General features: G+C 23.8%; 47 protein-coding genes across 47 annotated transcripts in view, besides 246 other annotated features; 24 read left to right on the top strand and 23 right to left on the bottom strand.

The window, feature by feature from the left end:
- EDI_238250 (uncharacterized protein) overlaps positions 1-1,166 on the bottom strand; it is a gene marked incomplete at both ends in the record, with an annotated part of 1,274 nt that extends 108 nt beyond the window's left edge. Inside the window, 3 exons of the mRNA XM_001734571.1 lie at positions 1-851; positions 905-986; positions 1,035-1,166. The exon at positions 1-851 is cut by the window's left edge and continues 108 nt beyond it. Coding sequence (XP_001734623.1) covers positions 1-851; positions 905-986; positions 1,035-1,166 — 1,065 coding nt within the window. The remainder of the gene's footprint in view (positions 852-904; positions 987-1,034) is intronic.
- Positions 301-408: a microsatellite.
- Positions 1,167-1,194: 28 nt separating the features above from the next.
- Positions 1,195-1,217: a microsatellite.
- A 28-nt stretch (positions 1,218-1,245) lies between these two features.
- Positions 1,246-1,282: a sequence feature (AT_rich).
- Positions 1,283-1,348: 66 nt separating this feature from the next.
- Positions 1,349-1,426: a microsatellite.
- A 16-nt stretch (positions 1,427-1,442) lies between these two features.
- Positions 1,443-1,616: a repeat region.
- Positions 1,617-1,625: 9 nt separating this feature from the next.
- Positions 1,626-1,666: a microsatellite.
- A 283-nt stretch (positions 1,667-1,949) lies between these two features.
- Positions 1,950-1,983: a sequence feature (AT_rich).
- Positions 1,984-2,118: 135 nt separating this feature from the next.
- Positions 2,119-2,151: a sequence feature (AT_rich).
- A 45-nt stretch (positions 2,152-2,196) lies between these two features.
- Positions 2,197-2,222: a sequence feature (AT_rich).
- Positions 2,223-2,318: 96 nt separating this feature from the next.
- Positions 2,319-2,363: a sequence feature (AT_rich).
- Positions 2,364-2,482: 119 nt separating this feature from the next.
- Positions 2,483-2,727: a sequence feature (AT_rich).
- A 1,059-nt stretch (positions 2,728-3,786) lies between these two features.
- Positions 3,787-3,861: a microsatellite.
- A 70-nt stretch (positions 3,862-3,931) lies between these two features.
- Positions 3,932-3,975: a microsatellite.
- A 33-nt stretch (positions 3,976-4,008) lies between these two features.
- EDI_238240 (uncharacterized protein) lies at positions 4,009-6,735 on the top strand (the record flags this gene model as incomplete). Its single annotated transcript, XM_001734570.1, has 1 exon — positions 4,009-6,735. The coding sequence occupies one exon, from the start codon at positions 4,009-4,011 to the stop codon at positions 6,733-6,735; it is 2,727 nt and encodes a 908-aa protein (XP_001734622.1).
- Positions 4,800-4,967: a microsatellite.
- Positions 5,911-5,937: a microsatellite.
- A 110-nt stretch (positions 6,736-6,845) lies between the features above and the next one.
- Positions 6,846-6,883: a sequence feature (AT_rich).
- Positions 6,884-7,024: 141 nt separating this feature from the next.
- On the top strand, positions 7,025-9,076 carry EDI_238230 (long-chain-fatty-acid--CoA ligase, putative; the record flags this gene model as incomplete). Its single annotated transcript, XM_001734569.1, has 1 exon — positions 7,025-9,076. One exon carries the CDS (start codon positions 7,025-7,027, stop codon positions 9,074-9,076), a length of 2,052 nt encoding a protein of 683 aa, XP_001734621.1.
- Positions 7,639-7,673: a sequence feature (AT_rich).
- Positions 9,077-9,468: 392 nt separating the features above from the next.
- EDI_238220 (ribonuclease 2 precursor, putative) lies at positions 9,469-10,224 on the top strand (the record flags this gene model as incomplete). The annotated part of the gene is made up of 1 exon (XM_001734568.1): positions 9,469-10,224. The coding sequence occupies one exon, from the start codon at positions 9,469-9,471 to the stop codon at positions 10,222-10,224; it is 756 nt and encodes a 251-aa protein (XP_001734620.1).
- Positions 10,219-10,451: a sequence feature (AT_rich).
- Positions 10,452-10,529: 78 nt separating this feature from the next.
- Positions 10,530-10,617: a sequence feature (AT_rich).
- A 62-nt stretch (positions 10,618-10,679) lies between these two features.
- Positions 10,680-10,705: a sequence feature (AT_rich).
- Positions 10,706-11,338: 633 nt separating this feature from the next.
- Positions 11,339-11,495: a sequence feature (AT_rich).
- A 197-nt stretch (positions 11,496-11,692) lies between these two features.
- Positions 11,693-12,703: a repeat region.
- Positions 12,704-12,768: 65 nt separating this feature from the next.
- Positions 12,769-12,856: a microsatellite.
- Positions 12,857-13,125: 269 nt separating this feature from the next.
- Positions 13,126-13,162: a microsatellite.
- Positions 13,163-13,200: 38 nt separating this feature from the next.
- Positions 13,201-13,572, top strand: EDI_238190 (uncharacterized protein; the record flags this gene model as incomplete). Its single annotated transcript, XM_001734567.1, has 2 exons — positions 13,201-13,275; positions 13,339-13,572. 2 exons carry the CDS (start codon positions 13,201-13,203, stop codon positions 13,570-13,572), a joined length of 309 nt encoding a protein of 102 aa, XP_001734619.1.
- Positions 13,281-13,337: a sequence feature (AT_rich).
- A 68-nt stretch (positions 13,573-13,640) lies between the features above and the next one.
- Positions 13,641-13,708: a sequence feature (AT_rich).
- A 19-nt stretch (positions 13,709-13,727) lies between these two features.
- On the top strand, positions 13,728-14,039 carry EDI_238180 (uncharacterized protein; the record flags this gene model as incomplete). Its single annotated transcript, XM_001734566.1, has 1 exon — positions 13,728-14,039. The coding sequence occupies one exon, from the start codon at positions 13,728-13,730 to the stop codon at positions 14,037-14,039; it is 312 nt and encodes a 103-aa protein (XP_001734618.1).
- Positions 14,040-14,081: 42 nt separating this feature from the next.
- Positions 14,082-14,172: a sequence feature (AT_rich).
- Positions 14,171-14,725, top strand: EDI_238170 (nuclear cap-binding protein subunit, putative; the record flags this gene model as incomplete). Its single annotated transcript, XM_001734565.1, has 1 exon — positions 14,171-14,725. The coding sequence occupies one exon, from the start codon at positions 14,171-14,173 to the stop codon at positions 14,723-14,725; it is 555 nt and encodes a 184-aa protein (XP_001734617.1).
- A 26-nt stretch (positions 14,726-14,751) lies between these two features.
- Positions 14,752-14,807: a sequence feature (AT_rich).
- EDI_238160 (2-deoxyglucose-6-phosphate phosphatase, putative) lies at positions 14,801-15,484 on the bottom strand (the record flags this gene model as incomplete). The annotated part of the gene is made up of 1 exon (XM_001734564.1): positions 14,801-15,484. One exon carries the CDS (start codon positions 15,482-15,484, stop codon positions 14,801-14,803), a length of 684 nt encoding a protein of 227 aa, XP_001734616.1.
- Positions 15,107-15,127: a sequence feature (AT_rich).
- Positions 15,167-15,204: a sequence feature (AT_rich).
- Positions 15,472-15,552: a microsatellite.
- Positions 15,553-15,586: 34 nt separating this feature from the next.
- EDI_238150 (structure-specific endonuclease SLX1, putative) lies at positions 15,587-16,513 on the top strand (the record flags this gene model as incomplete). The annotated part of the gene is made up of 1 exon (XM_001734563.1): positions 15,587-16,513. One exon carries the CDS (start codon positions 15,587-15,589, stop codon positions 16,511-16,513), a length of 927 nt encoding a protein of 308 aa, XP_001734615.1.
- A 533-nt stretch (positions 16,514-17,046) lies between these two features.
- Positions 17,047-17,421, bottom strand: EDI_238140 (uncharacterized protein; the record flags this gene model as incomplete). Its single annotated transcript, XM_001734562.1, has 2 exons — positions 17,047-17,274; positions 17,308-17,421. 2 exons carry the CDS (start codon positions 17,419-17,421, stop codon positions 17,047-17,049), a joined length of 342 nt encoding a protein of 113 aa, XP_001734614.1.
- A 305-nt stretch (positions 17,422-17,726) lies between these two features.
- Positions 17,727-17,776: a sequence feature (AT_rich).
- A 159-nt stretch (positions 17,777-17,935) lies between these two features.
- Positions 17,936-18,101: a sequence feature (AT_rich).
- Positions 18,102-18,248: 147 nt separating this feature from the next.
- On the bottom strand, positions 18,249-19,772 carry EDI_238130 (uncharacterized protein; the record flags this gene model as incomplete). The annotated part of the gene is made up of 1 exon (XM_001734561.1): positions 18,249-19,772. The coding sequence occupies one exon, from the start codon at positions 19,770-19,772 to the stop codon at positions 18,249-18,251; it is 1,524 nt and encodes a 507-aa protein (XP_001734613.1).
- Positions 18,858-18,907: a sequence feature (AT_rich).
- A 73-nt stretch (positions 19,773-19,845) lies between the features above and the next one.
- Positions 19,846-19,901: a sequence feature (AT_rich).
- A 360-nt stretch (positions 19,902-20,261) lies between these two features.
- On the top strand, positions 20,262-20,993 carry EDI_238120 (uncharacterized protein; the record flags this gene model as incomplete). Its single annotated transcript, XM_001734560.1, has 1 exon — positions 20,262-20,993. The coding sequence occupies one exon, from the start codon at positions 20,262-20,264 to the stop codon at positions 20,991-20,993; it is 732 nt and encodes a 243-aa protein (XP_001734612.1).
- Positions 20,994-21,762: 769 nt separating this feature from the next.
- EDI_238110 (ras GTPase activating protein, putative) lies at positions 21,763-24,281 on the top strand (the record flags this gene model as incomplete). Its single annotated transcript, XM_001734559.1, has 4 exons — positions 21,763-21,935; positions 22,006-22,126; positions 22,218-22,390; positions 22,439-24,281. The coding sequence occupies 4 exons, from the start codon at positions 21,763-21,765 to the stop codon at positions 24,279-24,281; spliced, it is 2,310 nt and encodes a 769-aa protein (XP_001734611.1).
- Positions 24,276-24,316: a sequence feature (AT_rich).
- Positions 24,317-24,379: 63 nt separating this feature from the next.
- EDI_238100 (ABC transporter, putative) lies at positions 24,380-26,335 on the bottom strand (the record flags this gene model as incomplete). The annotated part of the gene is made up of 1 exon (XM_001734558.1): positions 24,380-26,335. One exon carries the CDS (start codon positions 26,333-26,335, stop codon positions 24,380-24,382), a length of 1,956 nt encoding a protein of 651 aa, XP_001734610.1.
- A 160-nt stretch (positions 26,336-26,495) lies between these two features.
- Positions 26,496-26,971: a repeat region.
- Positions 26,972-27,015: 44 nt separating this feature from the next.
- Positions 27,016-27,183: a repeat region.
- Positions 27,140-31,865: a repeat region.
- Positions 31,866-31,880: 15 nt separating this feature from the next.
- Positions 31,881-32,012: a microsatellite.
- A 2-nt stretch (positions 32,013-32,014) lies between these two features.
- Positions 32,015-32,095: a microsatellite.
- Positions 32,096-32,151: a microsatellite.
- An 18-nt stretch (positions 32,152-32,169) lies between these two features.
- Positions 32,170-32,290: a microsatellite.
- Positions 32,291-32,298: 8 nt separating this feature from the next.
- Positions 32,299-32,466: a microsatellite.
- Positions 32,431-32,581: a microsatellite.
- A 27-nt stretch (positions 32,582-32,608) lies between these two features.
- Positions 32,609-32,675: a microsatellite.
- Positions 32,676-32,782: 107 nt separating this feature from the next.
- Positions 32,783-32,817: a sequence feature (AT_rich).
- Positions 32,818-33,017: 200 nt separating this feature from the next.
- Positions 33,018-33,049: a sequence feature (AT_rich).
- A 58-nt stretch (positions 33,050-33,107) lies between these two features.
- EDI_238080 (uncharacterized protein) lies at positions 33,108-36,455 on the top strand (the record flags this gene model as incomplete). The annotated part of the gene is made up of 1 exon (XM_001734557.1): positions 33,108-36,455. The coding sequence occupies one exon, from the start codon at positions 33,108-33,110 to the stop codon at positions 36,453-36,455; it is 3,348 nt and encodes a 1,115-aa protein (XP_001734609.1).
- Positions 33,586-33,762: a microsatellite.
- Positions 33,803-33,982: a microsatellite.
- A 48-nt stretch (positions 36,456-36,503) lies between the features above and the next one.
- Positions 36,504-36,536: a sequence feature (AT_rich).
- A 64-nt stretch (positions 36,537-36,600) lies between these two features.
- Positions 36,601-36,737: a microsatellite.
- A 199-nt stretch (positions 36,738-36,936) lies between these two features.
- Positions 36,937-37,055: a microsatellite.
- A 625-nt stretch (positions 37,056-37,680) lies between these two features.
- Positions 37,681-37,773: a microsatellite.
- Positions 37,774-37,869: a repeat region.
- A 68-nt stretch (positions 37,870-37,937) lies between these two features.
- Positions 37,938-38,012: a sequence feature (AT_rich).
- Positions 38,013-38,029: 17 nt separating this feature from the next.
- EDI_238070 (uncharacterized protein) lies at positions 38,030-38,929 on the bottom strand (the record flags this gene model as incomplete). The annotated part of the gene is made up of 1 exon (XM_001734556.1): positions 38,030-38,929. One exon carries the CDS (start codon positions 38,927-38,929, stop codon positions 38,030-38,032), a length of 900 nt encoding a protein of 299 aa, XP_001734608.1.
- A 94-nt stretch (positions 38,930-39,023) lies between these two features.
- Positions 39,024-39,055: a sequence feature (AT_rich).
- Positions 39,056-39,060: 5 nt separating this feature from the next.
- Positions 39,061-39,744, bottom strand: EDI_238060 (splicing factor U2AF 23 kDa subunit, putative; the record flags this gene model as incomplete). Its single annotated transcript, XM_001734555.1, has 1 exon — positions 39,061-39,744. One exon carries the CDS (start codon positions 39,742-39,744, stop codon positions 39,061-39,063), a length of 684 nt encoding a protein of 227 aa, XP_001734607.1.
- Positions 39,745-39,761: 17 nt separating this feature from the next.
- Positions 39,762-39,904: a microsatellite.
- Positions 39,905-40,278: 374 nt separating this feature from the next.
- Positions 40,279-40,307: a sequence feature (AT_rich).
- Positions 40,308-41,074: 767 nt separating this feature from the next.
- Positions 41,075-41,117: a sequence feature (AT_rich).
- A 191-nt stretch (positions 41,118-41,308) lies between these two features.
- Positions 41,309-41,366: a sequence feature (AT_rich).
- Positions 41,367-41,585: 219 nt separating this feature from the next.
- Positions 41,586-41,621: a sequence feature (AT_rich).
- Positions 41,622-41,810: 189 nt separating this feature from the next.
- Positions 41,811-41,847: a sequence feature (AT_rich).
- Positions 41,848-41,951: 104 nt separating this feature from the next.
- EDI_238050 (casein kinase, putative) lies at positions 41,952-42,878 on the top strand (the record flags this gene model as incomplete). Its single annotated transcript, XM_001734554.1, has 1 exon — positions 41,952-42,878. The coding sequence occupies one exon, from the start codon at positions 41,952-41,954 to the stop codon at positions 42,876-42,878; it is 927 nt and encodes a 308-aa protein (XP_001734606.1).
- Positions 42,644-42,668: a sequence feature (AT_rich).
- Positions 42,874-42,935: a sequence feature (AT_rich).
- A 34-nt stretch (positions 42,936-42,969) lies between these two features.
- EDI_238040 (uncharacterized protein) lies at positions 42,970-44,540 on the bottom strand (the record flags this gene model as incomplete). Its single annotated transcript, XM_001734553.1, has 3 exons — positions 42,970-43,959; positions 44,025-44,125; positions 44,195-44,540. The coding sequence occupies 3 exons, from the start codon at positions 44,538-44,540 to the stop codon at positions 42,970-42,972; spliced, it is 1,437 nt and encodes a 478-aa protein (XP_001734605.1).
- Positions 43,192-43,291: a sequence feature (AT_rich).
- Positions 43,975-44,019: a sequence feature (AT_rich).
- Positions 44,127-44,189: a sequence feature (AT_rich).
- Positions 44,271-44,293: a sequence feature (AT_rich).
- Positions 44,541-44,638: 98 nt separating the features above from the next.
- Positions 44,639-47,908, bottom strand: EDI_238030 (uncharacterized protein; the record flags this gene model as incomplete). The annotated part of the gene is made up of 1 exon (XM_001734552.1): positions 44,639-47,908. The coding sequence occupies one exon, from the start codon at positions 47,906-47,908 to the stop codon at positions 44,639-44,641; it is 3,270 nt and encodes a 1,089-aa protein (XP_001734604.1).
- Positions 45,512-45,549: a sequence feature (AT_rich).
- Positions 45,564-45,719: a microsatellite.
- Positions 45,754-45,833: a sequence feature (AT_rich).
- Positions 46,205-46,255: a sequence feature (AT_rich).
- Positions 47,720-47,744: a sequence feature (AT_rich).
- A 38-nt stretch (positions 47,909-47,946) lies between the features above and the next one.
- Positions 47,947-48,016: a sequence feature (AT_rich).
- A 50-nt stretch (positions 48,017-48,066) lies between these two features.
- Positions 48,067-49,346, top strand: EDI_238020 (uncharacterized protein; the record flags this gene model as incomplete). Its single annotated transcript, XM_001734551.1, has 2 exons — positions 48,067-48,935; positions 49,010-49,346. The coding sequence occupies 2 exons, from the start codon at positions 48,067-48,069 to the stop codon at positions 49,344-49,346; spliced, it is 1,206 nt and encodes a 401-aa protein (XP_001734603.1).
- An 871-nt stretch (positions 49,347-50,217) lies between these two features.
- Positions 50,218-50,254: a sequence feature (AT_rich).
- Positions 50,255-50,537: 283 nt separating this feature from the next.
- Positions 50,538-50,581: a sequence feature (AT_rich).
- A 44-nt stretch (positions 50,582-50,625) lies between these two features.
- Positions 50,626-50,955, top strand: EDI_238010 (vesicle transport V-snare protein vti1b, putative; the record flags this gene model as incomplete). The annotated part of the gene is made up of 1 exon (XM_001734550.1): positions 50,626-50,955. One exon carries the CDS (start codon positions 50,626-50,628, stop codon positions 50,953-50,955), a length of 330 nt encoding a protein of 109 aa, XP_001734602.1.
- A 157-nt stretch (positions 50,956-51,112) lies between these two features.
- Positions 51,113-51,137: a sequence feature (AT_rich).
- Positions 51,138-51,407: 270 nt separating this feature from the next.
- Positions 51,408-51,447: a sequence feature (AT_rich).
- A 127-nt stretch (positions 51,448-51,574) lies between these two features.
- Positions 51,575-51,751: a sequence feature (AT_rich).
- A 336-nt stretch (positions 51,752-52,087) lies between these two features.
- Positions 52,088-52,134: a sequence feature (AT_rich).
- An 835-nt stretch (positions 52,135-52,969) lies between these two features.
- On the top strand, positions 52,970-54,565 carry EDI_238000 (uncharacterized protein; the record flags this gene model as incomplete). The annotated part of the gene is made up of 1 exon (XM_001734549.1): positions 52,970-54,565. One exon carries the CDS (start codon positions 52,970-52,972, stop codon positions 54,563-54,565), a length of 1,596 nt encoding a protein of 531 aa, XP_001734601.1.
- Positions 53,626-53,660: a sequence feature (AT_rich).
- Positions 54,558-54,588: a sequence feature (AT_rich).
- Positions 54,589-54,623: 35 nt separating this feature from the next.
- Positions 54,624-54,694: a sequence feature (AT_rich).
- Positions 54,695-54,939: 245 nt separating this feature from the next.
- On the bottom strand, positions 54,940-56,601 carry EDI_237990 (fumarate hydratase class I, anaerobic, putative; the record flags this gene model as incomplete). The annotated part of the gene is made up of 1 exon (XM_001734548.1): positions 54,940-56,601. The coding sequence occupies one exon, from the start codon at positions 56,599-56,601 to the stop codon at positions 54,940-54,942; it is 1,662 nt and encodes a 553-aa protein (XP_001734600.1).
- A 108-nt stretch (positions 56,602-56,709) lies between these two features.
- Positions 56,710-56,841: a sequence feature (AT_rich).
- An 18-nt stretch (positions 56,842-56,859) lies between these two features.
- Positions 56,860-61,968, bottom strand: EDI_237980 (clathrin heavy chain, putative; the record flags this gene model as incomplete). Its single annotated transcript, XM_001734547.1, has 1 exon — positions 56,860-61,968. The coding sequence occupies one exon, from the start codon at positions 61,966-61,968 to the stop codon at positions 56,860-56,862; it is 5,109 nt and encodes a 1,702-aa protein (XP_001734599.1).
- Positions 58,294-58,315: a sequence feature (AT_rich).
- Positions 61,969-62,126: 158 nt separating the features above from the next.
- Positions 62,127-62,190: a sequence feature (AT_rich).
- Positions 62,191-62,194: 4 nt separating this feature from the next.
- Positions 62,195-62,360: a microsatellite.
- Positions 62,361-62,436: 76 nt separating this feature from the next.
- Positions 62,437-63,354, bottom strand: EDI_237970 (serine acetyltransferase, putative; the record flags this gene model as incomplete). Its single annotated transcript, XM_001734546.1, has 1 exon — positions 62,437-63,354. One exon carries the CDS (start codon positions 63,352-63,354, stop codon positions 62,437-62,439), a length of 918 nt encoding a protein of 305 aa, XP_001734598.1.
- Positions 63,355-63,547: 193 nt separating this feature from the next.
- Positions 63,548-63,606: a sequence feature (AT_rich).
- Positions 63,607-63,661: 55 nt separating this feature from the next.
- EDI_237960 (uncharacterized protein) lies at positions 63,662-67,648 on the top strand (the record flags this gene model as incomplete). Its single annotated transcript, XM_001734545.1, has 1 exon — positions 63,662-67,648. The coding sequence occupies one exon, from the start codon at positions 63,662-63,664 to the stop codon at positions 67,646-67,648; it is 3,987 nt and encodes a 1,328-aa protein (XP_001734597.1).
- Positions 67,649-67,697: 49 nt separating this feature from the next.
- Positions 67,698-67,720: a sequence feature (AT_rich).
- Positions 67,721-67,780: 60 nt separating this feature from the next.
- EDI_237950 (uncharacterized protein) lies at positions 67,781-70,591 on the top strand (the record flags this gene model as incomplete). The annotated part of the gene is made up of 1 exon (XM_001734544.1): positions 67,781-70,591. One exon carries the CDS (start codon positions 67,781-67,783, stop codon positions 70,589-70,591), a length of 2,811 nt encoding a protein of 936 aa, XP_001734596.1.
- Positions 67,837-67,894: a microsatellite.
- Positions 70,592-70,707: 116 nt separating the features above from the next.
- On the top strand, positions 70,708-76,567 carry EDI_237940 (protein serine/threonine kinase, putative; the record flags this gene model as incomplete). The annotated part of the gene is made up of 5 exons (XM_001734543.1): positions 70,708-70,712; positions 70,918-74,459; positions 74,510-75,296; positions 75,565-75,656; positions 75,786-76,567. 5 exons carry the CDS (start codon positions 70,708-70,710, stop codon positions 76,565-76,567), a joined length of 5,208 nt encoding a protein of 1,735 aa, XP_001734595.1.
- Position 76,568: 1 nt separating this feature from the next.
- Positions 76,569-76,607: a sequence feature (AT_rich).
- A 116-nt stretch (positions 76,608-76,723) lies between these two features.
- On the top strand, positions 76,724-77,920 carry EDI_237930 (uncharacterized protein; the record flags this gene model as incomplete). The annotated part of the gene is made up of 1 exon (XM_001734542.1): positions 76,724-77,920. The coding sequence occupies one exon, from the start codon at positions 76,724-76,726 to the stop codon at positions 77,918-77,920; it is 1,197 nt and encodes a 398-aa protein (XP_001734594.1).
- Positions 77,716-77,738: a sequence feature (AT_rich).
- A 13-nt stretch (positions 77,921-77,933) lies between the features above and the next one.
- Positions 77,934-77,968: a sequence feature (AT_rich).
- A 108-nt stretch (positions 77,969-78,076) lies between these two features.
- Positions 78,077-80,065, top strand: EDI_237920 (uncharacterized protein; the record flags this gene model as incomplete). Its single annotated transcript, XM_001734541.1, has 1 exon — positions 78,077-80,065. The coding sequence occupies one exon, from the start codon at positions 78,077-78,079 to the stop codon at positions 80,063-80,065; it is 1,989 nt and encodes a 662-aa protein (XP_001734593.1).
- Positions 78,477-78,498: a sequence feature (AT_rich).
- A 59-nt stretch (positions 80,066-80,124) lies between the features above and the next one.
- Positions 80,125-80,145: a sequence feature (AT_rich).
- A 345-nt stretch (positions 80,146-80,490) lies between these two features.
- Positions 80,491-80,595: a microsatellite.
- Positions 80,596-80,766: 171 nt separating this feature from the next.
- Positions 80,767-80,838: a sequence feature (AT_rich).
- Positions 80,839-80,997: 159 nt separating this feature from the next.
- Positions 80,998-81,028: a sequence feature (AT_rich).
- Positions 81,029-81,212: 184 nt separating this feature from the next.
- Positions 81,213-81,233: a sequence feature (AT_rich).
- A 55-nt stretch (positions 81,234-81,288) lies between these two features.
- Positions 81,289-81,359: a sequence feature (AT_rich).
- A 69-nt stretch (positions 81,360-81,428) lies between these two features.
- Positions 81,429-81,498: a sequence feature (AT_rich).
- Positions 81,499-81,843: 345 nt separating this feature from the next.
- Positions 81,844-81,923: a sequence feature (AT_rich).
- A 48-nt stretch (positions 81,924-81,971) lies between these two features.
- Positions 81,972-82,112: a microsatellite.
- A 17-nt stretch (positions 82,113-82,129) lies between these two features.
- Positions 82,130-82,231: a sequence feature (AT_rich).
- A 213-nt stretch (positions 82,232-82,444) lies between these two features.
- Positions 82,445-82,496: a sequence feature (AT_rich).
- A 26-nt stretch (positions 82,497-82,522) lies between these two features.
- Positions 82,523-82,672: a microsatellite.
- Positions 82,582-82,731: a microsatellite.
- A 69-nt stretch (positions 82,732-82,800) lies between these two features.
- Positions 82,801-82,851: a sequence feature (AT_rich).
- A 355-nt stretch (positions 82,852-83,206) lies between these two features.
- Positions 83,207-83,250: a sequence feature (AT_rich).
- Positions 83,251-83,355: 105 nt separating this feature from the next.
- On the top strand, positions 83,356-85,119 carry EDI_237900 (uncharacterized protein; the record flags this gene model as incomplete). The annotated part of the gene is made up of 1 exon (XM_001734540.1): positions 83,356-85,119. One exon carries the CDS (start codon positions 83,356-83,358, stop codon positions 85,117-85,119), a length of 1,764 nt encoding a protein of 587 aa, XP_001734592.1.
- Positions 85,120-86,352: 1,233 nt separating this feature from the next.
- Positions 86,353-86,447: a microsatellite.
- A 313-nt stretch (positions 86,448-86,760) lies between these two features.
- Positions 86,761-86,823: a sequence feature (AT_rich).
- A 21-nt stretch (positions 86,824-86,844) lies between these two features.
- On the bottom strand, positions 86,845-88,716 carry EDI_237880 (uncharacterized protein; the record flags this gene model as incomplete). The annotated part of the gene is made up of 1 exon (XM_001734539.1): positions 86,845-88,716. One exon carries the CDS (start codon positions 88,714-88,716, stop codon positions 86,845-86,847), a length of 1,872 nt encoding a protein of 623 aa, XP_001734591.1.
- A 598-nt stretch (positions 88,717-89,314) lies between these two features.
- EDI_237870 (uncharacterized protein) lies at positions 89,315-90,739 on the bottom strand (the record flags this gene model as incomplete). Its single annotated transcript, XM_001734538.1, has 1 exon — positions 89,315-90,739. One exon carries the CDS (start codon positions 90,737-90,739, stop codon positions 89,315-89,317), a length of 1,425 nt encoding a protein of 474 aa, XP_001734590.1.
- Positions 90,740-90,741: 2 nt separating this feature from the next.
- Positions 90,742-90,835: a sequence feature (AT_rich).
- EDI_237860 (alpha-actinin, putative) lies at positions 90,833-92,341 on the bottom strand (the record flags this gene model as incomplete). Its single annotated transcript, XM_001734537.1, has 1 exon — positions 90,833-92,341. One exon carries the CDS (start codon positions 92,339-92,341, stop codon positions 90,833-90,835), a length of 1,509 nt encoding a protein of 502 aa, XP_001734589.1.
- Positions 91,190-91,358: a microsatellite.
- Positions 91,276-91,467: a microsatellite.
- Positions 91,529-91,594: a microsatellite.
- Positions 92,081-92,147: a sequence feature (AT_rich).
- Positions 92,342-92,484: 143 nt separating the features above from the next.
- Positions 92,485-92,573: a sequence feature (AT_rich).
- Positions 92,572-93,857, top strand: EDI_237850 (serine/threonine protein kinase Chk2, putative; the record flags this gene model as incomplete). The annotated part of the gene is made up of 2 exons (XM_001734536.1): positions 92,572-93,191; positions 93,242-93,857. 2 exons carry the CDS (start codon positions 92,572-92,574, stop codon positions 93,855-93,857), a joined length of 1,236 nt encoding a protein of 411 aa, XP_001734588.1.
- Positions 93,080-93,240: a sequence feature (AT_rich).
- Positions 93,337-93,399: a sequence feature (AT_rich).
- Positions 93,854-93,876: a sequence feature (AT_rich).
- Positions 93,877-93,878: 2 nt separating this feature from the next.
- Positions 93,879-93,906: a microsatellite.
- Positions 93,907-93,925: 19 nt separating this feature from the next.
- Positions 93,926-93,995: a sequence feature (AT_rich).
- A 36-nt stretch (positions 93,996-94,031) lies between these two features.
- On the bottom strand, positions 94,032-94,406 carry EDI_237840 (uncharacterized protein; the record flags this gene model as incomplete). The annotated part of the gene is made up of 2 exons (XM_001734535.1): positions 94,032-94,124; positions 94,179-94,406. 2 exons carry the CDS (start codon positions 94,404-94,406, stop codon positions 94,032-94,034), a joined length of 321 nt encoding a protein of 106 aa, XP_001734587.1.
- Positions 94,055-94,097: a microsatellite.
- An 18-nt stretch (positions 94,407-94,424) lies between the features above and the next one.
- Positions 94,425-94,531: a microsatellite.
- Positions 94,532-94,560: 29 nt separating this feature from the next.
- Positions 94,561-94,588: a microsatellite.
- Positions 94,589-94,595: 7 nt separating this feature from the next.
- Positions 94,596-95,483, bottom strand: EDI_237830 (uncharacterized protein; the record flags this gene model as incomplete). Its single annotated transcript, XM_001734534.1, has 1 exon — positions 94,596-95,483. The coding sequence occupies one exon, from the start codon at positions 95,481-95,483 to the stop codon at positions 94,596-94,598; it is 888 nt and encodes a 295-aa protein (XP_001734586.1).
- Positions 95,289-95,470: a microsatellite.
- Positions 95,366-95,555: a microsatellite.
- A 56-nt stretch (positions 95,556-95,611) lies between these two features.
- On the bottom strand, positions 95,612-96,759 carry EDI_237820 (uncharacterized protein; the record flags this gene model as incomplete). The annotated part of the gene is made up of 3 exons (XM_001734533.1): positions 95,612-96,526; positions 96,580-96,700; positions 96,746-96,759. 3 exons carry the CDS (start codon positions 96,757-96,759, stop codon positions 95,612-95,614), a joined length of 1,050 nt encoding a protein of 349 aa, XP_001734585.1.
- Positions 95,811-95,881: a microsatellite.
- Positions 96,698-96,882: a microsatellite.
- Positions 96,761-96,924: a microsatellite.
- A 360-nt stretch (positions 96,925-97,284) lies between these two features.
- Positions 97,285-97,330: a microsatellite.
- A 145-nt stretch (positions 97,331-97,475) lies between these two features.
- Positions 97,476-97,746: a sequence feature (AT_rich).
- A 15-nt stretch (positions 97,747-97,761) lies between these two features.
- On the bottom strand, positions 97,762-98,708 carry EDI_237810 (casein kinase, putative; the record flags this gene model as incomplete). The annotated part of the gene is made up of 2 exons (XM_001734532.1): positions 97,762-98,276; positions 98,342-98,708. The coding sequence occupies 2 exons, from the start codon at positions 98,706-98,708 to the stop codon at positions 97,762-97,764; spliced, it is 882 nt and encodes a 293-aa protein (XP_001734584.1).
- Positions 98,278-98,333: a sequence feature (AT_rich).
- Positions 98,709-98,857: 149 nt separating the features above from the next.
- Positions 98,858-99,008: a microsatellite.
- Positions 99,009-99,011: 3 nt separating this feature from the next.
- Positions 99,012-99,137: a microsatellite.
- Positions 99,138-99,182: 45 nt separating this feature from the next.
- Positions 99,183-99,206: a sequence feature (AT_rich).
- A 42-nt stretch (positions 99,207-99,248) lies between these two features.
- On the top strand, positions 99,249-100,883 carry EDI_237790 (T-complex protein 1 subunit alpha, putative; the record flags this gene model as incomplete). Its single annotated transcript, XM_001734531.1, has 1 exon — positions 99,249-100,883. One exon carries the CDS (start codon positions 99,249-99,251, stop codon positions 100,881-100,883), a length of 1,635 nt encoding a protein of 544 aa, XP_001734583.1.
- A 5-nt stretch (positions 100,884-100,888) lies between these two features.
- Positions 100,889-101,021: a sequence feature (AT_rich).
- On the bottom strand, positions 100,973-103,604 carry EDI_237780 (DNA double-strand break repair Rad50 ATPase, putative; the record flags this gene model as incomplete). The annotated part of the gene is made up of 2 exons (XM_001734530.1): positions 100,973-103,552; positions 103,602-103,604. 2 exons carry the CDS (start codon positions 103,602-103,604, stop codon positions 100,973-100,975), a joined length of 2,583 nt encoding a protein of 860 aa, XP_001734582.1.
- Positions 101,090-101,157: a sequence feature (AT_rich).
- Positions 101,257-101,372: a sequence feature (AT_rich).
- Positions 101,679-101,843: a microsatellite.
- Positions 102,023-102,056: a microsatellite.
- Positions 102,141-102,182: a sequence feature (AT_rich).
- Positions 102,304-102,467: a microsatellite.
- Positions 102,724-102,770: a microsatellite.
- Positions 102,833-102,860: a sequence feature (AT_rich).
- Positions 102,871-102,893: a sequence feature (AT_rich).
- Positions 102,895-102,953: a microsatellite.
- Positions 102,899-102,998: a microsatellite.
- Positions 103,020-103,178: a microsatellite.
- Positions 103,179-103,208: a sequence feature (AT_rich).
- Positions 103,378-103,404: a sequence feature (AT_rich).
- A 25-nt stretch (positions 103,605-103,629) lies between the features above and the next one.
- Positions 103,630-103,664: a sequence feature (AT_rich).
- A 25-nt stretch (positions 103,665-103,689) lies between these two features.
- Positions 103,690-104,295, top strand: EDI_237770 (tRNA 2'-phosphotransferase, putative; the record flags this gene model as incomplete). The annotated part of the gene is made up of 1 exon (XM_001734529.1): positions 103,690-104,295. The coding sequence occupies one exon, from the start codon at positions 103,690-103,692 to the stop codon at positions 104,293-104,295; it is 606 nt and encodes a 201-aa protein (XP_001734581.1).
- A 6-nt stretch (positions 104,296-104,301) lies between these two features.
- Positions 104,302-104,334: a sequence feature (AT_rich).
- Positions 104,335-104,337: 3 nt separating this feature from the next.
- Positions 104,338-104,393: a microsatellite.
- Positions 104,394-104,410: 17 nt separating this feature from the next.
- Positions 104,411-106,549, top strand: EDI_237760 (Inversin-A, putative; the record flags this gene model as incomplete). The annotated part of the gene is made up of 1 exon (XM_001734528.1): positions 104,411-106,549. One exon carries the CDS (start codon positions 104,411-104,413, stop codon positions 106,547-106,549), a length of 2,139 nt encoding a protein of 712 aa, XP_001734580.1.
- Positions 105,168-105,196: a sequence feature (AT_rich).
- Positions 106,545-106,612: a sequence feature (AT_rich).
- Positions 106,613-106,703: a microsatellite.
- Positions 106,704-106,713: 10 nt separating this feature from the next.
- Positions 106,714-107,580, bottom strand: EDI_237750 (uncharacterized protein; the record flags this gene model as incomplete). Its single annotated transcript, XM_001734527.1, has 1 exon — positions 106,714-107,580. The coding sequence occupies one exon, from the start codon at positions 107,578-107,580 to the stop codon at positions 106,714-106,716; it is 867 nt and encodes a 288-aa protein (XP_001734579.1).
- Positions 107,461-107,494: a microsatellite.
- A 35-nt stretch (positions 107,581-107,615) lies between the features above and the next one.
- Positions 107,616-107,660: a sequence feature (AT_rich).
- Positions 107,654-110,329, bottom strand: EDI_237740 (DNA mismatch repair protein pms2, putative; the record flags this gene model as incomplete). Its single annotated transcript, XM_001734526.1, has 1 exon — positions 107,654-110,329. One exon carries the CDS (start codon positions 110,327-110,329, stop codon positions 107,654-107,656), a length of 2,676 nt encoding a protein of 891 aa, XP_001734578.1.
- Positions 108,109-108,150: a sequence feature (AT_rich).
- Positions 108,413-108,452: a microsatellite.
- Positions 108,509-108,620: a microsatellite.
- Positions 108,646-108,673: a sequence feature (AT_rich).
- Positions 108,705-108,866: a microsatellite.
- Positions 108,995-109,045: a sequence feature (AT_rich).
- Positions 109,685-109,910: a sequence feature (AT_rich).
- Positions 110,180-110,207: a sequence feature (AT_rich).
- Positions 110,330-110,361: 32 nt separating the features above from the next.
- Positions 110,362-110,419: a sequence feature (AT_rich).
- Positions 110,420-110,422: 3 nt separating this feature from the next.
- Positions 110,423-110,458: a microsatellite.
- Positions 110,459-110,460: 2 nt separating this feature from the next.
- EDI_237730 (phosphatidylinositol 3-kinase tor2, putative) lies at positions 110,461-118,063 on the bottom strand (the record flags this gene model as incomplete). The annotated part of the gene is made up of 2 exons (XM_001734525.1): positions 110,461-117,943; positions 118,002-118,063. 2 exons carry the CDS (start codon positions 118,061-118,063, stop codon positions 110,461-110,463), a joined length of 7,545 nt encoding a protein of 2,514 aa, XP_001734577.1.
- Positions 111,705-111,745: a sequence feature (AT_rich).
- Positions 111,946-111,971: a sequence feature (AT_rich).
- Positions 112,455-112,533: a microsatellite.
- Positions 112,534-112,586: a sequence feature (AT_rich).
- Positions 112,620-112,728: a sequence feature (AT_rich).
- Positions 112,768-112,880: a sequence feature (AT_rich).
- Positions 113,119-113,206: a microsatellite.
- Positions 113,266-113,366: a microsatellite.
- Positions 114,299-114,417: a microsatellite.
- Positions 114,975-115,003: a sequence feature (AT_rich).
- Positions 116,554-116,617: a microsatellite.
- Positions 116,683-116,734: a sequence feature (AT_rich).
- Positions 117,117-117,199: a sequence feature (AT_rich).
- Positions 117,449-117,532: a microsatellite.
- Positions 118,064-118,082: 19 nt separating the features above from the next.
- Positions 118,083-118,125: a microsatellite.
- A 274-nt stretch (positions 118,126-118,399) lies between these two features.
- Positions 118,400-118,626: a sequence feature (AT_rich).
- A 94-nt stretch (positions 118,627-118,720) lies between these two features.
- Positions 118,721-118,750: a sequence feature (AT_rich).
- Positions 118,751-118,784: 34 nt separating this feature from the next.
- Positions 118,785-118,987: a sequence feature (AT_rich).
- Positions 118,988-119,161: 174 nt separating this feature from the next.
- Positions 119,162-119,353: a microsatellite.
- A 7-nt stretch (positions 119,354-119,360) lies between these two features.
- Positions 119,361-119,485: a sequence feature (AT_rich).
- A 141-nt stretch (positions 119,486-119,626) lies between these two features.
- Positions 119,627-119,716: a sequence feature (AT_rich).
- A 112-nt stretch (positions 119,717-119,828) lies between these two features.
- Positions 119,829-119,972: a sequence feature (AT_rich).
- A 20-nt stretch (positions 119,973-119,992) lies between these two features.
- Positions 119,993-120,013: a sequence feature (AT_rich).
- A 32-nt stretch (positions 120,014-120,045) lies between these two features.
- Positions 120,046-120,097: a sequence feature (AT_rich).
- Positions 120,098-120,303: 206 nt separating this feature from the next.
- Positions 120,304-120,371: a sequence feature (AT_rich).
- A 673-nt stretch (positions 120,372-121,044) lies between these two features.
- Positions 121,045-121,090: a sequence feature (AT_rich).
- Positions 121,091-121,169: 79 nt separating this feature from the next.
- Positions 121,170-121,251: a sequence feature (AT_rich).
- Positions 121,252-121,281: 30 nt separating this feature from the next.
- Positions 121,282-121,331: a sequence feature (AT_rich).
- Positions 121,332-121,338: 7 nt separating this feature from the next.
- Positions 121,339-121,386: a microsatellite.
- Positions 121,387-121,496: 110 nt separating this feature from the next.
- Positions 121,497-121,557: a sequence feature (AT_rich).
- Positions 121,558-121,621: 64 nt separating this feature from the next.
- Positions 121,622-121,760: a sequence feature (AT_rich).
- Positions 121,761-121,779: 19 nt separating this feature from the next.
- Positions 121,780-121,828: a sequence feature (AT_rich).
- Positions 121,829-122,049: 221 nt separating this feature from the next.
- Positions 122,050-122,101: a sequence feature (AT_rich).
- A 732-nt stretch (positions 122,102-122,833) lies between these two features.
- Positions 122,834-122,949: a microsatellite.
- Positions 122,949-123,112: a microsatellite.
- A 157-nt stretch (positions 123,113-123,269) lies between these two features.
- Positions 123,270-123,454: a microsatellite.
- Positions 123,455-123,479: a sequence feature (AT_rich).
- A 44-nt stretch (positions 123,480-123,523) lies between these two features.
- Positions 123,524-123,708: a sequence feature (AT_rich).
- Positions 123,709-123,744: 36 nt separating this feature from the next.
- Positions 123,745-123,911: a microsatellite.
- Positions 123,794-123,973: a microsatellite.
- Positions 123,858-124,045: a microsatellite.
- A 7-nt stretch (positions 124,046-124,052) lies between these two features.
- Positions 124,053-124,118: a microsatellite.
- A 39-nt stretch (positions 124,119-124,157) lies between these two features.
- Positions 124,158-124,286: a microsatellite.
- Positions 124,210-124,393: a microsatellite.
- Positions 124,378-124,559: a microsatellite.
- Positions 124,460-124,649: a microsatellite.
- A 13-nt stretch (positions 124,650-124,662) lies between these two features.
- Positions 124,663-124,684: a sequence feature (AT_rich).
- A 143-nt stretch (positions 124,685-124,827) lies between these two features.
- Positions 124,828-125,018: a microsatellite.
- Positions 125,019-125,075: 57 nt separating this feature from the next.
- Positions 125,076-125,258: a microsatellite.
- Positions 125,170-125,288: a microsatellite.
- Positions 125,276-125,434: a microsatellite.
- A 7-nt stretch (positions 125,435-125,441) lies between these two features.
- Positions 125,442-125,609: a microsatellite.
- A 3-nt stretch (positions 125,610-125,612) lies between these two features.
- Positions 125,613-125,740: a microsatellite.
- Positions 125,741-125,749: 9 nt separating this feature from the next.
- Positions 125,750-126,004: a sequence feature (AT_rich).
- Positions 126,005-126,296: 292 nt separating this feature from the next.
- Positions 126,297-126,486: a microsatellite.
- A 17-nt stretch (positions 126,487-126,503) lies between these two features.
- Positions 126,504-126,640: a microsatellite.
- A 117-nt stretch (positions 126,641-126,757) lies between these two features.
- Positions 126,758-126,816: a sequence feature (AT_rich).
- Positions 126,817-126,855: 39 nt separating this feature from the next.
- Positions 126,856-126,982: a microsatellite.
- Positions 126,983-127,056: 74 nt separating this feature from the next.
- Positions 127,057-127,155: a microsatellite.
- A 47-nt stretch (positions 127,156-127,202) lies between these two features.
- Positions 127,203-127,341: a microsatellite.
- Positions 127,342-127,354: 13 nt separating this feature from the next.
- Positions 127,355-127,403: a microsatellite.
- Positions 127,404-127,438: 35 nt separating this feature from the next.
- Positions 127,439-127,504: a sequence feature (AT_rich).
- A 102-nt stretch (positions 127,505-127,606) lies between these two features.
- Positions 127,607-127,686: a sequence feature (AT_rich).
- A 65-nt stretch (positions 127,687-127,751) lies between these two features.
- Positions 127,752-127,899: a sequence feature (AT_rich).
- A 52-nt stretch (positions 127,900-127,951) lies between these two features.
- Positions 127,952-128,207: a sequence feature (AT_rich).
- A 43-nt stretch (positions 128,208-128,250) lies between these two features.
- Positions 128,251-128,422: a sequence feature (AT_rich).
- Positions 128,423-128,436: 14 nt separating this feature from the next.
- Positions 128,437-128,508: a microsatellite.
- A 71-nt stretch (positions 128,509-128,579) lies between these two features.
- Positions 128,580-128,697: a microsatellite.
- Positions 128,698-128,889: a sequence feature (AT_rich).
- Positions 128,890-128,911: 22 nt separating this feature from the next.
- Positions 128,912-129,067: a microsatellite.
- A 148-nt stretch (positions 129,068-129,215) lies between these two features.
- Positions 129,216-129,368: a sequence feature (AT_rich).
- A 3-nt stretch (positions 129,369-129,371) lies between these two features.
- Positions 129,372-129,539: a microsatellite.
- A 29-nt stretch (positions 129,540-129,568) lies between these two features.
- Positions 129,569-129,742: a sequence feature (AT_rich).
- Positions 129,743-129,788: 46 nt separating this feature from the next.
- Positions 129,789-129,812: a sequence feature (AT_rich).
- Positions 129,813-129,829: 17 nt separating this feature from the next.
- Positions 129,830-129,916: a microsatellite.
- A 21-nt stretch (positions 129,917-129,937) lies between these two features.
- Positions 129,938-130,009: a sequence feature (AT_rich).
- The last annotated feature ends 171 nt before the right edge of the window (positions 130,010-130,180 follow it).

The following is a 130,180-nucleotide window of genomic DNA, read 5'->3' as shown; positions in this document are numbered from 1 at the left end:
ACGTTCTTGGTCTTGTTCAATTATTCTATCACTTGGTTTGGATGATTTATTTTCTGCTTTTTTAACAACTCCTAAATCTTTCTTTTTCACTACATGGATAACAATAGATGGATAAAATATTTCCATCTTAAGTTTTTCATCATTTAAGGGAGTTCTTTTTAATGAGTTTAATAATTCAATTTCTCTTTTCTTGTAACCTTTTGTTTCAAGAAAAGCAAAACAGTCTGCTATAGTATCTGTTTTTTCAAAAGGTTGTTTAATTGTTTCACTACTTGGAAGTCTGAAAGCAACTTGGACAAATTTTTTCATCTCATTTTTTCGTTCTAACTCTTCTTGTCTTTTTTTCTCTTCAATTTCTTTAATTCTTAACTCTTCTTCTTTAACTTTCTGTTTTTGTTGCTCTTTTTCAGCAAGGATTTCTAAAGTGACTCTTTCTGCATATTTTTTATCACTAAGTTCTTGTAATTTTAATTCTATTTCTTCATTTCTCTGTTTAATTTCTTCTCTTTTACGTTTTTCTTCTAATAACTGACGATTTTTTTCTCTTCGGAGTTTTTCTTCATGTTCCAATTCTTGACTTTCTTTTCTCCTTTGTTGGAGGATATCTTCTGAATCTGGGGTTTCTTCTAGGAGAGAGACTTCAGTTGACAAAGGTTTTGTTAGTGTGTTTTCTTTTTTGCTGTTGTCTGATTGGTTTTGTGGTTGGTCTTGTGGAGACGGTAAACTGACTAATGTGCATTGAATAATAGATGATGTGATTTCAGGGACTGTCAATTTTTCATCAGTTAATACAGTAGTTAGTCCATTTTTGTTAAATAAAAATAATGAAGGAAAATGAATTTCGTTTTTGTCTAGTCATCATTAATTATTTGTAAAGAAGATAGAAACAAAAAATATCCCAAACATAATTGTTTAAAAAAATTTATATTTTCTGAATTTTCTTTTATCAAAATACCAGAACAACTGGTAGTAAATATTGTGGATAACTTTTATAATATTAATACTATTTATTTCACAATAAGTATAAAACAAACATTATTCTCAATTAGGTTTTTGAGTAAAAGAGATTCTTCTCTATCATCAATGGCAACAATAACAATTATTTTATTCTCAGTAAAAGCCTTTGTAATTTCATCTGAAATGCTTCCTTCATACCAAATATTCATTTTATTTTACTTTATTTATTTGAAGTTCAAAAAAAAAAAAAGAAAAAAAAATTAAATCAAAAAGAAATGTAACTGATTCAATTATTTCTTATTTTTAAAAAATATTTGAAATTATTCTCTTTAATTATTTGGTTTATCTTTTCTCAATATAAATACATTTATTTTAATAGACTGAATAAACATTATTTTAATTATTCTCTTCTTCATTTGATGTTATTTTATTATTGTTTTCTTCAATGTTTCACTTATTTTATTTTATTATTAAATTATCTCTCTTCATTAAGAAGGATAGAGAAAGATAAAATACTTATGATTTGGAATCAAGAAATAATAAATTAAAATAAAGGAAAATCCAACAAAATATCAGACATTTATGTGAGAGATTTAAAGAAGAAAGAGGTATTAATCATAGATATGACAATAGTAAGAGATAAGAAATAAGTAAAACATTTACAAATAAAATAAATAAATAAATAAATAAATATATATATAAATATATATGAAATTACTAGAACATATCAGAAAAATAGAAAGATTAATAAGAATAGTTATCATTCAAGCAGTAATAACAGTAATGGATTGATATTTAAAGAAACAATTAAATTATTAAAAAGTGAAGGGATTAAAATTGTATGTGAAATAATGTATAAAGATATTGTAATATCAATTATGAAAGAACTTATGAGGTACTGAATTAATCAATCTGGAGAATACATAGATCTAGAAGAAGCAGAGATGTAGACTCTTTGGAGAGTGAAAGGAAGAAATTCTCATGAACAATAGATTAAAATTATTAAATCTTAATTTATTTATTTAAGTTATCATGTCTTCATTTAGATTCAAAAATATTAGTCACATTGATGATTTTTTTTAAATATTCTTTATATATAGTAATGTTTACTTTTCTTTATTTGATGAATAATCTTATTTACTATTTATAATACACTTTACCATTAATTATTTATTAAATTTTGATATTAATTTTCAACATAATATACGACACCATTCTTTATTTTATTCAATTCTCCAGTTTATTAATAATTTAATAAATATAAACTTTCTATCTTTCATTTTTGTTTCTTCTAATATACTACTTTTGTAGAAACTAAGTTTTCATATATTTAATTTTTAAAAGGTGTGTCAGTTTTATCCATTATTTATTCATTATAATAAGTTTTATTTTCATATTTTTATTATCAAAACAGTAATGCTAACCATTGTTTCATTTTAATTTAATTATTTTCTAATCAATATATCAATAATTAGTCTATTTTGTATTTATTTATCTTATGACATGAATTTAGAAAAGAAATCACTTTTTATTTAGTATTTATATTCTTTTTAAAATAATTATCACAATTATAATTCTTTAATTTATTTTAATGCTAAATAAATTTTCATTTTTGGTTTTATAAATATTAATTAATGAGTTTTCTTTTTGATTCATGAACTATCTTACTTATTAATACATTATGTATATAATTTTTTTTTTGAATGTTTTATATTTAGTTGTTTATAATTAAAATATCAATAATTTTGACTTTTATTAAGTTATTTATATCTAGTTCTAATTTAATTTCCTGAATATCTTATTGTTTATTTGGAAAAATCTTCAATAATCATTTTCTTTATCATTTTAAAATATATTATTTGTATTATACTCAGATAATTCTATACATTCAATAGATTATTTCTATTAGTGGTCTAGTGATATACTGCAATTATTTAACAGAAAGTTTTTATTCATCTTATTTTCTTAAAACAAGTTTTTTAATGATATTCTTAATCATTTCTATTTCATTGTCAGTAATATTTAATTACATGAATCATTTTAAAAATTTATTTGTATTTGGTGTTATATTTATAAGTATTATATTCTGTTATTTTTATTACAACTCTTAAAAAAATTATGAGTCAATAAGTTATTCTTTGTTATAATCTTTTTTTTTTCATGATTTTATAACTGATTATCCATATTACTGTTAATATTATAATATACATCCAAGTTTATTAATTATTCAATAAAAATAAGTTAAATCTATGGACAATAAAAACACTATTTGTTTCGTGTTTATTTTAGTATTAATCTAACTTGAAATATTTTAAAATATAAATCCTCTGTATTGAATTAAATTTCATAGCAATGTAATATGAATCAATATAATACTATATGTTCATTCTAAAAGTTAGTATATCATTAAAATTTTTTTTCTTAATTATTTGATCCTAGTTATTTTGTATTGTGCAACGAATTAGGCGGTATTTTTTAATCTTTTTAAGGATGAAAAGTATGTCCACTTATAGTATTATTTCTTTATTTTATATTCTTATTAACATCACATATTTTTAGTTGTTTGGTTCTTTGAGAAAGATAGTTAATCTTTATTGTATACTCATTTTGACTATTCTTTGAGTTAAGGTTGTTTGATTAAAGTCTGATTTATATTCTATTGACCTTTTAAGTCATTTCTGAAAGTTATAAAAAGCCAATGTCCAAACCTTCTTTATTCCTATAATATTTTTTGGAGGTATTTTTGAACAAAGCAATAATTATTAAACCGTTATAACGTTAATTTAAATTTTTTAATAGAAGAATATCCAAAAAAATTTTATGAATGTAAAAAATAATAATGAAATACAAATAGGAGGAAAAAGAAACAGAGAAAAAATAATAATAAAAAACCAATTTAAAATATGATTTGATGTTATGCATTATAAAAACAATCTAAAATTAAAAAAATTCACTACCATATTTTATTGACTTTTAAGAATAAAAAAAATAATAAAAAATAAAAATAAAGTAAAATTAGTTAAAGATCTTGAAAAGTTATACTTTTTGAATATGAAGACAGCTCTATTACTGTTACTCACTATAACACTGTCACTTTCAGCATCAATCGACTATGTTTTTACTGATGTAACTGATGAAGACGTAAAATTAGAAGATGACCATGATTTAGTTGAAGAGGATTTAGTAGAGTTTGATACTGATGATTTCGATAGTTCATTTGAATACAACCTTGAAGATGATAAGGCAAAAGCTGCCCCAAAGAAAGCTGCTCCTAAAAAGGCTGCCCCAAAGAAAGCTGCTCCTAAAAAGGCTGCCCCAAAGAAAGCTGCTCCTAAAAAAGCCACTCCAAAGAAAGCTGCTCCTAAAAAAGCCACTCCAAAGAAAGCTGCTCCTAAAAAAGCCACTCCAAAGAAAACAACTCCTAAAAAAGTTGCCCCAAAGAAAACAACTCCTAAAAAAGTTGCCCCAAAAAAGGTTACTCCTAAGAAAACAACAACTAAAAAACCAGTTCAACAAAAGAAAGGTCTTTTCGGTAAAATAACCTCATTTGGTTCAAAAATAGCTCAAAAAGGAAAGAGCATTGCCAAAAAAGGAATGAGTGCTGCTAAAGGAAAAATCAGTTCCATTAAGAAAGGAGGTAAAGAATTAGTTAATAAAGGAAAAACGATGATAAACAAAGGGAAAGATGCATTACAAAAAGGAAAGGACACATTAAAGAAAAGTGTTAACAACTTAAAGAATAAAGGACAGACTATTATGAATAAAGGAAAGAACATTGTGAATAAAGGAAAGAACTTGATAAACAAAGGAAAAGATGCTTTGAAGAAAAATGTTAGCAATTTAAAAAATAAAGGAAAAGACATGATAAACAAAGGAAAAAATATGATAAACAAAGGAAAAGATGCTTTGAAGAAGGGTGTTAACAATTTAAAAAATAAAGGAAAAGACATGATAAACAAAGGAAAGAACGCTTTAAAGAAAGGAAAAGATGCTTTGAAAAAAGGAAAAGACGCTTTAAAGAAGGGTGTCAGCAATTTAAAAAAGAAAGGTGCTCAAGCACTAAAGTCAGCAAAAGATAAAGGAAAGAAGGCATTAGAGAATATTAAGAAGTATGGAAAAAAAGCTATGAAGAAGTATTCTGATGCTAAGAAGAAGATAAGTGAAGGAATCAAAGGAATGTCTAAAAAAGCTCAAAAGAAATTTAAGGAAACTGCTAGCAAATTGAAAGAGAAAGCAAAAGGAATGGCTAGTAAATTTAAAAAGTTAGGTAAAGTAACTTTGAAAGGAGCTAGTTCTGTTTTCAAAAAAGAATGGAAAAAGATGCAAAGTAAAATTAGCAAGACCCTTAAAAATGCAGCAGGCAATGTTAGGAAAAAGTTGTATGATGGATTAAAGAGTCAGTGTTGGTTCAAGGCACTTCAATCTTGTGGTTGTTGTAAAGAGTGTATGGCACAAAAACCACCTTCTTGTGGTTGTTACAAAAAAACTAGTGGTGGTTCATCACATCGTAAATCAAAAGGCTCCTCTCGTAGTTCATCAAGTAGTAGATCAGGAAGTTCATCCGGAAGTAGATCAGGAAGTTCATCCGGAAGTGGGTCAGGAAGTTCATCCGGAAGTGGATCAGGTAGTGGATCTTATGCAAGTGCTTCTGTAAGTGTAGACGGTGGATATACTGGTGGGTCTGATAGTGGATCAAGTGCTGGACAACAAGTAAATCCTGTTTTCAACAATAATGTTAATGCTGGAGGATATCCTTCTGGAAGTGAAGGATCTTCTAGTGCTGCAACTAGTATTCAACCAAGTGCTCCTGTAATTCAACCAAGTAGTCCTGTAGTTCAACCAGTACCATATCCAGTTCCAAGTGGAAGTGCTTCTGGAGCAATTGCTTCTGCTCCTGCACAAGCTGCTCCTGTCATCGTACAACCATCAACCCAACCAAGTGTTATACCAATGCAACAACAACAGCAACAACAACAACAAATGACACCTCAAATTATCCAACAACCAGCAGCACCTGCTCAACCTCAAATAATCCAAGTACCAAGCTCAAGTGCATCTTCTGCATCAGCTGCAGCTGCATCTGCAACACCTGCTCAACCTCAAATGCCAACAATCAATATGCCAGCTATTACTATTACTAATACCAATGATAACAAAAAGGAAAGAGCTGCTGAGAAGAGAGAAGAAAAGGCTGCTGAGAAAAAAGAACAAAAAGAAATAGTTAGAACTGAGAGAGAGTCCAGAAACCTTGAAAAGAAAGTTGGTAAAGGAGTTCTTAGTAATGAACAAGAAGAACAGAAAGAACAACGCCAAGCAGTTAAGATTGTCCGTGTGTATGAAAAACAACAACATAAGAAAGAAAAGAAAGAAAAACAAATAACTGATAAAATTATTAAAGAAACTATTCCAGAAGAAAACACTATAACTAAGAAAACTGTTGTAAAAAATAAAGTTAAAACCAAAGAGGTTATTCCAGAAGAAAAGGTTAGTGTCAAAAGAACTGTTACAAAACCAAACATTCCAGAGCCAAAACCTAACACTCCAGAACCAAAATCATTTGAACTACCAGAACCAAAACCATTTAAATTACCTGAACATATCGAAACAACAAAACTTACCATTAAAACACAACAGAATAAGTCACACAAAAAACACATCACTAAAAGAAGAGGATGTCCATGCATCCACAAAGTCCCAGACGTACCATGTAAATGTTCTAGTATAAAGAGAAATGACAGAGAACTTAAAAGTATTATGAAAAACTTAAACCGTCTTTAAAATTTAATGGAATTACTCGATAAACGGTTATCGTAAAAAAAACCATTCATTTCTGGTTTTTATTTTTTGTCTTTTTTTTCTGATTTCTTCTTGAAAGAAAGTGAAAATAGTTTATAAATATTAATAAATTAATTATTTATCAAAATAACTTTGTAATAACCTTTTCACAAAAGATAAGATGATTTTTTTTCTAAAACTCTCTTCAACTAGAAAGGAAAACATTCTTTTAGGTTTAATTATTGAGAGTATTAGATGAACTTTGAAAGAGAACTTAAATACAATATTTCATATGATCCTTAATACCTTATCACTCATTATTATTGTAACACTTGTTCTTCTTTACTTCATTAGGCCAAAAAAATATAACAAAGAAAAAGAAGGAGAGTGGGTTGGAGAAAATAAACAAGGAGAGACTAGAGTATTAAGAGGGTATACAGGAATAGACAAATTGGTTGATTCAACGCCACAAGGGAATGAGACAATTGCTGATTTAGTAAATGGATTTAATAAGAAAGATAAAAAACAGTTTATTGGATATAGAGAACTTAAAAATAAAGTTGTCGCTAAAACAATTATTGAAAAATGTAATGGAAAAGAAATTAGAAAAGAAATATATCAATATGAAATGTCTCCCTATGTATGGTATTCTTCAAAAGAATTTTATCATTTGATATGTAGAATTTCTAATGGTCTTAGAGTTAAAGGATTTAAAAAAGGAGATAAAATAGGAATGTTTTGTGAAACGAGATTTGAATGGATGGCTATGGCATTGGCTTGTGCAAGACAAGGAATTACACTTGTTACTGTATATGCTACATTAGGAGAAGAGTCTGTTAGAGTTGCATTAGAAGAGACAAAGTGTGTTGGGTTAATTGTTAGTGAAGAGACAGGAATAAAGATGAGAAAAATTGAATTAAATAAAGAAATTAAAATTATTAGTATTGATGGCCATTTTGAAGGAGAATATACTACGTTCAAAGAACTTAGTGAAAGTAAAGAGGATGAAGAAACTATACCTTCTGTTGCACCAAATGACCTTGCATTTATTATGTATACATCTGGTACTACTAAAGAACCTAAAGGAGTTTTAGTTGAACAAAAACAAATATTATTATTAGCACAAGCATTCAATATTTGTTTAGATTTAAAAGATGAAGTATTTGTTGCTTATTTACCTTTAGCTCATATCTTTGAATTGTGTTTAGAGTTTTGTATCTTATCATTCTTTGGAAGTATTGGATATGCCAATGCACGTACATTAATGAGTGTTGGGTGTACTAATTGTAAATCTGATTTATGTGAATTAGAACCAACCTTAGTTATTGGAGTTCCAACAGTATTTAATAGAATTCGTAAAGCCATATTAGAGAGTGTCTCTAGAGCACCAACATTAAAACAAAGTTTATTCTTTGGTTGTATGAAATTAAAGAATTTACTTTATGTGTCATATCAATTAAGAACTCCATTACTATTTGAACCAATAGTTAAATTTGTAGATAGTCTCATTTTCAATCCATTAAAAGTATCATTATTTGGAAGAAACTTAAAAACAATCATTATTGGTGGCTCTGCTCTTCCTGTAGAACTTCAAACTTTCTTAACTATTACATGTGCTAAAACTAATATTTTACAAGGATTTGGAATGACTGAATTATGTGGTGCTTCTAGTTGTATGGTTCCAGGAGATTCAACTCAAGCCACCATTGGATTATTATTCCCTCATTATGAGTTAAAATTAAGAGATGTCCCAGAGTTAAATTATTTAACTACTGATAATCCACCAAGAGGAGAATTAATGTTAAGAGGAGCTCCTGTATCAAAAGGATATTTCAATAGACCAGAAGAATCAAAAAGTACTTTTACTGAAGATGGATGGGTTTGTACTGGTGATATTGCAAAAATTACTGAAGACCATCACATTTGTATTATTGATAGAAAAAAGAATATTGTCAAACAGCCATGTGGTGAATATATATCTTTGGAATTAATTGAATCTAAATACTTAACATCTAAAGTAGTTGATACTATTTGTGTCTTTGCTGATGCTTTTCATGACTTTACAATTGCTTTAGTATTACCAAATAAGAATATTATTGCTGAAATGACACAAAAACCATTTGAAGAAGCATGTAAAGATAAAGAAATAATTGGAGCAGTAAGAAAAATTATGGCAGAAAATGAAATTGGGTTGTCTCAAAGAGAAGTTGTTAAACGTATTGCTTTAATAAGTGAAGAATGGAACTCAGAGAATGGAATGCTAACTGCTGCATTAAAACTAAAAAGGCCTGCTATTGCTCAAAGGTATCAAACTATTATTGATCAATTGTACTCAATGAACTAAATTATCTTCTTTTTATTATTCATGGTTATTTATTAAATCTTTTTTGTTCATTTCCATAGTTTTTTTTAGGAAATAACTTTCAGTTGTTATGTTAATAAAAGGAAGAAATGTTCCAAATAGAATAAACTTTCTTAAAAAGATAAATAAGTTTGAGAAGAAGTTGTATTTCTTCCGATGTTTTTCAGGTAATTAAATAGAATAAAAATAAAAGAAAAGAACTATAATTTTTAATGGAGAAAAATCAAATGAAAAAGAAAAGTAACTTTTCAAAAATACAGAAGAAAAGAAGGGGAAAGAAAATACGAATTATTTCTGTTTTAATAAAATGAATGTTATCGAATTTTTCGTTTAAATATTTAAACTAAATAACGTTAACTGTTTATATCAATTTTATGATTTCATTGTGCTTATTACTTCTTGCTTTAGTTAACGCTAAATGTTCTCATAAAGATTTTGCTATGTGTTCATCAAATAATTGTGCTGTTTCATATGATTATCTTCTCTTAGTTGAAACTTGGCCTGGACAATTCTGTCATAGTAAATGTTGTGATTTACCAAAAACTACTATGGCTACTAAACCAGGATTTACTCTTCATGGATGGTGGCCAAACTTTGTTAGTGGATATCCATCATGTTGTAAATCACCATACACTGATGCCCAAGTTTCTAAAATGATTGAAAATGATCCAGAATTTATGGAAGCATTATCATACAATTGGGCTTCATTGACTAAATGTAAGTTTTTCAATTATGAATATGATAAACATGGAACATGTGTAAGTGATGTTTATAATGGAGCAACTGGACCAAAAGATTATGCTATGACAGCTATTAAAATGTTAACTGATCATGATTTCTGGAAAGTTTTCAAAGCTGCTGGAGCTGTTGCTGATGGAAAAACTTCATATAAAAAATCATGGTTAAAAGAATTAGCTGCTAAAGAACTTGGAGTTGAAGGAGCTGTTTATTTCACTTGTAGTGGTAAGTATATCAGTGAATTAAGAGCATGTACTATGGTTACTACTTCTACAAAAGCTAATCCACAATTTATTACTTGCCCATCAGGTGCTACAAAACAAGAGACTTGTGGAAATGATATTATTTTTGAGAAAGAACCAGTTTTAACTGATGGTGGATGTTTGTATTAAAAAATTTAATTACAAAAATTTCATTCTTTAATTTTGTTTTCTTTTTATAAAACTAATATTAATAAATTCATTTTAATGATTTATAAAAAAGATTTATATAATCTGGTCAGTTTTTTTAAGTTTTGAAGTATTTTTTATTTTTTGGAATTTTCCAATTTTTTCTTTTTTTTTTAATTTTTTATAAAATTAATATTTAGTAATTACTTAAGTAATTATTCAATTAAATTGTATGGCTCTATTGTAAACAATTACTAAGTTTTTGTTTTATGACAAATTGCTAATTAAGAAAAATTTTTAGTTTGATGTTTTTTTTATATTTATTTTATTCTAAATAAACAATAAAATTCTATTTATTCTTTTTTGTTTAAATTAACATAATTTTAATAATATTAAGTTGTATCTCTATATGTGAGTTTGATAATGAAATAGAAATATATAAGAATGTAGTGGGATGGTTTTTATTATTTTTTTATTTTTATTTGTGTGTATTAATTTCTTTAACTCTTTCTGTCTTTTTCATATTAGGATTAGAACAACTAACAATTCTATTGATACTTCCATTTCATCTTTATCATTTTTATGAGATTTTATTTAATAGTAATGTTCTTTGTTGGACAGACTTATTATGACATTTTATTTCATTACCAAACAATAAAAACATAACAAGGTGTATTAGAAATAACTAATAACAAAAATAAGAAGCTTATTAAAATACTTTTAGATTTCAAAGTGAGACGAGTATGTTAAAAAAGTACAATCAATTTTATTAATAATACAAATAATAACTGTTTATTGTTATAAAAAACCTAATAACAAATGTCCTTTTCAAAAAAAGAATTTATTTAATTCTATCTTTAAAGCAAGTTCTTAAGCCATAAGTTATGGATTCAAATTTAACTATTTTGTCTAAATACCAAGTTTTTCCTTTTATGAACTATGCCGACAACTTAAATCGTTTCAAATAACCTTAACTGTTTTAATTTTCATCATTTTTTTGAAATTGTATATTATTAATGATTGATATCTTTCTTTTTTTAATAAAACTATTTTTTGAGTATGAAATTGATATAACATAGTTATTCAATAAAATCTACAAATTAGTTTTAGTTGTAGGATATTTAAAATTAATTTATAAAAAATTAATGAGTTGATACTAAAAACTATAATAATTAAAAAGTATTTTATTGAAATACTTGAGTTAGTTTTAATAATTCAATAAAAAAATGTATAAGGTTAAATGAATAAAAACATAAAAAATGATAATTTTTATACAAGACGTAATTTTTTTGAATAAATTGAAAGGAAAATAACGATTTAAAATTAAAAAATAGAAACAAATTCCATTTTACCAAAAAAAAAACAAGATATTCCTTTAATAACATCATCAAAAATATTGAACAAAATTAGCAATAAGAAAGCACAAATGTTGAAAATTAAAAGAGTGTTATACAAAGAGATATATATTGATTTATCTACAACCTTCACAAGGACTTAATACGCAATGATTAATTCTTTTATAAAATTGTTGAATATAATTTTGGATATCATCCATGGATACAATATTCCATAGATATTCAACAAAACTAATTAATTCTTCTTCATTTCTAAATTGTCTTTTCTTAACTTCGAATTGTATTTTAGTGAACAAGTCATTTAAAGGATTTAAATCAGAACTATCGTGAGGAAAGAATTCTAAAAAAGGAAAAATTTCACCTTTTAACATCCTTTCATCAAGAAATACATGTGGACCAAGTTTTTCTAAAACTTCATCAGAAATACCATAATTTTTTAATGCTTCTCCAAGCAACATATCATCTTTAATATTAATTAATGGTGATTTCCATCCATTGGCTATTGCTCCCCATACTGTTATTTCTAATAATTTTCCTTTAGCAGTAAAAGCAGTAAATACAGGCATTTCTCCTTTATTACAACGAGTTAAAACACCATTTTCTCCAACTGCTATTATAGCAGTAGAACTTAAAACAACTGGTCTATTTAATTCAAGAATTTTTGCTGCAAATTCTTTTCTTTCATCTTCATCTCTTTGTTCAGCAAACCTTCCAATAAAAACTCCATTTTCAAATTCAGCGTAATGAGGAGTTCTTCCTGAACTAGGTGTTTCAAGGTCATTATTTCCTTTATGTAATTTTTGTCTTATAACACGAACAGTTTCTTTTGAAAGTGAAACGTCAGGGAATTTTTTTTTAATTTCAGCAGCAATTTTACTACAAGAAATGTCTTTATTGTCAGAAAATTGTGCAATAAATTCTTCAATTTCATCAGTTAATTTTGGTTTTCTTCCTCTTTTTCTTGATAATTGATGATCGTTTCCATAACATTTGAGAAAACATCTCACTGTAGATGGGCTTCTACCTAATTTCTTAGCAATGGCATATACTGAAGATCCGTTTTGCTCTTTTTCATTTATTATTTGTAATTTGATGTCATCCGTTAATGGTCGTCTTGGTGAAATCATAAAAAATTTTGATTTCAGATTTTAAAAAAGGGTTCTCAAATGATGCTCTTTTTGGTATTACTTACTTTTTTTTTTTTCCTTCTAATACTTTTTTCCTTTATTTTTTCAGGATTTTCTTCTAATTTCTATTAAACTATTTTTTGTTTTTTCTTTAAATAGACAAGTTAAATTCTTAGATTGAGATTTTATTGTCAGTTTATCGTATTCCATTATATTCCTCAAATTTAATGGGAAATTCTATCCAAAAAATATCATTGTATTTTTGAAAATAAAAAAGATTTATCTTAAAAAAAGCTTCTTCAAATGATTTCAATTATCGCTTAAACTAAAATATGGAAAAAAACTCAAGATACTTTAAAAAGCAATGGAAATGAAGATCAACAAAAGATTTTATTTCAAAAAAGTAATAAATAACACAAATTAAAAAAAAGAAAAAATAAAAAAAGAGAAGAAAAAGAACTATAATTTCAAACACAAAAAAAAGGATAAGAAAAAGAATGACAACACAACCTATTCAAGAGATTTCGAATCAGTTTTTAAGTGGGTATGTGATATGTGTTAGTGGGTATTCTGTTTGTTATTTTTATTAATTATTTTAATAATTTAAACAATTAATTGTAATAACAAAAAAATAGACCGATGAACGAGTGTTATTAGGAGGAATGATTGAACAATTTGGAGGAATTTATATGGAAGATATGGAAAGTCGGTCAGTTTCTTTTCTTTTATCAAAAGGATTAACAAGTGATAAAGCAAGACATGCAAAAAGGTGGGGAGTACCAGTTTTAAATCATCAATGGCTATTTGATTGTATTATTGAACGAAGATTTGTTTCAATAAATAATTACATATTAAATCCTAGTATGTAGTTTTGTTCATAATTCATTTGCCTATCTTGTCAAGGTATTTTATATTGGTTTTTAGTAATCAAAACACGAAAAATAATATAATAGTTTTTAATAGTTTAAAAAAATAATAAATTATAGTTACTTATAAAAAAAAATTGAACTTATAAAATCAATTGATGAATTCTTTATCATCTAAAACCATAAATCAACAATTCTTTAATGGGTATATTATATCATTGAGTGGATTCTCTGTTCAAGAGAAATTAATTATGAAAGGAATGATTGAAGAATGTGGAGGTATGTGTACTGATGATATGAATAGTTCTACAATTACATTCCTCATTGCAAAGGCATTATCAAGTGAAAAAGCAAGATGTGCATTAAGGTGGGGAGTACCAGTTCTTAATTTTCAATGGTTATTTGATTGTTTAAAAGAAGGTAGAGTAATATCTATTAACAAATATGTTTTAAATACTTTTAGTTATTAAGAAATTATACATTTGAAGCCATTTTGTTTTTGTTAGTTTAAGTTATAATTTTTAAAAAGTTTTAGAGTAAGAAAATTCAATAAATTTTGAAAAAAGAAAAATAAAAAAAAATAAATAAAGAAATTAATTTAATGAGTGAGTTATATATTACACAACCTACTCTTGAATACTTTGATAGAGAATCAGGTTTTACACCAGAACAAATGATTCAAAAAATATCAACATCAACAACACTTTATGTGGGAAATGTTAGTCATTCCATGAATGATAAGAGAGTATATACATTATTTGGAAGATTTGGAAATATTAACCGAGTTATTATGGGTGTTAATCATTCAAACGAACCATGTGGTTTTTGTTTTGTAGAATTTAATAAAAGAAATGATGCTGCATTAGCAATGAAAGCCTTAGATAGAACTCAAGTATTTGGACAATATATTAGAATTGATTGGGATTATGGTTTTGTTGAAGGAAGACAATACGGGAGAGGAGATGGTGGTGAACAAAAACAAACTCAACGTAAAAGAAAGTTTTATAATCATTCTGATAATTATAGAAATGAAAGAAGATTTGAATTTCATGAAGACAATAGAAGAAATGACTATGACGATGGCTGTGAGCCTAGAAGAAGATACGTTGATGAAGAAGATCAATTACCTTCACGTAGAGGAGATAGAAGATATTAAGTAAATTTAGTTTTTCTTTCTTTTTGTTTTTAATTAATTTATAATTAAATAATTAAATTAATAAATCAATATATTTTAATATGTTTCAGTTCCAAATAATAAAATTTGTAATTTTTTAGATGAAAAATCATTAAAAGAATGATGAATTCCTAATGATTGAGCTTCTATTAATTGAGACTGATAATTAATTGCAATGACTAAATTAACATGAGTCGCTTGTGCTGCTTTTAAACCTGCCAAAGAATCTTCAAAAATAACAGTATTTTGAGTTGAGGCATTAAGTTTATTCATTGCTTTAATAAATAATTCTGGATTTGGTTTAGGTAAACATGACTTATCATAAAGAATAATTTGATCGATACTAAACCATTTTTCAAGATGTAAATATTTAAAATATAATTTCATAGTATTTTTTGAAGCCATAGAAGCAATAACATAATGATATTTATTTGAATTATTTTTTAAATAATTTAATAATTGTTCTGCTCCTTTTTGTAATGAAACTCCTTTTTCAAAAATTGTTATTAAATATTTGTTTTTATCGTTTAAAATGTCTGATATTAAATTTGTGTTATTTGTTTTCATTATGTCAATTATCGTTTGTTTACTTGATTTTCCAATGTGCTCTTTTAAATAACTCTCTTTTGTTAAATAAATTCCTCTTTTTTCAAAGGAATATTTCCATGCTAAATAGTTGATGTTTGTATCATCAAATAATGTTCCATTAAAATCAAATATAAAATTTGTTATTTGATTCATTTAATAATTTTAATTATTTAATTATTCTCTTCTTATTTTATTCAGTTTCTTTTTATTTTTGTATTTATAAAAGATAGAACTATAAATCATGATATTGATTAAATGGAAAAGAATATTAGTTCAATGAAATTTTGTGTTTATTTATTAACCTCTATTAATCCTGGATTTAAATATCACACCTATATTGGAAAAACAACTTGTCCTCCAAGAAGAATTAAACAACACAATGGAATTATTAGTGGTGGTGCATTCAAAACTGAAGCTAAACGCCCTTGGGAAATGGTAATTGTTGTTCATTCATTTCCAACTCAAACAAAAGTTTTACAGTTTGAATGGGACTGGCAACACCCAGAAAAAGGTAGAAGAGTAAGACAAGCATTTGATAATATGAAAGGAAAACATTGTGGAACTATGTTTTCCTTACAATATAAAATTAGGTTACTTGCAGAAATTCTTCAAATGCCTGCATATTGTAAATTACCATTATCTGTTTATATTACAACTCATCGTTATGATAACTTTTTAAATGAATGTCCTCCTTTACCAAAACAAATAACTGTTGAATACGGAGATTTAAGTGATATAATGAAATGTGTTGGTATCGCTAGAATAGACAGAAAAGAAAAAACTAAAATAAAACGTGATAATATTTTTGATAATCTTCATGGTACTTCTCAATCTCAACTTTCTCAATTAATCGAAGATTTTCATCTCGATGATAAAACATCACAAGAAGATACCTTAGCTGAAGAACAAAAAAAAATTCAAATGCAAAAAGAATTAAAAGAAATACAAAACACTTCATCTAATTGTTTCATTTGTCAACAACGCATTAAATTGGATCAAAGAATTGTTAAATGTTTGTATAAATGTGGAATGAAAGCTCATCTCTGTTGTCTTGGAAAAATATTTAGTGAAAACACTCATACACTAATACCAACAACAGGAAATTGTCCTAGTTGTCACAGAGAAATTAGATGGGGAGATATTATTAAGGTGTTAAAGAATAAAACTATTACATCTTTTTAAACCCTTTGTATAAAAATATAAAATTGTAAAAATGAAGAATAAAAGATATTTTTCTTTTTGAGTTTAAATAATATTACATGCTTTTAGATGTGGTTTATTTTCCTTACGTTATATGAATGTTTGAAACTCTTATTAATATCAGAAACAGTGAAAGATGAAATTCTTAATTTGTAGTGAACAATTATTTCACTTCTAATAATTACAGTTCTATCAAATTTATCAGTGACTGCAGCATTACAATCTTCAGTCAAATAAATTTTCTTTGAATACTTATTCATTAAAGAAACAGCTGGTTCAGTTGGGTGTTTATAAAGATTCCATGACCACATGAAATTAGTGAAACTTTGGTTTAAGAACTCCTATCATTCAGCATTATTAGAACATTCTTGTCTATAATGATTAGCTTTATATAAATCTACTTCTCCAATATATCTTTGTATGAAGATTCTACATTATGATAAAGATAACCAAAATTAGAACTGTTATCTTGTCCATCTAAATCTCCAGAAGGTAGAATAAACAAAGTTTTCAAATTAAATTCTTAAAGAAATAGAATATTCATTTTCACTTGGAATATCCTTTTGATCATGATAATCACCGGCTAATGGCTCTCCATCAAAAATAACTCCAAGAGCATCACTAATTACAATTTTTACTGAAGCATCTTCATCTGGAGGATTAATTTGATTACTACATGGAACTGCAATCTCTCTAATACCAGTCATTGGATTTTTAATATTTGAATTAGTAGCATAACACAACTACTTTAAAGTTATTGAAGAATAAGTTCCAACATTATGCCAATCCACATTTTCTAAATTAAGGTTAGTAGATTCAGTAATTCTACTCTTTATCACATAGGTATCTCTATCAATAAATTTACTACAAGTAATTCTTGATTTTTCCATTAATACCAAAATCTTTTTATAAGCCTCCCAACGTGGTCTAAGTCAAGTGTGTTAATGTAGTTACGTCGAAATGACTTTTTCCAATAATGCTTTAATTCTTTCAGTTATTATTTTACAGTTCATTGGTCCTGTCATCTTCTCTCTAGCATCAACGAAATTGAATACCCTAATGGAAACAAATTAACTGAACTTCCACTTGTCCAACACCAAACAAATGAACATAAGCCCCAGTGATTACACAAACAAAAGAGAAAATAAAAGAAGTAAGAGTTAAAATAACTATCTTATCAATATTCAGGTTATACATTATTATATTTATATTCTTATAATTAACAAGAACTTAATAAAAAAAAAAGAAATTACTACTCAACTAAACACTCTACAAAAGATTTCATTTAAGACTCATCAAATCAAATTTCTTTTTATTTAAAAGTTGTATTAACCATTACTATTTTTATCTTTACAAATAAACACCAAAAACAAATAAATAAACTATTCAGTGTAATGTTTTATCTAAATTATATAATTTATTAAATCAATAAATAGTTTCATTTTAATTGATTTATTATTTTATTTTTAGATAAAAATCTACAAATAATAAAAAATAGTCAATTAAAGATTTTTTTTTGATGATTGATTATTTGTAAAGATAAAATAAAGATTTTTTATTAATTATTAAACGAAAAATTTACAAGATAAGATGAAGAAATAAAGGATATTTCCAACAAAATAAATTACTATAAAAACAGCACTAATAACTGAACAACAATTTAATTGTTATTGAATGATAACTCTTAAAATAAACTAAAAATATAGAATAATTACCATCAATTTAATAATTTAAATTCTTTTTTCAATTGTTGATTAGTCATTCCTGTTTCTTTTTCAATCATTTTCTTTTCTTTATATTCAATCCATTTAACATAAGCTTGTGTAGTACCACACCCAATAAGTCCAATTAACCCAAAAATCATTGATGAATAAATACACCATTCTGTTGTTAATAGTGTTGAAATAACACCAGCAATCAATGGTGATAAACTATAACTCAAACAACTTGAACATTCACTAATTCCCATATACTTACCTTTTTCTTTTTCAGAAGCATTAAGAGAATAAAACATATTTTCTTCCATATCAAATCCAGCGATTAACCCAAAAATAGTACCAAGAATACAAAGAATATATCCATTATTAATAAATAAAAATCCTGTTAAACATATCATAGAAATTAATAAACTAATAATGTTTAATGTTATTTTAAATTGCCATGCTTTAAATAATCCTAAAATAAAGAAAGCAACTAGTTGTGCAATATTAATTACAAATAATAAAATTCCAACATAAACATCTGAATTATCTGAAAATCCTGGAAGATGTGTTTGTTTATCAGATGCTAAATTAACGTATTGATTTTGAATAATACCAACTGTTCCATAAATTATTAAATGAAAAATAATATCATTAATATAATATAAAAAATAATGTGTTGGTCTTTTTGATAAAAATTGAATAGTTTTAATATCTTTTATATTTATACCTTCTCCTTTTTCTTCATCTAATATCTTATTTGAATCATTAATAATAGCTCCTTCATTCATTTGTTTATTTGAAATTTCTGAAATGGTTTCTTCTTTATTAGAGTTAGGTTCTTCTTGAATAATATTTGTTGACTGATTTTCTATTTCTTGTTGTGTTATTAAAGAAGTTGAAGTATCTAATTCAATTTCTATATCCTTTAAATTTTCTTTTGTTTTAATATTATTAACTAATGGAAAACGAGTCATTACAAAAAATGGAATAAATCCAATAAGACATGAAACATACAACGTTCCAGTTGTTCCTATTAACGCTTTCAATGATCCTGCACTAAAAAATCCTATAGCTTTACCTCCTGAACAAAACATAAAAAAGTGACCAATGTTCTTACTTTCATGTCCTGGAAATGCTTCATTTCCAACCATTGATTCTGTTGGAGACCAAAACAATGCAAATCCTGCTGATTGAATAATCAAAATGAAATACAATGGAAGAACAGAAGTTGCATGAATAAACATTAATCCAATAATAAGACATGTTAAACAATGTAATAAACAACCAAGAATAGCTAAAGTTTCTGCAGGAATTTTATCAGATAACCTTCCACAAATTGGGGCAAAAAGTCCTTGTGCACCAAAAGCAACAGCACCTACAAGTCCAATCTGAAATGGAGATGCACCAATATCTCTCATTAGTATTGGGATAATAAGCCAAAAACAATATGCTGAAAATGAAAGACAAAATCCACATACATATAAACTAGTTAAGTTATAAATATGCCTTAATTTCAATTGAAGGCTTGGCTCAGTCATGAAAAGACTCAGTGAAAGTATTAAACCCTTTTTATGCCTTTAATTACTTTTCCTACAATAATCATTTTTGTGCTTTTTTTTCAATTTATATTTCTCAAAAAAAATTTTATTAATTTTATTAAAAAAAAAGAATCGTATTTTTTTCAATTTATTTCTTCTATTCTTCTATAAGTAAGTACTTTATTAACTTTAAATGTACAAAAAATTTGAAAGTTGTTGATTCTGTTTTTATATTCAATTATTTTTCTATTTTCATTTTTACTCAATAAAAATTATGATTTTTATCCGTTTGAAAAAAACTATTATTATTAAAAGTCACAATAAAATTAATAAGGAACTATATAATCAATTTAAAGATTTGATAAATGATTGGCCATTTTTTTAAGTTCTTTTAAAATGATTGGTTGTTTTAAAGACCTAGATCTCTGAACTCGAAAATAAGGGTATTTAAATGAAATAGTGACAGAAAGGAATCAAGTAATATTCCAAATGACTATGAATTGTCCTGAATCATCACTCTCTCGTGACCGTAAGAGAATTTCTAGAAGTAGTGAAGCATGCATAACTAATGCAATAGTTTATGTGTTTATTTCACAATTAAATACTAGTGCTACATTTAGAAAGACTAAAAGATCCAAACAAACAGTAAAGATGTATTTACCTGAAACCATTAATTTAAATGGTACATTGTATGATCAAAATACACTTGCTTCTATGAGTGATTCTTTAATTAAAGAAATAGTTGGAGAAGAACCTATGGACATTAAATCTATGAATGACAAACAATATAATAGAAGTAAAGAAGCACAAATTAATAATGGATTATTATATCTTTTAAGAACCCTTGGATATTCTTTTGATATTAAACAAACTAAAAAGACTAAATGTACTGAACGTTTAGTTAAAATTAATTCATTAATTACACCTTTTGGTGATATTATTGAAAGAGAATTACTTGAATCTGTTGGTACTTCATTTAGCAAACAAATTGAAGAAATGTTTGGTAGAGAAATGACTATTACTGTTACTAACGAATCGTTACAAGCTAATCACGCTTCTATTCCTACTCTTCCATTTAGTTTCTATAAAACTGAAATGTATCAACAAAGTGTTGCTAAAAGTATTCCAATTGAAGGGTCTATTGTAGGTTCATATATTTCTGATGGTAATGAAATTTATTTTGTTCCAAATGAACAAATACCATTTAGTTTTACTATGTAATTTTGCAATGTAATTTATTTCTTACTATCCAATTTATTTGTTATTAAGGAAAAATTGTTTAACACATATTTTTTTCTTTTAAGATTATTTGAATTTTATTTTATCCTTTTTATTTACTAAATGTATTTTAAACACTACAATTAAATTGTTTATTGATATTTTGTTTCTCAAAGAATTGCCTTCACTTTTCTCTTATTGGGTATTACTATAACCTGTGTTTAGTTAATTAGGGCATGAAAAAGTAAAGTACTATGGCCTAGATTTTCCAATGGTTTTAATAAGAAACAGAGAGATAAGTTATTCCTTTTAAACATTCTTCTAAAATTAAATTTGTCTTAGTTTGTTTTTAAACTATTTGATAATCATTGAACAAATGATTACTTTTTATTCATTTTTCAGTTTATTCTTTATTAATAATTCAAATAAGTTTTTTATAACTTATGCACTTAATGAAAAAATAGTTTTCTCAAATACTTTTCCATAACAAAGTAATTTTCAACTGTTTGAATTCCTTTTTTTTTATTGAACATAACTCAAAAATAAGGTTATGACAATTCTTACTGAGTTAAATTTTGCAACTTTTGTCCTTTGTTTTTGACGAAATTATATAACAAACTTTTTCTTCGATTTTTAAATTCTTTATAGAGTGATACTTTGGTTTGGACTTACAGCTTAACAAACCAGTCAATAGTTTTATATACTTTTTTGAATTTTTTTGGTTAAAGGTATCATTTTATGAAAAGGAACTTGAAAAATATATTTTATTTCTATGTCTTCGTTCGGTCGGTTCATTTCTATTGCTTCTGATATCAATGCTGAAACTGTTTCATTAAACCCAACAGAAGAAGAAACAGGAAAAACGTATTATTGGGATAGTGAATCGTTCTCCTTTGTATTTCAACATTACTCATGGGTAATAAACAAAATTTCTCAAAACTTAGAGTTTGCAATTTTAATATGAAATTCTTTATTAGTTATTTTTCTACGACTCATAGTATTAACAATTTTATAGGTTGGCTGCGTTTATTGGAGATAATTTAAATTCATACGTTTTAGATGAATATATCAATATTGTTATTCAAGTATTCACAATGAATGACCGAATTCTTCCTTTTATTAAATTCCTTATAAATGTTTGCCGTTTCATTCTTAGTTATATCTTTTTTTGTTGATAACTAATCAACTATCAAAATAAATAAAAGTAAAAATTCACTAACTAACCAGAGAGAATTTGAAGAATCTCATTCTAGAGAAGAGTTATTTCGTCAAAATACTCTTTGTACTCGTATTTTAACTGCTTATGCACGAATTACTTCAAAAAAGTTTTTAAGCACAACACTTAAAAACAGTGTTTTAAAAATGGTTAACACTAACCAAAGTTTCGAAATAGATGAACTGTTTGTTTATACTTTTTGTCTTTCAACATAAGTAATAACTTTGTTTAGAAAACTTCTTCCAGGACAAATTTTAGGATGTAATTTAGCTGCTCTTCAGTCTTCATGTAAAGAAACATTAGAGAGTATATCAGCGTCTCGATGTGATGTTCCTATTGAGATAAGAACTATTTGTAATTGTCTTTGGGAGAATTGTTTAAAATATTTTAAAGATGATAAAGAACTTCCTTCTCAAATAGTAGGAGGATTTTTATTTCTGAGACTGTTTTGTCCAGCTATTGCATCTCCTGAAAACTTTGGTCTTCTTGGTGTAGAAAGTAAGGTATCACCAAAGGCACGAAGAAATCTTATTCTAGTAACTAAAGTTCTTCAAAACATTGCTAACCAAGTAACTATAGCAAAAGAAAAGTATTTAGAAAAAACCTTTCAATTTTGTAAAGAACATTTCAGTATGGTTAAAGATTGTAACCAATATATCAGTACTCAAACAATTATTATGACAGCCTCTGTTGATGGTTCTGTTAAATTCATCAACGTAGCAAATATTAAAATAACAAAATTGTTTTCACTTCATCAAATTTTATATTATTTACATAATGAACTTGCTAACAAAAAGATTAATGCTAATGATGTAGAAAGAAATTCTATGGAAGAGGCATTTGATGTTATTGGAGTTCCACCATTTCTTTATACAAAGAAAAGTCAAAAAGATAATAGAGAACAAAGTGATATGGAATTAGTTAGGTTACTTGAAAAAGATCAAATATTTTATAGAGGAGATTCACTTCCTAATGGACAACTTGTGTTTTATATTGCTGTACACAAGTTTATTATATTTTTAAAGTCGTTAAGTTCTAATGAAAAAAAGAACGAAAATTTAGATTTTATTGATATTTTGATGATTCTTCTTACAAATGCTGTTGAACAACAACAATATATTTTTATTCTTGATTTTAGTTGGTTTTCTACTGAAGAAGTAACAGAGAATATTGTTATTGATATTTGTTCAACACTCACTCTTATACCAGAACAAATGAAAAATAATTTCGTTCATGCGTATGTTCTTCATGCTGGAAAAAATGTTAAAAAGATGTTAGAAGCAATGGTAGTTAATTCTGGTGTTTATGGACTTCCTATTGGATGGAATAAATTAGTTGATATGGTAGATGATTGGCAAGAATTAAGTAAAATATTTGGAACAACAGAAATTATGATTCCAGACTCTTCTAAAGCATTTGTTAAAAGAGAATTTCACGCACTTAAAATAAATCCAAAAGGTAAAGCTCAAGACCGAATTGTTTTAATTACATTTGATGTACTGTTAAATATTGATCCTATATCTAAATCTATTCTTAATGAAATTCCTTTAAATTCACTCACTCGAATAGATGCTTATGAAAAAATTCCTCATATTATTCTTCACTTTAACGAAATTACACCAAAAGAGAAAAAGTCAAATACTTCTAAAACAGAAAGAAGATATATTTTAAATAATATGAACTCCAGAGAAATATTATTAACACAATTGTTTGCTGTTTGCTTCTATAAAGAAATTCTCACAAAAACTAAATTAGTTTATGATATCCTAAAAAAAGGAAGTTACAAAAAAGGTTCTGGTAAAATTGTTATTTGTTTTGACCGAATTATTATTGTTAAAGGAAATACAATATCCCATGATATCCTTTACGCCTCATTAGAAAAAATGTGTATTGTTGATAGTTTAAAAAATAAGGACGTTAAAACAATATTCTTTGAATACAAAAATTTGAAAGGAGGTGTTATTGAAAGTGTAACAAAGAAATATAATATTTCAAAAGAAGATATAGGAATTAAAGATGTTATTCAAAGTTTAATATCAGGTGAATTTTGTAAAACTTCAGCAATAAACATTTAAAAGTTTTAATTAATTTTAATCTATATTATTTTTTTGTTATCAAAAACAAATCAATACTTCTTTTTCTTTATTAAAATAAAAGAATTTACTTATATCATTTAATCTAATTCTGTATGGAAATATTTTCCTTCTCTCTTTTGTTCTTGATCTTTTTGTGAATTTTCTTTATTAATTCTTGGTCTATAATTGTCTGGATCCCGTCTGAATGTAATGTTCAATGATTTTAAGAATGTGTTCATTCCGTCAACCATATTAATTGGTGGATTTGCAATACATTCTTCTGCAGGTTTACCTTCATATACAACGACTTTATCAGCAAGATAAGTAGCCATAATAAAATCATGTTCTACAATAAATGCAGTCTTTTTAGAATGAAGAATGAATCGTTTAATAACTTTAGATGCAATAATTCTTTGTTCTGAATCAAGATATGCTGATGGTTCATCAATTAAATAAACATCTGCTGGTTTTCCTAAACATAACACTAATGCAACTCGTTGTAACTCTCCTCCTGAAAGTGTTTTTAATTTATGACTCAATAATGGTTGAATGTTTAATGGTTTAATAACATCAGTATTAAATTGTGGATGAGAGAACATTGTTTTAATTTTCTGTTCTAATAACTCTTGAACAGTTCCTTCAAACTTTGGTGAAATCTTTTGTGGTTTATATGATACATTCAATTTTGGAAGTTGAATACTTTCATCATCTGGAGATGTTTGACCTGCTAATAATCTAATAAATGTAGTTTTACCTGTACCATTTTGTCCTAATAAAACAATAATTTCTGATGTATCAAATCCTCCTGCTTTAACAGTTAAATGGAATTTATCAAGTGTTTTAGTCATAGCAGGATAATGGTATTTAGTTTCAGTAGCTCCTCCTTTTTTCTTACTATGTGCTTCTTCTGCAAGACTTCTTTGATGTTCTTTCTTTTCTTCCTTTCTCTTGGCTCGAGCTTCTTCAATTTTAGCTCTATCTTCTTCTTTACTTTCATCTAATTGTTCTGTCTCTTCACCACGACCAGAATCTCCAATCTTAAATTTAAGTGCTTCTTCTCTAAATCTCATATTTTCTGTTGGAATAAATCCATCAAGGAAGATATTAATACCTTCTCTAACAGAGAATGGCATTGTACATACACCATATGCTCCTGGACTACCATAAAGCATTACAATAAAATCTGACATATAATCTAAAACTGATAAATCATGTTCTACAACTATAACATAATTTTCTGGAGTAATTAATGAACGAATTAAGTGTGCTGCCTTTAAACGTTGACTAACATCAAGATATGATGTTGGTTCATCAAACATATAAATAGTGGCTTTCTTCAATGCAACAGTAGCAATAACAAATAATTGCAACTCTCCTCCTGAAAGGACTTGAACTCTTTTATTAAGAATTCTTTTGATGTCAAGAATTTCAACAACTTCATCAAATGCATTTCTTTCATCTAATGCATGAAGAATTTCTCCAACTGATTTAATAGAATTAACAGTTCGTGGAACACTATCAACATATTGAATTTTCATTTCTGCTTTAAATTGATCATCAAGAAGTTTCTTAAAGTAATTTTGTAAATCACTTCCTCTATAATATTTAATAATTTCAGCCCATGAAGGTGGATTTTTATATTGTCCAAGATTTGGTTTAATAGATGCTGCTAAAATCTTCAATGCTGTAGATTTACCAATACCATTAGTACCTACTAATCCAAGAATTTGTCCAGGTCTTGGCATTGGTAATCTATGTAATTTAAATGAGTTTGGTCCATAACGATGAGTAGTACATTGTTCTAAATTCTTTGGAAGATTAATGATTTTAATTGCTTCAAATGGACATTTTTTTACACATAAGGCACATCCAATACATAACGTCTCTGAAATAACTGCTCGTTTATCTTTTGGAAGTACTTCAATACAAAGTCCTCCTGCTCTATTAATTGGACATGTCTTTTTACATTCTAATCTGCACTTTCCTGGTTTACATCTATCATTAATTACAGCGATACGATCAAGAGTATCTTTAGCATGTCTATCTTGACTCATTTTGAAGGAATTAACTTCTGAACTAAAAAATTTGTAGGGTTTTTTTCTATCAAAAACAAATTCTATTTATTTAATTACTTTTTTTTTAACTTCTTCTTTTCCTTTTTTTATAACAATATTATTTGTTTTGTGCTTTATGTTTTATGAATAAAAGACTAACAGATTATTTTTCAATACATAGAATACAACTATTATATTATCATTATTACTGAATAACATTCTTGGGAATTGTAATGAAAAAAAGATCTAAACATACAAGGGGATATAGAAGAGTGAACTTCAATAGTAATTAAATGTATATGAGAGTGTAATAAAAATGCAATGAAAAAGTGAATGAAAAGATAAATATGAAATGAAGATAAAAACATGACTAAATATAATGATAATAATAAAGACAACATCAATAAGAAACATAAAGTATTAACAAATAATGAAATTAAAGTGAAGATAAGAAAAAACAAATAAATTGAAAGATAGGAATATGAAGAAACAAATATAAGATATGATGATAAAGAAAGTAAATGATGATTAGAACAAGAAGTGTGTTCATCTAAAATAAAAGGAATACAGAGAGAGTTAAAGATAAAATTAAAGAAAAAATAAAAGGTGAAGATAACAAAAGAAAGAAGAAAGAATAGTATTAGTCAAAAGTGAGAAAGGAATAAAAGATGTAGAAGTTGAAGAACAAGAAAAAAATAAAGGAAAACAAAGAGATTGAATAATAAGTGAAGTGCTACATTTTGCAGTTAATTGGTTAAATATAAAGTTAAATAAGAAAATAAGAATGAACAAATAGAATGTAATAAAAATCAATTAATTAAGTGTTAATAGAATTTGAATCTATTAATCCTTACTCAAAGGAGATTCAACAACGTATGTTTGGTTGTGGTAGAAACATTGTTCCATGACGTCCATCATGTTTTTAATTACATGGTTTTTAATTTCTTTAGTGATGTCAATTTCGATTTTTAATTGTTTAATTAATTTAATACTTTCCGCATTTACTAGCCCATTAATCGAATTTACTACTCCAATTATTTTGACATCTTTTAATTTCTCTATTTTCATTACCCTATTTTTTAATTCCTTATACATATTTCTTTTATTCAAATAGCCTCCATTAATATTATGATCTGCCACAATATTCATATCAATTATTAGACCAGTTTTATTCTTTTTATCTAGTACATATATATCTGGTCTTTTATGATATAGTCCATCACTTTTTTGCATTATTTGTTTGTTCCATATCATAATGATGTCATTGTATTGGAACACTGTTTCATATGGGGGTTTCTTGTATTGTTTATTTCATGTGTATTTTCTTATTAACCCCTCCCATATGATAATGCCAATATGGTCATGTTTCTCCATTTGTGATTTTTTATGACCAATACAAGATAGTAGAGTGTGTTCTACTGTGGCTATCTTGTCTTTACAAAGTGGGCAGTACTTCAATCTTTCATTTTTTAATATTTTTGCTTTCCTGTACCCACTAAATATTGCTCCATCTTGCATTTTAGTTAATTGGAGAAATGCATTTTTCTTTATATTGATGGACTTCCATGCATTTATTGTAGTAGTTTTATCTACAAATTTTGACTCGAACCATCTTCTAAAATGTCCACTTATTTAATTTCAATTTTTTGATGTATTTGTTGATCATTAATTTCTTTATTTTTACTCCTACTTCTTTTTCTTTTTTATTTTCAATCCCTTCATTTATTATTTCTTCTATTTTCGTTTCTGGGATCTTATGACCTAGGGCTTTTTTAATTCTATTCCATATTCCTTTCTTGGAATACCATCTATCTATTATGTTATTTCCTATTTCACTCTTGTACATTAGTACATTACTCTTCTAATTATTTCATTAACATATTCGTCCCTTAGGCTTATTAATCATTCACCCATTTCATTTATAGGGACATATAGATGGTCTTTGGAGTTACACCAATGTATTTTGCCTTTCTTATATTTTCTTATCTCAAAATCCATTCTATCTAGGTCAATTACCTTCCAATTTACTACTGATGCTGAATATCTGAAGATGGGTATTACTTCAGTATTAATTCTTGTAATATAACTTCTATTACTACATTCATCAGTATTTATCTCTTCCATTTTCTTCATCATCTTTTCTTTGATGATTTTACAATTGAAGGTATCATTAATTTCATCGGACTGCCATACTCCTAAATATTTATACAAGTCCTCTCCTTCAATTATTGGGATGTTTTGCATTCCATCTGGTATTTTATTAATGTTCTTTATTACCATTCCTGATTTCTTTTCATTCATTTCCATCCCTATTCCACTTATTATTTGTTTAATTTCATTGTGGATTGTTCCCATTTCTTCACTACTTTGTGTCATTATTCTCAATTCATCCATATATAATGTATGGTTTGCTTTTGGGAACTTCTCTTCTATGATTTGAGAAATTATATTCATTTGGATGATGAAGAGTAGAGGGGATAAGGAATCACCTTGTAAAATTCCTCTCTTCAGTTTAATACATCCTAGATATTCATTATATTTATATCCTATGAATATCTTCCATCTGTTCATCATACTTTCTACAATGTCTATGATGACACCCTCTACATTAAAATATTTAAGTGCTTCTATTACCCATTCATGATTTACTGTTTCATATGCTTTCTTAATGTCATAATATGACTCTACATATTTTGGGTATTTCTCTTCTTTCTGCTGCTTTAACATATAACTGTTAATTAATCCTTCTTTAGCAGCAAGAGATTGCAGTTTACATCCCAATTGATTTTTACTAATTTTTAGTGATTCACTATTCATGTTAATTCTATTGTGAATCTTCTCTTTCAATATTGAGGTAAATACTTTCATTATTACATTTGTACAACTGATAGGACGATAATTAGTGACATCGTTCCTATCACCTCCTTTGTGGATTAGTATAGTTCTTCCACTTACCATGTCTAAAGGGATGTTTTCTGGGAAGTTTAACCATTCATTGAATATATTAAGAATGGAATCTCTTGATGATGACATTCTCTTCCAATAATACAAATATATAGTGTCAATACCTGGTGCTTTCCAATTACTTATTTTCATCAGGCTTAGATTTAAATCATCCATTGTGATGATGACACTATCATAATTTCTGTATCTTTCATTCCACGAGGTGATTTGTTTTATTTTCAAATGTTCTTTATTTAATATCACCTGTGTTTCATATAACTATTTCAAATATTCTAAAATAATATCGTTATTTGGGTATATTTCATTTTGTGGGTCTTTCTTCTTTATTTTGATTTTCTTATTAGAATCAAACATGATTTTATTTGTATTGATTCTGACCCTTTCATTCTTATTAAATTTAATTCTTTCTTTAATCATCCATCATATATTTTATGTACTTTATTCATTCTTGTGATTTAATTTTAATTTCATCTGCATCTTGTTCATTTAATCTCATGATGCATTTTATTCTGTACCATTCCATTGATTAGATCTTCTAGTCTATTTATTTTCTTTATGATTTCTTTTACTTCATCAAATTTATCTCCTATAAATTTATTTTAGAGATAGTAATGCATACACATTGAAATCCTTTTCATATCTTCTTGCAGATTTTCTATTCTCCTGACCATACCCATTTATTATTAATTTCTCTAATTAATTTATCTGATTCTTTCCTTTTCCAGTAGTAATTAATATTTACACATTTATCTATTTTCATTTCTTTAACTTGAGCGATGATAGAGTTAAGGTATTCATCATCAATATCAGTAGAGTTATTTTTTATGATAATGTTTTTTATTATTGGATTACACTCTACTTTCCCTTCTATGATTGAGTTCACTTTCATTTTAATATATCTTTTAGTTGTTTCTTTTATTCTATGTGACTTTTTAATATTATTAATGTATTCTTTATCATTATTTACATTATTATTTATTACTTTTATTATGCTTTCTATTTGTTCCCATCTTAATTTCTTATTTAATTTCTTATTTAACAAATTAGTTCAAAACAATACAACACATCAATTAAAATTCTATTTGTTTGATTTGTTGTGTTTTCTTCTCTCTTGACTGATGATCATTTCTTGTTTTTTGATACTCAGTGTTTTGCTCTCTTCTTCTTCTATTTCCAGAATTGTATTTTTCATAGGGGTAGTTTTGTTCATTTGTATTGTCCATGATGATGATATTCTCAATATTGGTTGTGTATTTATCACTAGAGTCATTGTTTTCTTCTTCTCCAGTTCCTTCTGGGATAAAAAATTTTCGATATTTTCTTGTTGTTTTGATATTAATTGTTTTTGTTCTTCATTTTCTCTTTGTGTATGGTCTAATTCTTCTTTTGTTTTTTCTGCAATCTCATAGTTTTGAATCGCACTTTTTTGATATACAGAGATTTGATTTTATTTATCTCTTATGTTTTTCTCTAGCAGCTTAGCACTCTTCTCCAGCTCGTCAGCCCTCTTCTTCTCCAGCTTAGCACTCTTCTCCAGCGCCTCAGCCCTCTTCTTCTCCAGCTCAGCACCCTTAAGGAATTCGTCCTTCTCTTTCTTCAGCCTCTCATAGCTAGCTCGGAGTGTTCGGATGGTTTCATCCTTACCTCCTACTTCTATGATCCTTCTACCATTTGCTTCATTAATTTTTCCCTGTAATGTATTATTTTCCTCTTTTAATTTAGAGTTTTCTTTTCTTATTTCATTATATGGGTTTGAATATTGTTTATTTGTGTTTTCATCTTTTTTATTTCTTCTTCAAACTCTTTCCTGACTGTTTCTCGTGTTTTTTGAATCATTTCATCTGAAATGGTTCGTTCTTCTTCCATCTTTTTTGTTTGAAGTTCTTTAATAGTTTCTTCTAATTCTTTAATTTTATTTTGAAGTGTGTTGATTTCTTATTGTTATACTCTTCTTCCATTTTCTCTTCTTTATCTTGTGTTTTCTCTTTATTTTCTTTTTCATTTATTATTCTTGCAGCTTTACATCTATCATTCATTTCTTTGATTGGATTTTTGTTTTTGATTCCTTCTTCGATTGTTTTAATATCTTCACTTGTCCAATCTTTTGTTTTATCTTTGAATTCTTCTTTGATTTTCTCTAGTGTTTTCTTCTTTCTTATTGAATATACTTCTTGGAGAATATTATACCATTTCTTTTCTTTACCTTCATACTTTTTAAGTAATTCTTCGTATTCTCCTTTTTCCCATTTTCTTGTTATTCTTTTAATTCTCTTTTGAATTTCTTTTGCTGTCAACCATTTAGGTTTCTTGTTTGTATAATGTTTATTATCATTATATTTGCCTTGTTTCTTATTCGTTTTTCTTTGTGTTCTTCTTTTTCTAAACCCTTTTTTCCTGTTATTTCTTTTATCATAATTATTATGCATTTTATTGCTATTGAAGTCCTTTCTTTTCTTTGAACTTGAATACCTGTGTCTTGTTTGATTTTCTTTACAAGACCCTATGGTATTACTCAATAGCCATGGCAACAAAATTTGTTGTATATTCTGCATTGATAAAAGGATCTGAATAAAAGAAATATATATAATAAATAAAAATAATAAAAAATAGATAGAAAAAGAAATAAAAAAATAAAATATAATAAACATAAAATAATAAAAGAATAATAAGAAAAGATAAAATAAATAATAAAAATAAATAAATAATAAAATAATAAACATAATATTTATATTAATAAAATATTAATTAATATAATTAATAAAATCAAATATAACATATATAAATGATAAATATGATAAATAAGAATAAAATAAACACAAAAATAAGAAATAAAATAAATACAAAAATACAAAAACAATTATATTCGACAAAAAATAAAATAATATAAAAAAGAAGAGAAAAGAAGAAAAAGATAATATAATTAATTATAAATATTATATGATTAATATATAATTGTAATAAATAATAAATAATAAATTCATATGATATAGATAGAAGATATAAAAATTAAATAAATAATAATAAATGATAAAGAAATAATAAGAGAAATGATATAATAATAAATAAAATATATAAAAGAAATAATAAATAAAATCAATATAAATAATAATAAATATAAAGAGAAAGAAGATATAAAATATAAAAATATAATCAAAATAAAAATAAAATAAAGAAATATATTAATATATAATAAAATATATATAAATAAAAATATATTCATATATAAAATAAAATATAAATAATAAGAATATAAAACTAATAAAATATGATAAATATAAAATATATAGATAAAATGATGATATATATAATATAAGAATAAAAATAAATATAAAAATAAAATACATAAATAACATAATAATAACATAATAATAAAAATGTATACATACATTGAATCAAATATCATTTCTGAATTATTTTTATTTCAGAACAATTTACCATAAAATGATATAAAATATAAACAAACATAAATGATTATAGAATGAGTATTTAATTTACATTTTTATTTTTTATTTTTTTTAGGAGCAAAATAATAAAAACTATTATTTTATTGATGTAAAATATTTTGCCCTTTTCTTTTTGGGGTTTTTTATTTAGATGCATTATTTCTTTGCTTATTTTGGTTCCCGTTAGTGTCATGTTTAGTTTTCTTAACAAGAATAAAGAACATTGCACAATATTTATAATAATAAAACTTGTTTTGTTTGAATTGAAAAACAACTATTAAATAAAAATAACAAAAATAATAAAAAAGAATGTTTTCGAATTAAAATTTAAGTTACAGTTTAATGAACTTAAAAATAAATAAAAGATGAAACCAAGAATGATAACAATGATAATTGATATTGAATATGATGACATGGATGTGTATTTGTATGATGGAAATGAATATGAAAGAATTGATAGAATGAAATATTTAAAAGAAGAAGAAAAGAAAATAATTGAAGAAATCATTTCCAATGATAAGAAGAATGTGAAAATTAGAAAAGAAAATATTAAAGGAGTAGAAATGATGATTAAACCAGAAAGTAAATTATCAATGATATTCAATAATATTAAGAAAGAAGTAGAAAAGAAAGGAGAAAATGAAAGAACAATCATTTGTATTCCTAATGGAACAAGTCAAGGAAATGAAAGAAGAATAGAAAATTCAACAAAACTAGGAAGATTAAACAATGTACAAATCATACGGAAATATCATATAATTGAAAGAATACTTTTAGAAGAATATAACATAGAAACACCAATTCTTATCATAGAAAATACAGAAATAACATATGGAAATATTAAAAAAGAAAAAGATAAGATAAAAATAAGAATAATAAATACTATAAGAACAAACAATACAACAGAAGAAAATAAAGAAATCAATAAAATAATAACAGAAGAAAAAGAAGAGAAAGGGATAATAATAAATAATAAAATTAAAAAAGGAAATAAAGAAGAAAACAAAATAAACACAAAAAGATGGAGATATAAAGAAATCAACGAAGAAACATATATTAAAACAATAATAGAAATGATAGAACAAGAAGAAGAATATTCAGAATATTCATCAGAAAGAGAAATGATAATAAATATCAAAAGAATAATATACAATAATAAAATCAATAAAGGAATAATTGGAAAAAGAAGAATAGGGCATAATTCAATAATGATAACATCAAAATATTTTAATGATATTAAAGATTTTATTAATTTAGAAATAGGAATTAAAAGATTTCAAAGAAATATGGAACGATTTCATTTTAATCCAATTCCATTAAATGAATATTCAAGAAGATTCTTTCCTAATATTGAAACATTTCATATTTATAATAAAAATGATAAAACATTTGATGATGGAAGAATATTTAAAACAATAATATGGTATACAGTAGATTATTCAACATATTTATTCGAAAAAGAACAAGGAAATATCTGTAAAAATATAGAATATACACAATATGATAGAAATAAATATGGCAATATAATACCACCAGAAGTTAAATCACTTGGATATGAATGTTTTTATGAATGTGATTCATTAAAATCAGTTAATATTCCAACAACAATTACATCACTGGGAAATTATTGTTTCAGTAAACGTGAGTATTTAACAGCGATAAACATTCCAACATCAGTTAAAGAAATAGGAAATAATTGTTTTTATGAATGCAAATCATTAACATCAATTAATATACCTCCATCTGTTAGTGAATTAAAAAAAGAATGTTTTAGTGGTTGTGAGGCATTAAGAACAATTACTATACCTACATCAGTTATTGAGTTAGGAATAGGTTGTTTTAAAAGATGTTCATCGATAATGTCAATTAATATACCATCACCAGTTAGTAAAATAGGAAATGAGTGTTTTTATAATTGTAATTCATTAACAAATATTATTATACCTACATCAGTTACTAAATTAGGAGATATTTGTTTTGAGCATTGTATCTCATTAAGTAATATTACTATACCAACATCAATTGTAGAAATAGAACGTGGTTGTTTTAGTTGGTGTTTATCATTAACATCAATTAATATACCATCATCAGTCAGTAAAATAGGAGATGAGTGTTTTAAAGGATGTTCATCATTAACTTACATAGATATTCCAACTTCTATTACATCATTTGGTAATAATATTTTTGATGGATGTATTTCATTAAGTAGTATCAATAATCAATTAACAACAATTTCATTAACCAATTATCATTTCAATGAATATAAACAGATAACTAGTATTACCATTCCAACAACAATTAGTAAATTAGAAGCAAACCACTTTTCAGAATATCTTTTATTAAAAGAAGTTAAAATTCCAACAACAGTCACATCATTAGGAGAACATTGTTTTTCTAAATGTGCATTATTAGAAACAATTAATTTACCAACAACAATAAGTGAATTAAGCTGTAATTGTTTTTATAAATGTGTGTCATTAAAATCAATTAACATACCATCGTCAGTTAGTAAATTAGGATATGAATGTTTTGATAGTTGTATATCATTAACTGATATTAATATTCTATCAAATATTAAAGAAATTGAAAGTCTATGTTTTTGTAGATGTTATTCATTAAGTAATATTATTATACCTTCATCAATTAGTAAATTAGGAGATGGATGTTTTTATAAATGTTCTTCATTGGAATACATTAATATACCAACAACAATTACATCAGTAGGTATTAATTGTTTTTATGGATGTTCAAGATTACCATCTATTACAATTCCATCAACAATTAATAAAATGGGACATTTATGTTTTTACAATTGTTTATCATTAACATCCATTAATATAGTTAATATAAAATTCATAAGTAAAGATAGAATATTTATTAATGAACCAGCACTAGTTAGTATTCAAATACCAGAAAATTTACATAAGATTAATAATAATAATAAAGTTTATCAACAACAAGATATTAATGAATTTATTATTCCGTTAACAATTAATGAATTAGATGATGATTGTTTTTATAAATGTTTATTGTTAACAACACTTCATATTCCAAGAACAGTTACTAAAATAGGTGATGAATGTTTTAAAGAATGTTCATCATTAATATCAATTAACATACCATCATCTGTTAGTAAAATAGGAAAATCATGTTTTTATGAATGCATATCATTAACATCATTTAACATCCAATCATCAGTTAGTGAAATACAAGATGAATGCTTTTACAACTGCACATCATTAACATCAATTAACATACCCTCATCAATTACTAAATTAGGAGATGGTTGTTTTTATGGTTGTTCATCACTAACATCTATTAACTTACCATCTTCAGTTAGTGAAATAGGAAATTATTGTTTTTGTTATTGTGACTCACTAACAACAATTAATTTATCATCATCAATTACTAAATTAGGAAATAGTTGTTTTTGTCAATGTACATCATTAAAATCAATTAATATACCATCATCAGTTAATGAATTTGGAAATAGTTGTTTTTATAAATGTATATCATTACAATCAATTAATATACCATCTTCAGTTAGTAAAATAGATGATGGTTGCTTTAGTGAATGTACTTCATTAACTAATATCAATATACCAACATCAATTACATCATTTGGGACATCTTGTTTCTTTAACTGTGGTTGTGATGAAGAATTAAAATATAATACGAGAATTCCAAGAGAATGTTTTGAGAAAGAAGATTAGTAATAATAAAATAACAGAGTAAAAGAGATGAAAAGAACAAATCAAATGATATATTAATTATAATATATTATTCTATTTTATCGTTTCATTAAACATTTCATTTTTATTGAGATAATGAAAAATGGATAATAAAAGAGTGTGTATTATTAATAAATGATATTAAAATGAAAGAGTGAAATTATTTATTCATTAATCAATATTTATTAATTTTATTTTAATAATTGAATAACTAAACATTAATAAAATACTTATTATAACTATTAAACAATCATTTTATTCATTTAGAATTAAATTTAAATCAGAAACAAAGAATATAAATTATATATAAATGTGTATGATTTATAAAAATGAGAAAAGAATATCAAATAAAAAAAATAAAGATGAAACTGAACGAATTTATTGTAAAAGTTTCAATGAAATATTGAAAATTTAAAACAATATAAGAGAATGAAATAAGGAATATAAATGAACACTTTCATATTTTTTATTGTTTTATTTCTATTCTATTAATTGAAAATTTAGTTTAAATAATGTTTATTTTCATTATTTCTTATTTTTCTTTTATTGTTGTTAGTTAATGTCTTTCTTTATATTAATTTTAACAAAGATGATATGATTAATGGTTATTGTTTATTCTTTATATATGCTGTATATCTTTCTTTAGTATCAATGTACATACGAATATTTGAATTTTATTTCATCTATCTTTATTGTTTATAATCTTCTTATTAGTAAGTTATTTTATGCTTTTTAATACTGAATCAATTTGTTTTCATTAACTCTTTTTAATATCCTTTAATATCTGATTTACATCTACATAGTAATTATAGTTAACTACCTGTCTAACTTCTCTTTGTAACTTTATTGTGATAAGATAACTGTAAATGAATCAAAATTTTATCATATATTTCTTTGATTCTATAATTTTGATAATAAATAACATAATTAATTGTTCTTATTGAGTAGATTGAATGGTTTATTATCTAAATTCAAAAGGAATAAAGAATGATTGTAATGACATCTAAAATGTTGTGATTACTCAGATTCACATTCATATGATGACACGAAAATAACTATTTTAACATCATTTTATGTATAACTGTTATATATCTGTTAATGATTTACTGAAATTTAACATAAGATCTTGATAAAATTAATAAGGAGAATTGAAAATAATAGTTTGGTTGATAAAATTGTTTCAAAGAAGTGAAATTAATGATTAATTAGAAATAAAAAAAATAAAAAGTTTTGTAACAATATAATGAAAAAAAAACAATTAAAAGATAAATAAAGAGAGAAAGAATAAAAAAAAGAAAAAAAAAATATAAAAAATAGATATATCCACAATTGGATTTTCTTCATATTGAGAAGTGATTGTTTCAGTTTCTTCAATACGCTCTATTTCTACAATAAATAAAGAGAGAAAGAATAATTAAAGAAAATAAAAAGAATCAACATTATTGTGGAATATATACCAAATTCTTATTATTTAAGTATTGAAAAAAAAAAAGAAATAAAAAATATTATTTTTTTTAAAATTAAACAAAAAAATTAAAAGGAATGGTAAAATACAATTAAAGAATTAATGTTAAATATGAAGGGGATTGAATAAAATCATTCATTCCTAATGCTTTTAATTGTTTAGGTAATAATAATTGTTTAGAAAATAAAGGTAAAGGAGTTGGTTGAGCAATAGAATTAGAAAGTAATAAGAGATTATTCATGTTATGTTGTAATAATAAAAATATTTCAGCTTGAATAGGAGTATTATTTTCTAATGCAAGTTCAATCATTTTTAAATAATTTTCATTTTCTTGAATAATAGAAATAACTTGATTTAAATCAATTTGATTTTCAGTTTTTTCTGTTGATACACTATGCATATCTATTGACATAGATCCAATATTTGGAGAAACAGATGTAACTCTTGGAGAAGCTTGATCACTTTCATGATTTGAACTTAAACAAGCAAGTTGTTGATTTATAATAATAGGTTGATATGAATGACTTAATCCAGTTTTAAGAATTGTTCCAGGTTTAAAAAGATCTCTTGACATAGATCTTCTTCTTTGACGTTGAATTGATTGTATATCACTTCCTTCATAAGCAGAATAATGTCTATGTTTAGATTTTTTCTTTTTTTGAATTTCAGAAACTTTCATAGTACTTGGTAATGTAACTTGTGTTTCTATTTTTCCTTCTTTTCTCTTATACATTTCATAAGGAATTTTTTCTGAATCAGGTAATAATGTCCAATTTGCTCTTGTAGTAATTTGTTGAATAGTTCTTCCATTTAATAGACCTACAAGTCTTAGAATAGTACTAATATTATTCCCTTCACTTTTTAACTTTTCTTCAAGTATTTTTTGTTCATATTCATTCCATTCCTTTTCTCCATCTTCATTTAAAACAAGATTTTTTGGATCATTTGGCATTTTAATAGCAGGTATTAGATGAACTACCTTAGCATTCATTCGTTTGGATATTAAAAAGAAATAAGTATCTTTTCTAGATCTTTTTTTTTCTTTCTTTTCATTATTTTTGTTCTAATTAACTTGTCAATAAACCATAATTTTTATTATAATTAAAAATATTTAATTCTCAATCAATGATTATCATTTTCAAATCTACTTCTTAAATCTGGTTCTATTCTTGTTATTGTTATATCTGAATGTTGTGGAATATCTTCTCTCAATTGAAATTCATTTTTAATACGTTTTTGTCTTAATGGTTGTCGTTCAAAAAGTTTTCGTTGAAGACTATGATTTGGTTCAATTACATGAAGAAAATTACAGAATCCATGTCTATCACATTCTCCACATTCATATTGTTTACAACGTGCTTCTTTAAAGTCAGTAACATGAGAATAACTTGGTTGTATCATTCTTCCTGCATAATATCGTGCAAGAAGAAATTTCATTGCTTCTGATGCATTCTTTTCATCTCTAAATCTTACATATACATTTCCTGTCATATGTTCACTTAAATTTCCACAAACAAGCATTTCATCAACTTCTCCATGTTTAGCTAATTCATTGAAAATGTCTTCATAAAAAATATTAAAATCCTTTTTTATTTTTTTCTTTTCTTCTTCTGTCATTGAATTTTCTTCTTTGTGAATATATGGATTATCATATAAATGTGTTAATAATATTGTTCTTGATATTTCAGGTTGAAAGTGATTTCTTGTACAACTATCACCATGTCTACATGCTCCAATTTTGAAGAAAAATGCACAATTAACTTTATCTTTTTCAGTACCATGAATACTAGCAAGGTCTTGTGCCATTGAAAATAAACAATTACTTATTTCTTTTTTTGAGTTTTTTTTTGTTTTATCTTTTTTTTGATTTTTTTTTATCATTATCTATTTGAATTCTTCTTTCATTTTGAATTATCTTTTTATCTCAACTGTAGTATAGTGTTTTGTTTATGTTTTTTTTTTGATTAATTTCTCAAGAGATTAGTTTTAATTTCATGTTTTTAAATAGTTAATTATTATTCTTTTAGTTTAACTAATTTTTCATTTCACTAACTTATTAGATATATTGTAATATCACATATCAATGAAATGGTATATACAGTAAATTTAAATAGAGTCTAAATTAGATAGATGAAACGAAATTCTTTGTTGTTTCTAGAAATAATGAGAAAAAAGTAAAATTTCATCAATATTATTTTTGGTAATCCTTGAATATATTTAAAACAAATTATTCTTAATTATTAGAACTGTACCAATCTCATAGAATAATACATCATTTGTTTTGTATTTCAAGTTAAACAAAACTTGTTTTGTATGTTATTTTGACATAGTAATACAATCTTTAATATGATTTATTAAAAATTAATAAACAATGTTAGTATTACATTGATAAATGTGAGTATTGAATATACATGATATATTTAACAGTATCAATGTTTAAATGATGAATGAGTGATGTCTTTTTTTTTACAATTAATAACAAATGGTGTTAATTTGTTTTCTTGAATGAAAGAGACTTTGATTGTTGAGAAAGTGGTGATGATCTTTTCATAAAAATGATTAGTAGAAGATACAGAAGTAATAAAGTATTTAATTCTTTCATTACTACACAGATCCAATAAAATAACTACCATTGAAAGAAATAAATAAAAACCATTTATTTAATCTTAACAAATAAATAATTCTTTTAAAACAAATAATAGCCAATAAATTATTCCTTTGAAATTCTTATTAAAACCTTACTTTTTAGTTTGTTTTAATCATGAATACTCTTTTAAATATAAAATAGTCATTGTATTTGAGTAAGCATAAAAATAATCCATGATTGTCAACTATTATACTACAAGTAATAACATTCAAGTTATCATGTTAATCTCTATGAATTATGTTTATGAAAACAAGTCATAATTCAATAATACGTTAATTGTTATGTGAAATGGATTTATATATGTTTTTATCTAGTATTTGAAATATTCTACCGATTGTTAATTGACTAAATACTGGAGAAGAAATATCTCATTTCTTTACCACAAAACATAATTCATATTCAAATAAACAAAAGAAATAAATGGTTAAATCATAAAACCTTCAACCAAAGAATTAAGAATAAATGAACTTTTCATTCATTCAGAAACTCATAATTATAAAAAATGAAATAAAATAAAAATGTTAATATTTAAGCATAACTATCATTTTAAATCATACTATTTCTATTATTTATACTATTAAAAACATAAGACTGTTTGACTATGCAAATGAATTATCAAAATAGAATGATATAAAAGCAAGAAATCACTTATATCTTATCTCTAAAACTTTATTACAGGAAAAATAAAATGATTAACAATTTAACAATAACTCTTAAAAGTAGTAATAATAATAAAATGGTTTATAATATTTTCAAATTCTTTAATTAATATTCAATATTTGGTTATTGAATTATTTTGTTTCTTCACATTAAAGAAGTTTATTAGAATAAAAGAAGACTTGTAATAGAACTTACTAGAAAATAAACAATACAATATTAGAATATTGAAATATAACAAAAAACATTAATACCTCTTTCGAATCATTTATGTCTTTCTTTTTAGTAAGTATTTGTTTTTATGTTTTTTGAAATAATTGTAGTAACCAATAAAGAGTATATCAATATAAAGAATAATAGTTTAAATATAATTATTATTCTATGTTCCAATTTACAGAGGTATGAATTAAAGAAAAACAAAAACATCTTGATTGATTTACATTCCAATACTAAACTTGAATGGTAATACTTATGTGTCGAATGTATTTGAAATAACTATGGATAGTTCAAGAAAGACTTATCTTATGAGAGAATAAGTAAATGTTAATGTTCTGATAATAGAAGAGTGTAATATTAAATAAATTATTAATCACTATTTTTTTAATGACAAAAAAAAAATGGAGAGAATAGATTGAGATTATTAAGATGATAAGTTATAGAAAGACAAGATAAAGAAGAGTATTTAAAGAGAAAAAGAGGAATAAGAAGAATGACAGAATTTATGTTTGTTGTTGCAAATAAATATAAATTGGAAAAAAAATTAGGGAGTGGATCATTTGGGGATGTATATCTAGGAACTGATGTAGAACTTCACAAAGAAGTTGCTATTAAACTAGAATTACTGAAATGTAAACATCCACAATTAAAAGATGAATTTGAACTTTATCAAAAATTAACAGGAGATGAAAAAGAAGAACATGAAGGAATTTCAGGAATTTATTATTTTGGACAAGAAGGAGATTTTAATGTATTAGTTATGGATTATCTAGGACCATCATTAGAAGATTTGTTTAATTATTGTGGAAGAAGATTTAGTTTAAAAACAGTTCTTATGTTACTTAATCAAATGTTAAAAAGATTACAATTTGTTCATTCTAAAGGATGGATTCATAGAGATATTAAACCAGATAATTTTATTATGGGAAATGGAGAACAATCTCATGTATGTTATTTGATTGATTTTGGGCTTAGTCAAAGATATCTAAAACAAAATAAAGAACATATTCCATATTCTGAAGATAAATCATTAACTGGAACAGCTAGATATGCATCATTAAATAATCATTTAGGAATAGAACAAAGTAGAAGAGATGACATGGAAAGTCTTGCTTATTCAATTATTTATTTACTTAAAGGAACTCTTCCATGGCAAGGATTACATGTTGGTAAAGGAGAAAATAGATATAATAAAATTTATTTAAAAAAAGTTGAAATTCCTGTTAATCAGTTATGTGAAAATCTTCCTTCTGAATTTGGTTCATTTCTTTCATATTGTCGAAACTTAAAATTTGATGAAGAGCCAAAATATGACTTTTGGAGACATATTTTTCAACAAGTTGCACAAAACAATTCTATTATATTTGATTATGAATATGATTGGGTTATTAAAAGGAAAACAGAAAAAGAATTTGTTTAAAATAATTAATAACCAAAAAATAAATTCTCTAAAACAATTTATTTTTAATATTAATTTGGTTGAACCAAATATAAATATAATGGAATTTAAATTATAATTCAAATTCATCTGAATTAAAATTATAAAGATGTTCAATTCTAAGAATATCTTCTGCTAAATTAACAATTTCAGTATTATTTGATGTAATAAATGAATCTACTTGTTCAAAAATATTTCTTTCATTTAATTTTGAAATAATTTGAATATTTTGAGAAGAAACTAAAATAAGAATTATTTCTAAAAGATGATAAATTTCATTTGATTCTTCTAATTGAATAAATAATATTTCAAATATATCAAAAAAATTATCAGTATTAATTAATGTAATAATAAATTGTGGAATATTTGAAATAATTGTTATAATTAAATATATTGTTGAAAATGCTTCTTTACAAATATTAATTGATTGATTAAAAATACATAAAATTATTGATGAAATAATTTTACTTGGAATTAATATTAAAAGAAAAGAATATGCTTCTTTTTTATCTAATTCACAAACAGTAACAAATAAATTTTCTACTATCCATAAATATGTTCTAATTAATGTTTCATCTACTAATAAATTTAAATGTATATTTGATTTTGATGTTTTTATTTTTAATGAATCACAAATCATTGTAGCATAATAAAAAAGTATTTCTATTGTTGGTTTAATAAATAAAGAAATTAAAAATGGATGTTCTGTTGCAAAAATAGTCCCTATACATTGAAAACAAACTAATGAAGTTGTTGCTTGACTAATAATAATTTGAAGATTAGAAATAATCTTTTTATCAATCGTTTCATTTGACATACTTAAAAGTAATCTAGTACAAATAATCCCTTCATCAACTACTTTAAATTTTTTAATTAATGGAATAAGTTGACATACTTTATTAATTGAAATAAATGGTCTTCCTTTGAGAAGTGTTTCAATTAAATATCCAACACTATTATTAATTATATCTTTTGCTAAAATTATTTCAATTAATTTAGTACGAATAACTTCATCTCTTAATTGGATATCATCATTAATCATATTAGATAAACAATTCAATGACTATATTTCTTAATCTTTAATTACTTTTTTTTTTTAATTTACAAAAAAAAGTTATAAAAACAAACAGTATTATAAGTATCTTCATTCTGATTAGGAAGAAATTCAATAATAAGAAAATGAATTCCAAATTTTTTCATAATTTCTATAGTGTTTTTATCTTGAGAAACTATATATTAATTCTATTTTTTTTTGAATATTACTAATAACTTCTGATAATAATTAAATAATAACAAACAATGATAATACATTTGAATAATTTGACATTTTATAGAATTGACATTATTTTCTTTAATAAGATTTATTGAATCTTGAATAATTTTATTAATATTTAATTGTTGTTTAATGTGTTCATTTTGAAAACATTGAATTATCTGTTGGATTATTGTTATTTCATCATTCCCATTATCTCCACTATAATTTAATCCTAATTCACCAATATTTCTATCAGTAATAATACACTCATCTTCTACAACTCTTTTTCTTTTGAGTAATGAAGCCCTTTTATTCATTCTAAGAGTATTAATACTTAATTCTCTTGTTTTACAACATTCAGCTAACGAATCACTTTTTTTTCTGAACATCTGAAAAAAAAAAAAAAGAAACTTTTTTTTCAAATTTAGTTTTTAATCTTCTTTTTTGGTTTAAAAACCATTTATTTAAAATAAATAACAAAACTAAATTACTTTTTGTCTAATAGTCTTAATCTGATTGAATAAAACTCTGCTAATGAAGGGATTTCTAGATCATTTAATAATATTGAAATATACTTTTCATAAACCACATAACATAATTCTCTAAATGTTTTAACATTAATTGAGGATTGAAATATAATTGTTTTTAAATTAATTTCAATTTGTTCATCAAGATTTATTATATTTTCTGCTAATAATACATTAACTAATAATGCACTTAATTCAATATAATTTCCTTTTAACAAAATTCTAATTGCATCAATAAATCCACCTATTTTCATTAAATTAATTGCTGCAGGAATATAATATCCTTTTCCTAATTGTTGAACAACATAAGGAATATAAATTGAAGGTACTGTTTTATCTAATGGTAATAATAATGTTGATGCATAAGCTGCTTGAAAAACTTTTCCTGTTTGAATCATTAATTGACAAGCTGATTGATAATTTCCTATATTTTCTAAAAGATGAATTGCTTCTTCTTCATGTCTAATATTTAATAATTCATCAATAACATCATTTAATGTATTTTCTAATAATTCAGGATGAGTTGTAGATGCAAAAAGAATTGCACATAATCCATATTCTATTTTTTGTGTTTTTTTTAACATATTAAGATATTTATTAATCATAGAACAATCAGTACTAAAGACTAATTCTAATTCATTTAATTTACTAGTTTTTTCAATATCATTTATTTCTTCATCTTCTTGTATTGTAATTTCATATTTTTCTAATCTTAATTTTTCTGTTTCATTAATTAATTTAGTATCAACAAATAATTCAGGATATAATCCATATGGTGGTGGTACAATTTCTTTAATTTGTGGTATAATTCGTTTATTAACTTTTATACTATCATTTAAAATTAATTTATTATTTTTTTGAATAATATTTTGATATTGTTCATTATTATTTCTTTGTTTTATTTGTTTAATATATTTATTTGTTAATTTCCAAAATTCATTAAATTGTGAATATTTTAATAATTCTGTAATTTCAATATATTGTTCTACTAATGATATTTCTTTTTTATTAATTATATTTAAATATTTATTATATTCATTTTTCATAATAATTGTTTTTATCCATATTCCTGAACAAATTTTTTGTTTATCATTTTCATTTTTAATAAAATTATCAATATTTATTTGATATTTATTAATTATATTATAAATTATTGTTTCTTCTATAAATCCATGTAACATAATACTCATTACTTTTCTAAATATTTTAGATGGAAGAAGATGTATTGGTGTTGTTTGAGAATTATCTTTTATTTCTATTTTTTCTTCTTCTGGAGAATAAATCATAATTTGTTTTACATGAGTTAAAACAACAGGTATATCTCCTTTAACCCAACACATATCAATAACTTTAATTCTTCTTTGTTGTAAAAATACATTAAAATCATTATTTAAATGATTAGTTAAATAATCATAAATAAAACAATTTTGATTTTGTGTAATAATTCCAATCTTTTTTGTTTCTTTTTTTAAACATGGAATAATATTAATAATCTTTTCTTGAATTGGAGAACATTTATCAATTTCATTAATTTTATTATTTTGAAGTTGATTAATTTTAACATTATAAATAATATTCTTACTATCAACAAAAATAAATGAATTCTCTAAAAATTTTGAAAGAACACGTATTTTTGATGAATGAGTATATATTTTTTCATTTATTACTTTTCCTTTAATATATCTAATAATTAATATATCTTTATCATTTGAACATAAAAATGAACATTCATTTAATTTATCTTGAATTGGAACAATAGATTGAATTTGAATATTAATTTGTACTGGTTCTAATTTATATAATTCATTTTTATTTTCCCAAAATTGAATTATATTAGTATATACAAAAACAATTATTAATCCATTTGAAGAAAATATTACTTTTTTAATTTCTTCTTTAGATATTGTAAGAGAACTTAAATAAGAATAACTCTTTTCTTTTTTCTCAGGAAATCTCATAATTCTATTTTCATTAAATCCAGGAGAATATTCACTTTTATTTCTTTTTTCAATTCCATAAAGAATAATTGTTTCATTTAAACAACTTATCCCTTTAATTGGACATGCAATATTAGGTGCTTTCATATTAGTTAATTTTTGATTATCAATATCCATTAAATATGTATCTCCACTTTCTGTCCCAATACATAAATTTGTTTGATTATAAGGAACTAATACAGTTGCTTGACATGAAAAAGAACAATCAGAAAATGTAATATTAAAATCAGTTCCATCATTACGAAGAATACTAATTGATCCATTTTGTAATTGAATACAAATATCATTATTAATTGGATTTCTTATTAAATGAAATATTGGTGGTAATTTCTTTAATGTATTATTAATTGTTGTTATTTTATTAAATAAAAGTTCATTTACATTAATTTGATATTGTTCTATATATCCATCTATATTAAATATACTTAATTTACTTTCATCTATAGAAAAACTGAATATAGATGGTGTTTGTGTTAATAAAATAGAACCAATAGTATTTGTTAATACAGTATCAAATATAACTAATTCTGATGATGTTAAAAGTATTAATTTTTGTGGTATTTTAGAATAATAAATAGATTTAATAATAGTAATATCTCCTGATTTAACATTTGATGGACAAGTATATATTTCAACAACTGTCATTTGTTTTGTTGAAATAATAAAAACTTCATACATTGTACAAATACAAATTTCATCAGGATCAAATGGATTTTGTTCAAAAGATATTGGACTTATAATAGAATTACTTTCAATATATTTAATTGCTTCTCCTGTTATACAATCATAAAATATTATTGTTCCATTTTCAAATAATGAAATAAAAATATTTGTTGCATTTTTATGCCATCTTAAACATTTAACAGGTGAATTACTAAAATTACTAAATGAAATTATTGGTGTATTATTAAAATAATCCCATAATATAATATTTCCTGCTGTATCTCCACTAATTAATTGAATATTTCTTTTATTATATGGTATTTCAAATGGATAATTATCTTGAAACTTAATTGCTGTAATATCTTCAATATGATGATTTAGTATATTAATAATAATAAAATTAAAACTATCCATCACAATCACATTTGTTCTTGATCCAAATGCAATAACACCATAATTCCAATCAATTGCTCCTTTATTATTTTCATTTAATGTTTTAATTCTTTGTGGATTTTTTTTTTCTTTATTACTACCAAATGAAACATTAAAAACATTAGCAAAACGTGACATTATCTCTTTGTATTTCAAACTCTTTTTAAGTTCACTTCTTTTTATTAAACTATTTTCTTAAAAAAATAAAAAAATAACAAAAAATTATATTAATTTATGTTATTAAAAGATCTAAAAGTATAATCAGAACTTAGAAAAGGTGAACATCTGATAAATCAATGACTGAACAAACACAACAACCAGTCTTTCAATTACTTGATGATACTACTTTACAACAAGTTGACCCTAAAGTTATTTATCAACAATATGAAATTCTTAGAAGAGAATTTTTGAGTGCTTTAGCATTTGTTGAACCAACATTTGATCTCAGTTCTGCACTTGCTGGTGAGTTACAAAGAACAATTAATGAAAATAGGATGTATCGAGAACAATATCTTAGTAGAAGTGCAGAATATCAAATTTATCAACAACAAGCATTAAAACAATCACAATCAATCAGAAAAATGGAAAAAGAATTTGATAAAAAGAAAACAGATACTATTGAAGAACAAAAAAATCTTCAAACCCAATTAGAACGACTTATTGGAGAATCTATAGTTAATAGAGATAATGTAAAGAAAACATATATTTCATTAGAAGATGAATTTGATAATTTATTAAGAGAAAGTCTTAGTGAAACTGTTGAAGCTATTAATAATTGTCAACATGAAGTAGATGTACTAAAAAGTCAAAAGAAACAAATAGAATCTGAAGAACATGTTGAAGGAAATATTGAAGAAATTCAAAGTTTACTTGAAAGTAGTAAAACTAAGTTAAGTAATGATCTTGAAGAGAAAAATAAAACTCTTAATGCATTGGATACTAAGATTATTGAAATCGAAAATAGTAAAAAAGAAAATACTGAACTTGTTAAAGATAAACAAATATTTATTGATAAACTTATTCATGATACATCAGAAATGGATAAAACATTAGAAGAATTACGTAAACAAGTAGCAGCTAAAAGAGCTGAAGAAGATAATAAGAAAGAAGAAATTATTGTTAAATCTCTTCCTCAACCAAATCATGTTGCTAATCTTGAAGAGAAGTTTGTTTTTATTACTCTCTTTCTAATTCTCTATTGTCATAAAAAAAAAACTTATAAAATACTTATCATTTTAGACTAATTATCGATTGGTTTAGTAGATTTGGAATTGAAGTTGGTGATTTTAAAACTTCATTTAATGATGGTCTTCTTATTTGTCAAGTTATTGACAAAATTAAACCCGGAGTTATTAATTGGTCAATGTATGCTCGCCCAAAGAATGGAAGAACTTTAAATATTTTCCAAAGAAGAACTAACTGTACTGTATTAGTTGAAACTGTACAAACACTTGGATTAACTAATACCGGTATTGGATCTCAAGACATTACTGACGGTAATGTAAAAATGTTGATGGGATTCTTTAGAGCTTTAATGGTTTGGGAGACTTCATTAAAGAAATCTTTATTAGCATGAAAAAGGATATAGACATCATTTTGTTTCAATAACGTTTAGTGGTTTTGAATTTTGTTTTAAATTAACTTAGTAAATAACATGATATTTTTCATTGAACTTTTTGTTATACTATAAAAACTTTTTTGAGTTTAGTCTTAATGTTTTATTGAATCAAATTAAAGTTTTGTTTAATTAAGTTTTTATAGAAATATTCAACTTACTTAAGAATCTCTTGTAGTCTTGAGGTAAAAAGTATTTACCAATTTACTGTGAACACAAAGGTTATTTCTTATAATACCATTTATCGGGCAGTGATGAATTTTGTGTTGTCCATACAGTAAAAGTCTTTCTTTTTATAACAATACAACAAAAGTAAATTTATATGACTGACAAATAACCAAATTTTTTAAGATGTTTTACAAGAGTAATTAGTATAAACATTTTGATTTATAAAAGGAAAATAAAATTTGTCATCTAATGAAACAATACTTAAGAAGAATCTTTGTAAGAACTATTTTCATCTAATATAAAGTTGTTAATACTTTCTATGAGCTTTTAAAAACAGTTTAAATATTAATTATTTCATAGAACACTTTCATAGAATTAAAATAAATTTAGAATAGAATAGCCATCCTAATGACTAATAAATTTCAATTAATGAACTTCTTTTATCATAATACCTCCTTACTAATTATTCTTTATCTTATTTTCATAAGAATTTAATACTTTTTTTAAAGGTATTTATTAATATGTTAATTTCTTCAAAAAAGAATTAACTGATTAGATGTTTTATTTAATTTTATAAACATTAAACAGATTACGTATAAAAAAAGGAATAATTTTTGTACAAATTGTAGTCCTCTTTTTGAAATACCTAATAACTCAGGTATTGAATTAATATTAATAATTTCAATTTCAATAAAATATAAGACTATCATAGAGTTTAATCTTTCATTCTTTGAGAAAATATCACCTACTTAAACTTCTAGTATTATTCTTTTAAATCAGTTGAAAAGTTTTATAATTACCTTTTAGATGTAGTGTCTTAATCAATAAATATCGTTTTTAATTAAACATAAATCTTATTATCTATTTTTCTGTTAAAACTCAATACACAAATGACTGAATAGCAAAATAGTTCAGAATTAAATTATGAAAATATTTGGGATATTTTTTGAAGAAAGAATGAAAAAAGAAGTAGAATAAAAAACCATTAATTTAAATTTGTTTTTTATAACATTTTTATTAAATAAAAAGTTTAAGAAAAAGAACTTAAAATAAAGAAGTCAAATAAAACGAAATGAATCATCAAGATAGAATGTTAAATGCTACCCAAAAATTAGACGAAGCAACTTATGACATTGAAATGTCTAATGCTATCGTTGAAGACACTATTTCAACACAAATGGATTCTATTCAAGAATTACGAAGACAAAGAGAGGTATTAGAAAAAGATAAAGATGCACTAGACAAAGTAAATAACGATTTAGATACTTCTGATAAAACACTGAAAGGAATGTTAAGAAGAGCAATTTGTAACAAAGTCTTTTTAATCATCCTTGCCATTGTTTTCCTCATTATCATTGGTGTTGTCATTTACTTAGGATTTTTTGTTTTTAAAAAACATTAATTTAAGTGTGTGTTTCTTTCTTTTATTCTTGGTTTATTTCTTTTTTGTCTTGTTTTAATGGTATGTAGTAGGTGGTTACTCTCCAGTGAAAGTAAACTAATGTTAAATACTACTGAAGACAGAATAGTTTTATTTTACAATTTGTACCAAATGGTACATAATAAATATTTATTATTAAATTTGAGCTCTTATTTGAATTGTTTTATTGTGATTTTTAGTTGATTAAAAAAGACAATGCGTTATGCTTTTTTACCGAATACATTAACATTATATCATTTACTTAACAATTCTTCTTTAAAACATGCTTTTCTCATATCAAATAATATAAAATAAAGGTATAACCACTTTTAAATAATACTCAAAACATAATAAATTCATGGCAATCCATTAAAATTCAATAACCCCTTATTTTAGATACACCGTGATATGAAGATGTAATCTCAAATGAAAAGTAAATATTATTATAAAATAAATATTAATTATTCATATTTACAAGAGAATTATACAACATTAAAAAGTTATTATTTGATTGTTTTCAAAGTATTTATCATCTGTTATAAGGTTCATTTGAATCACCTTCAAATTAAAATAATATTTTCTTATCTTAGTAAGAATTGAGTATAATAAATATTAGTTGTATTTTTATATATAATACTTATATCAGTTTAGTATAAAATAATTATTTTATTAATTAGTTTTAGACTTATTTCTACATTCTTATTATTTTTATTCAATTTATATTTGTTTATTTATTTTATGAACATATTTTAAATCATTGTATCATTTTTTTAAATTACAGCGTCATTAACAATATCATTTCCTAATGACCTATCTTATAACAATTTTACTTTCTTTCATAAAACTATAGTTATATTCACTTTATGAATATTTTTTCCATTTAATACGTTTTTATCAATAACTTATTCTTATATCATTTCTAAGTTTCTATTTAAATAAACACCATTTAATCAAGTTATTTTTCATAATTATGTCTTTATCTACAAGAAATAATTCGTTTATTTGACAAAATTATTCAATATAAATCAATATAAAACAAACAACAATGATAAAAAAAAGTTTAATTCAAAAATAATTTAACGTCTAAGATATTATTAACATTAAAATATGAAGCATTAATACAATAAATATATATTACATGTAATAAATTATATAAAATAACAAACAAAACAAGACTTTTAATTTCAAATACAATTCAACTAGAAATAATAAAATGAATGAGGGAAAATTATCTAAAAAAACTATAACCAAAATTAATTATAAAGAATATTTACAAAATGATTTAATCAAGATAACAAATTACATATCCTCTATTAAAATAATTCTTCTATAAAACTGTCATTACTTTATATAACTTTATTATTTAATAATTCGTAAGTATTAATGTTTATTGTAGAAAAGTACTTGATAAATTTGTTATTAAAGATACAACAAAAACGATAATAATTATCATTTAGTTGTTGAGTGTTATTAACTTGCATCAAGTTTTTATACATTTTAGATTTATTGGACTATATTTTAAAAAAGAAACATGATAACCAAATGCACTTATTACTTATGAATTACAATAAAAATAGAAAATAATTTTTGAAGAATGATTATTTTTATTAAATCAATGAGAACAAAAATTTTAAAAGTACTTAGATTTATAAGGAATAAAGTAATTTTAAATTGCTATAACAACTCTACTGCTTGGTTATACTGTCTACTATACCTTATCATCTCTTTTTATTAATATAAATTGGCACTATCTTCTTTTCTTGACATACACCACATTAATGTCACACCAAACACAAATAATTAAATTCGAGTAATTCTTTTTCTGTTCTTTATGGAGTTAGTTAATAGTTTAAAATAACTGACAACAACCTATAGTTAAAGAATAAAATATCTTTTTGATGGAAGATTATAATAAGGGTTTAAAAATTTTTCTAAAAAAATGAGAAAAAGTCGAAAAACTCATTAAAAAAAACTGTGAAAATAAGTATTTATTTTGATGCTTCACATATTTGAAGCTCTATGCCAAGGAATCAAAGACTATTTTACCAATTTCTTTCCAAAAGGGGTTCCTAAAAAGAAGTTATTTCCATTACTGTTGATGTTGTTAATTGAAGGGATTTCTCAAAACATCATTAACGCATACGTAGGATATCTTATTGTTGATATGGGGACTGTCTCTTCCTTAAATGAAGTAGGGAATTACAGTGGATGGTTAATAAGTTCATTTTCAGTTGCACAATTTACGAGTTCATTTATAATTGGTGCATTCTCAGATAACTTAGGAAGAAGACCAATGTTAATGGTAGGAACTTTTGGTATTGCAATTTCAAATATTCTTTTTGGGTTTTCGTTTAATTACTACTTTGCTGTTGCAATGAGATTTTTAAATGGAATGTTAAACAGCACTGTGGGTATTGTTAAAACTTATATGGGTGAAATAACTGATGATTCAAATAGAGTTCAGACATTTAGTTTTACTGGATTGACATGGTCTGTTGGTTCAGTTATAGGAAGTTTTCTTGGAGGAGTTCTTTATGATCCAGTGAATAAATATCCAACAGTTTTTGGTAAAATAACAATTTTTAAAAGATTTCCTGCATTGTTGCCACAGTTATGTGTTGCTTCATTCGGTTTTATAGCATTAATCCTTGCATATTTTTATTTATTAGAAAATAATGTTATAAAAAGAGAGCAAAAACAAGAATATCAAAATAAATGTTACTCAATCTTTAACTCTCTAAAAAATACATTTAAAAGAATGTTTAAATTCTTTAACAAAAAGAACTTTTGGAGTATTTATTGCTCTATTCTTTATTCAATTCATGGATTTGGAAATACCACATTTATGACAATTTATCCTTTACTAATGATCGCCTCAGTCGGAAGTGGTGGTTTTGGTTTAAAAACAAGTGAAGTTGGTTACTTTGCGGCTGTTGCTAGTCTTGGAAGTTTAACAACTCTTCTTTTCTTCTATAAACCATTAGTACGTCAATTTGGACTTCGTTTAACATATGTTATGACTATTATATGTACATCTATGTTTTATGGTATTTTCCCTTCATTAGAAGGATTTAATGGTTCCTCATTAATAGTCAAATGGGCAGTGTATAGTGCCTTTTCTTTCTGTTGGAACCTTGTAACTCAAAATGGATTTAGTTCAATTTCAACACTTCTTGTCAATGCTGCTGATGTTGAGTATATGGGATCTGCAAATGGAATTGCTCAAACATTTGTTTCAGCAACTCGAGTACTTGGTCCAATCATAATTTCTCCTTTGTTATCTTGGGGATTATCAAATGAGTTTTCTTATCCATTGAACCAGTATCTTCCTTTCTATATTCTTATGATAGTAGGAGTTATCAATTCAATGCTGATGTTATTAACACCTCCATCAATTGACTTTGTAAAGAATCATAACGAAAGTAATAATCAACAAGAAACTACTTACACTGAATTAGATGAAGAAAAATCTGAAAGTGAAAATAGACAATCTCTTGATATTATCACCCCAATAACTCAAATAAATATTATCCATTCTCAAAATGAATCAATAACTCCACAACTTGAACCTCATACTGATACTGTTATTTAATATTTTTTATTTAAACTTTATTTCTCATAAAAGTTCAACAATCCTCAAATAAAACATCTTAAATTTTATTGAATTTACATTTTATTGATATTTGATATAAAATTAATTCATATTAAAAACTATTTAATAGTATATAGTCAAAAATACATAATAATTGAACACCATAAGGTGAAGTTTTACTAATATTTATTACCTTCATTTATTTTATAAAAGAACCTCCAATAGATAACAAATAAAGAAATTAAGAAAAAGAATGAACTTATATTAAATTTTTTCAAACAATAACTTTTAGATAGAAAAAAATGATTTTTTGGAAGATATAAAAAATAAGAAATGAAAGAAATGAATTGAGATTTCAATCATATCAAATTGCATTATTTTGTCTCACAACAACATTTCTTAGAACAAGAGGAACAGAATGGCTTAATTTGTTTAAAGAAGTCATTACCTTTATCATCAACTAAAACAAAAGCCAATAAGTCTTCAACTTTAATTTTCCACACAGCTTCCATTCCAAGATCTTCAAAGGCAATGCACTCAACACTTTTAATATTCTTTTCAGCTAATAAAGCAGCAGCACCTCCAATTGCTCCAAGGTAAAAACCACCATGTTTCTTGCAAGCATTAGTTAACATTTCACTTCTATTACCTTTGGCTATCATTACAAGACTTCCACCATGTGCTTGGAAGTCATCAACATAAGGATCCATACGAGCAGAAGTAGTAGGACCAAATGATCCACTTGGATAACCTTTTGGTTGTTTAGCAGGTCCTGCATAATAGATAGGATGATCTTTAATATATTGTGGGACATCACCTGTTTCTTTTAAAATATCGTTGATTCTAGCATGGGCAATATCTCTTGCAACGATAATAGTACCACTTAATAATACAGGGGATTCTACAGGAAGAACAGTTAGTTGTTTCAATATTTCTGGCATAGGAACATCTAAATTGATTCTTGTAGGTTCTTTAGAAATGTCATGAGTAAGTCCACATAAGTATTGTTCAGGATTGTGTTCTAATTCTTCAACAAAAATTCCATCCTTAGTGATTTTACCTTTAATATTTCTATCTGCACTACAAGATACTCCAATACCAATTGGACATGAAGCACCATGCCTTGGCATTCTAATAACTTTAACATCTAATGCAAAATACTTTCCACCATATTGTGCACCAATACCAGTTTCTTGAGCTTTTTGTAATAAAAGTTTTTCCATATCAAGATCTCTGTAAGCTCTACCACCTTTATTTCCAGTTGTTGGTAATGAATCATAATATCCAGTTGATGCTAATTTAACAGTTTCTAAATTTTTCTCAGCTGAAGTTCCTCCAATAACAACAGCAAGATGATAAGGAGGACAAGCAGCAGTTCCAAGAGTTTTCATTTTAGTGACAATAAAATCAATTAATTTTGATGGTGTTAAAACAGCACGAGTTTCTTGGAATAAATAACTTTTGTTAGCACTTCCTCCACCTTTAACACAAAACAAGAACTTATATTCATTTCCTTTATCTGAATGAATATCAATTTGAGCTGGAAGATTACATTTAGTATTTATTTCTTCATACATTGATAGAGGTGCATTTTGACTATATCTTAAATTATCATTAATATAAGTATCATATACTCCTTTACTGATTGCTTCTTCATCATTACCTTCAACAAGAACATTTTCTCCTTTATGACCATGACAAATTGCAGTTCCAGTATCTTGACATAAAGGTAATATTTGATGAGAAGCAATAATAGCATTTTCAAATAATGCTCTAATGACAGTTTTATCATTTTCTGTTGCTTCAGGATCTTTTAATGCATCAGCCCATTGTTTTAAATGTTTTGGTCTTAAAAAGAAACTGACATCATGAATACATGTATTGGTAAGTAATCTAATAGCCTCTTTATCAACAATTAACATTTCTCTTCCTTCAAATTCTTTAATTCTAATTCCTTCTTTTGAGATACAACGATATTGGGTAGTATCTTCACCTAAAGAAAATAAAGGTGTATATTCAAAAGGTACATTAGTCATGTTTATTTTAATTAATTTTGTATAGTTCCAATACAATAGTTTAAGATAATGATATAGAATCAAATAGAAACAATAGATTATTCATTAATGTTCTGTCTATTCCACTCCTATAATTAAAATAATTGAATTTTATTTGATTTAAAAAAAAAAACAAAGACATTTTTCTTTAAGTAATTTATTTACAAAGTGTTAATATAATTAAAAAAAAATAAAATAAAAAATAAAAATTGTTTTTTAAAAGTGTCAATTTTATTCAATTTAGAAAATGAATTCACCATTTGAAGTTGATGTAGTTCCCATTGGAGTCATTCCTTGCATTGGTTGATTCATCATACCCATTCCACCCATAGCAGTTTGGGGTTGAATAGAAGGAGTCATACCTTGCATTGGTTGATTCATCATACCCATTCCACCCATTGGTTGTTGGATTGGCATCATACCTGGTGCAGCAGGAAGAGCTAACATACCGAATGGAGTATCTTGTTGAGCAAGTTGTGGTTCTTTTTTAGCATTTTGTCTATCTTTTTCAGCTTGTTCAAGTTTTTTAATTCTATCATTAGTATCTTTCATTTTCTTACACATAAATGGCATTGTTTGGTCCATTAATTTATTCTTATATCCAAGTTCAAGTGCTACTTCTGTTGGAACATAATCATAACAAACATTCAAACAATTTCCAAAGGCTTCTTTCTTATCTTGTTCTACAAAGAAATTTAATAAATCAGTAACTTTTTCTTCATCTTTAGATTTTTTAGCAATTTCCATAGCATCATCATCAAATCCTTCTTTCTTACATAATTCAATTGCACTCTTATAATCATCAGAACTACTATAAAGATATGCAGCAATTTTTCTAAATTCAATATCTTCATGAACTTTTAATCTATTAGCTAATCCAATTTTATTGAAGTTTGTATTCTTTTCAATAAGACTCTTTAAGCTCTTAGCATCACCATCATCAATGAAAAGATCAATAAGTGCTTCATTAACTGAATCATTATTTAAGTCAAGACAATAAAGAAGATATTCTCGAATAGTATTAAGATCTTTTTCTTTACGAGCAATAGAAATAACTTGAGTATGATCACATCTATGAGCTACAGCAATTAACATTTCATTAATTTTTTCTGGTTTTTCTGCAAGATAATATGATTCAGCTTTATAAATCATATCAATTCTTGGAACACTAATTAATAATTCTTTCATTAATTGATGATCAAAACAATTATCTGGATATGAAATCATAGTTTCAATAGCTTTAACTTGATCAACTTGAACATAAAGGAATACAAGTTCTTTCCATTGTTGATTCATATTAACTGTTGGAATAACTTTTTGACATTGAATTTTAGTAATATATTGTTTAAGATAATCATATAATTTTTCTTCTTTATATTTAGAATAAAGAATAGCTAATTCAGTAAACATAGAAACATGAACATTTTCAATTTTTAATCCTGCTTCAAGTAATTCAATAACTTGATCATATAATTCATTCTTTTCATAATAATAAACTAATTCAGTAATTTCATCTCCAGCAATTAAAATATTAATTCCTGTTTCTTGTGCTAATGTAAATTCTTTTGCATCAATACATGCAAATGTAACTTCTTTCCATGTTCTAGTACTATTAGCTTTTTTAGCAGCTTCTACAGCTCCAGCATAATCTTTTAATTTAAGTAAACAAGATGCTAATTTAATATAATTATTTAATGATGTATAAAGAATTTTAGCAGCTCCATATAATTCTTCATTATAACATCTTTCTGCAATAGATGTAAGATTTGCACAATTAGCTGTTTTAAGGAAATTTTCTATTTCTTCATTCTTTTTCAATTTAGCATAACAATATAATAATTCTGTTTCAACTATCATATCTTTAGTTTCTTCTTTACACATAAGTAAATAATTAATTAAATCTTCATATGATCCATCTGATTCTGCAATATCAATTACTCTAGATCTTAAACTAATATCTTTAGCTTTCATTAATGAAATAATAGCATCTTTAACTTTCATTTCATTAAGTTGTGCTTCTCCAAGTTTTTTATATAAAATATCTTTTTTAGCTTTATCAGCAAAATCTTTAGCACGAGTAAGATCTTTAATATATTGTAATAATACATCCATAGCTTCTTCTTGTAAATCAAATTTAGTGTAAACTTCATATGCTTCTTCAAATAAATTATCAGCAATACAACTTTCACCAATTTCTTTTGGATCATAATCATTAAGTTTTCTAATATAATCCATAACTCTATTTGGTGCTGCTTTAATACTAGTTTGAATTAATAATTTTTGTAATGTTGGATTAGTACTATATTCTGGATTTTGTGAAACTAATTTATCTAATAAATCAATCAAATCATTTGGAAGATCATTTTGAAGGAATGCTTGAACAGTTTTAAGAATTTGATTTGGATCAATACATTCTGGAAGTGCAGTATGAATAACTTGTTCAACAACACTCTTTCTATGTTCATTTTCTTCTGTTAATACTTTATTCCATAATTCAAGATCTTCTCTTTCAACAAGATATTTTGCTTGATATTTAAATAAATTATGTCTATTAGTTACATCAATTAATTCATCATCTAAATTCTTTCTCTTATAACAAATATATGATAAATATGGATCTCTATCTTCACAATATTTACCTACAATTAATGAATCATAATACATATCATTATTTAAAAATTTCTCTGCATCTTTTCCTTGATCAACATAAACTTTAGCAAGAGCTGTATGAAGAGAAACATCAGGAGATCCTTCAGATAATCTTTGTTCTAACCATGGTAATAATATAATTAATCTATTTCTACTTTCACATGTTTTAATTAATTCATCAGCTGGACAAATACCTCCAACTGCATTAATTAATTGTTGAATATAATCTTCTCCACATCCACAATCTAATAATGCACCAACAACTTTTGGAGTATTCATTGGATTAATTTTTTTAACATATGCTTCAATAAATCTATGATTTCCATTTTGATAAAGATATTGTGTCATTTCTTCAACATATCCATGTTTATCACAAACAATAATAAATGGAATTTGATCTGCAATTCTTGCATTTTTTAAGAATTCTTTAACTTCATTTGGATCATAAACATCATTTTCTTGAACAACACGTGCTAATTCTTGGAATTGTCCAGATCTAGCACATGCTTCAATATATTTAAATACAACCATTTTATCATTAGTAGTATTAACAATTTGAGATAAGAAATAAAATAATCCTTCCCAACAATCAAATTTTTGAAGTAAATCAATCACTTTATCATCTCCAAGTCCAGTATGGAATTCAAGTAATATTTTAATAATAATTTGAAGATTTCCTCTTGGATTTGTTCTTAAAAGATCTTGAAGAACAAGAATTGCTTGTTCTGGTTCTAATTTTCTAAAACTTTCAATAATTAATTCTGGTGGAATAGCAGATGCGTGTGCAAGAACTCTTCTAATATCATCAAATTCTTCAAAAATTTGAAGTGCTCTTTTAAATAATCCAGCTTGTTCACATAATTTACCAATTCTATTATGATCAAAATGTTTTAACATATCATTCTCAAAAATAGTATCAGCAATTTGTGGTGCTCCAATTAAATTCATTTCAAGAATTTTTGTTTGAATATTAGCATATTGTTCATTATCTCCATCAAGAGTATCAAGTATTAATGCAGTAATTTCTTTAAGATATCTATATCTAGCAAAAAGATCTATTATTGAAATCATATCTAATTCATCATATCCTTTTTGTTGAATTAAACTTGTAGTATATGCTTTAGCAGCTTCTCCTGATGCTGGAAGAATTTGTTGAAGAATTTGAAGATAATCTGGTGAAAATCCTGCTCTTTCACAATATGCAACTATTTTATCACTTTGTCCCATTTCTGCTAATGATTGAACTACTTTTCCTGTAGCATGTGCTTTAGAATAAATCATTAATGCAAGTCTTTGATCATATGGTTTAACTAAATCTCCTGCTTTTTCACTACATTCTATTTTATCATTTACAATCCATGCTTCAACTGCTGGAAGTTTATTTTGTGGAATAAGTAATTGAATAAGAGTAAATCCTTCAAGTGCATTAAGTGAACTAGTTTCTAAAATAGTAGCAAAATAAAGGAATAATGGTGGATTTTGTCCTGGTTGTGCTTGCATTTGACTTAATTTATTAATTGTATTTGAATTTCTAATTAATTCACCTGGTGAATTAGCTGCAATAAGAGCTGCTTCTCTAATTTGTCCTGCATTTAAAAGTGCATTAAATCTTTCTACAAAAATATCATCAGCTCCTGGAAGATTACATCTAGCTGCAACTTTACATCCAAGTCCAACATTTTTTAATCCATTACAAATAAATGGAACTAATTTATCTCCTTCAATATAAATATTAGTTACAACTCCTTTTTTTCCTACAACTGTTACTCCATCTGTACTTTGATTATATGCAGTTAAGAAAATAATATCATCAATTACTCTTCCTTGGAAAAATAATGTACCATCTCCTGAATAAAATCCATAAATATATCCCATTCTTGATATTAATAATATTGTTTCATATTTTATTGAAACAACTAATCCTACCATAAAATCTGCTTGTTGTTGTGGTTGAATAGGTATATCAATTACTGTATTTACATTTGGTTTAGATACTTCTCCTTTAATAACTTCAATTAATCCAAGTCTTGGTGTTGGGAATTTTTGTGCAAATGCAAACATAACTGATGCTTGTGATGCTCCATCAAATTTATAATTATAAAAACTAGCTGCATATCCATCTATAATTTGTGATGCATTCTTTTCAATAGAATATAATTGAATTTTTCCAATAATTTCATTATTTTTTTGTAATAATGCAAGAATAGCAACCCATTTTTCTGTTGGATCAATTTTATATCCAATAATTTGTGATGCTGCAAGTTCTGAATGTCTATCAACAATTTTCTTTGGTGCAATATTTGGATTATTTAAATCAAAATGAAATACTGTTGTTGATGTTACAATAGCTAAAATATGTTCATTAGCCCATTTCCAAAATACTAATGGTGTTTGAAGTGTTATATCTGCTACTTTAGATTTAGATTGAACATCAAACATTTGAACTGTAGTTCCTGCAGCAACTGCCATAATTTGTTTTGTTGGATGCATAATAGCAAAATCTGCACCACATGATCTTGAATCTGGACTATTAATTTTATTATTATGGAATATTCTAACTCTTTTCTCTTCTCCTTTTTCTAATACTGTAAAATGTTTATCTCCTTCAATAGAAACACTGGTAAATCCAATACTTTCTGGTTTGACAAATCTGTCTAATCTAACTACTTCTTTTATTTGAATTGGTGGTCTAATAGCCATTCTTTTTCTCTTTCTAATGATTTCTTAGTTCTTCAGGAATTTTCTAGATACCTAGTTTTTTCTAGAATTTCATTTTACTTCTTTTCTTTCCTTTTATTGTGTGAAGAATCATAAAAATCTGTTTCTTCTTCCTCCACTTCATATCTTCTTCTTTTTTCTTTTTTATTTAACTTTTTACTATTAAAATATAATTAATTAAAATAACAATTAAATCTATAAAAACTCCTTTTTTTTTTCTTTATTGAAAATGATTCTCTTTTTATTTTAATTTTGTTATTTCTTAATTAAAAATGTTTTTTTTTAATTAATTTTATCTTTTTATTCTTTTTATTATTTGATATAATTTTTATTTCTTCTTAAATTATTTTCATTTCTCTTTTTTTTCCTTATTTAAACATACTTTTTATTTACTTACTTATTGATTTTGAAAAAAAATATTTAAAATCATAGAGTTGACTTTAATTTAAATTAAATCGATGGTGAATTTGCTGAAGGAGATGATGGAATCATTGCTATAATCTCACAATCACTCTTCACCCCTTTATTTGCACATGGCTTTACAAAATGAGTTGGGTGTTCTGAAATATATACGGTTTGATTACTATCAATATTTCTATCAATCCAACAATTAGCCCCAATACGAACATGACTTCCAACAATAATATTTCCTAATACTTTTGCTCCTGTTCCTATAGTCACATAATCTCCAACTGTTGGATGTCGTTTTGTTCCTCGGTTAATCACTCCACCTTCTTCTTGGAAATGCATTGCTCCTAAAGTAACTGATTGATAAATTCTACACCACTCTCCAAGAATGGCAGTTTCTCCAATTACAACTCCAACTCCATGGTCTATAAAGAAATGTCCTTTGATACTTGCTCCTGGATGAATATCAATTGATGTGTATGAATGAACATTTTCCATCAATTCTCTACAATAATATCTTTCTCCACATTCATATAATATATGAGCTATTCTATAAACAATCACTGCTTGAAATCCAGGATAACATCTTATTATCAATGAAAGACCTGGTGCAGCTGGATCTCCAGCATATGCAGCAATAAGATCTGTTTTTAATATTTTTTTGATTGATGGAAGTTTTTCTAATATTGCCATAATGCATTGGTGTGCAAATAATTCATCATTATAAGCAGCCACTGAATTTTTAATAAGATCAACTAATTTTGTTAATTCACAAGCAAGATGAGATTCTGATATGTTTTGGTGCTTCATAAAGAAATCGGGGAAGAAAATTTTCCTTAATCTCTGTAGTTCAGCAAAGACCTCTTTATGAGGATAGTCTCGTTTACTATGGAAAGCCTCTTCGTCTTGAAGATACATTTCATATAATTTATGTGCAATTGAATAAATGTATGTGTCCATTCCTAATGATTGACTACATAGTTCCTACGCACTTATTTATACTCCAACATCTCCATGCCTTTTCAGAAAAAGTATTCCAAAAGGTCTCTTTGTTTCAAAAGAATCATTAATCGTCCCATTAGAACAATAGGTGAAAGGTCATACCTTCTGATTGGTTAGTCCTGATTTTGTTCCAATGAATTTGTAGAATAACATAATTTTTTCTATTTTAAAAACTTGTTTTTCATAATGATATTTATTATTTTAAAAAAACGAATAAAAAAGAAAAGAAATAAAAGTCAAACTAGGAAATTCAGAGTGATAAACAATGAGTTATTTAATGACTATTTTTGCAAATAAATATATTCATGGTGAAGACGAAAAAAATATCGGTTACAGTATATACAAAAAAAACGTAACTATTGATAAGTTAGCAGAAGACTCAATTTTTCAAGTCGAAAGTAATACTTGCATCGACCAATGCTATGGAAACTTGGACAATACTATAAATTTAGAAGGAGTTCATTTATACCTATCAACAACGCAGGATAAGTTATGTAAAAAATTAGAAACAGATGATATTGAAAATCATGATACATCGTTTATTTATGATCTAGATCCAGAGTCTTCTAGCGGATCACCTGAAGATGAGTTAATTAATTCTATTGTAGGAATTTTAAAAGAAAAAATGTTTGATATAATAGCCAAAGATATTAAAATAGTTATTTCGATATATCCCAGTAATAGCCCTACAGAACAACCATTAAAAGTTATTGTTGAAACAAAGTCTATTCAGTTGTCTCGTGATAATAAAAAGTCTATTCAATCGTGTCCTGAAAAAGAAACTTCTTTCACAATTAAAATGGATGAAATTCGTCTTTCTTTTCAAGAACAGGACAAGCATCCAATTAATGTTTTATTTATTGGGTCTAAAAAGGAAGAGTGTATCTCGTTAAAGGGTATATGTGATTATCTCATCAACTTCATCACAGGAAATAAAAGTAAAGGACCTGTAAGTATTTCTTGTGACGAAGTTTCGGTCTTTATTAGCAAAGAAATGGTTGAGTTTTGTCAGAAGTTCATATATAAAAATCAATACCTTGTGGTCAACCTCCTTACCAGACAACTGGAATCTTTAACACAACCTACAACAGAACTAACAGAAATAGTTGAAACTGTTTCAGACAGTGATGAAAAACCATCTGGTGGATTTTTTTCATCTTTTGGAAGTTTTCTAGCTGGGGCAGTTAATTATGTACTTCCTTCAGTTGATGAACAAAGTGAGTGTGAGAAAAGAACTAAAGAAGAGGTCATGAAGAATAAGAAAAAAAATAACACAGCTGACCAGTCATCCATTGTTGATTTGAAAACACAATCTTCTGTTCCAATTAAGTTCTATATTGGAGAAGTAGAAAATGGGATTTGTGTTGAGATGAATGTTTCATGCTTGTCAACAGCAGATAAACAATATGAAATAAAAACAATAAAAAGTACTATTGGAGGAAAGAATTTTTTGGAGATTGAAAATAAAGATGGAGACATTATGATGACACGAAAACATAACAATGAATTTAACATCGATGCAAAAGGGATGGTCAAATTAACACTTGATACTATGAATATTGAAAAGGTTAAACAACAAATCTTTTCAATAATGGATGAGTTGGGGAAGTTTTTATCTGTATTTATGAGTATTAGCAATAAGATTCCAAAAGATGAACAAGAAAGTGTTGAAGATCAACCAGAGACACCTGACCAGCAACCAATTCATATCTGTATTAGATTGAATCAAATTGAATTGATATGCTGTGATGGAGAGAACAAATTTGAAATGAAAGTTAAAATAACAGAAAATGATGAACAACCATTAATTGAAATCACATCAGCTCAACAAACAAAAATCACAGTTAAAGCGGAGAGATTAGAAATGGAAATAGGAGAAAAGAAAAGTATAATTAAAGACATTGACATTACTATCCAAGAAGGAAAACTAAAAGAAGAAAATATTGGAATAATGCAACCATTATTCATTAAAGGAAATGATTCAATGAAGTTTGGTGATGTCACTCGAGTTGATGAGATTCCAAAAGTAGAAAATGGATTTGTTCAAATAAATCAAGAACAAATGAATGAATTAAAAAAGTTATTTGAAATGAGTGAGAGTTGTATTAATTTCAATGTCCAAAGCATTAGTCTTGATATAGAAACAAAAGAACTTGTTACCCTAACTAAAGTTAAAGATTGTATAACTGGATTTGTAATAGAGTGTTGTCAGAAAATGTCAGGTCATATAAACCAAGAAAGTAGTAATAAAAAAAGTAAAGAAATAAGCATTGTTCAAGAATTAGACATTGTGTATGAAAATGGATGTGATTTTGATAAAATGATCAAAATAATTCAAGAAGGAAAAAAACCAGTGAGAGATACATACATTTATGGTACTATTGATTGTATTCAAATTATACTAAGAAATGATACTGAGTTAATGGAAATGACAATGAAAAGTGTTGAAATGATTAACCCACAAAATATCTTTGGATTGGGACTGGCTCTTACTTATTATCAAGTTGAAGAAATAGAAATTAAGATGAATTACATACAACGAGGGTGGATAGATAAAATTGAAAAACAACAACAAACAACAATAATGAATGGGAGAAATTGTTCTTTTACTTTTATTAATCATGAAACGAAGAATACAGAATTTGAAGAAATTGTTCATTACTTTAAACCAAGAAATATGAACAAGGCATCAATCTACCAATTCTCATTTATCAGAATGACAAGTGGTTATTCATTTGAAGAGTTCTTCAAATTATTTTCATTATTAATGTCAATGACATATTCTTCATCTTCAGAACCACAAAATAGTGATGACAATTCAAAGGACAATACCACAGAAGATTATTCACATTCGTTTTTTACTATTAATAACTCTCGATTATTGGTTGAACAAATTAAAGATGTACCACTTAATAACACTATTCCAATAGCACTCAAAACAACTAATTTATGCGGACATTACATTTCATATCAAAATGAAATGATTGGACAAATTCAAAGTAAGATAGAATTAAATGAAATAGAAATGGGATTAACATGTAATTTTAAATATGGAAAAAGAACAGAGATATATATTCCATCACTTCACATTAATGGAACACTAAAAATACAAGAAGTATCTCCATTGATTAATACAGTTATGATGATTATAACATTTATCAATCCATATCAACAACCAACAGAAATTACTAAGGATAATATACCACAACAAATTAGTAAGACATGGGAAGAATGGTATGAAAAGGAGTTAATTCCTTTAGCTCGAATAGAACGAAAATACGATTATGATAGTATTAATAAAATGGTCAATAAAAAGAAAAAAGGAATTAAACTTGTTGATGAAACATACCTTTTATTAGGAAATGACATCAACTCATCAGATAAAAATACATCACAATATGACACTACTATTATTCGTGACACAAATGAAGTGTCTTTTAAAAAAGAAAATGAATCATTTTTAAACAATTACAGGAATGAACCAATTGAAAATACTCAAGGAAAAGAAGAAACTAATACCAATCAAAAACCATTTAGTATTGAAATAAAATTTATTACTATTCAACTCAAATTAACCATGGAAAAAGAAGATTTTCTCAGTATTGGATTTGAAATGATGAAAATGAATGTTGTGATGGATGATAATGGTGCAACAGATGTATATTGCAATTTATCTAAAATTCTTATTCATTCAAATAAAGAAAAAGAACCTATTTTTGAATTAGATACCAAAAAATCTACACTTCAAATTGCCTTTAAAACTATTGTTCCGAAAAGATTGGATGGAGCTAAAGATGAGATGGGATGTTCAATTGGTCTTTATAATAATGGATGTAAATTAAATATTCGGTTAAGTCTCAAAGTGCTCAAACAACTTTATTCAATGGTTAAGTCATGTTCAACTGAAAACACTCCTCCTCCAAAATTTGTTCAAGAAATTACACCACCTCCTATGCTCATCAATTTGAGCTTCCTTGAAATCCAACCAATTATAGGTGATTTTAAAATAGAAGGAAGAATTGACTTATTAAAAAATACTTTCTCTGTGCCTTCAACCCTTTTAAAGATAGAAAATGTTTGTGGAGATATTAGCTCATTATTAAATGGTATTTCAATGAGTATTGAAGATAAGGCGATGAAAGAACTTTATCCATTGTTTTTGTGGATTTTGTCTGGATTGTTCCCACAAATCACAAATGTTTCTAGTGTGAAGTCATTTATTTCATCACTTCTAAAGTCATTTTCTAAATAACGTTTTTGATTAATTAAAAGTGTGTTTTTCTTTTTTAATAGCATTAAACAAATAATAAAAAAATTATTATTTCTTCAAAAACTTCATCACAAACAAAAAAATTAAAAAAAACACAAAATTACCATAACAAGGATGTCTCACCATAATATTGATGATAGTAACTCTTCTTCTAGTAGTTCTGAACAATCAGAAGGAGAAGAAGAATTCGACGAAGAGGATGAAGACGAAGATGAATATGAACAAGAATGTCCTACAACCGGAATGAAACATCCTCCTCAAGTAAATTCATACGGAGATGCTTTAAAGCCAGGAAAAGATGCACTTCATTGGGGGGTTTTGAGGCCATTTGATTCATCATATCCAGGTATTGATTTATATGGAAGTAAAATGTATATTGGACAACATTCCTTTAATTATGTATTAGAGAATGTAGGTGTAGAAATTTGTATATCATATATTCATCCAGGAGAAGCTTCATTAGAAATCACTTCATCTAATGGATTTGTTTATATTAATCAACGAACAGTTAGAAAAGGAGATAAAGTTGTATTAAAAGAAGAAGATGAAATTGGATTTTATTATTCAAAGACATATGTGTTTACATTATTCTTTGATGAAAAACCACAAATGTGTTTAATTGATGAAATAAAAACAAATCAAGGAATTACAGTATTTAACAAAGAACAACCAATTCAAAAAATGGTTTTCCCTGAAATTAAAACTCCAATTAAGCCAATATCACAAGCAGAAGTACTTGAAGCTATTTTCAAAAAATTTGGAAGAAATAGAATTAGTCAAGACGTTGAAGGAAAATTTTTAAGAAAAGAAATGAATAAAGCTACATTAAAATTTTTAAGACCATGTGAAATTGAAGCATTAAAATATACATGTGAAATACCATTTGTTCATCCTGAATTAATTAAATTTACTAAATCTATTACGAGTTTGTATCGTACATTATTACTCACTATTCCTAAAGGAGGTATGAAACATTTATCACGTGTTGTTCATGCATTGGCTGATGAGTACGATGTTCCTATGTTAGAAATTAATTACGATACACTTGGAATGACTATGGATGCAAAGTCTCAAGAAAGAAAACAATTTTATGCAGGTCAATTAGTTCAATTTATTGGAAAAGGAAAAAGACAAAGAGATTTTGTAGATGATATTGAATTAGGGACAAAAGGAGTTGTACTATATGTTAAAGATTCTCATGCAGCAGTTAATTTTGATTATTTTAATAAAACAGTCGCATGTTTTGTTGATATTGAGTATTTAGGAAATATTGATGAAGAAATACCAGATACTGACCAAAGAGTTATTGGTAAGTTAGATGAAATTATTGACATGTATGGAAGAAAAAATAGTTCAGAAGATAAGAAAGGAAAAATGATAATTTTAATTAACAATATTTCATCTATGAATGATAACATACAATTAATGAGTGATTTTAAATCTTATTTAAGGGCATTTCAATACTCTGATAAAAATGCTATTATTATTGGAACTATGGTCACACCTCCTCCTCCATCAAAATCACAGTCAGGACCTCAAATGGATCAATCATTATGTATGTTGGGTGTTAAAGAATTTAGGTTTGAAACTATTCCTTTTAGTAAAGCTACAAAGGATCAACAAAAAGATTTAAATAATATTTCAAAATTATTTGGTAATGTATTAAAGTTCTCACCACCAACTGGAGAACTTGAACGTTCTTGGAAAGCTTTAGTTAATGAAGATGCCAAAATGGAAAAGATTGCAAAAAATAGAGAAATGATAATCGCACAAACAACAGCTTTAAGAATTAAATTACTTCAATACCCAGGAGAAGAAATGACTGAAAGTTATACACCAGAACAAATAGAAAAAGCTATTGGAATAGCAATTGAAGAAGCAAGGAGTAGTACTGGAATTGCAAATGAATTAAGCAAAGAGCAAATTGCACATGGATTAAACACTGTTAGAGAAAAGAAAAATATTGATATTGAAGAAATGGAAACAGATAATGAATTTGAAAAGAAATTATTATCAGACGTTATTAGAGCAGATGATATTAATGTGTCATTTGATGATATTGGAGCATTGGATGATGTAAAAGAAGTATTAAACGAAACTATTACATTACCATTAAAACGGTCAGAATTGTTTTTCTCTAAGTTAACACAAGGAGCTAAAGGAGTGTTATTATTTGGACCACCAGGAACAGGAAAGACTATGTTAGCTAAAGCGGTTGCAACTGAAAGTAAATCAAACTTTATTAATGTATCAATGTCATCACTTGGATCAAAATGGTTTGGAGAAGCTGAGAAGTATGTTAAAGCATTATTTACGTTAGCCTCTAAATTGTCTCCATGTGTTATTTTTGTCGATGAGGTGGATGCTTTGCTTGGAAAACGTTCAAGTAGTGAACATGAAGCAGTTAGAAAAATGAAAAATGAGTTTATGTCATTATGGGATGGGCTTAAAAGTAAAGAAATGGAACGAGTAATTGTAATGGCAGCAACAAATAGACCATTTGATTTAGATGATGCAGTGTTAAGAAGGTTAAGTAGAAGGATTTTAGTTGATCTTCCAAATGAAACAAATAGAGTGCTAATCTTAAAAAAAATTTTAAGAAGAGAAGACGTTGAGAAAGATTTAAATTATTCTATTATTGCTCAACAAACAGAAGGATTTAGTGGAAGTGATTTATTTGCATTGGGACAAATGGTAGCTATGAGACCGATCAAAGAGTATTTAGCTAAAGAAGTAAAAGGACAAAAAAAAGATATGAATCCCGTTTTAAGACCTTTAAGTACTCAAGACTTCTTAGAAGAAGTTAAAAAGATAAATCCTTCTGTTTCTAAAGACAGTAGTTCTTTGAATGAATTAAGAAGATGGAACAGTCTTTACGGAGAAGGAGCATCTACAGCATCAACTAGTCTAAAATATTTCTTATAATTAAAAACATTTTCTTTCTGAACATTTTTTTGTTATTTTATTGTTTCCTCATAAGTTATAATCTCTACGGAAGTTGTAACTCTTTTTTGAATATTATTCATTTATTGTAAGTTAAGATGAGGTTTGGAGGTAAAAAAGTATTTTTTATTTCTTTTGAATGAATACAATGTGTTAAATCTTTTTAATCATTGTCTATGGACAAAGAAGTGTTCTTCATGCTTTTTTTTTTTATATTTTTGTTTATGTAGATTGGTGTGAATTTTCTACAGATAGGCTTCCTTTAAATTTGGAACACCATGTAATTATCCAACACAGTCAGAATGGAGAGGTTGGAAACATGTAACTTATGTCGAGTCAAATAAAACTGATTGTTTCTTATTTGTTAATGATTGTTGTGGTGCTGATAGAGTTGATACAACCAAAAATTATTTATTTTTTGATGACACAGCTGATACACCAAATAAGTATTTTTATTTTAAACATGAACCTTCAACAGCAAATGGAAGGAAGGTACTAAACTTAGACTTTTGGAGAGAGTCAAAATATTCAAATACTAATTATATATTTGACCTTGATGGAATTCCTGAATATTCTACTTTGTATCAGGGAGGAAGAGTTGCATCAGACTCATCAACTACAACACTTATGCTACATAAAGTTATTGTTTATTTTACAGTCAATGATACTTTTCATGAAAATATTATTTTAGATTATAAAGAAAATATTCCTCCATTTCTTCTTATCGATGGAGATGCTTCTGTTACAATCAAAACAAATTACTATACCCCAAAGTGTACATATCACTACTCAACAAAAGGAATAAAAACCACTATAAAAACACCAATTTCTGGAAAGGTTTCTGCAACATACCAATCGTATAGTATTTGTGATATTGATGGATATTCTCGAATTACTCTTTGTCCTTTAAAGATAATACCAGATAATGATTGTACATGTACTTTTAAAAATTTTGAATATCAAAATGGATATTATGATTGTTATCACTTGAGTGAGCATAGGATTTTCAATATCAGTTCAGATCAAGAACAATTACCTGTAGAACAAATTTGGTATTCTTTTACGAATATTGATGATACCACTTTATCTATTCCAAAAAGAAATAGTCTTTCATTTGTTGGTATTGTAGAACCACCAGATTATCCTATGCGTTTTTATGGTAAAGTATATTTTAATAATACTCTTAAAATTACTAAAAGTGATGTTTATTTTAGTATTGGTACTTTCTATTTAAATCAAGTAGAAATAAAAGATTCTGTCTCAAATGATGCTGTTCTATTCAGAGGAAAATTAATGATTGATACTGATGAAGAAATAGAAAGATTAAATAATATTGGTATTAAACAAGTACCTTGTGGTGATTCAACAAGAAGATATATCAAAACAACAAGTTCTATAAACTGTAAGTGTACACAAACATCACCAACTACCTTTACTCAATTTGATTGTGATGATTCAACTACTAGAAGATATGATAAATTTACATTAGTTTTATCTCAAGATTATAATGGAGGAAATGTAAAAAGATATTGGCAAAAAATTATTTCAGAAACAGATCTTAAATCAGTAACAATTACTGGTGTAGGAATTAATGTAGAAGATGTGTGTGATTTTAGTAAAATTTCAAATATTAATATTGACACAGACTTAAGATGTTCGTCTTTGAAAATAAATTTAATGTCTTCAATTTCTGTTAATGAAAATTCTCAATTCTCATTTGATTCTATTACTACAGTTGGTGATATCACTGACTCAAATTTAGATGGAAAAGCATTAATTCAAGTTAACTCAGGTAATTTAGTCATTTCAAGTGCTATTAAAATAAATTTCAGTTCCACTACTGTTGATTGCTTTGAATTAGCTTCTTCAAACTCTCCATTTTCTGATGAATTATCATTAGTAGAGTCAAATGAGCATAAAGTTTATGCTTTGGACCGTTTGTTAAGGGTATGTAAGAAGGAGTCTAACAATATTGATGTTTATTGCACTATTTCAGATCCTAATTATAATTTTGATTATCAACAGTGTCCATGCCAAGGACCAAGTTGCTATATCCAAACTAATCTCGATAAAGTCATACTCCCTGATTCCACAAATATTGAAAATGCTATTCTTTTATTGTCTCAAAACGTAATATTTTCAAATGTTCAAAGTATTGATAACATTCAAATAACAGGTGATTTTGATATTACTCTTGAAGGGACTCAAAACATATTTATTGGATCAATTGATGGACGATCTCACAAACCAACACTAATCACCAAAGGAGATACAGTCATTGAACGAACTCTCAGTGCAGTAAAGTATAACCCACACTCAAAATTAACGTTCTTATCACAAAATACTTTAATTGAAGACATTATCGAAACAGATACATCAATAATTATCATTGACCGAGGTGTGACAAAATTGGCATTAAATAGTTTAACTGGAGCTAAACAGAAAGAAACACCTCTTTTTGATACTGTTTCAGCATCATTATCGTTAAATATTAATGGTATGCCAACAATTTCTAATATAATGAGATCAGTAGTAAAAAACACCAAGAGAAAGATTGAAATTAATCAACCAGAACAAATTAAATTCAGTTGTGATCGACAAGCTATTGTTATCATGGAAGAAAGTCAAACATCAATCACAAAAGAAAACTGCATAACAATGAATCTTTACCAAAGACAATGTATTCAAACAAATGAAGGATATGTGGATGTCAATGGGGATCTTGACTTTACTTGTCCATGTTCATCTAGGGAAAGTCAATGTTCAATCATTCTAGCAAAAGGAAATACAAAAATGACAATAAACGACATTGAAGAATTATATATTTCTAATAGTGCCACATTAATAGCAAGCTTTCAGAAGTTTAAACTTATTACAACAAGTGGAAAACCAACAGACCATTTTGTAATTGATGGAAAAAACAACTACATTTATTTAGATGGAATTATAGGACAAACAATTGAATTTAATGAAAAAAATATTATTTCTGTTGTACATGATGGACTCTCATTAATTAACATGAAAACAGGAACAACAAATAATATAATTATAAATGAAACATCTTATTGTACTGATATGTACATTACTACTGGAAAAGTAGAATGCTTAAAATGTGGAGAAGGAAACCCAATTGAGGGAGATTGCCCAGAACGACCAATTGTTCTTAATTGCACTAAGTATTCAACAGCTGGGAATTGTGTTGAATGTAAAGAAGGATATTACTTAAAAGGTCAAACACTGAAATCTCAAAATTGTTTTCCATGTAATATCCATTGTAAAAAATGTAGTTCAGATAGTAAATGCTTATTATGTGAAGATGGATATAAAGTTGGGTTATCAAATTATTGTGAATTAGTTTCATCAGAGGTATGTCCAAATTATATTATGGGAATGTGCAGAAAGTGTCAAGATGGAAAATATAGTTCGGATGAACAAAGTTGTAATAAGTATTGTTCAGAACTCCATTCAGGGTGTGGAGTATGTAGCACAAATAATGGAGAGTGTTCAGTTTGTGATATTAATGATGGATATATGTTGTCTTCAGGACAGTGTGTTAAACAATCAAGTGCCTCTATTGTATCACCAAATGGTGTAGTTCAATGTAATGATGGATGGTTTAATGATGATGGAACATGCAAAGAATGTTCCAAAAATTTTGGTTCAGAATGTACAAAATGCACAGCAACAGAATGTCTTAGTTGTAGTAATTCATATATTATCAATTCGAATGGAATTTGTATTGATAAAACAGATTGTTCATTAGAAAAAGATTCAACTTGTTATAAATGTGTTTCTGGGAAATATTTTGATGGTTCTAGTTGTGTTAATTGTCCATTAAAATGTACAGAATGTTATAGTTCAACAAATTGTATTACATGTGAGATGATAGTTATCTTGTAGATGGATTATGTACTTCAACAAAACCAGAAAATCAATGTATTGAATATCTTGAGGGAAACTGTATTAAATGTAATGTGAGATATTATCTATCTAATGGAGAATGTTTACCATGCAACTCTAACTGTTATGAATGTTTTGGTGATGAATCTTATTGTATTTCATGTAATGACAAATACACATTACAAAGAGATGGAACAAAATCAATATGTCAAAGTGATGATATTCTTAATGCTAAATGTACTCAAATGATGAAAGCAGGGACTGGGTGTGCTATTTGTAAAGATGGATTTTACAGAAAAGATGTTGATTGTCAAGAATGTATAAAGAATTGTACTAAATGTTTAGATGGAAATAGTTGTATTTCATGTGAAGACAATTTCTTTTTGTATAATGGAAGACAATGTATTTCATATGATATGTTAACTTCATGTAAAACTAAAACTCCAAATGGATGTACTTTATGTGAAGATGGATATGTTCTTAAAACACCTTACTGTCAATCTTGTCTAGAAGTAACTGAACATTGTACATCATGTTCAACAATTTCTTGTTATTCATGTGAAGAAAATTATGTATTAATAGGAGATAAATGTGTACATTACAGAGCCATTGAACACTGCTCTAAATCTACTGACTCAAAATGTAGTAAATGTGATTTTTGGTATAGTGTTTCAACAAGTGGAACATATTGCCAGAAACAACCAGTAGTATGGTTTATAGTATTAATATGCATATTAGGAAGTATTATAGTTATTTTGATTATTGCAGGTGTTGTTGCATTGTCCTGGTATTTTATTAAAAAAAAAAACAATTAGAGTCATCAATAGTGAAACAGATTTCGTATTCAAATTGAAAAATAGAACTGATTTCTATCAATTACAAGAATAGTGATTTTGTTGTAAATAAAAAAGTCCTTAAATTTGATACAGCTAATTCGCTCTATCTTCCACTTGGTAAGGATACATATGATTATCTCTGTGTTGGATCCTTCTATATCAACCATGTTAAAGTCCAAATCATTTCAAAAACAGATAAAAAAAGAAGTATTCACTTAGTATTAAACCAGCATGCATCTATTTAAGATGTAAAGAAGTTTGTGAGTTTAAAATTACAATTAACCCGGGTTGTACATGCGTTATAGAAGGTAGTATTTATATTGTTATTGATAATTTTTGTTAACAAATCATTTTCTATTCACTACCCATTAATTGCAAAACAATAATACCAACACGACTTGATCCGGATGAAATAAAAGAAGAAAATAAAATAGGAGAAGGATCATTTGGAATTGTATATATAGGAGAATTTAGAGGAAATCAAGTAGCAATTAAGAAAATGAAACAAATTGAAGAAAATGAAAATAAAAAGAAAGAATTTGAGAAAGAAGTAATGATGTTAGATAAATTTCGAAGTGAATATATTATTCATTTTTATGGAGCAGTATTTATTCCTAATAAAATATGTATGATAACAGAATATGCAAAATATGGATCAATACAAGATTTAATTAATAAAAGAACAAACACAGAAATACCAAATAAAATAAGAATTAAATTCATGATAGATGGAGCAAATGGAATTTCATATCTTCATTCAAATGGAATATTACATCGAGATATTAAACCAGATAATTTTCTTGTTATAACACTTGATGATAATATTGGAGTTAATTGTAAATTAACAGATTTTGGAAGTTCAAGAAACATTAATATGATGATGACAAATATAACATTCACAAAAGGGATAGGATCACCTATTTACATGGCACCAGAAATATTAAATCGAGAACATTACAAAATGGCATCAGATATATATTCATATTCAATAACAATGTTAGAGATTATTACATGGCAAGATCCATTTCCAAAAGACATGAAACCATGGACTGTTGCAGATAAAATATCAGCAGGAGAGAGACCTGAAACAATTAATAAAATTCAAGAAGTAGAATTAAAAAAGGTTATTGAAATGTCATGGAACCATAACCAAAAAGAAAGGATTTTAATTGGAGATATTATGACATTATTAGAGTCATATCAAAACAAACAATATAATTGACTTTTTTTATAAAATAAAACAAATAAAAAATCTTAAAAATGAGTAAAACAAGAAACAAAGATGATAGTAAGACAGAAACAAAGGATTGAGACCCTTCCAACTGAACTCAGTAAATTGGTAATTCAAAAGAAAAAAGTAGAGGAAGTCAGAAAATGGATGAATGAGAATTTAACAAAACCAAAAATACTTATTGTTAATGGACCGAATGGAAGTGGAAAAACAACACTAATCAAATCAATTGGAAAGGAAGATCGAATCCAAATCAAAGAGATGGATAGTAAAATAAACGATAAGAAAGGAAAAAATAAAGAAGAAATGAGAGAATGGGTATTGTATTCATCAGAAATGAGAGGATTGTTTGGAGGTGATTGGAGAAGAAGTTGTATTTTATTTGAAGAAGAATGTTCAAGTGAATGGTATGTTGAATTATTTGTAGATTATGTAAGAAATGGGAAAATGCCATTAGTTATTACTTGTAATGAATCAATTAAAAATAGTATTAACAAATACATTGAAACAAATAAAGGGAATTTTGAATATGAAAGTTTAAAAGAATCAATTAGTTATGTTACTTTAAACCCAATAACAATAAATAGTATCAAAAAATGTTTAAATGGAATAAGTCAAGGGATTATTAATAGTATAGCAGAAGGATGTCATGGTGATTTGAGAGTTGCATTAAATAATAAAGAAATTATCGAAATAAACAGTAAATTTATACAAGTTATATCTACTAACGAGGCTATTTCATTTTTTCATTTAATAGGAAGAATTATTCATACAGAACCAGTTTATAATGAATATGAAAAAAGGTATGAATTGAAACATAGTCCAAGTAGTGTGGCAAAAGAGTTACAAGGAAGAGAACGAATTATTCCATTAATTGAACACAATATTATTTCTACAATTAAAGAAATGAAATATTTAACTTATGTAGAACATTATATTTGTTTGGCTGATATATTTCAGAAACAAGCATTCAATCAACCACTCTGTGAATACCTTACATGTGCTGTTATTACAGGAAGTGTTATGGTTATCCCAAGAAAAGAAAAAAGAATGGTTGAAATAGAAGCATCACCAGTAAATCAATCACTTAGTACAATGAATAAAAAAGGGAATAAAGAAATTGAAGAGTGTAAAGAATGTTTTAATAAAATAATAAATAATTGTATTACAAAACAAAAACAAACAATACCATTTAATATTGAATATGATACATTTTGTAGTGATGTATTACCATTTATAGAAATATTAAAATCTAATGGAATGGTACAAAATCATCAATTAGAATATTGTTTGAAACAAATTCATTCACATTCTAATGTATTTCAGTTTGTTATTTCAATTTAAACAGTCTAATAAGTTTTATTTAAAATTCTTTATTATGTAATTAAAAAACACAATTCATATTAATAGAGAGAATGAGTAAATTATTATTTTAGAATACTTTGAGTTTTGTCTTTTTTAAATAAAAACCAAAAATCAACTGATAATAAGTATAAAATAATGTCAAAAATTGATACATATCATATGATGATTATATCCAAATATTTTAACTTCTCAAGTGACTTTATTGATATAGTTCAGATCTGTAAGAAATACAAAGACATTCCTTCAATGTTTCATTATAATCCAATTCCATTAACAAAAGAATTATTAAAAATTTTCCCAAATATTCAAACACAATACATTTATAGTACATCAGAACGTCGGGTTGAAGGAATAGGGAAATATTATTATTTTGGTGATATTAAAGAAAAAGAATATTTATCAATAAAAAAGAAAAAAGAAAAAAATGTAAGTTTTAGAATGGTAAAAATGAATGAATCTAGATTAGAAAATAATATTAAATTGCCAAAGGAAATTAAAATTTTATTGACTTGTAAAAGGTATCATCCAATGTTTCATTATTATTATTATAATAATAACTATTTGGACAATGAAAAAATAAATAAAATAGCGGAATTACATTTAGACTCTATTATGATTCTTGGTGATAATGTGTTTAGTCAATATAAATGTTTATCTAAATTAGAACTTAATAACATTCGTATTATTGGAAATGAATGCATCAACCAACTTAATTCTCTCAAAGAATTAAATATTCAATCATTAAGATATATTGGAAATCACAGTATATGTGAATGTACACAACTGATAAGTATTACACTTCCACAAACACTTTACGAAGAAGGAACAAATTGTTTTCAAGGTTTGTTATCATTAAAACATATTTCAAATTATGGAATTACAAAAATAAATACATCACTTCCTTTTGAAGAGGCTCGGATATTTATTAATAACAGAATTGATGTCGATGATATTTATTTCAGAAATACAACAGAAAAAAATGAAATACCAAATGGAGTAAAAAGGCTTGAACCTAATTGTTTTCATGAAAAGGAAATAGAATATATTCAATTACCAATAAGTTTAACATATCTATCAACAGATTCATTTCATGACATTTTATTACTAAAAGAAATTGATTTAAGACATGTTAAAAAATTTGAAGATGACTCGTTTAATAATTGTCCTGATTTAACAAGTGTAACTATTATGAACAAAGAATGTTTTAATTGTAAAATGTTTTGTCAATGCCCAAACTTGAAGAACATTAAATTTATTGATTCTCCACCAAGAGTTATTGAAGATGTTATTGATAATGAACTTGCAATGGCTCTTGAAAATCAAGGTATTCAATGCAATACAATTCAATTAAGAATGCATACATCAAACCAGTTAAGAGAGGGAATTAAGATTATTTATTTTGAAGAAGAAAACTATGAAGATACTGAAGTTAGATTTCCATTAACCTTAATAGAAATACACACAAATGGAATGATAATAGGTAATTCATGGAACAACTTAACTAGGTTGATATTCCCTCCGTCCCTTAAAAAAATTGGGGCTGGATGTTTTAACAATGTGAGTTCACTGAAAGAACTTGATTTGGGAAATATTTCAGAGATAGGAATGTATTCTTTCACAAATGTTTCATCACTTTCTTCTTTGACTTTTTCTTCAAACTTACGTTCTCTTCCATCACCAATTCAGTTTTGTTCAACAATTAAAAGACTGATCATAAATGGGGATAAAGTTTCTCTACCGTTGTGTAGAAGAATGGCAACTATTGCACGTCAGATGAACATTTGTGAAATAAATAATATCTTCTTAACAAAGGAAGAATCAAAAGAATTGACAGAAATACCATATGACATTGATTATCTTGATTCATATTGTTTCAGTCAACGAAATGACTTACTTTCAATCACTATTCCAAGCAATATTACTGGAATAGGAGATGGGTGTTTCAAAGAATGTTTCAATTTGACAAAAGTTGAAATAAACAAAAGTGTGAAAATAATAGGAGATGAATGTTTCAGGTATTGTAAAAATTTAGAAAAAGTTGATTGCTACAGAAACTATTCTTTTGGTGGAAGGAAATTTGAGGGTTCTAAGTATTTAAAAAGCATTGAAGAGAATACAAAATAAAAAACAACATAAATGTTATTAGTTTATGTCCACGGTTCTTTTACAGGCCAAACTCAAAGTTTATAATTTTAAATTATTATCGTTCTTTTTTGAGATTATCTATTGTTATGTACTACTTTAACAAACATTAGTTTGTAAAGATGAGATAAAATTTTATGATAAATTGATAGTGAAGTTATGTGAGTTTTATTAAATAAGGTTAATTAATAAGATCATTTTTATTTTCATTAACAGAATATATTTAGTAAAGAAATTATAATATCTTTTTTGTGAATTAAATATTGATAATTGCATCTATTAAGTTATTGAAAACTCATTTCATTGAAATCATTGAATTTGTTTTATGTTTTAAAGAAGACTATTATCATGGTATATTTTAAATATTCATTATGATTAGTTCAATGGTGGAATATTGTTATTACATCAAACAAAATAAAATGAACATAAATTGATTAAATGAAAACAGAATAAATTAAAATAAAGTCAAATAAAGAAATAATGAAAGATAAAAGAAAAGATGAATAAAGTAATAACTCAACAAGTTCAATTTCTGAAATTTAACAATATTTATGAAATGGTTATGAAAATGGAATTTTAATGAAAATAATACAACAATTATCATTGACACTGTAATATTAAAGTTTATGAAATGTTGTATTAATTAAATAAAGAAGGAATAAAATGATAAGTAAAAATGACAGAATAAATAATAATTTGAAAATCAATCAAAATATTTTAACTATTTATTTCAAAATACAATAATTAAATTATTACCTCATCTCACTTTTCTTTAATCATAATAGCATCAATTTTTCAATAAAACTGATTTAATAGAAAATATATCAAATACATTGTATCATTAATGAACAGTAATAATACAAATAATATAACAAAATAACAAGAAACTGTAATGTGTTTATCAACAAATGAAGATATTATTAATAATTTGAATTTAAATAAATACAAGTAATTCAGATATAAATACATAAAATCTAACCAAATCATCATTCTGTTTTTATAAACAAAGAGAATAATGAAACAACAATCATTTACTACAAATACTAACTATTTAAATTGTAATACAACACTTTACAATAAAAGAGTGTTTAATAACAAACTTAAGATAGAACAATATAATGAAGAGAGGTATAAATTTAAATAAAATTAACAATTAGAAAAGAGTATGAACAAAGCACAAACAAATGAGAATATGAAATAACACGTTATTATTAGATAATAACTTATAATAGAAATAATAAGATTAATTTATGTAGATAATTAGAATATAATAATACAGTTCAATTGTATAGAATGAATAGTTTTATAACTAGTTCATAACTTGAATATTTGAATAAACACTAACAATAAATATAATACAACTATAACATATAAAATAATTAAATTTGTAAAAAAAACAAGAAATATAATAAAATGATGTAGTGTTTTAACAATAAATATCACTGAATTGACATTGATATAACATAAATATAAGATTTTCTGTATGGACATATAAAAATGAATTAAAAATTGTTTTAAATGAATATGAAATAGAGAAACAAGTTTTATTGAATGTGTTAAAATATAGAATAATATATGTGATAAATGTAATAAGATTAATTGAACCAAAATCAAAATATTCATTACCTCAGAATAAATATTCATTTGAATAATGAAATCAAATATTTACAAATAAAAAATGAAAACTAACTAATATTAAAACAAACTATATTCATTGTACAATTAATTATGTTAATAACCTAGAAATTATAATTAGAGACATTATAATATTAATAATCAATAAATTATATATATATATATATATGAAACATAATATTGAAATTATAACATAATAATAAAAGAAGAACACTACATTACAATTACATTTAAAGATATTATTATAATAATTATTAAATAACTTTAAATATAAATAAAATCTAATATTCAAATAAATCATTCAAAGATAAATAATGAATAAGTTGAAATAAACATTAATTCAAACAATATAAATTGTAATTAAATATAAAATGATATCAAATAAACAAAAGTATCATTAATTAACCACTCTAATTAATTATATGATTTGTTTTATAATAATATATTATCATTATTTGAATAATAATGAGTTATTGTTATTAATTATTAAGTTAACTATGATATTTATAATATCAACTAGATCATGCTATTCTCATTTAAAACACATTTAAAATAAACAATAAAGTTTATTTCAAGGAGAGATGATAAATTAATTTGTTTATTCTGTTATTATTTCACTAGAAATATTAGAAAATGAAGAAATGTTAATCATGAGTTTATTTGATAATGATAATTGTTTCATTATTGAATTATGAATATTGAATAACATTTGTTAAAACATATAAGTTTTATTCATTAATTTAAAATCATATAGATTAATTATTTATTTTTAATTTATCATATGATATTTGATTTTATCAAAAGATAATAATAATAATAATGAGTATTATTGATGAAGAAATATTTACATTTTAACGATATGTAAAGAATAGTAATACTAAAAACAAAATAACTTAATTAAAATAACAATAACAAACATATTAAAAGAAATATAAAAAAAGAAAAATGAATAATTCAAAGAATGAAAGTTAAATAAACACAAAAATGAAATAAGAATTAGTATAAAAACTAAACAAAGTTTTATTTTATCTATGATAGATAATCAAGTTATAAAAAAAACAAAAGATTTAATAAGCGTATTGAAAATAACATAATTTAAATATAAAGAAATGATATAAAGATTATTAATAATTGAAACAAAGATAAAACTTATTTACACCATTCAATTTACATCATTTTCTATTAGAAAAAGAAGACATACAAGAAACAAAACAAATTCTTTTTAATTATAATTTATTCTTTTAATCACATAGACAAACACCAAACCATTGAACGATTAATCTAATTTCAAGAAAACAAAGAAAATGTGGTAGTGAATTATCAAAAATAAAAATTTCATTATAAAGACATTATATAATAATGACTTCAACCATTTTTGTTCTATCAAGTGTTTGCACAATAGTTGGGGTTTATTAAAAAAACAAAAAGGGTTTATTTGATCACCTGGCTTCTTATTCGATAAAACAAAACATATATATGAAAGATTTCTATTTTTTGTTATTTTTTTCTTTTTTCTAAATTATTAAAAATTTGAGGTATGTCTTGTTATGATATAGTAAATAACTATAACGTGTAACATTTTCATGAATATCTTACAATATAAAAAGGAGAACTATTTCAAATTCAAATAATACATCATGGATACCCAAGAACTTATTGTAAAACCATCTGAACAACAACAAGTTTTTAATAAAAACGAACAAACCAATGAAAATCAATTATTAATCAATAAGGCTAGTTTATCGTTAAAAACACTGTTTGGTATTAGTAGTTCTGATGTCATTGATTGGAATGGTATCATTCCAAAGAGTGAAGAAGATGTACAATTTATTCTTAATAATATTCAACAAAGAATTGTATTTATGGATGGTAAGAACCAAACAACCACATTTGTTTCATCTCAAGATAGTGCTGAACCATTACGAAATATTAAACAGATGAAATTATCAGGATTTGTAGATTTATCTAAACAATACACACTTGTTTGTGTTGAACAAAACAAATATCAGTTAATTAAAACAGATATTCAATACTGTGAATTTCATATTATTGGAAAAGATCCTATTTTCTCAATTGGAATGGTTTTAAGTACTTTGAATAAAAGATTTGATAATAAATCAGATAGAGTTGTAAAACTCAGTTCTAATGATAGAAAAATATTCAATGAAGAAACAAAAGGAAACAATACAAATACACTATTTGAAGATAGTGATGTTATTGGATGTGGATACATACCATCACAACAAATTGTATTTTACACACGAAATGGAAATTTAATAAATGTCATTCATACAGGATATAAGATGAATTGTTTTGTAATTGAATTAGAAAGATATAACACTGTCAATATTAATACAGGAAATCAACCATTTGTATTTGATTATATTGAATTTTGTAATGACTTCAATACAAATACATCATTTTTAAAGAAGACATTCATTGTTAATTGTGAATTATTCATTTTTGAAATTAAAATGTCTGGTATAACAACATTAGAACAACTAAAAAATAAGTTGTTGAAAATAATAATAAAGAGAATTCATATTCAAAAACCAGTTCACATCGAAACAGATATATTTGAATGTGAAGAAATGTTTTGGAATGAAGGATTGATAGATGAAGATGAAATAAATCATATTTATGATATTAAAAACAGAATTACATTTAAAGAAGAGTGTGAATGTTCTACTATTTTCAGTGTTCTTAAAACAAACTCTCAAATTGAAATGAGTTTTATTACTCATCAACAACAAGAAGACCAAATTGTTTCTGAAGAAGTGGAGTGGAGTGATTTTTGTGGGTTTGATAAACCAGTAATTCTAATCTATGATGATACAATTAAAGAGAAAGAAGAGTTTTGTTGTCATTTAGAATTGAATGATGCAATAGATATTGGGGCTACTTATCCAAATCCAAGAATTATCAAAGAAGACAATACTAAGAAAGCGTATGAATGGAAAGGAACATATTGTAGTGATGGAGTATCAAATTGTGTAATTGAAATAAATAACAAACACTTTGACTATTTATTCTGGGAAGGTGTTTGTTTGAAGAAAGAAGAGTTTAAAGGAAAAGAAGTTGGCATAACACATGAAAATATTTCTAATGAATTAGAAGTATTGTTAAAAAAATTGGGAATGAATGAGAGAGAAATCAATGATTTCATTGTTTACTGGATTGCAAAATTAAATAAGAATTATTACAAAGTTACAATTTGTGATTCATCATATGATAATGAAATTGCCCAACTAAAAATAAGTGGGTTTAATCAAACTCATAGAATAGCATTAAAATTTGAAGAAGTTGAAAATATTAATAATCTCCCAACAATTGATAGTGTTGAAGAAAGACAAAGACCAACAGGAAAGTATGTCATTGAATGGGGAGGAATCATTGCTTAATCCTTTAATCTATTGATAAATTCAATTAATCAATAGTACTTCAACTCATATTTAATTAACTATAATGATTTTTAAACAATTTATTACTTTCTACTACCCTTTTGATTAATATCAAATTACTTGTTTTTATTAAACCAATACATTCACACTTTCATTAATAAACAATACACAAACAATTTTAATCAATAAAACGTTAATCGAATTGTTTAGTTCTTAGAATTAATAGAATCAACGATAATTTGTTTTGTTATTGTTAATTAATTTGACCAATATAATTAATTATATACAAGTTCATTCCTATTGTATTGTGTTTAAAACTACAATAAATATAAGTTATTAATTGTTAACATTTATTAGTTACTTTGATTAATATAGATTAGATCAAATGATAATTGAACAATTAAACAATCATTGAATACTAAGTTATTTTAATTCATATTTAAGATAATTAGAATACATTAACAACTATAATATTATCATATTTATTGAATTTCCAATATTAAAACATGAAACACAATGATAATTTAAATGTGTTTATAACTAATTTCAATAGAATCAAGAATAAATAGAAAGATGATTAATATAAAAATAGACAAACAATAGAAATGAATGATATTATGAAAAGGAACACAAAACTTCTTATTTAAAATATGAATTAAGTAATAAATAATCTTAAATGAATAAGATAGAAATTTCATTAATAATACTTAAATAGTGCAAACAATTATCATAATATTCAAAAGGAAATACAATGTTTATGATTATTTCAATATTACATCATTGAAATATATCAAATTTAAAAAGATTTTATTGTTATTTCATGTTAATACTTTATCAAATAAATCAATTCAATAATACAAACTATGTATTTATTGATTATTTACACTTTGTTATCAATAAATATCAGTATCAATATTAAGTTTTTAAAGTATACTAAACGAGATTATTATAAGTGTAAAGTAATAAAAATAAATAAGAAGAATGAATAAATTAATAGAGATTAATTTGTAATCATTGTTTGTATTTGTAACATACCACATTACCCATTTTATATCATCACTTCTATCTTTTATAACAAGTAAACTAGAAACAACAAAATCAAAGAACTATAAAATGAAAATAACTAAGCACATAATAATAAATGCAAACAAACCCTGATGGTTAATACAACATTGAAATGGTTAATATGATGAATAGTCAACTATCAATGAAGAAAAACCAATCAAACAGGATAAGAATGAAAAAGAAAGGATGAAAAGAGAAATAGAGAAAAGAAATTATCATCAGATTAAAACAAGAAAGATAGACAAACAAAAAGTAAGAAAGAAGAATTATGAACACATCAAAGATTAAATTGAAACACAATATTCAAACACACCAAATTATCAAGAAAACAGCAATATTATTAAAGAAGGATATCAAAGAATTAAAAAAGGAGAAATTATCAATGAAAAAGAATATCAAGAAGAAACAAAGAAATGTGGATGGAGTGTTGGGATGATTTAACAATTATTTCAATGATAAAAAAATATGGAATTTGTGATAAGAAAGAAATATATCATAACCCAATTGTTCAATGTCAATTAGAAGAAATAAATGGAATTAGAAATGAAGAATGTTGTTAAAAAGTTATTTCAGACGAATTAAATATATTGTAGAATTAATAACAATTAAATGTAAATTATAATTCATTCTATAAATTATCACATCCAAAATATTAATTACTTAATTAATTACATCATTAAATTGTTCAATAAAACATAAATCATCATAAACATTAAAACACTCTTCAGGGAATGTTTTATTTTGTATTTCAGTTCCATTAAAACAACCCTTTTCATAGTCAGTTTTATTAATATCACCCACTTCCATTTGAGCTATTGTACAATTGTAAACAGCATTCTTTTCAATCACTCTCACACTTCTTGGAATAGAAATCTTCTGAATATTCATATCTTTGAAACAATATGAGGCTATTCTTGTTACTCCTTCTTGAATATTGAAAACAACATCTTCTTCATTAATATCATCATGCATTAACCAACACTCATCACAGATCACACCATCCTCTTTCAGTAATGAACATATCTTATATCTTACATTCCCTTTCATTTTTTTCATTCCCTGTGTATCTATTTTCATTAATTTAGAGCAATTAAGAAAAGATTGTGGTGAGATAGATTGAAGATTATTTGAAATCTTTATTCTGGTTAATGCCTGACAATCGTTAAAACATCCTTTTGGTATTTCTTCTACATTTTTAGTATCAACAAGTTCAATGCATCTACATCCCCTAAGGAAGTATTCTGGTAACTTCTTCAGTTGGTTGGATAACGTGATTGAAGTAAGACTATCCATATATTGAAATGTCATTGACTTTATTTCTGTGATTGTGGATGGGATATTGATTTCTCTGATTGAATACTCTCTCATAAACACATTCTTTTCAATTACTTCAACACCATCTGGTATTGATCCTTGATACTGAATTTGGTCTTCTTTACAATAACAATCCTTGCTAGAACACATCTTTTGATGGTTGTGAATCAGTACTCGAATAAAGTGTGGGATTTGTGTCTTCATTGTGTTATGACTGTTATACTCAATGATTGAAAGTCTTGGACACTCACAGAATGACCACTCCCCTATGGAAGCAATCTTATCACTAAATGTTACTTTGCTCAAGTTATTACAACAAAAGAAACAATGACTTCCAATCTTTTCAACTTCACTCAGATCAATTGAATCGATTGTGCTTGTCTCAAAACTCCCATCTCCTATTTCAACACATCCACTACACAACTTCCAATCTTTTTGTTGAATATCTTCTTTACTCATTCTTTTCTCAGTAATAATTATACCAGCTCTTTCAAAGACTTGTGATAATTGATAATCCATTCTTGTTGGTATTATTTTATTTCCAGTATTAGAAATGTGTTGAATAGAATTACACATCTTGAAGCTATCTCTCCCTATCTCAGTTAGGAATGATGAAATTGTTAATGACGTAAGTTGTGAACACATATTAAAACAATTATCTCCAATTTTCTGTACATTCTTCAAGTCTATTTCTTTCAATGAAAAACAGTTCATAAAACATCTATCTGGAAGTGTTTTGAGTTGAGTTGATAGAACGACTTCATTAGTTCTCATAGGAAAGTGAAATCCACTTCTTATCTCTCTAACCATAGAAAAATCAAATTTCACATGTTTTTCTTCTAATAACAAGTTTTGATTAATAATGTTGACAACATTAATTTCACTTGGTTTTAAGTATCCTTCTCTATTCTTTATTTGTAAACATTTCCAATCTCCATTTCTTTTTTGAATCTCATTGTATTCATCAATAGACATTTCATATTCACACAGATGAACATCTATATTCAACACAACATCATTTCTATGGTAATGATGTTGAGTATGGATATTAGGAAAGAATTCTTCCATTCCTGATGTAATTGCAATTGGATTATAATGATAAAAAGTTAAAATTTTATTGTATTTAGTACACACCATAATCAGTTTAATGAAATCATTTTTAGAATGAAAATAACATCCAACAATGACCATTTCAAACAAACTTAATTTAGTTTTCATTTTTCTTATATCTTTTTTAGTTTAGAGTTTCAGATTCATTAGAAAATGTTGATACAAATACTCTAACATCATTGTTCTGATTCTTGTCATCAGTAACTATGGTTTGATCAAATGATAACAATCATTTGTGATTCCACAATAACCAAAAACATATATCAAATCTCAACAAAACATTAAACTACTTTTTATATTCTAATTAATTAGATTATTCTTTACAATAATGACTAAAATAAAACAAAGTGATAATGACAAGAATTGTTGTTTGTTCATTTAATTTAACAACATATAAATAATACAAAATACACTATAAAACAGAGTATTTATCAAAGAAAAAATAGTCATAGTAATTAATAATGAATTAATTGTTCAAAAATCTATTTAATATTAGTACAAAACATATTTTGTTGTATGATTGATAAATATCGTTGGAATTAAATGAAATTAAATGAAAGAAAGGCATTGTATAAGAGAAATAAGAAAGATAAAATAAAAACAGTTGAAGATAGGAGCTATAAATGGATGAATCTCTAGAGAAGAATAAATTAATCACAAAACATAGTTTTAACATAAAAAAATAAAACAATTAAAGAAAGAGAGATTAAAGTTTATGATTAAAATAATAGAAATTGTCAGTTAATGATGGATGAATGAAATTGATTTGAACAGAATTATATGTGCAATTTGGTAATTTTCTGAGATAGTTATAATATTTAATAAATTCGTTATTATGATATAGATTTAATTTGTTGAGGAATTTATTGAAAGGTCGTTTAAGAGGTAATTCTCTTTGGTCATAGTCGAGTGTGAGTAAGTGGTTCAATTTAACGATTGTTTTTAGATAAATTCCTTGACAATTTTTGATGATGAGAACTTTTAGATAATTAGTTTGTAATAAAGATTTAACGTTTTTTGTTTCTTCAATGTATTCAAGACGAAGAGATTTTAGTTGTTTCATTTCATTAAGTAGAAGAAGATCTAAAGATTTCATTCTTTTAATCCAAAGAGAAGTTAACATTTGAAGAGGATAAAAATTGATTTTATTGAAAGAAATAATACAATCTATAAATTTAATAGTTTTAGTTTCAATAGAATTTAAAAGAGAATTGATAGTTGATTCGTTACACCTACTTATTTCTAAATGATGCATAAAGATGTGTTTGTTTTTGACTTTTAAATTTAAAGAATTTAATAAAGAAAAAGTTGATTTGTTTTGAAGAAAAAACGTCATTTGGGAATAGTCAAACCATTGAGTGTAATTGAATGGGATAATAACATGGTTTAACATAAAGATAATTTTAAGTTGTTTAGAATAATAAAGTAATTGATTGAGATCAAACATAGAATAAGGTCTTTTAAATAAATCATCTTTTATTATTAATTTTTTCAAAAGGTTTAATTTCATTAAATGATTGAAAGAATAAGTTCTTTCAAGTAATTGAGAAGGATCTAAATGGAGAGTGAGAGTTTTTAATTTATAACAATATTGAATATTTAAATCATCTTTACATTCAAGTTCTTTAAGAGAAGTCATTAACATTAAAGCATTTCCACCTTTTGATTTTGTTTTAAAAACTTTTAAATGAGGAATAAATGAAATATTAGAACAATCCATTTCATACATAAATGATATAATCTTCAAATATTTAAGATTAATAAAAGAAGTTAACTGACCTAACCAAATAGGTCCAAGAGAATCTATAAAAGATAATTCTAAATGAATAATATTTTCTGGATAAACAATACATTGAAGTTCATTAATTCCATAAAGAGAAAGTGCATAAAAATGGAAATTAGAGATATGATAATTTGGGATAGCAATAAGTGGTTCTCTATTTTTAACTAAAGTTAAACAATCAAGATATTTAAATTCTAAATTTTGTTTATTCCATTGATTTCCAGTAAGATTATAGTATTTATTTATTAATGAAATTATCTTAGACCATTTAGAATTGATTAAAATTCCTTTTTTTATTTCTTCAATTGGAAGATAACAAATAATTGTAGTGATATAACTTCTTTTCATTCTTTTAATTAAAAAGTTATGATAATATTTTATCATCTTATCATTTTATTTTGTAAAAATCTAATCAAAAATCTTTTATTTTTTATGATTTAATTAGTAATATGGTTGATAACCTGTTGTTGTATTAACTCCATATAATGGATGTCCTGGTGGATAAATATTTCCTCCCATTCTTTCAGTTCCAAATCCCATATATCCATTATTTTCTGTTCCTAAAGGTAATTGTGGTGGAACAGGTCCTCCAAATTCTACATAACAAACATTTCCTTGACCAATTGGTGTTTGTGGAATATTTTCTTGTATTGGTGGATATTGATTTTCTTGTGAAAATCCTTGCATTGGTGGTTGTTGTTGTGGAAATCCTTGCATTATTGGTTGTTGTTGTTGTGAAAATCCTTGCATTATTGGTTGTTGTTGTTGTGAAAATCCTTGCATTGGTGGATATTGATTTTCTTGTTTTATTCTTGTTTGTTCTTCTATCATTCTTCGTTTTTGTTCTTCCATCATTTTTTGATTATATTCTAATTCTTGTTGCATTCTTAATTTCTCTTGTTCTTGTTTTTCTTTCATTTCTTGTTGTTCTTTGATCATTTGTTGTTTTTGTTCTTCCATTTCTTTTAATTGTGCTTGTCTAAATTTTTCTTGTTCCAATTTCATTCTTTCTTGTTCTTGTCTCATCCTTTCTAATTCTTTCTGATGTTCTATTTTTTGTTGTTCCATTTGTTCTTGAAGATTACAATTCATGAGTCTTTTCTCTTCTTCAAATGCTTGTTCTTGTTGTTTAAGAAGTTTCTCTTTTTCTTCTATTTCTTGTTGTTGTTTTTTCATAACTTCTTCTGTTTCTCTTTCTCTTTCAATGTAATTTATGTTTTGATTTTCCATCATTTCTTTTGTTTTAAAGACTTGTGAAAATAATGAAATATATAACATCATTGCTCGTTCATCTGTTTGACATTTTACTATTTCATCTACACTAAATAATTCTTCAATTCCCATATTTTCATGTGCCATTTCAATTGCTTTTTTAACTCTTTCTTCATTACTACAATTTTGATAACTTTGATAAATTTCTTTTCCCATAAAATTATCAACAAGAGCAAGTAAAATTCTTCCATCTCCAAATGATGTTGATGGATTATCAACATAAAGTCCATATCCTTTAACTTTTTCATTAACCCAATTCCAAATCATATTATCTATTTTATTTCCTGTTTTAAATTTATTATTACTTTCATCTGAAACACTTCTACAAATACAATATTTTCTATATAATGAAAACATCATTCCAAGAATAAATTTATATCCACTTTCTGAATCTGCCATATTTTCTGCTGAACATCCAATAATTTCATTATTATTTTCTTTTAAAAAATTTAATATTTCTGAATAATTATTAATATCATAAATTCTTCCTTTCCCATTATTTAATTTCTTTCCAATACTTTTTCCAATTAATGTCTCAACAAATTCTTTAAAATAAAAAGGTGTTAATCCTGTTTTAATATTATTTATTATTCCTTTTTGACTTATTAATGAATTAATCCATTTTGTAAATACTTGTTCTTGAACTCTTTCCCATTGTTGTTCATTTTGATTAGACATGATATGTGTGAAATTTTGATTTATGAGTTTAAACTTTTCTCATAATTTTAAGATAAAGAAAAATGTTTAGTTAAAATAAATACAATAATACTCTCTATTAAGAAAAAACTATATTACAATGAGGAAAAGAATTTTGATTAAAGATAAAAATAGTATTTTTGTTTTTTGTTTTTAAGATTTTAAAATATAAAAAACAAAAAAAAATAAGAATTAGAATTAAAAAACATAAAATGACAGATTCAGCATGGGGAATATTGGAATGTACAAATTCAAAATATCCATCTATTCCACTTTATGATACAACAAATATATTTGGAAGAAATAATACAACAATGAAAATAAGAAATCTTACAATTTCATCAAGACATTTCATTATTCAAATTAAACAAGAAGGAAAAGAAAATAAATATATTTGTATTGATACATCAAGAAATGGAACATATATAAATAATGAAATTATGGGGAAAAGAATGACAACAAAAGAAATTAAAATTTATGATGAAATTAGTATGCTTGATCCACAAAAAGATGAAGGAAGTATATCATATATATTTATTCCATTTGAAGAACAAAAAAAAGAAAAAAGAGAAGGAGGACCACAAAATAAATATGATATTGGAAAATATTTAGGAAGTGGGAATTTTGCACGAGTAAGAGAAGTAATAGAAAAAAATAATAAACAAAAATATGCAATAAAAATTATTGATCGTCAAAAAATGAAAGAAATAGGAGAAAATGAAAAAATAATATTAAATGAATATTCTATATTAAAAAAACTTCATCATATTAATATTATTCAATTAAATGATGTATTTCTTACACAAAAATATTTTTATTTAGTATTTGAATTGTTTGTTATTATTAAAAAAATAAAAAATAAAGAAAATTAATATAAAAAAGAGTAGATGGAGGAGATTTATTTAAATTAACATTAAATAAAGGATGTTTAAATGAAAAAGAATGTAGAATTGTAATGAAACAAATATTTTATGGACTTAAATATTTACATCAAAATAAAATAATTCATAGAGATATTAAATTAGAAAATATTTTATTAACATCAAATGGTATTATTAAAATATCAGATTTTGGTTTAAGTAAAGATACAAAAAAAAGTATTGCAGAAACAATGTGTGGAACACCAATGTATGTATCTCCCGAATTACTTAATGGTCAATCTTATAATGAAAAAACAGATATTTGGAGTGCTGGTGTAGTATTATATACAATTGCATGTGGTTTTCAACCATTTAGAAGTGAAAATGAAATAGAAGATGGAAAAGGTGGAAATAGAGAATTATTTGATTTAATACTTAATGGATATTATCAATTTATTTCACCATATTGGGATAATATTTCACTTGAACTTAAAGATTTAATTAGTCATATGTTAATTGTAAATCCAAAACAAAGATATGATATTGAAGAATGTTTATCACATCCATTTATAATTAATACTAAAAGAGATCATTTAGATTTAAATCAACCATTTATAAAACGAGAATATGATAGATAAAATTTAATATTAAAAATTTCTAAAGAAAAAAAAAAAAAAAAAAAATAAATGAAACTAAATTGATCTTGTAATTAAAAATTAAATATCTTTTATTTTCATTCTTTTAAAATTAATTAAATTAAATCAAAAAAAAAAAAACCAGTTTTTGAAATATTAATTCGAAAATCACAACATTTAAAGGAAAATACATCCTCCACTTTTCTTTTTTTTATTACCTTCTTCTTCTTCTTCATCTTTTCCATTCAAATATTTATATTCGACATTATCCTTATCTCGTTAATGTAAATTCTTTAAATTTCTTCAAAAATATATTAAACAAACTTCTTCTCCAATATCTTCTTGATACGTTGCTAGTGTTGTACCATTATCTAACCATTTTTTTGCTGATGGTAAATATAATCCAATTCCATCTTCTGGTGGCATATGTAATGCTTCTGCAATAAATTCTATTGATGCTTTTACTGTTAATTCTCCATCAACTCGTAATGTTTTATAAATAACTGGATAAGTTTTTGGGAATCTAATACGCATAGTAACAACCTTAGTCATTTTTTGAACTGCGTTTAGCTTTTATAGTTTCTTTTTTCCCCCTCTTTATCTTATTATTTCATTACTATACTTTATTATTCCTCCCTCTTTCTCTTCTCTATTTTTATTTTTTATTTTTTTTCCTTAAAATAGTTATTTTGTTTTTCTAATTCATAAAAAAAAAAAAAATAAAAAAAATAAAACATTTATTTAAGTTTCTTCTTTTCCATATTCTAATCCTGCTTTTTTCATTAATTTTACATATAATCTAACTGCAAGTGCAACAAATTTATTAATTATAAAATCTGGTAATGGTACTGAAATATCTGTTTGAGTCATTAATGTACATAAACAATCTTTTCCTTGTTTTCTAAATACAAATCCACTAAAATTAACATATCCTCTAATAAATCCTTTTAATCCTATTGGTGCTTTTTTATGTTCTGCTGGAAGATAAACTCCAATACAACAATTTTCTGTTTCAATTACTTCTCTAACATGTATATAATCTCTTTGTTTAAACATTTTAGGTGTCCATGTTGCTGTTCTACTTACTCTATTTCCATTTTCTAAAATCTCAAGATCTTCAATTACTGTATAAAAATTATCCCATTTTTTTCTTTTTGTATAATCCCAATATAATTCACTCATTTTTTTAGGTGAAATATTAGGAATAATAGTTCTTGCTACTCCATTCCATGTACTTCCATTAACTTTTCTTCTCCAAATATCTACTCCTGATGAATTTGAATATAAATATCTTGGATCTGATGCTTCATCCATTAATAAAATTCCTGCAAAATCTTTATTTTGAATATAAGGAATAAACATATTTTTATTTTGACTTTCTCTTTCTTTTTTTCTTAATGTTTTCATAATATCATCTAAATCATTATAATTAAGTTTTTTTTTAATTTTTTCTATTTCTTTAATTCTTTTATTATTTTTTTCTTCTTTTTCTAATAAATTTATTTCTGTATTTTCACTATTTGTTATTATTATTTCTTCTTCTTTTAAGATTTCTTTTGAATTTTCTTCTTCTTTAATTGTTTCTTTCAATTTTAAATATTCTTTTTGTTGATTTTCATTTTCGTTCATTATTTATTTTATTTATTTTTTTAATATTATTTCTTTTAAATATAATTGTCTTTTCATTTATTTATTATTTTAAAACTATTTTTTAAATCTTTGAGAAAAAGAATGAACTTAATTATAAATTTATTCTTTTAAACAAACAAATTATCTTGACGATTAATTTCATCATACAAATGTTCAAACTTTTTACTAAATACTGGTAAATCTTTTGGCATTAATGGTTCATCTTTCATATCTGGAATTGATGAATCTATTTCCATTTCTTCTAACATTTCTGGTTTATTTTTAATTTCTTCAAAAAAGTCTTCCATTTGTGCTGTCATATCATCATCTTCTTCTTCATTTTCTTCATTATCTTCTTCTTCTTCATATCCGTAATCTTCTTCTTCAATTTCTTCTTCAATTTCTCCTGTAGTTTCACTTGCTTCCATAAGTACTTTATTTATTTCTTCATGACATTCATTTACTTCTTTAATTATATCTTCTCTATTTAATCCTACTTCTTCTAAAATATTTTCATATTCTTTATTTTCTTGCATTTTAAATATTATTTCATTACAAAATGTTTTAAATTCTTGATTCTTTTCTTCAATCTTTTTTTTAATAAATTCCATTATTCCACTTTTTTCAATTATTCCAATTACAATTTCTTTTAATTCCATTGAAATTAATTCTATAATTATTCTTGTTCCTGCTTTAATTATTATTGTTGATTCTTTATATTCTTCTAATGTCATTTTCTTAATGACTGCTTCTAAAACTCCTTTTTCATAAAGTGTTTTAATAATATTATATTGATGTGAATGTACTATCCATCCTACTGCTTCACTCCATATTTGTATTATATATTTTTGTGCAAGTGCTTCTTTTTTATCACTTTTTTTTGTTTCTGTAATTATTTTTTTAATTTCTTCAATATACCCTTCAAGATGTCCATAAAACATTGAACTTTCTCTAATAACCCCTGAATTCTTATCAACTCGATGTGTTTTCATTAATCGATTTAATGAAATAACTGCTTGTTCTTTTAGCCAATATTCTGTATCCTACATAGTTATATATATTATTTTTTCTTTTATTTCTTTTCTTTATAACAAACATCTAATGAAAATAATGCCTCAAAAAATGGTTCTATTAACTTTATATTTGTTGTTTCAACTAAATCTCTATTTGAATTTGAATCACTAACTAATAATGATATATCTTGAATTCTTTGTTCTCTATTTTTTTTAATATTTTTATCTTCTTCTTTATTTTAAACAAACTTTGTGTTGCTCATATTTCTTTTTTTTTGTCCTTTAATTTTTTAGTTTTAGTTCTTCTTTGTTTTTTATTTTTGTTCTGCTTTTTTCTTTTTCTTTATTAAAATTTCTCTAATTATTTTATCCTTTCTTATTATTTTATTCTTCTAACTCTATTTTGTATCTTCTTCTTGTTCATCTTTATCCCTCATATCATTCTTTTGATTTATTTATTGTTTATTTGAAATTACTATTCCTTCTGATGATTAAAACGTTGAACACTCCCTTTCTGTTAATTTTATTAACACCATTAGTATTCCTTCAAATTTTTTTGATAATAATAATTTATGTGACAATCAATTATTTGTTTCATTACATACATTAATTTTAATATATTTTGTTATGTTTTTATTGTTTGGTAATGAAATAAATTGTCATAATAAGTCTGTTCAGCATCAAGAACATTACTATTAAATAAAATCTCATAAAAATGATAAAGATGAAATGGAAATATCAATAAAATTGTTAGTTGTTCTAACAGAAAGAGTTAAAGAAATTAATACACACAAATAAGAAACAAAAATAAAAACAAAAGAAAATAATAAAAACCATCCCACTATATTGTTATATATTTCTATTTCATTATCAAATTCATATTATTATAAATAAGAAATGTTTTTATAAGAAATATCCTTTTCAAATAATAATCATTGTTTGTTATTAGATAATATCAATGAACATCTTTTTCTTAATCAATTTTATCATTAATTCAAATTAATTTATTCTTCATTATTAAAAAAAAAACAAAAGAAGAAGAATTGAATTTATAAATTTTGTGATATTTATTAAAAAATGATTGATTAAAAAAAAAAAATCAATTTAAATAATAAAATTGATAAACAAAATAAATGAAATAAGTAAAGATTTATAATATTCATGGATTATTATGTCTTATAATTCAATTATTTCTTTATTCTTTTTTTTTTTAAAAACAAAAAAAAAACACATAAATTAAATATAAAATTGATAGAGACAATAAATTAGATTGATTCAATATGCCAGTCTTCTTTATTTGGATTAATTGTAATAAGTAAATTATGAAACATAGAACGTAAAGCAGTATAATCAGGTTTTTCATTAAATTGAAGTTGTTTAGTATATTCCAAATAATCAACAAATTCATGAGGAAGACCATCACAAAGTTTTGATGGAATTATTTTCATTTTCATATCACCAATACCTGTATATTTACCATCAGGTGAAGATGATAAATCTTGCCAAGGTAAAGTACCTTTCAATAAATAAACAAAAAGATAACCTAAACTCTCTAAATCATCTCTTCTAGAGAGTTCCATACCAAGATGAGCATGAATAGATGCATAACGTGCTGTTCCAACCAAACCATATCCATCTTTCATTTGAATATGTTGTCTTGTTTCAAATCTTCTATATCTTTTAGCTAATCCAAAATCAATTACATAAATTGTGTTATTATCTAATAAGAAATTATTTGGTTTTACATCTCTATGAATTATTGATTTACTATGAATGACTTCTATAAAATAAATAAATGATATAAAACAATTTTATTTTTTTTCTTTTAAGATAATTACTACAAACCAAAACGTGATAATAATTGTTCTGCAATTAAACATACAGAAAGAAGCGATAATTGATGTTTTATTTTCATTAAATCTTCTAATGAAGGACCTAATAATTGCATTACTAAAGCATTGTAATCACCTTCAGTTCCATAATGATAAATTTTTGGAAAACCTATTTCATCAATAAATAAAGAATAAACACGATGTTCAAATGCTAATTGTTGTGGCTTTCTATCATTCTTTTCTAATTTCACAGCACATTTTGAATTATCAATAACATCAATAGCAGAATAAATTTCACCAAAAGAACCACCACCTATTTTATGAACTAAACGATATTGTTCAGCAACTCTAAATTCCATAATGATAATAATTAAGTTCATCTTTTTTAGTAATTAAGAAAAGAAGAAAAGAAAATGCAACCAAAAATTAATTCAGAAGAAACAGACATTTTAGCACAAGAAATCATTAATCAGATGATTAAACAAAATAAAAGACAAAGAGAAGAATTAAAAGTTGAATGGCCTAAAGTAGAAAAGAAAGAAAAGAAAGAAAAGAAAAAAGAAAGTAAAGAAGAAGAAAAGAAAAAAGAAGAAATTGAAAAAGAACTTGGGATTACTAAAGGAAAGATTAAATTTAAAAAAATAGAAAAGAAAAGAGAAGAAAAAATAAAAGAAAAGAAAGATAAAGAGATAATTAATAAAAAAGAAAAAATTGAAGAAAATAAAAGAATAGAAAAAGAATTAAAAGAATTTGAAAAGATGATAGAAAAAATGAATAACAAAAATATAATAAATGATAAATAAAAAAAATTATAGAATTAGGGAAAAAATGGTTTATAATTTAGAGGAAAAAACTATAAAAATAATAAAAAATTAATAGAGAAAAAAAGTAAAGGTGAACTAGAAAGTATAAATAATAGAATGGCATACGCAAGAACAGATCTTCCATTAAATGGAGAAAGAGAAAGTGGAGCAGATGTTAGAACACAAAATGTTATGGCAGCAGTTGCAATTGCAAATGTTGTCAAAACATCATTTGGACCAGTTGGACTTGATAAAATGGTTGTAGATGATATTGGAGATGTTACAATTACAAATGATGGAGCAACAATATTAAAATTATTAGAAGTTGAACATCCAGCAGCAAAAGTATTAGTAGAACTTGCAGAATTACAAGATAAAGAAGTTGGAGATGGAACTACATCAGTTGTTATTCTTGCAGCGGAATTATTAAAATATGGGAATGAATTAATAACACAAAAAATTCATCCATCTACTGTAATTCAAGGATTTAGACTTGCAATGCAAGAAGCAGTTAAATTTATTAGAAAAATAGTTATTCATACAAAAGAACTTGATAGAAAAAATCTTGAAGAAGTAGCATTAACATGTATATCATCAAAAGTTATTGGAGGAGAAGAAGGAGAATTTTTTAGTAAATTAGCAGTAGATACAATTCAAAAAGTTAAAAGAATAGAAAAAGGGAAAAATAAATATCCAGTAAGTGGAGTTACAATATTAAAAGCATATGGAAAATCAAGTAAAGAAACAAAACTTATTGAAGGATGTGCAATAAATTGTGTTGTTGCAAGTGAAGAAATGCCAAAAGAAATTAAAGGATGTAAAGTTGCAGTTCTTGAAGTTGATTTAATGAAAGAAAAAATGAGACAAGGAATTCAAATAATAATAAACAATCCAGAAGAAATTGATAAATGTAAAGAAGAAGAAATGAAAATAGTATTAAGAAGAGTTCAAATGATTATAGAATCAGGAGCAAATGTAGTTTTTATATCAGGAGGACTTGATGAATTATGTACACAATATTTTGTAAAAAAAGGAATTGCAGTTGCAAAAAGAGTATCAAGTAGAGATTTATATAGAATTGGAAAAGCTACAGGAGCAAAAGTAATTTCAACATTAGTTAATTTAGAAGGAATAGAAGAATTTGATAAAAATAATTTAGGAGAATGTGAAACATTTAAACAAGAAAAAGTAGGAGATAATGAATTAATTGTTCTTAGAGGATGTTTAGATGGAGGATCAGCTACAGTACTTCTTAGAGGAGCAAATACAACAATGTTAGATGAAATGTCAAGATCATTTCATGATGCATTATGTGTATTAAGAAGAGTACTTGAAAGTAATACAGTAATAGTTGGAGGAGGAGCAACAGATGTTGGATTATCAGTTCATTTAAATGAATATGCTACAACATTAGAAGGAAGAGAACAATTAGCAGTTCAAGCATTTGCAGATGCACTTTGTGTAATTCCAAAAGTACTTGCACAAAATGCAGCTAAAGATGCAAGTGAATTACTTTCACAAATGAGAAAAAGACATTATGGAGCACAAAAAATGGAAAAAGTATGTTATGATGGATTAGATTTAATAAAAGGAGTTATAAGAAATAATCTTGAAGCAGGTGTAATTGAACCTTCAATAAGTAAAGTGAAATGTATTAAATTTGCTACAGAAGCAGCAATTACAATTTTAAGAATTGATGATTTAATTAAATTAAATCCAACTCCACAACCAAAACAAGGACAAGATTACTAATTTGGATTATTTTACAAAAAATTAATTAAATTTTTTTTTTTTTTTTGTTATTTTTATTAAATAATTAAAATAATAATAAATTTAAATTATTAAATTATTATATCATAATAAATTATTTCATCAATAAATTTTTTTATTGATGAAATAGGATTTATATTTGTACTAATATATTCTGATGGTTTATGAAGACCACATGTTATTCTTTGATTAATTAATGTTTCATAAATTATCATTTTATAATCTTTTTTTGTAATTAAGAAAATATTATTTAATTCCATTAAATTTTCATGTGATATTCCAAAAAATTGTAATTTAGTTTCACTTTTAATCATTGTAAATACAAATGGTTGTGTATTATATTGATTTTGAATTGATAATAATTTATAATTATCTTTTGTTAATATAAAAGCTGATTTATTTAATTTTGCTTTATCATTAATATATAATCCAAATACATTATTATCTATTTTAAATGTAATTAATATATTAGATGGTTTTTGATAAAATGGTGGTTGACTTATTTTATTTGTTTTTCTATTATAAAATCTAACTTGTTTAATATCTTTTCCATGACATTCTTTTAATATAAAATCTTTTGTTTCTTCAATAATTTTTTTTAATTCATGATTTTTAGATTGTATTCGATCTCCTTCTTTAAATGGTGCAATTTCTTGTTTTTCATATTTTTGTAAAATAATAGGATTATTTTGTTTTTGAATTCTTTGAATTGGTTGTTCAAATTTTTTTATTGTTATAATTGTTTTATCATTTGAATTTAGACTATTAATCATAGGATATTTTCTATTAAATTCTTCAAATATATTTTGTGCTTCTTGTATTCTTTTTATTTCTTTTTCTTGATATTCTTTTGCTTTCTTTTTAATTCCTTCAATAATTTCATTAATTTTTATTGTTTTTATATATTCTTTTAATTTTGTTTGAATTTCTTTATATTTAATTAATCCTTTCCAACATTGAATACATAATTCTCCTATTTTTTGATATTTTTCTTCAATAATTAATTCTTCTATTTTAATTGGTTCTTCTTTTTTTTCTAAATGTTCATCCCATATCCAATATGGAATATCTGGTATTTTTCCAATTAATCCACATAATAATGTTGTTCCTATTGCAAATATTTCTTCTTCTTCTTCTTCTTTTATTTCTTTTTCTGGTTTCATAAAGAAAGATGTCATTTGATCAATTTGTTCTTCAAGTTTTCTTTCATTTCTTTTTATTTGTTTCATTGTAAATTCCATATTTTCATTAATTATTATATTAAATATATTAATATTAATTCCTTTATATTCTTTAATATGTTCTATCATTATAATTATCCATATTATTTTTTCTTCTTTATTTAAATCTTTACTAAGATTATACCAATTACATTCTTTTAAACAACATTCTTTTTCAAGTTTTTTCTTTTGTTTTTTTATTAAATAATTTGAATCTATTTTTTTATTTTCTTTTATTGTTTCTATTCTTTCTATATTATTTAGTTTAGGAAATTCTATTTCTTTTTTTTTATCTATTTCTTTTTGGATTTGATATTTAATTTCTCTTTCTTCTATTATTTTATTTGTTTCAATCTCAAATAAAAATCCTATTGTTGTATTTATTTCTTTTCTATTTATTATTACTCCAAATATTATATAACTTTCTTCTCCACTTTTCATTTCTTGTTTAAAACTTCCTTTAATTTTTATTCCTTTAATATTTTCTTGTTCTTTATATTTAACTAAAACTTTTTCTTTTGTATAATTCCCAATAAAAATCATTACTTCTTTTTCGTTTTTATTCTGAGAACAATTCATAATAGTTATTTGAAAATCTTCAATCTTTCCTTTTTCTTTCTTTTTTTCTTCTTTTATTGTTTCTTCTTCTGGATAAATTATTATACTTTCAAAATAAACTTTTTTATTTCCAATATATTCTCCTGTATTTTCTTTAATAATTTTAAATATAATATTAAATGGTCCTTCACTATATTTATTAAATAAAATAAAACTTTCTTTCATTATTTTTTTTGTTTTTTCTTTAATAATTTCTTCTTCTTTTTTAGTTTTTAATGTAAATATTTGATTTTTATCTTCTTCTATTTTAATTCTAATTGCAATATCTTCTTGATTATCAATTTCTATTTTTATTGGTATTTCTTTTCCAATAACAATAACTTCTTCATTTTTAATACTAATATTAATTTTATTTTCTTTTTGTTTAATTTTTTGCTCTGTATTATTATTATCAATTATTTCTTTTATTTCTTCTTCTTTTTCTTTAATTTTAATATTAAATATTTTATTAAATTCTAATTTTTTATTACTAACTGAAATAAATTTGACTACAATTGGTAAATTAACTTCTTTATTTGAAATAGATGAACAAATAATTTCTTTTTCTATTATAGTACATTTATCATTTTGTACAATTTCATTATTACATTCTAATCCAATATCTTTATTTGAGAATGATATATTAAAATCATTATCTGAATAATTAAATATTAAAATTTTAATTTCTTGTGGATAAGGAGATGGTGTAATAAAAAGAATTTCTGGATCAATCATAATACAATTTAAATATGAATTAATATCAATTTGTGTAGTGATATCTTCTATTTTTTTACCTTGTTGTCTTCTTTTTTGTTTATTATGATTCTTTTTTCCCTAATAATAAGTTTTTTTATTTATGAAAGTGAGATGTAAATGAACAAACCATCTTAATTATCTAATTCATAGTTTTGTTTTAAAATTTTATTAATTGTTAATTCTTTATTTTGGACTTTGAATTATATTTGTTAATAATGAACAAACAGCAAAATGATATTGAAATAAGTAAAAGATTATCATACCTTCTTCGACATGGAGCAATTAAAGAAAGAATTCCAATTACAAAAGATGGATGGGTATTAATTAAAGATTTATTAAATAATCGACAAATGAAAGGAATTAGTGAAGAAGAAATAAAAAGTATTGTAGCAAAAGATCCAAAAAAAAGATATTCAATTCAAGGAGAAGGAAATCAAATAAAAATTCGAGCTAATCAAGGACATTCAATAAATGTTCAAGTAGAAATGAAAGAAATTACAGATGCATCATTATATCCTATTGTAATTCATGGAACATATATGAGAAATTTCAATTCAATAATCAAAAATGGATTACAAAAAATGGGAAGACTTCACATTCATATGGCACAAGGACTTCCAAAAGAAATAAAAGAAGAAAAAAGTGGAATGAGAAGTTCATGTAATATAATAATTTATATTGATATTGAAAAAGCAATGAAAAAAGGAATAAAATTTTATGAAAGTGAAAATGGAGTTATTTTAAGTGAAGGACCTATTGATATAAGTTGTTTTAAAGAAATAAGAAGATATCCATCATTAACAAAAATTTCATTTAACTGAAATAAGAAATAAATTAAATTAAATTTTTTTTTTAATTTTCATAAATAAATAAAAAAAAAAAAAAAAAAAAATAAATAAAAAAAAAAAATAGAAAGAAATATAAGTTCTAGTTAATATGGAAAGTTTAGGATCACCATTTGAAATTGGATTATGTCCTACACAATATCAAATGAAATTTTTACCAAATAAAGAAGAAGAAAGTAATGAAGATGTTACACCATTACATGTTTCAGTATTATATAATAAAGTAGAATTTATAGAAAGTTTAATTGTTGATTATCAAATTAATGTTAATTATCAAGATGATTTTGGAAATACTGCACTTATGATTGCTGCACAAACAGGAAATGTAGAAGCAGCAAAAGAATTAATTAAACATAAAGCATCGAAATCATTAGTTAATAAATATGGACAAACAGCAATTCTTGTAGCATTAAGATCAGGAAAAGCAGAAGTAGCAAAAGTAATAATTAAGTCATTAACTAATCCATTTCAAAATTTAAGTTCAACAGATAATTCAGGATATACAGTACTTCATTATGCAGGATATTGTAATGATGAAGAAATATTAAATATTATTGATGAATTATGTTATGTTGATGATATGATAGAAAATACAGTTAATCCAAGTTGTAGTACACCACTTCATTTTGCAGCAATGAATGGATGTGATAAAACAATTTCATGGTTATTAAAAAAAGGAGCAACACCAATGGTAGAAAATTGTATGGGACAAAGTCCACTTCTTCTTGGGATTAGAAATAAACATAAAGAAAGTATAGAAATATTATTAGAAGTATCAACAGGAAATATTCCAGATAATTATGGACAATTAGCACTTCATTATGCAGCAGCAGTTGGATGTGATATAGAAATAATAGAAAAAATATATAATAAATTTCCAAAAGCAATAAATAAAATGGATACAAATGGAAATTTTCCATTTCATCATAGTGTTAAATCAAATAATAAAAAAATATTAGAATTTTTCTTTACTACTACAGAAGGAAAAAATTTAATAGTTAAAAAGAATTCCAATGGATTAACACCATTAATGATAGCTGTTGCATGTGGAGCAAATGAATCATTTAAATATTTAAGAGATATAGGAAGTGAATTATATGTTAAATCAATGTCAGGAACAACACCATTTTTATTAGCATGTGGATATGGACAAAAGAAAATGGCAGAAATATTATTTAAAGATGATCCATCAGTAATTGGAGATTGTGATAATAATGGAAATACAGCAGTTCATTATGCAGTTCAAAATAATCAAATAGAAATAATTAAATGGATAAGAGGAATTGCACCAGAAATAATTAAAAAAACAAATAATATTGGAGAAAGTCCATTACATATAGCATGTCTTTGTGGATATAAAAATATTGTAGAAAGTTTAGAATTATTTGGACTTAGTATGATAGAAATAACAAAAAGTGGAAGAACACCATTTCATTATGCAGTATTAGGTGGACATTTAGGATTAGTAAGAAAAATAGGAAGAAATTGTAAAACATCAGGAATAAATAAAGGAGATAAAAATAAATTAACACCACTTCATTATTGTTGTGTTTATGGAATGGTTCATCTTATTGATGATATTATTGCAATAGCACCAGAAACATTAAATGCAAGAGATGGATGTGGAAGAACACCATTACATGTTGCAGTAGTAATGAATGATGCAGTTTCAGTAAAAAAATTAATAGAACATGGATGTGATAAAACACAATTAGATATTAGAAAATTAACTGCACAACAATCAGCAATTAATAGAGGATATATTCATTGTTATGAATTAATTTCAGGAGAAACTAAATTTACAACAATTAAAAAAGTAAGAATGGTTAGTGATTTTATGACAGATGAAGAAGAATTATTAAGATTAAAAAGTAATGAAATAGTTGAAGTATATTGGGAACATAAAAAAGGATGGGCAATTGGTGGAATTAATGGTAGATATGGAATGTTTCCACTTGCTAAAGGAACAATAATTGCATTAAATAAAGAAGAAGAAGATAAAATTAATAATGTATTAGCAAATAAAAAAATGGTAAAAAAAGGAGTTGATAGAAAAAATAGATCAGCATCAGTTGCATTTAAAGAAACAAATGAACAAAAGAAAATTAATCAAAAAACAATAGATATTAATCCAACTACTTTATTAGCTTTACAACAACAACAACAATCAATAAAACCTATTAGAAAATCAAGAAAAACTAGAAGTGGAGTAGTTGCACAAGATGTTTAAAAATTAAAATTAATTAATTTTTCTTTTTAAAAATTTATATAATAATATTTAAATTAAAATTTTAAATAAAAAAAAAAAAAAATAATAAATAAAATTAAAAATTAAAAATTAATTAAAATTTTTAAAATAAAAATAAATTTAAAAATACAAATAATTCTAAAAATTTAATTTTTTTCTTCTATTAAAAAATCAAGTCCAATCACTCTTTTTGTTGTAAATCTTGAAGGATAAATACTTCCAGTAAATATAATACCTCCTAATCCTGTTGGATCTTCATATCCTTGAGTAAGTTCACCATTTGCACAATTAGATGAAATATAAGATTTATTTTGTTTAGAATGAATCCAAAATCCTTTTTCTATTCCAAAAACCCATGATTTAGAACCTTTATAAATATCAAGTAATTTATTATTTGTAGAAAGAACATTAAATTTAATATGACCTATATTCATTTTATTTCTAAAAGTAAATAAAAAATGTGCATTATCTGATATTACAGGATAATTTTGTTTTGTTGGAATAATACTATGATATGAACCAAATACATCTCCATCAGTTGTTTCAATAATTAATACAATTGAATTTACAATTTTTAATGTTGTCCATAATATATCTCCTGTAAAACCTTTATTTGAATCATAAATTAATTTACATGTTTTACATCCTATCCATTCTTGTAATGTAGTAATCCATCCTTCTTCAATACCAGTTCCACATGTACGTCTTAATTCTTCTTCTCTAATTAAATCATCATAAATTGCAATATTATTATTAAATTCATCAATTCTTTTTTTTAATGAATCTATTTCTATTGAAATATTATCTTGATAATCTTCTTCTTTTCCAATAACTGTTTCTTTTAAAATTTTCATTAATGTTTTATCTTCAATTTCTTCATCTAAATCTAATTCTTCTTTCTTTCTTTCTTTTTTTTTCTCTTCTTTTTCTATATTTTGATCTTGATTATAATAATATCCATTAATTGTAATAATACCTTTATTATTTATTTTGTTGATTTGAATAACAGACATTTTCTTATTTCTTTTTTAGTTTTTTTCTTTTTGTCTTTTAAAACATTAAAAAAATTTATTTTTTATAAAATTATTATTTTGTTTCTTTTGAAATTTCATTAAATGATCTTCTTAAATCCCAAAGATGTCTAATAGTTTGTCTTCCATGTGGACAATGCCATGGTTTATTTAATTCAACTAATCTTTTTATTATTTTTTTCATTTCTTCTCTTCCTAATGAATCTCCAATCATAATACTCATTCTACATGCTTCTGTAGCAAAAATTTTATGTTTTTTTTTAACAATAACTTTCATATCATTTCTACATCCTTTTAATTGTTGAACTAATTCACTAAATTCATTTATTCCAAAAAAATTTTTTCCTCTATGATAAACTTTAGTAAGAAATACTCTTTGTGTTACTTCTTTATCTTCTCTAAAAATTACTTCAAATCCAAATTGTGTAAAAAGTTCTATATTTTCTTGAACAAATATTTCATCATCACAACTCATTGTTACTTGTAATGGACTAATTAATGTTTGAACACTTAATTTATCTTTTTTTAATAATGTTTCATAATTATAAATTTCATCTGCTGCATGTTGATCAATAATATATAAATCATATCCTAATTTTCCAATAATAAATCCTTTATTAAATTGTCCAATAATTTCAATTTCTTCAAGTGTTGTTTTTTTCATTTTTCTTGGTATTTTTAATATATCTTCTTCTGTTCTTTCTGGTTGACATATTGGATAATCTTTATGACATAAAATCATATGTTCTACAATTCTTTTTAATTCAATTGGTTCAATAATTAATTTATTACTAGCTATATTAATTTTTATATTTTCTTCTTTATTTTCTTTATTTTCTTTTTCTTCTTCTTCTAAAATTTTTTCATTAAATTCTTCTGAAATTGATGTTGATTCTTTATAATTTAATTCTTTATTTTCTTTTATTTCTTCTTGTTCTTTTTTATTTAATTTTTTATTTCTTATATTTATTATTTTTTTATCATCATCTTTTTTTATTTGTTTTTTTAAATTATTTTCTTTTTCTATTTCTTCATTAATTTTTTCTGAAATTATAATAGTATTATTAATTTTATTCATTCTTTCTTCTGTTTTTTGTCTAATAAGATTTTTTTTCTTTTCTTCAATTTCTTTAATTTCTTTTTTTTCTATTTCATATTCTTCTTCATTAATTCCTTTTTCTTTAATCTTTTTATAATCATCTTTTTCTTCTTTTAATATAACTTTTCTTTCATCTAATTCTTTTTCTTCTGAATTTTTTTTTTCATTTAATTTAGATGAAAAGTTTCTAATTTTTTGTAATGAGTTTTCTAATGAACTTTCATCTTTTAAAATATCATCCCATTCATCATTATCATCTTCTTTATTTTCAATTTCTGAAATTTCATTTTGATTTTCATTTATATTATTTTGAATATTTTTTTTTTGTTGTAAAATATTAGTATTAATGATAGAAGAAGATATAATTTCATCTTCTATACTTTCATTTTCATTTTTTAATTGATGAATAGTTATTAAAGGTTTTTCTTTTTGTTTTTCATTAACAATTTGATTATTATTAATATCTTCTTTATCAAAAATATTTTGTGAAATTATTTTTTGTTTTCTTTGATTTATTAAATTTTGAGTTGATTGAGGTAAGAAAGAAATATTAAATGATTTAATTGGAGAAGTATTTTCAATAATACTTGAAGTAGAATAAGAAATATCATTATTAATAGTTGGAATATTTTGTTCTAATAATTCAGTTGACCAAACTGAACTAATACATTTTTCCATTAATTTAAGAACATTATCTTCATTTATAAAAAATACTTTTCTTTTATCAGGAGATACATTAGGATCATATTCATCAACTAAAATATTTAAAATTACAGTAGGATATTTTCTTTTAAATGAAATACCTAATGATCTCCATTGTTGTATAATAATTTGTTGTAATTTTTTATGTTCAATTGGTCTTTTATTTACAAATAAAAAAATTCTATCATTATTAGTTCTTCCTTTATCTATAAAATTAGATACAATTCCTGAAATTTTAATTCCATTTTCTTCAATTTCAATAGGAATAGTAACATCTTTTGCATCTATTTTAAATAAATTATATAAATTTTCTTTTAATGATTTACCATTACTTTGAAGTAAAATATTATTTGATTTTTTAAATTGATGAATAAGAATTATTTTAATATTAATTAACATTAATGCATAATTTTGAATTAATGTTATTATTTTACTTAATTCTTTATTTTTATTTCTCATAAATTCTTCTCTTCTTATTTTATTATTCATAAATAATTTTTTAACTATAATTGTTGTTCCTTGTTTTCTTGTAACTCTTTTTTTAATTCTTGTTGTTAATTGAATTGAATTTCCAATTTCTTTTCCTTCACTACTAATTATTTCAACTTCTCCCATATTTGATATACAATATAATGCTTCTCCTCTAAATCCATATGTATTAACTTTAGTAAGTTCTTCTATATTATTAATTTTTGATGTACAATGTCTTTTTCCTAATAATTCCATATTTTCTTCATTAATTCCACTCCCATTATCTTCTACAATAATACTATCAAGACCATAATTATTTAATTTTATATTAATTATTGTAGCTCCTGAATCTATTGCATTTTCAACTAATTCTTTAATAACACTTTCACAATCAATAACAACACATCCTGAACTTAATTTTTGAATTATTTCTTCATTCATAATATGAATTGTAGTCATTATCTTTTAATGAAATTCAAAATTTTTTCTTCTTATTTTATTTTTTTAATTTTTAAAAAAATTTTATTTTAAAAAATTAAACAAATTAATGTATTTTTTCTTTTTTTTTTCTTTCTTTCTTTCTTTTTTAGTTACCAATAAGGATACCATCCTTGATAACATTGACATAAATTTTCATGTGAAATAGCTTGTTGGATTAATTTATCTACTTGGTTATGTACATCTAATTCATCATTTCCAAAATCTTTTCCAGTTAATTTATCTAAAACTCTTTGAGTAACATTACCAGCTTTTGTATTATAAGCACCAGTCATATCATCAATATCACTAAATAAATCATTTTCATCTTGTTTTTCTATAATTTTAATTTGATTTTCATTAGATTGATTTTCTTGAGATAAAATAGGAGTTTGTTCAGTTCTATCTTTTCCACCAAGAATAGTAACTATTAAAGGATCATAAACAAAAGCTTCTAATACAGCCATTAAACTATCTTTATTTTCTCTAAGGACTGTCATTACAATTTCACATGTCATTCTAAAAGTTCCTTCAATTCCACTAACTTCCATAGCATTAACAATCATTCTAGTTAATCTAAAAGGAATTTTTTCAGGGAATTTTTCTCTATTCATTGCTACTTCAAAACAATCACCAAAATCAATATGAACAACATCACCTGTAAATTTTTGTAACATTAAATTTTGAGGATGTCTATCACCAAGACCAAGAATATAACCAACCATTGACATTAAAGCAACACTTCTTGTAAAATTTGTTCTTCTTTCAAGCCAAATTTCTGATGTACAACTTTTTAACCACATTGCATTTGCTAAATCCATTTCTCTTTCTTTAGTATCTTTTAAAATTCTTTCAAATACTTCAAGTTTTTGTAATGTAGTTAAATTATCATATCTTGGTGCAATTTTATTACATAAAATTTTTTCAGTATCAACTTGAACATTTTTATTATTTCTATATTCTTTTACAAATTGATGAATTGTAATACTATGAGGTACCCATCCAATAAGTCCACTCATTGGACTTAATGGAATAACATCATAACAATGAATAAATAAATGAATTTTTGATGTTTCAGAATTACTTGCTAATAAATCATTTACTAATCCAAATAATTGCATTACTCTTTCATCTTGTCTTAAATCTTCATGACCTTTTAAAACATATTGATATTCTTTTCCATTTGATCCTATAATAGTTAATTTTCTTGGTCTTTGTTTTGATGGAATTACTTCTAAAATAGGATATATTGATTTAATTGTAATTATTTCTGAATTAGCTTTATATGTTCCAGGAACTGCAATATCAAGATCATGTGCTTCAGATAATCTAGGTGCAATTAATGTTAATTCTAATCTATTAATTTTATTAATTGTATTATTTAATTTATTATAAATTCTAGAATAAATTTCCCATGCTATAGCTAAATCATCTATATATTGAATTTCTTCTCCTTCTTTATATTCTTTTTCATATCTTAAACAATATTTAAATGCTTCTATAAGTTCTTTTCCATAAATTAATTTAAATGATTCATCTCTTGGTGTATTTGGTTTTTCTAATTTTTTCATTAATGGTTTAAAAACTTCCATCATTTGTTTAAAATTTTTATTAATATAAAATTCTTTTGATGCTAATTCAATTGCTTCTTTCCACATTTCATATGGAATTATTGCTGCTCCAACAAGTTCTTCACTAACTAACATTGCTTGTTGAACTAAATGTCCACTTTCTTTTTTAATTTTTTCAATAATTGATATTGCTACATCTTTTCTATCTTTATTTGGTGATTTTGATGCAACTGTTAATGCATAAACAATAGCTTGTGGATGTATTTTTCCAATAATTGTTAATAATTCTTTTGTAACTCTTCTAACTGATCCTATTTCTGATTGAATTCTTGCTATAATTTGTGGAATAACATGAAGCCAAATTTCAATAGGTAATTCATTAATTCCACTTGATATTGCATGTTCAACTTCATAATATTTTCCAAATTTAAATAATATTGTTAATAATCTTAATGTATCTTGTAATGTTTGTTTATTATTACTTAAAATTAATGATTGAACAAATGCTTTTACTGTTGTTTCAATATAATTAATCATTTCTTTTTCTTCTTTTTTTATTTTTTTAATTATTTCTTCTATTTGAATTTTTTTTTCTTTTTCTTTATTATTTTTTTTAATTATATTAATTTCTTCTTTTAATTTTTTTTTCATATTTTCATAATAATTAACTACTTCAAAATTTATTAATGCCCATCTATGCCAATATTTATAATTATCTTTATTTAATTGAATTGTTTCTTGATAATGTTTTAAAATAATTTCTATATTTTCTTTATTAAATTCTTTTTTATTTTGTGATATATTTAATTTCCATTCTCCAAGTTGAGAATAAACTTGTGATTTAACTTCTTTATTTTTTGTTTTTTTATTAATAACTTCTTTATATTCTTCTAATAATTTATACATATTTTCTTTTTCTTTAATATTTTTTGTATTTTTCCACATTAATTTTAAATATTTTACTCCTACTTCAAAATTATCTTTTGGTAATGTTTCTATTTTAGCTTCTATTTTATGTCCTGCTATTTTATTTAATGCTTTAAATGCAAGTTCTTCTTCTCCCATTTTATCTATTATTCCTGTAAAACTAATCCAATTTTTAATATTTTCATGTTTTGTACTAATTAATTCTCTCATTTTTAATATTTTTTGCCATGTTTTAATATCTTTATGTGATTTCATTAATCTTTCATTCCATCCTTTCATTATTATTTCTTTATTTATATTTCTTTTTTTTTCTTTTATTTCTATAATTTCTTCTAATTCTGTAATCATTTCTGCTTTTGTTAATGCTCCATATATTCTTTCATATCCTTCTGTTGCTAATACACTAAATTCATTTCCTAATTGTTTTTGATTATTTTCAATTATTTTTTTTACTTTTTCAATTTCTTTTTCTTTCATTTCTTTTTTTTCTCTTTCTCCAATTCCTTGTTTTTTATCTATTTCATCAATTAAATGAATACTTATAATTATATTATAAATTGTTCCTTCAAATCCTTCTATTTTTTTAAATATTGGATTTTCTATTATTGATTTAAGTCTTTCCCATTTATTTAAATAAAATGATGATGCTGCAACCATACTTCCCATTTTTTTAATTTCTTTTTCATTTAATTTCCATTTTTTATTTTCTTCATCCCAAAATTTATTTGCTACTTCATCTAATGCTTCCCAATCTCCCATTTCATATAAACATTTCATTTTAACTTCTTCATTTTTACTTTCTTCTTCTAATTTATTTAATGCTTTATGCCACATTCCTAATTTTGCATACCATGTAGAATTTAATTTCATTTCATTTTGTTTTTCTGCCATTTGAATTAATCCATTTGCTGCATCTTGTCTTTGTAATTGATTATTAAGTCCAATTAATTCTTCAAATATTGCTTGTTTTTCTGTTGTTTCTTCTTCTCCAAGTGTATTTCTTCTTATTTGATTTTCTTTATTTTTAAGTCCTTTAAATTCTATTTCTTTATAATGAAGTGCTTTTGCATATGCTCCAATTGTTTTTGCTTTATCTCCAAATTCTATCATTGGTTCAATAAGTCCTTCATGTTCAAGAAATTCTGCTAAATTTAATATTAATGATACTGCTTCATGTGTAATTGTTGGTTGTTTAATTGCAATTCTCATTTTTTGAATTAATTCATTTCTTTGTTTTTGATCTTGTGCAATATAAACTGAATAAAATGTACAATTAAATAAATCTCTTGCAACTGTTGAATTACTATTATTAGCAATATCTTCACATTTACTTAATATTCTTGATGGATTTGATTTTAAAAATACTAATGATATTTTTTCTACCCAATCACTCCATTCTTCTTTTTTTGATCTTTGTGTACATGAATCCCATACTGCTGTAATTTTTCTATAATTTTCTTTCTTTTTTTCTTCATTTTTATTATTTTCTTTTTCTTCTTCACTTCCACTTATTATTCTTGTTTGTTCTCCACTTCCTCTTCCTCCATTTATTCCTCCATTTCCTCCTTTACTATTTATTGAAATACTTTTTCTAATTTTTTCAATACTTTCTTCTAATACTATTCCTGATTTACATGGATGTTCTACAATTGCTGCTCTAACAACTGGATGAAATACAAAATATTGTGTTCCTAATTTTGTTGCTAATGTTGATAATCCCATAACTACACTATCACTTAATTCTTCATTTCCAATAAGTCTTGATGTTGTAAATATAATTCTTCCTGCATATTCTCCTATATTAACACATGTAAAAAATCTAAAAATATATTGTAATATACTTTGTCTTAATCCAACACTAACTTGTTCTCCAAGTAATTCTAAAAATACTGGTATAATTATATATAAACTATCATCTATATTTAATCTTTCTGCAAATGTTAAAAAACATTTTAATATCATTGGTGCTTTTACTTTACTATCATCTTCTTTTTTACTATATTTTATTTTTGTTAATTCACTAAGTAATATTGGAATAATTGTTGGAAGATATTGTTTAAATTCATCTTTAATACTTAATGCTGCTTCATGACAAAATGCACATGCTTCTCCAAGTATATTTCCATCCCAATATTTTTTTATTAATTCTATTAATTTTGGTAAATATGTATCTCTTATTGTTTTATCTCCTAATGGTAAAATTGTTCCTATTCCTTTAATAACATCTGGTCTTATACTTGTTGTACATGTTTTAAATACTTTAACATATGTTGAAAATATATATGAAACAAGTGGATAAAATAATTGATGTTGATTTTTATTCATCATTTTTAATATATTTCCTATTGTATTAATACATGATATATGAATTGACATCATTGTATTATCTTTTAATAATTTTGTTAATGTAGAAATAATTGTCCATGCATAATATTCATCTGGTTCTTTTGATAAAATAGGAATTTGAATTTCTATATTTTCTTCAACTTCAACTTCAACTATTTCTGAATTTGTATGTTGTCTATATTGAAGTGGATCTAATGCTCCTAATACTCCAATAACACTAACCATTGTTGTTTTAATTTGTGGTGATCTTTCATTAATCATTATTTCCATTAATATTTCTACCATTTCTGAATATTGTTGATATAATCCTATTGCAACTTCTGTATTTCTAACTAATTTAATAATACTTTCTAATGCTGTTAATCTTAATTCTGTTTTTTGATTTGATGTTCCTTTTTGATGTAAAATAGATACAATAGCATCTAATGTTTGATGAATATATTTTTCTTCAATATTTCCAAGAATAATTAATTCTGTTATTGCAATAAGTAAATTTCTTTTTAATGTTGTTGAATTTATAAGAATTTCATCTGTTAATTTTGGCATAAGTACTTCAATAATTGATTCACTATATGGTAAAATTAATGATCCACTTGTTTTAATAACATCTCCTATTAATATTGTTGATTCTTCTACACTTAATATTTCAACTCCATGTCTTAATTGTGAAACAAGTTGAATTACAATTTTTCTAAATGATGGTATAATATACATATAATTATATGATGTTAATCTACAAATAACACAAATAACTTGTTCTCTTACTTTAAAACTTTCATCATTCATTCCAATAAATAATTTTTGAATATTCATTGCTTGTGATAAATAATAATCAAATCTTTCATCAAAATTTGACATAATAGAATATCTAATTCTACTATCTAAATCATTAAGTCCATGTGTTAATAATATTTGTACTACTTGTCCAATATCATATCTATGAATATCTTTTTCTTTACAATTTTTTGGTAAAAGTACTTTTCCTAAACATGCTACTTCTTTTCTTATTTCAATATCTTCACTATCAATAAATTGAAGAATAGTTTCTTTAATTAATGGAATAATATTTTGTGATACTTCTTCTTCAAATTCAAATGAATATAATGTTTGAAGTGCTAAAATTGTTAATTCATGTGGATTAAATTCTATAATTGGAATTACTGTTACTGGTCTTGTATGATCAGGAAATAAAACTGATCTAATCATTTTAATTAAAATATCTTGATATTGTTTTTTTGTTTGTGGAAATGATTCAAATAATGTTTTAAGTAATTCAACAAGATATGGATTAAATCCACATTCATGAATATCTGAATATACTTTATAAAATATTGTATAAATTTCATTTGATTTATTATTTGATTCTTTTGTTTCTTCTATTCCTTTTTCAATTCCTTCTCCATTATTTTTTTCTTCTTCTCCTTTTAAATATTTAATAATTTTACTAAGACAATAAAAAATTCCATATACCATATTTTTTCTTTCTTTTTCATTTTTTAATTTTTTTATTGATTCAAATTCTGTTTTATTAATTAAATTTAATCCTTCTATTGTAAAATATTTTTTTATTTGATTTGGAATATATTCACAAAAATCTCCCATAACTTTAAGTACACTTGGTTTTTCTATTCCATTTCTAAAACATATTAAAAGTGCTTTCATAACATTATAAAATGATGGTATTTCTTTTGAAATAAATTTTTTATCATTTTCATTTAATCCTATAAACATTTTCATTTCTTTAGAATTACTTGTACCTCCTGTTCTTCTTCCTATCATTCTACTATTTCTTTTTTCTGTTTTACAAATAAATCCTTCTTTTGTAAATCCTATTGGTGCTTCTTTTGGATTAAATTTTTCTGGATCAATTTTACACATATCACTAAGTGAAAGAATTGAACTATTTCTTATTATTTCTGATTTACAATTTAATATTAAATATAATAAATCTGAAAGTACTTCATAATAATTAATTTTATCACTATTTTCTTTAAAATTTTTTAAAATAGTAATTCTCATTAATACAACTCCATGATTTGTTTCTTCATTAATTTCTGTAAGATTTCCTCTTTTAAAATCATTTAATGCTGATGCATATAAATATTCAAATCTTATTTTATCTTTTTCATTTTTTAAATATTCATCTAATGCTATATTTGCTTGTTTTCTAGTTTCATAATCTGTTTCTTTAAATCCTTCTGTAATAATTGAAACTATATCTTTTTTAGATGTATAACATGTTGATGGTGCATTAACAATTATTTCTCTTAATACCATTACTTTTGCTAATACACTTAATTCTTCATAATAATAATTATTATTATTACTATTATTTATTGTTCCCATTCCAATTTTTGGATTATTTCCAACTGAAACTGAAATATATTTTAATTCTTGTTCAATATAATCATGAAGATTATATCTTATAATTTTTCCAATATATTTTGCTGTTTTTTTCATAATTTCTTTATCTTTTGTTTTAATTAATTGATTTAATGCATCTTTACATACTTCTTTACAGAATATTTCCCCAAAATCACTTTTTAATATAATATCAATTACCCTTAACATTCCCATTTGTACTTTTATTGTTGTTTCTTCTCCTGTTATTGTATTATTTTGTAATCTTTCTTTAAAACAATATTTAATTATTTCAATAAATGTTGAATCAGCTTCTCCATGAAATTCACTTGACATAGTCATAAAAAAACTTTTTAATCCTTCAGCCTTTAATTCTCTTTGTTCTTTTGTTCTATTTTTCTTAAGTCTTTTATTTTTCTTCTTCCTTTTCTTTAAAAAAAAAAACAAACTTACACTCTATTAAATCATCAATAAAACCATTTAACTTTGCCTGCCAATCTGTTGATGACATGAAATATTTTTATTTAAACTTTTTATTCTTTTTCTTTTTTTTTTCTCTTTTTTTTTCTTTTTAAAAACTTTTCTTTTTCATCTTTTTAATTCTTGGGATTTCTTCATTATCCCTATTTTAACTACACCCTTTTTATTACTTATCCTGTTCTTCTTATATCTTTTAACATTACTAATTATTATAATGAATTCGTTATTATTTCTTATTCTTTGAAATTCATTAAAGAATATCTAAGAAGTGAAAGATAATTATTGTTGATGAATAACAAAAGATATTATAAATGAAAAGAAGAATATTAAATGAATATGAGAATAAAACAAAAATGAAATAAAATGGTTATTATATTTTTTTTTTATTGAAATATGAAATTATAATAAAGATATTAGATATCAAATTATGTAATAAATAAAATATTGTACTGAGATTATTCATAATAAATATAAGATATAATAATTATTTAAATATTTTAATTGTTTGAATTAATATTTTAATTATCATTATTTGATTAATTTCTTGTTTTAATATTTATCAAATATTTTTAAAAACATTTATTTTTATTTTATCATTTTTCTCAATGAATAATGATCATTTATTATTTTATACTTCAATTATACATTATATCATATGAATTTGATCTAATTTACATTATTTCTAATCATTAAATATTGAATAATAAATATTTATTTTGTTCATTTTATAACTTTAACAATTGAACAACCAGATTTAATAATATTAATTAATTGGTTTTAATGAATAAAATTTATCCAATTTAATTTCTATTTAATAATGTTTTATTTATCAGATTTTTCATTATTTATTGTTTATTCCTTATTGTATTCCAAAAAAAAACTAATCATTTTTTGTATTTACTTAATAATATTTGAATTATTTAATTCATATAGATATGAATAATATTTTATTAATCTTCAAATATTTGTTTGAATTTTGTAATTGTTAATTCTTTTCTTAGTTATTTTATATATTCATTTCTATTATTGATAGAATGATACTATTTACAATGATAAATAACTTTGTTGTAATAGTTTGTTAGATGAATTTAAGAATTAGAATTTTATTGTTATTCTTCATATATTAAATTATAATATGTTATGATTAAAATGTAATCAGTATGAATTGAAATCAATATAATTTTATTATAATATTAATAAACATATGATATTGTATAAGTTTATGATTTAACAATAATGATATTTTAAATAATTTAGTTATATTTAATGAAATAATATATTGAATAGAGTTTAAATGAAATAAAGTATAATATCATGATAATAATGAGAATATTATTTTAATATATTTATTCTTCTTTTTTCATGTTTATATCATTTAATTATTCTGTTTTTAAATGTTCTTATAAGTTATTTTGTTTGTTCTATTTATTAATTTAAATTTAATGAAATATTTCATTTTTCAATATGATTCATAAAGTATATGTAATAATTGAAGATAAATGTATTTAATGAATAAGTTATTTGATAAAGAAACTTCAAATGATTATTACATTTATCTTACAAATAAATTAGATTGTTTTTCTTACAACTTTTCATAAAAATTATTTAATACATAATAAATAAAAGATTTTATAGTTGTTACAATTTACTTGTTAATTATTTTCTATTTTCATTTATTTATAATGAAAATCATTATTTGTTGTGTTAGCTGATGAAATAATTTGTAATAAAATGATAAAGTTCATTTATTAATTCATAAATAATTACACTCTATTAAAAACTCTTTTATTAGTATCTATATTTATATTAAAATAATCTTATAAATCAATATAATAATTAATAAATATTCAAATATTATTTAAATACATTACTAATGTTTCATTTTGTATTTTATTTATTTAATATTAAATATACTTAATATCTAACTATAAAAATAATTAGTCAATGAAATCATGGTTTCATAAATTATTATTAATAAAAACACAATTCAATTTTTACTAACAAGAAGAAGACATTATAAATGTATTAAATTATATAAAATATATGAATGTAATTTATTATTAATGGTTCATTATTAAAATGTATTTTATGATACAAAGAATATCATCAAAAAGAATAAGAATAATTACAGAATATAAAATAAGAAGAAATTATGATAAAAGAAGTTTGAATATTTAAAAATATTACATAGAAATAATAGTTTGATTAAATAATCATTATTACAAAGTAAATATTAAACTAATGAGTATTATCAAGTAATTTGATTTACTCATTATTTTATATTTATACTGTTATAAAATGAAAGAAAATAAAAGAATATAATTTATTTATGAATTAATCATTCTCACTTCTATTTATTGTATACAAAGACATATTCAACAGTTAACAAAGATATCAATGTATGTTCATTATAGATATTCTGTTAACTTAACAATTTTAAAATGAGTAGTAGTACTGAGAAATACTATGACTTTATAAAGAATAATAAGTATTAAGAAAGATAAAAACGAATTGAGATATTAATAAAATGATATACTATTGAAACTGATTAACTATAGCAATTAATATCATTCTTATATAAATGAAATGGTTATAAGTATTGTAATTAAATCAAATTTCTATGAAAAAAAAAATAAAACAAGAATGAAAAATTTATTTAAGTTGAAAATGTGATTGTTAGAGTGATTTTTTCAAAAAGAAAAGTTAAATAAAATATGATAAGGATGTATATAGAAAAGTGTTTTAGAATTTTATGATATTTTTGAGTGAGAGAAACCAACAAGATAAATGAATGTATTCATATTTTTAATTAATTGAGAACATTAAAAAATAGTTTGATTAACACTTACATATGATTATCATATCAAACTAAATCCAGAATATTTAGATATATTGTTTTTATTATGTTAAATCTTGAATGATTCATAAATAACCATCAGTATTTGAATTATTTCAAACATATGAATGTGTTTTAAGTGATGTACTAATTGTTTTTGTTTATAACAAGTTTTGATTTATAAAATTAATTTATGATGTAATTATAGTATTATTATAAATACTCTATACCCTTCATTTAATACTGAATCTCAACAAATATAACATAATAAATGTGGATTTATCATTATCCAATATATGTGAATTAAATAGATAAAATAAATGTAAAATTATTTAAAATATATATGTTATATATAACATTGATATATAACAATTATTTTATTACCTCATATCTTTAAAAGATAGTCTCATATCTAAATAATAATTATAGTTTGTTATAATAGAATAAATTAATGAAAATATAAGGTTTGTAAAAAAAAACAGAAAAAAAATACAAAATAAAAGAGAATTAAAAGAAGATTTCATGTTATATGAAATTAATGAAAGATTCAATAAATAAATATCCGTGAACAAATTCAACACGGAAATCAAATAAAAAGAAAAAAGAGAGAGAAGTATTTAGTGATGACAATTAAAAATAAAAATTTAATTAAATGAATAAAAGTATTCATAAAATAGTAATTATAAAATGATAGTATTGAATATTTATGAAGAATAAAACACTTAAACAGAAAGAAATTTGAGTGTTGATTTCTTAATAAATAAGATAATTAAATATTGAGAAGAAAATTAATTTAGTTGATCATTTATTATTTATTTAATATTTAAAATGTACTTTATTTTTCTATTTATTGAAATGAAAAGATTAAGTATAAAAGAAATAATATAAAAATGAAATCTTTCTCAGATTTCAAAAAAAAAAAATTGAATTATTCACATTTTTAATAATAAACAATAAATTGTGTACATTTTATGAATTGAATCTTTCAATCTCTTCTTTCTTTTCAAGATATAATATTTCTCATATTATTTAAAAATGAAAAAGTTCAGTTATTAGTTTAAATATATAAAAATTTCAATGTTCTTGTAAATTGTTATTCATTTCTAATTTATTTGTTTTTAATAAGTATTTGATTTATTAACATAAATGTTTATTATAACGAATTCAATATAAACCAAGAGTATAAATTATATTTCATCATTTTATTCATTTTTATTATCATTATTATATTTTGTCTTGATATATTCATTCAATGATTTTATTACGCTTAGTTCATTTTTAATAAAAACAATATTTAAACAAAACATAAAACATTCAATCTAGAAGTTATAAAAAGAAAGTAATAAAATGAAACAACAGATAAGTAGAAATTCAACTAATTTATATACTACTTTTATTTTACAATAAGTCTAGTAAATTGAAAGATAAAAACAAAAGTAAACAAAAGAAAAAAATAAGTTGTTCTTTAGGTATTGTTCTAAACTAATATATTCTTATAACATATTCATTATCAGTACAAAAGAATAAATAATCAACACCAAAAAAGAAGCAAGAAGTCAATAAATATTCAAATAAAAATTTAACAAAGCAAAGATATTAAAAATGGAACATTTTAGAAATCAGTTTTTAGAGAAATGAATATAGTTCATGCTATTGGTTGTGTGAATTAAAGATGAATTAGAATTTAATTAAGGTTATAGTTGTAAATGAAAGATAGTAAAATGAAGAATCAAAAAGATAATAGAATTAATATTAGGAATATAAAAATACGAATTATCAGAAGAAAAAATACCAATACAGATAAGTACACTATCATTCTAAAGTAATTTTAAACTAATGAAATGAGATGAAGAATAACAAAAATGAATATACAAGAATACAGATTATAACACATGATGATAAGAAGAATAAAATATAAGTGATGAAGTACAAATAATCTAAGTTAGTTGAATGATTTATCAAAATAATAAAAAGAACATAGTAATAATAAGAAAGAAATAAGAAAAAAAGAAGTAATTTAAATTAAAGAATAAATTTAAATATATAAACTAATAGAATAAGATTAAAAGAATTTAAAATGATTTTATTAATAATTCTTTATTATATTAATGTATTATCTCTTTTATATTCTTTTCCTTAATGTTCTCTTATATTTTATTTTTTTGGTTTATTGTTTCTAAAAATCATTTTTATCTAATTTGTTCTATTTGTATATTCTTATTTATTCTTTATATATTGTTCTATCAATGTATCATATGTTTGTATTATTTCTTTTCTAATTTTCTCAGATATACACTGTAAATGCCTTTATGTTGTAAATTAATTCAAATATATCATTTTTCATTTATTTATTATCACTCCTATACATTTTTTGAATTAATTATGTGTAATAATTCAATTTTCTTGTATCATTGTATATTATTTATATACTTTATTTTTCTTTATTCTCTTCATTTTCTATAAAATTATTGAAATTCTTTGTTTGTATTTTCTTATTCTTCTTCTATTTTATAATATGTTATTTCTATAAACTCATCTTTTATTTATTTTTTATCATCTTTTTATATTTTATTCATTGTTTATTTTTTAAATATTTATTTAATATATAAATCATGTGTTTTCATCTTTTTTAATACTTTCTATTCTTTCAATAAGTTATTATTATTTCTTATTTTTATATTCTATATATTTGAATTAATCTTTTAATATGAATATCTCTTACTGTTATTAAATTATTTTATAATCATATATCATTTAATTATAATCATTGTGAACTCTGTTATTTTTTAAAATTAATTTTAAATATGATTTTTCTATTTAATTATTCTATTTTATTTAATCATTCATTTGAGAATATGACATTCAAATAATGCATCTTATTTGTGAAATTATTTATATTTTATACATTTAATTAATGTATTATTGTTTGTTTCTAATTTCTTTCTTTTTATTATTTTTCAATCTTTTCATTTTTTTGTTATTTGTATTCTTTTCTTTTCATCAATTTATTTTCTTTTATAATTTCTGGGTATTTATTATTTATATTCTCTTCTGTTATTATGTTCATATGTATATTATTTCTACTTTTCTTTTATCTCTATTTCTATATTTCAATATGATTCTATATTTTTATTGTCATACTTTCTATATCTTCTTCTTTATTTATTTTTATTTTTAAATCATATTTATATTATTTTATTTATATTATTTCTTTTGTTTTAATTTATTTTATATATTCTTTTATTTTATTGATTATTAGATTTAATATTAATACAAATATTAGTGATGATATTGTGTCTTATTGTATTATCCAATTTTCAATTTCATTTTATTTATCCATTTATCATATTATATTTTATTACTGATTTTATATTATTTTATTGTTTTCTTCATCAATTTATGTTTATATATATTTCATATAATAGTATGTAAAACTGATTGTCTATAATTTTTAGTATTATTTTCATCTTTTCAATATTATATAGTATTTGTTGTATAATATTTTATATTTTCTTTTTATATTATGTTTTTATTAATATTTTGTCACAATGTTTCCAATTTTGATACATTTCTATTATTTCTTCTTCTGTTTCTTCATCTTTATTCTTATATTCTCATATTTGTTTATTATTCTTGATTTTCTTCTTTGTTTATTTTAATATTTCTTTTATATTATTTTTCATTTTATTTTCTTGTTTCTTCTTCATTTGTTATTTATTCTTTATTAATGGATTCATTGTTCATCATTTTATCTATCATTTTTATTATATTGTTTATCTTTTCCATTCATTTTGAATATTTTAAATATTATATAATGTCTCTTTACTTTTGTATCATTATCTCACTACACTTTCCATCTTCAAACTTGGTGTTCTCATATTTTTCTTACTCTTACATTCTTTTCTGTTATTTTATTCTCATCTTTCTTATTTCTGTAACTCCTTTTGCTGATTTATACAAGAAATATAAATAAAAAACCATAAATAGAAAGAAGAAATTCGAACAAATAATAATTAATGAAAAAGAGAATATGATATTTTAGTGAATGAAGAAATAAAAAACAATAAAAACAAATAATGATTATTGTATTAAAATGGTAAAGGTAAGAAAGAAACACATAAAGAAAAAGAATAAAATGAGAGAAATGAAAGAGTTAATAATGAATAAAAAGAAATAAGAAAATTCAAAAGATTACTAATTGTTTTATTGAAATAAAATAACAGAAATAAAATAAATTGTGAAAGAAATAAAATAAATAAAATTAATGAATAATATAATATATCAATTAAATGTTATAATATATAAGAATAAATGAATATAAATATAATCATATATAATAAAGATATAAATGAAATAAATAAAAATAAAACCAAAGAAAGAATAAAATAAAGATATATGTAGAAATGAATAATAAATAATATTTAATTTAAATTATCTACAATTATAAGTATACTAAAACACAAATAATTCATTAAAGGAAACAAATAATTTAATAGTATAATATGAATGATTTAATAAATAAAATAGAATATTAAGGAACAGAAAATAATATATAATAAATTATAAAGATTATAAAATGAATAATAGAAATTAACATAAACAACAAATCAAAAATAATAATATAAAACTAAACAATAATAAGAATAAAAAAGAGAATAATAAATAAAAGTAAAGTAATTAAAGAATAATAAGAAAATAAAAAGATAAAAGAATAAAGTAATCAAAATAAAGAATAAAAATACTCAATATAAAGAAAAGATAATAAAATGAAAATAGATAGAATAAGTAATGAAAAATAATATAAAAAATGTAATAAATAATAAATTACAAATAAAAAATAATTATAATTCAAATAATAATAAAAAGAATGAATATTTGATCAATTTTATGTTATTTAATTTGTAATAAATAATTATATTAAATAATACATAATTTTATTATTATTTATTTGAATTTATTAAATTTATCATTTCTTTGATTTTATGGATTTACAAAAATGAAATAATTATTCATTAAACATTTTATTTATTAATGAATTACAAAATAGAAATGTAGAATAAAGTAATAAAATTAAATGAATTTAATAAATTTGATTCATTATAAATGAAAATAAAATAAAGAAATGAATATATTTAACAAGAAGAACTTATTCAATGATTACTTTTATAATATTTATTGTAATACAAACTGAATAGAGAGTATTATCATTGAAGGAGAAATGAACAAAATAATTGAGTAACATCACAAATAAATGATGAGAGAGAAAAATAAACAATAATAGAATCACTACAAGAATGAAACACTCAGCAAATACATTATCATGAAGGAGAACATATAATGAACAACAACATATACCACATGATAACATTGAAGAAAATCACACACAGAAGATAATAACATTCTAAAATATCAGTTAATAACTAACATCAAGAAAAAATATATAAAACAAAACCAGATGATAATAATAATCAAAAATCAAGAAAAACAAGAAGATAACAAACAACGGATAAATAAGAAAATAGAAAGAATAATAAAGAAATAGATAACAAAAATAAAACAATAAATAGTTTTGATAATTCAGATAATAACATAGATAATGATTTAAATAATCATAAAAACTTTAATGATGAAAAACTATATTTATTGTTCTTTTTATTCTCATCATTCTTTTTTTGTTTTTCTAATTAAATGTATTGTTTTTATTTATAATTTTATTAATAAGATACTTTAATATTTATTCTTATATTTATTTTATATTTTATTATTTCTATTCACTTATCAATTACAATTGTATAATAACCATTAATCCTATACTTTCTTCTTTTATTTATACTTCTTTTCTATTCTTAATTATTTTTGTTTCATTATCTTCATCAATAATAAGAATAGAATATAAAATGAAATTACAATGATAATTATATAATAATATAATGAATATGATTATAATTCAAAAGACGTTAAGAATATGAATATAAATTCATTAAATATTATTATTTTATTTTCATTATTTATTTTATTCAAATTATAATTTAAATTGATTATCAATTATATTTGTTTATTCTTTTATTTATTTCTTATTGTTCTTATTTCATTTTATCAACATTTATTTATTTAAACAAGAAGATATTAATTATTTAAAGATGATTTGTAGAATGGAGATTGAATTTGATGGTGTTATCTAATTGAGTAATCAACACAAAAATAAGAAACAAAATAAAATATAATCAACCGTAAATATTCAATCATAAAATAATAATAAATAATAAACAAGAAATAATAAATAAAAAGTAATTAAGTATTAACAGAATTGATTTCTATTATTTACTATTCTATGAAACTAAAATAATATCTGAAATAAGAAGTAATATATTAATATAGAATAATATAGATAAAATGATAAAAATATGATAATTAAAAGAAACAAAAATGAATGAACAAAATAATATAAAAATGGAAGAACTAACATACAATAATGAAATCTGAAGTAATAAAAATGAAAATATAATAGAAATAAGTATGAATAATAAGAATAAAATGATGAGAAGAATAAAGAATAAAATATGAAGTTACTTTAATTGATTTTTTATTCTTTGAATATATTTTACTTTAATTTAAGTTAAAATATTAATTTATAAACTAGTTGAATATATACATTTGAACAATAGTATTTACATTTTATAATTAATTTATCTAAATTATCATCAATTCATCTTTGTAAACTTTAACTTTCTCCCTTTCTATAATTATTTGATTGTTATTTTTTTAATTATTTTAAGTAATTTCATAGATATTTATTATTATGTTCAAAAATTTTTAATCACTCTCTTAATATATTTACTATTACCTCTTGTTATCAATTGTTTTAGTTTATTTAACTAGTTTGAATATAATTTAATATATTTCTATATCTATTTGTATTTTTATTATTTTTATAGAATTATTAACTCTCTTAAAAGTATTACATTATTTAACACTTGTTTCTTCATATTAATTTTATTTATATTAAAAATAATTGATTTTCTTATTTATTTCATAAAGATAACGAGAATATATTTATCAATTCTTTTCATAACTTTTCTTTACATTATATAAAAAAGTATTAATACTAATCATTATTATTTCTATTAATATTAATAATTTGAATCATTTAATATATCTAATTTTAATTAATTATCTTAATTATATAATCAAATATACAATTTCTATAATTTTCAAATCATTATTTAATGAATATATTATTTTCATTATGAAGTTTTTAAATGAAAAGATAATACCAATAATATATATTTTATCATATATTAGTTTTATTATGAATATTATTTCATATTATTAAATTTAACAAGACAAAACAATGATTGATTATCATATCTGATGAATACTTGTAAATTAATAGATAATAAATAAGTTATTAAATGAAAAATATTATTAAAACTATGTTGTATAAATTATTTGATCAATTTTAAATAACAATCAATATAAATATTTAATGAAATAAAATGAATAATATTATTAATGAAAAATTGACTTATAAATTATTTTCATCTTTTATTAATTGTGTTATAATAATTATGAATAAAATAAATAGATAAAAATTAAAAGAAATGTATGAATATATAGAAAATAATTTAATAATTAGATGAGAATGATAAAATTATTTCATAGAATATAGAGTTATAAAACAAAGATAATATTTGTTTAATTTGTCATATTTTAACAATAAAGTTAAAAGAAATGATAAATAATAAAAAGAGAGAAGATGATAAATAAAAAAATATCAAGAAAAGTTATTAGATTATAATAAAAAATTAAGAATAAGATATAATAATAAATTATTATAATTTATTATTAAGGTCTTATTTAATTAAAATATGAAATTATTGTATTAAACATTTTTCTTAATTAATTATTTAATTTTTTAATAAAAATAAATGAAGAAAAACTAAATTATAACAGGTAAATAATATATTTTATAATTCTTAACAATATAACAACAAAAAAGAGAAAAAATAATTATTTTAATAGAATTGTATATCAAATGAAATATTTTCTTTTTTATATATTTCTTTTCTCTTTTTTATTTTCTATTTCTTTCTTATATTCTTCTTATTTTCTCTATCTCTTCATTTATTCTTTTCTTATTATTACTTTTTCTTCTTTTCTCATTATTATCTTTTATTTATCTTCTTATTTATCTTATTTAATATTTGTTAAATAACTCTTAATTGATGATAGTTAATTATATTAATTACTTTTCTTTTCATTATAATTGTGTTATTTGAAAGTATTATTTATGTTTGTAATTACAAGAAGTGTTTGATTATTTTATATTTGTTGGAATTCATTCAAGATTTATAATCTTTTAATTTATTTCTTTGTGTTAATTATTTTTATAGTTTTCATGTTGAATTAATATTTAGAAATAAATTTATTTTCATTTATATCTATTATATTTATTGTTGAAAATTAGAATATATTAAAGAATAAAATAGTTAAATTAAATGTGTTAATAATGAAATAAATATTAATTATTTAAACATTGATATTTAAATATTATATTTATAATCATTATAATGAATATTTAATGAATTAATTAAATGATAAATATGATATTTCATTGTTATATAAATGAAATATATTCAAATTATTATTTAATTTATTCTTTATTTAATTATTCTCTTTTGAAAAAGAATTCATTGTATCATTTATTTATGATTAATTCATTTAATTTTGTTATTTTATTTGAAAATATTTTATCATTAATAATTGAATAAAAATAATTATTGTTTTGTGTTTAATTCTTATTTATTTCATAGTTAATTATAATGATATTCATTATTCATGATTGTATTTTTATTATCTTTCTTATTATTTATTCACATTTTCATGAAATAATAAATGTGTTCATATCATTACATTCACCATTTTATTTAAAATTAAAATAAATGAAGTTGTATAATAAAATTATTTAATTATTTCAATTTCTATTCTTTCTTTCATTTTTATCATCATTTTCTTTTCATATTTATTCTTTTTGTGTTATTATTATTAACTTATCAAATATATCAATTCAATAATACAATTTATGTATTTATTTATTATTTACATTTTATTATCAATAAATATCAATATTAAGTTTTTAAAGTGTAATGAATGAGAATAGGGTAAATAATAAAATAAATAAGAAGAATGAATAAATTAATAGAAATTAATGTGTAATATCATTGTTTGTATTTGTAATAATCAATTTATTCACAACATTCTTTTCATAAATAAATTAGAAACACAAATCAAAGAACTATAAATGAAATAACT

Source organism: Entamoeba dispar, genomic scaffold, assembly GCF_000209125.1.
Source record: "Entamoeba dispar SAW760 scf_1105229458393 genomic scaffold, whole genome shotgun sequence".
Lineage (NCBI taxonomy): Eukaryota > Evosea > Mastigamoebida > Endamoebidae > Entamoeba > Entamoeba dispar.
Note: the sequence above shows the minus strand (reverse complement) of the source record. Positions and strands in the feature narration are given on the sequence as shown.